Source organism: Muntiacus reevesi, chromosome 4 (genome assembly GCF_963930625.1).
Source record: "Muntiacus reevesi chromosome 4, mMunRee1.1, whole genome shotgun sequence".
Taxonomy (NCBI): domain Eukaryota; kingdom Metazoa; phylum Chordata; class Mammalia; order Artiodactyla; family Cervidae; genus Muntiacus; species Muntiacus reevesi.
Genome location: NC_089252.1, coordinates 24,356,491 through 24,500,669, shown reverse-complemented (window position 1 = coordinate 24,500,669; position 144,179 = coordinate 24,356,491). Strand labels below are relative to the sequence as shown.

Genomic DNA, 144,179 nt, shown 5'->3' with positions numbered 1-144,179 from the left:
CCAATGCAGGCGACACGTGTTTGATCCCTGGTCAGGGAACTAAGATCCCACATGCTGTGGAGCACCTCAGCCCAAGTACTTCAACTACTGAGCCCAAGCACCACCACTGGAGAGTCTGTGCATCACAACAAAGATCCCATGTGCCACAGCTAAGACCTGATGCAACCAATAAATAAATACATAAGCAAACATGAGCAAACTCTGGGAGACAGTGAAGGACAGGGAAGCCTGGCATGCTACAGTCCATGGGGTTGCCAAGGGTTGGACACACTTAGAGACTGAACAACAGCAACCAAATATAAGCAGACACGTCCCGCTTATTCACATGTGTGGCTTTCTTTAAAAAATGGACACTGAGACCGATTTGGGGTTCTGAGTGTGAGTAGCATTTCAATAGCCCTTGAGGTCTCTAGATGGAAACCAAGTCTGAGGACCCAGGGGACGGGCATGGTGCAAGATGGGGCAGCTTACCTGCTTCAGGAGCTGTCTTGAACCCCCCAACACCCTCAAGGATGGAGATAAGAGATTGTGAACGCTGTGAGCTGACCGCCACTATGCTGCTAGAAACACAGTTCTGTCCAAGTCAGTCAGCAATAGCCCTTGTCTTCATGATGACTGTGGAGCAGTTCTCAGAACTAAGCAGTGGGGAGAAGGCCAAGTGGGGTTAAATATGACTCAAATAAAGCTGTGGATACATTGATTTTGTCTTTTATGTGAACATTTGTCCCAACTGAAGAATTACAGTGTTTGCATGAATATGCATTAAAAGAATAGAAAGTGAGTGTCTTCCAAGTGAGTTGTATTGACTCTATAGGCAGCTAATGACATGGTTTAATTCTCAAGAAGAATCAGCGCTCATTTTCAGAGTGACCTTGTAGTTTAAACTCTTGAAGTAGAGAATACAATGAACAAGCTCTTCTGCTGAATTCATAAGTAACAAACACCCAGCAGCCCTGAGCCAATTTCTAGGCTTTTCAACAGGCAACAGCTTTTGCCTGTTGAAATCTGGGTTGATCATTGTTCATGCATCAGCCCTCCTAAGCTACTAACATCGGCAAATAGTTCTTTCTTTACAGGTTAAAGACACTGATTCAATAACAACCACTTGACATCGATCATCTACCTAGCTGCTCTCAAAACAGGACTTTGACACAGAGGCCAGGAGGTTCTAATTTGCCTCATAGACACCTGGCCAAATGGATTTGTTCCTGAGCAAGACTGAGGGGTTCTAAAGACAGCCGTATACCTGGCCACCACCGGCCGAGCCCTTTTAATGTGTCTGGCCAGCCCTGAAGCTTGGATTACTTGAACCCGTGGGGATTTATATTGTCTTCATAGGTGTTCACAGAGCCCAAGAATTCTGACTCAATTTGTAATCGCTGACTCAGAAATGTGAATCTTATTTAAAAAAAAAACTAAGATCCAGAGGTAAGATAAGTAACTTGGTAAGTAGCTTGATAAGTAACAAGGTAAGTAAATAACTTGGCCAAGGTGACCTAGCTAGAAGGTGGCAGAGCTGTTAAAGAAACCAGATCTGGACCCCACTGCCCAACCTCACTCCTCAATCTGTGTTGCATCTAAGACAATGGTTTTCAGATTGGAGGCCTTGTTAAAATGAAGACTGTGGGGCCCCACTCCCAGAGTTTCAGATTCCACATTTCCAGAGTGGGACTCTAGAATTTATACTTCTTAGTAAGTTCCCGCGGAATGATGACACTGTTCGTCAGGAGCCAACATTTGAAGAACCACTGATCTAGGATGTACGATAAGGAAGGGAAAATTGCTCTTTGGATCCAAAGATGCAATAGATTTATCCCCAAACTCAGAATAAAGCAGTTTGTTCCAGTTTCTAAATCTGTTCCGGGCTAAGTAAGTTAGGTGAAATTGTCATCTAGAACGCACATTTTGGAGGCAATGAAATGTCAGAGGAAAAGTCTTCTACCCCTCCTGCTGAACCACAGGAAAGGAGTTTTGAAATTGAGTCTAAAATCAATGAATGAAGAAACGAAACCTCAGACAAATGCAGAAGCCAGACAGAGGTGCATAGAAGATTAACCAGGGTGAAGACAGCAGATGAACAGCAGGTGAGTGAGCAGGAAAACAGAGGTACTGGTCAAGGGCTGAAACGAGGAACTTTGGCGCTCTTGCTCAGTCTGGCTCTGCTGTCACATGCAATCAAAAGCATAGAACAATGCTGGCTCAACCACTGTGGAAAACAGCATGGAGGTTTCTCAAAAAATTGAAAAAAGAACTACCATATGACCATGCAATTAGACTCCTGGGTACTTAAAAATAATAACACTCAAAAATATACATGCACCCCAACGTTCACAGCAGCATTATTTACAGTTGCAAAGATATGGGAACAATCTAAGCATCCATCAACAGATGAACAGATAAAGAAGATGTGATACACATATACGATGGAGTACTACTCAGCTTTAGGAAAGAATGACATTTTATTCTCTGTAGCAACATGGATGAACTTGGAGGATATTATGCTAAGTGAAATAAGACAAAGACAATAACTGTACGATATCACTTATATGTGGACTCAAAAAAATACAACAAAATAGAGAATATAACAAAAAAGAAGCAAACTCACAGATATAGAGAACAGACAAGTGGTTACCAGTGAGAGAGGGAAGGGGAAGGAGCAATACAGGGGAATGGGGTTAAGAGGTACAAACTATCAGGTATAAAATAAGCTATAAGGATATATTATACAATATGGGGGATATAGTCAGTATTTTACAATAAATATAAACATAGTCTAACCTTTAAGAGTTGTGAACCACTATACTATATACCTGTAACTTATATAATATTGTAAAGCAAGTATACTTCAATACAAACACTTTTTAAAAAAGAGAACATAGGAAAATGTCAGTTAGATTGTTGATCTGCCATCAGACATGCCAAAAATTGGGTGTGGAGGGCAATGCAATTGTTGGTTCATTAAGAGAGTAAGCAAAACCTAGCTGCAACTGGAGGTGCAGTTTCATTTATTGAATTATTTGGTCAGCATTTTGGGGGTGTTTCCTGTGTGCCAGGCCCTGCACTAACTAGAGACTAGGACCCAAAATATCAGAAGGTGTTGTCTCTGTTCTCAAGGCATGTACACTCAAGGAAAAAGAAACTATGAGTACACACAGCTCTGATGAACAGCATAAATGTTTAAGGGATGTATGCTATATGCTAGGTAGGTTCAAGTAGTGTTGGACTCTGTGACCCCATGGACTTATAGCCCACCAGGCACCTCTATCAATGGGATTCTTCAGGCAAGAATACTGGAGTGGGTTGCCATGCCCTCCTCTAGGGGATCTTACCAAGCCAGGGATAGAACCCATGTCTCTCATGTTTCCTGCATTGGCAGGTGGGTTCTTTACCACTAACACCACCTGTGAAGCCCTTAAGGGATGTATAAAACATATTAAAGGAGAGAGGTAACTTCTGCCTAGGAAAAACCTAGGTTTCAGGCTTCCCTTGGTCTCATCATTGACTAAATGTTACTTTACCCCAGGGTTCTATCTTTACACTTCTTACTGCTAATGTCTATTGGTGACTTCCAAATGCTGGATCCATTCTACAGGCTCATGACCCTGAATCTCCATCTCCAGTATGATTTCTCCCAAGCTCTGTCTCCCAGGCTATCATTTCCAACTGTTATCTGAGCTTGGGTGCCTGGATATCAACCCTTCATGTCCAAAACTAGGTTCACTTTCTTTCCTATTTCTATCTGTATAAGCCAATGATTTTATCATCTAAACTTCTAATTTTAGCTTCCAAGCTAAAACACTCAATTGGAGCTTGGTTCTTCCCTCTCACTCATTTTCTGTTCCTGATGTCACCAGGATCTCTTATTTCTACCTCCATCATTGTGTCTCAAGGCTTCGCAGGTGGCACAGTGGTAAAGAATCGGTCTGACAAGCAGGAGACGGGGGTTAGATCTGTGGGTCAGGAAGATGTCCTGGAGAAGGAAACGGCAACCCACTCCTGGAAAATTCCATGGACAGAGGAGCTGGGCAGGCTACAGTCCATGCGGTCGCAAAGAGGAGGACATGACTGATCACGCACGCGCGTGCGCGCACACACACACACACACACACACACACACACACACTATGTCTCACCTGGCCTTTTCTCTCTGTTATCGTTGCCTTCATCATCACTTCTCTGGCTTACTGAAACCACCTCCTCTCTGAGACCTCGGCCTCAAGTCTCACCCGTCCCTAGTGGGTTGCCTTTCAAATGCTAAAAGCCTCTGTGCGACTCTGTTTGCTCCTTTGGGCAGTCACCAGGATGAGGAAGGGGTGAGGACCCAGGGGCAGCATGTCATGGGATCTGTCCAAAGTCCAGCTAGTGCTGGAGGACCATCACAGTCAATGGAGTCAATGGAATAGAACCAAATCTTGGCCATTCCTGAATGTCAGGCAAAGGACATTTGACTTTATTTAGTTGACCATGGAGAGTGAGAGCTAACTTTTGAAGAGAGATGTGATGTAATCAGAGGTATGCATTAAGAAGATTAACTTGGCAGTAGCTTATAGAAAAGATTATGTGGAAAATAGATTAGCAGGAAGGAGACCAATTAGACATACTTAGAAAAGGCTATGTGATTAGCAATGAAGGCTGAAATTCAGTTGGCAGCTGTGGAAACAGAAAGTGAGAAGTGGAGGAAATATTTTGGACACAGAAGTGCTGTTACTTTTAAATTTTGGTGCCAAGGAGGAGAAGAATTCAAATGTAACTCCAGAGGTCTAATCCTGACCAACGGAGAGCATAGTAATGTCACTTGGAGAAAGAGTAATGGGGGCAGGAAGAAGGTGGGCGGCAATGGGGATTGCGAAGTTCACATTTAGACATGTTGTTGGAGACTTGATTGGGATGCCCAGATAGACAAGCAGTTAGGGGACCGATGAGACAGGCCAGAAAGAACCAAGTTGGATGTTTCTACGAAGAGGTGATAGAGCAGCTGTGGACTAAAGGATCAAGGTAGACACAGCTGATAGGGTACCTCTGGGTTTTGTGATGACAAGAACCCTTGCAGTAAAGGCGGTATTGGAAGAGGGAAGTGGCAGGGAAACTAGACTGTCATCACCACCGTGCATGATGAGAAGGGAGAAGTGACTACCCTGTAGTGGTGGTGGGAACGGAAGGATGGGAGGGAGGTGTCACCTTGGCTGACATGACTTAGTTTTCAGGCACAAAGGAAGGAAAGAGGTGGGGAGAATGGGTGAAATACAATGAAGAGTAGGTCATGGATGATCTTAAAAGAAGACAAATCAAGATCAAGGTCAAAGTGGGAACATCAGTCTAGAAAGGTGAAAACTAGGAGGCTAATTAAAAAAAAAATAATGAACTCTGTTCTGAATGGGGAAATGGAAGCAGAAGGGTCACAGAATAGTTCACAAAAGAAACAAAGGCTGAGTGTTTAACCCAAATCTAAGAATATATAGGAAGGGCAACAAGGAATCAATGAGGCATGGGTATGGATACAAGAATAAGCAAGCTAAAATGAGGGTTACACAAGAATTAAATGAATTTTTTGAGGGCATGATCAAGGTAATTCTGTCACTTTTCCTGAAGCAAGCTTAGCTCATTGCCATCTTCCTCCAGTCAGATGGTGGGGGGACACCTGGATTGGGAAATGGCAGAAGATTGAGGATAAGAGGCATATAGGGTGCCTGGTGAGAGACACTGAAGTCTGATGGTGGGACACGGGCAGGCAAATCCCTAACAGGAGTAATGAGGACTCTAGGGTTTCTTGGTCAGATGGGGAAGTTGGTACCATGAAAGAAAGCTCAGAAGAAATGCAGTTTTGGGGAGAAACCAGATTTCAGTTACAATGAAGAGGTAGACAGAGCGCTGGGGACACCAGCTAAGGAAAGAGGGCAGTCTGGGCACAGGAGGACCGAAGTCTTCTGGAACTTAGGGGAAGGAATGGGCAGGGGAGTGATGTAAGTGGCAGTGAGCACAAGTGAACAGAAAAATGGAAAAGGGAGAGAAGAATGAGTCTGCACCCATAGGGACATAGAAGAACAAGCTGGTTTGTAGGTTAACCCCCTTTTTTTCCCACAGCAGGTCTAAAGGTCATGTCAACTGGAAAAATCAATCATACTTTTGCATCTTTAAGTGATGATGTAGATCGACCTGAGAATCCCTGCACTGTTACATTCTCTTGGTCCAGTGGTCCAGAATGTTCTCCTCTAGCACACTAAGAACCTTGTGTTTTTTGGAGTTTTTTTGGCCATGCCCCACCGATGTATGCAGGATCTTAGTTCCTGGACCAGAGATTGAACCCGTGCCCCCTGGAGTGGAAGGGTGGGGTCTTAACCACTGGATCATCAAGGAAGTCTATGGATCATGTTTTGAGAAAGCATGGTTGTTTTGGGGACACTGAACTTGCAAGGTCTCCCTGGCCTCTGCCTTTAGATATTCAGATGACTGCCCTTTCCATAAATGAGAACTTCAGCTTACTTGGCTGTTGTTCTGATTCACTGCCTTCTGTCTTTCCGTTAGAGAGCCCATCTTTCATCTCAGGTTCTAAATAGTGGAGAATCATCTCCCACTCCACTTTCGACACTCTGTTCCTCTGGCCTCCATCTGCTCAGCACTATCTGTTGCATCCACTCCTTCCTTCAAAACCAGTGAAACCGCACCAGCTCACCTACTGTTATTGACCTTATAAGAGGGGCTTTTGCTGAGATCAGTGAGTGTCTCCTGGTGGAGTCCAGCTGGCCTCTCCCTAGGGGGCATTTCCTGGGTGAATTTGCCAATTCACATGGGCTGATCAACATTCAAAGTCAACTGTGCAGTCTCAGAACCACTGTTTCATCTGCAATCTCAGAGATGGACTCTCACAACCACGCTCACAAATACTGAAGTATCAATAGGAATTCGATGTAGTGACATCCCATGAGATACTTAGAGCCACACAGGCCATAACAACAGATAATTTCTCTACCTTTCGGGGAATTCTTTATGACACCCTTTCCTAATCCAGGGCAAATCCTGTTCATAAAACTGTAAATCTTCAGTCCAACAACCAACATCTAACTTTCTCTTTATTTCCTTCCACTGCTAACCAGTCTTAAGGATAACTCCCATTTTCTTACTTTACATATGCTAGTAGAGTCCATTAGAGTACAGTCATGCCATGCTGGCCTCAGGTCCATCCTATCTCTTCCCCCAGATTCTTAATCTCATTGTTCATAAAGTTAAATATAGAGGATTACAAAGGAAATCAATGACATTGAAATGACATTTTAAACTATTTTTCAAATTGTGATACATGTGTATCTTTATTAACTACAAAATCTAGCATTGGGTCTAATAACTACCATAACTTCAAAGTAGTTATGAGTATCAGTCAGTCAATTCAGTCACTCAGTTGTGTCTGACTCTTTGCGACCCCATGGACTGCAGCATACCAGGCTTCCCTGTCCTTCCCTATCTCCTGGAGTTTACTCAAACTCATGTCCATTGAATCAGTGATGCCATCCAACCATCTCATCCTCTGTCATCCCCTTCTCCCGCCTTCAATCTTTCCCAGCATAAGGGTCTTTTCAAATGAGTCAGTTCTTGGGATTTTCCTGGTGGTCCAGGGTTTAAGACTTCACCTTCCAGTGCAGAGGGTGCAGGTTCGATCCCTGGTCGGGGATCTAAGATCCCACATGTCTCACGGCCAAAAAACCAAAAACATCAAATGAGTCAGTTCTTCGCATCAGGTGGCCAAAGTATTAGAGTTTCAGCTTCAGCATCAGTCCTTCCAATGAATATTCCAATAAATATTCCAATATTCCAATGAATATTCAGTACTGATTTCCTTCAGGATGGACTGGTTGGATTTCCCTGAAGTCCAAGGGACTCTCAAGAGTCTTCTCCAACACCACAGTTCAAAAGCACCAATTCTTCCACACTCACCTTTCTTTATGGTCCAACTCTCACATCCATACATGACTACTGGAAAAACCATAGCCTTGACTAGATGGACATTTGTTGGCAAAGTAATGAGCATAAAGACCATTTTAAAATATATCCACCAATTAGATGATTATGAAAATATCTGTGGTTTTTATTTGGGACAAAGTCATAGATACTGCTAATAACTATTTTGGTTTGTTGTCGACATTTATAAGGCTTCCCTAGTGGCTCAGATGGTAAAGAATCCACCTGCAATGCGAGAAACCTGGGTTCAGTCCCTGGGTTGGGAAGATCCTCTGGAGAAGGGCATGGCAACCCACTCCAGTATTCTTGCCTGGAGAATCCCATGGACAGAGGAGCCTGGCAGTCTACAGTCCATAGGGTTGCAAAGAGTTGGACATGATTGAAGTGACATAGCATGCACGCATCACAGGTTTTCTGAATTTTACTCACAGACACTAACAGTTTGCAGACCCCAGGTTAAGAATCTCTATTAAGATGACTTAGCACGGCTCTGCTTTTTTCCATTACAGGCTGATTTTATAACACATTTCTCATATCTCAACTTCTGAGTTTTTCAGGTGATTCCTTTCAGTCTATATATACTACCCACAGATATGTTCTCCATCTGTTTAAGAACATTGCTTTTTACATGTAAAAAGTACAAGATCACCATAAAAAACTGGAAACTGAAGTATCCAACAAGAGTTGAATGGACAAACACATTGTGGTATACCTATTCAAATGACTACTAATTATAAATTAATAGGAAAATTAATGAAACATGCAACAACATGGGTGAATATCCAAAGGATTTTATTAATAGAAATAAACCAGAATCAAAAGGCTACATACTGTATGATCCCATTTATACGGTTGCCTTTATGGGCAATGACAAAAGAAAAGACAAAGGAAAAGACTTTTTCTTTGTTTATTCAGAAATTTCCAGAGGAAAGACACAGTAGACAGGACAGAAGCATTCCGAGCACAAGAAAAGTGTACTCTGTCCTGAAGTAAAGAAATTTCTAGGCTCTCCCATTAGCTGGATGAAACAGTCTCAAAAAAATTAGTCACGTCCCTTTGCTCAAATTCCTTGTTTACTCAGTAACCATCTGACTATTAATTAAATTGGTATTATGGTTTTAAAATGAGTCTTTTATGATTTTCTTACCATTAACAAAATCCTCAGGGTTTAGTCACCTCAAGGGGAGCAGACAAAATTGAATTCTTTAGCCTGCAGTGATCCAGGGCCTCATGTCATTCCCTTCCAGCTCCCTTCCCCTGTGAGACCTAGTCCAAATACCTGGCCAACCAACTCTCTACTCGAGCTAAAGAGCTTACTCACAAGAATATTAGTGACCATTTCAGGTCAACAGATCACTGAAATGCAGTTGCCAGGCACCCTCAGAAAATAAATGAAGAAGAAAGAATTTGTGATTTGTAAAAAATTAATAAATAAGCTTGTCCATTAGAAGGGAGAGGACAGAAGAATCGTAAACAGAGAGCAGTCCTGAGTTGTTCATTAACTATCACATATGTCTGTAGTAAAAGGAGGAATAGGGTCATCAAATTGGTCTTTTCTACCTCAACTAAACATCTAGGTGAAGAGCTGATTCATTGGAAATGAATCCCAGCTGATGCTGGAAAAGTTGGGGGCAAGAGGAGAAGGAAGCAACAGAAGATGAGATGGTTAGATGGCATCTCTGACTCAATGGACATGAGTTTGAGCAAACTCCAGGAGATAGGGAAGGACAGGCAAGCCTGGTATGCTGCAGTCCATGGGGTCGTGAAGGGTTGGACACGAATTAGTGACTGAACAACAAACATCTAGGCATCAGCCCCATGCTCAGAATGTGAAGAAAAACAGTACATGGCTAACACAAGACATACATTATGGTGGAAGTGTTCTACTAATGCACTTTTGTTTTCTGGCACTGGCTCCTTTGGCTGCTAATATTCCCTCTAGAAAGCACAGTTGCTACAGCAACCACTTAGGACTCCAGGAACATGGTGACCCTTGGCCTTAATTCTTCTCTCCTGATGGACCCCACGTAACCATCTTTCTAAAAGAGCTTTCACAAACTCAAATAAACACGGAAAGGCAGGCCCGCTTATCTTTGGGAGTTTGTGTTTATCCTTATAACCCTGTTTCATCAGAAATTGCCTCTTAGGCAAGAAACACTGGAGTTCTCTTTTATTTGGCATTGCCATTTGCTGTGTACAAACTTGAGCGAATGCAGTTCCACTCGCTTCATTTCCTCCTTCCTCCTCAGCCTTGCTCTTCTCTCACCAAAAATGCTGTTAGCTTATTCTCCTGGGACTCTGTTACTTTTAATTCACATTATTTACATTTGCTCTTTAGGTCTCTGCCAGAATTTTCTCCTCTTTTTGTGTTAAAAATCATCTCCATCTCTGTAAGTTTATGGGTGATTCTACAAGCAGATTCAAGATGCTCCCTGTGGTTTCAGTTCCCTCTTCTTCCTTGTGTTGCTCAAATTCAAAATTTATTAATGGTTTCCAAGTCAACGGTAGTTTAGCAGGCAAGCAAGTCAAAGCAGCCAAGAGCATGAGACTTGGAGGGTGTGCTGCTGCAACAAATTATAGAATCAACTAGTAGGTGATGTAAATGGATGGTATGGGGGGTGGAACTAACACGAGGAGACAGATCAGACATGAATATAGGTTCCTGTATTTAGGTTAAAATTCACAAATGGTAACCACAGTAAGATATTGCCTCATACCTGATAGAATGGCTATCATAAAGAAGATGTGTGTGCGTGCTCAGTCATTCAGTGATGTTTGACTCTTTGAGACCCCATGGACTGTGTAGCCTGTCAGACTCTTCTGTCTATGGAATTTTTAAATGAAAATACTGGAGTGTGTTGTCATTTCCTCCTCCAAGGGATCTTCCCAGGGATCAAACCTATGTCTCCTGCATCTCTTGCATTGGCAGGTGGATTCTTTACCCCTGAGCCACCTGAGAAGCCCCATAAGGACGACAGGAGATAAATAGCTAGCCAGGATGTAAAGAAAAGGAAAACTTTGGGTGCTGCTGATGGAATGTAAATTGGTACAGCAACTATTGAAAACAGCATGGAGGTTCCTCAAAAAACTAAAAATAGATCTAGCATACAATCCAGAAACCTCACTTCTCAGTATATATCCAAGGACATGAAAAAAGGATCTTGAGGTATGTATACTCCCGTGTTCATTTCAGCATTATTCACAACAGGCAAGATATGGAAACCACTCAATATCTGTCTATGAATGGATGGATAAATAAGGTGTGGCATGTGTATATACAATGACATGTAATCCAGCCATGAGAAGGAAGGGAAAAAATGCCATTTACAACAACATGCATAGACCTTGAGGGCATTATGTTAACTGAGATAAGCCAAACAGAGAAAGTCAAACATTGTCTGATCTGACCCACGTGTGGAGTATAAAAAAGTTGAACTCAGAAACAGAGAGTAGAAAAGTGATTGCCAGGAGCTGGAGGGGTGGAGGAAATAGAAAGGGTTTGGTAAAAGGGTACAAGCTTCCAGCTGTAAGATAAATAAGGTCTGAAGACCTGATGTAAAACACGGTGACTAAAGTTCATAATGAGCATCCCAGGTGGCACTAGCAGTAAAGAATCTGCCCACCAATTCAAGAGATGCAGCAGACTGGGGTTCGATCCTGGGCTGGGAAGACCCCTTGGAGTAGGGAATGGCAAACCGCTCCAGTATTCTTGCCTGGAAAATTCCATAGACAGAGAACCCTGGCCAGCCACAGTCCACGGGGTCACAAAGTCAGACAGGATTGAGTACTGAGCACACAGGGCCAAGTTGATAACACTGTATTATATAATTGAAAATTGCTAAGAGAGTAGCACATAAATGCTCTCACTAAAAAAGAAAAATTACAAAAATACGTGAGGTGATGGATGTTCACTAATTAGATGGTGGGAATCCCTTCACAATGTATCCATATACTAAATCACCACAACATACACTTTAAATATCTTCCAACTTCATTTGTCCACTACACCTCAACAAAGGTAAAAACCAAATAAGATTCATAAATGACAAAAGCACAGATGATGGATGATACATGGTGATTTTACACCATTTGACCAAGTGGTCAAAATGGGTAGTGTTAGGATGGGGATGCATCATTCACAGTAGTTGTTGTTGTGGAAGTCGTATCTGACTCTTTGCGACGCCATGGACTGCAGCACACCAGGCTTCCTTGTCCCTCAGTACCTCCTGGAATTTGCTCAAACTCATGTCCATTGAGTCAGTGATGCCATCCAACCATCTCATCCTCTGTTACCCACTTCTCCTCCTGCCTTCAATCTTTACCAGCATCAGGGTCTTTTCCAATGAGTTGACTCTTCACATCAGGTGTCCAAAGTACTGGAGCTTCAGCTTCAGCATCAGCCCTTCCAATGAATATTCAGAGTTGATTTTCTTTAGGGTTGACTGGTTTAATCTCCTTGCAGTCCAAGGGACTCTCACAAGTCTACTTCAGCACCACAATTCAAAAGCATCAATTTTTCGGCGCTCAGCTTTCTTCACAGTCCAACTCTCACATCCATACATGACCACTGGAAAAACCATAGCCTTGACCAGACCATAGCTCTGACTAAAAGAAGGTTACAGTCTCAAAGTCCTGCACAGTGGCCTGATTCCAGCTGGAGTATGTATCCAGTTCAGAGGGCCCTGTTTGAAAAGAAGCCCTGGCCACCAATTCGAATATATCAGAGGAGGAAGTTCTGGATAGTGAGGATTCTGGGAAGTACGTCTGAAAAGGAATTGTTCAGAGAAGTGGGACTATTTGGCAAATAGAAAATAAGCTTGTCACTCACCTCTCAAGTGGCTGTTAGAAGACCAGCAGTTTCAAACTCAAATTTCCAAGAGGCCAGGCAGGAACATAGATGAGAGAAACAGAACATGTGTAAGGAGAGAAAAATGCTCAAGCGTGAGAATGTCACTAGAGATGTTCGGTAGGCTTGGGGTGGAAGGAGAGGCCTGGGAATTGTAGAATGAGAGCCTGATGATTATCATCAGGTGGGCAAACAGGCCTAATGCTACATTCTTCTCTGATTTCCCAAGAGAAGCCAGAAATCCACATTTTTATGCAATGTCTCAATTTTAACAACTGTTTCAAAATTTTTTAAAGACACATTCCTCAGGCCAAACAGAATGTGTCAATGGGCTGGAGGTAGCCTAGGGTTGCCAGTTCACAATGTCTAGGTTTTAACATTTCTAGGAGATATTTCTAGGCTTTAACAGAAACAGCACTAAGGTGCATTGAAGGAAGATTGACTTGGGATGTGAGAGCATATTCAAATGTTTAATACCCATAGTCAAAAAACAGACTCCCCATCCAAGTTCTGAGCATTGAGAAATAGTCCAGAGAATATTAGTTGACAATATATGAAAGATATAAGAGAAAGGATTTTCTCCTTAGCAGAGATGTTGAACTCTTTTTGTATACTATAACCATACTTTATAACAGAATGAGGCTAACAGTTTACTAGGAGCTTTTGTATTATCTCATGTAAAAAGTTACTAGTTCTTTGAAGTAGAAAAGTGGGTATCTCACGAAATTCCCTTGCTGCCCAGTGGTTAGGACTTAGCACTTTCATTGCCAAGACCCAGATTTAGTCTCTGGTCAGGGGACTGATGCTAAAGCTGAAACTCCAGTACTTTGGCCACCTGATGCGAAGAGCTGACTCATTGGAAAAGACCCTGATGCTGGGAAAGATTGAGGGCAGGAGGAGAAGGGGATGAGAGAGGATGAGATGGTTGGATGGCATCATCAACTTGATGGACATGGGTTTGGGTGGACTCCGGGAGTTGGTGATGGACAGGGAGGCCTGGTGTGCTGCGGTTCATGGGGTCGCAAAGAGTTGGACATGACTGAACAACTGAACGAACTAAACAGGGAACTAAGATTCCACAAACTGTGAGGAGTGGCCAAAAAAAAAGTAGGTATTTCTGTTTTACAAATGTGTAAGTATCTGAGTATCTGAGATATTAAATAATTCAGAGAAGGTAATCCTAGAAACTGGACTGAGATTTAGGACTCAGGTCATTGAACTTCAAATTCAAAACTCTTCAAATTCAAACTCCTTTGCTATTTCAGGGTCAGACTCTAAGCCCATGAGATTCCATTTCTAGCTATGCTCTAAACTGGATTTGTTTGTTGCTTTCCTGGGTCAACCAACTCCCCTGCACATTTCCATATTCCTGGAATGCCTTCCTGTACCTTCTACCACTTTCTAAAAGCTCTTCATGATCTTTTGTGTAGTTTCTTCCAAGCTGTCAACTAGGGGAATCCTCCCCCAACTCTCAAGCTTGAAACTCAAGTAGCCCTTGACATGTGGTTGTCCAAAATGGTTGTCCATCTTCTCTGCATCTTATCCATATATGTCTCTATCAGGACAAAACCTGTCTCAATCCATGAACAATGCCACATCTATATAGGTGCACACACATGCACACAAGAGCCAGTACTTGATCAATGAATCATCAAATGAGTATAAATGCTGGACTTGGAAGTTGGTCAAGAGAAAAAAATTCTGTTGTCAATGATGGCTTTTATTTCTCACGGTCATTTCTATTTCCATCCAGAAATTTTGATTCTGACAAAAGTCAGGTGGAGAAACTTGTTTCCGCACATACAGTACAGGAGAGGCCATAAAAAAAATCTCTGGCTCTCTGTATTTCAGCTCTTGGATGACAGTTTTAAATGTGCCATTAAAAAAAATAAATAAACGTGCCATTATTCCTTGGGTCGAGAATCTTTTCTCAAAAGAATACAAAAATTGTGAAGAAATTGCTGACTAAGCCAAACTTCCAAATGACTTTCAGTTCGGCTGAAACATGGGTTTTTAAAATGTAAGCACTGCCAAAGGTTTCTCCTTGTTGACTCATAGACATAGATCAAGTGTAATGATGTTTTCTGGTGCACTGTATTTAAGTCTGTGCAGTCAAACGTCATGGGGCTTCCCAGGTGGCTCAGTGGTAAAGAATCCGTCTGCCAATGCAGGAGGCGCGGGTTCGATCCCTGGGTTGGGAAGATCCCCTGGAGGAGGAAATGGCAACCTGCTCCAGTATTCTTGCCTGGAAAATTCCATGGACAGAGGAGGCTGGTGGGCTACAGTCTATGGGGTCACGAGGAGTCAGACACGACTGAGCACAGCCAAATGTCATTCCATGTGAAATAAATTATCACGACTTGCATTGATCATTTAAAATAAATGATAAAATGTGTAGAAAGTGGAAAAACATGCATAGAAATACTATGGGAGAAAAAACATTCCAAGAATGTTACTGCATCCAGCCATTTGTTTTGTTTTGATGGTTTTGTTTTGGTGATTTAGCTGGTCAAATGACCTGTTAAGAATATTTCCATAAAGGCTTTTTTTTTTTAAAGGAATATTTCATAGAGCTAATGTTCTGATGCTCTAATCTCTCTAGGCAAGGTTCATATTTGTGTGGGTTACTTATTCTCCCTTTGTTGACTAAGTCAATAATCAGAATCAGCAGGTTTGGAGTCCGGTTGGCAGGGATCAGCAGCTTGGCTGGGGTGAAGTGAGTATAAAAGCCTGGAGCTGGGGGCAGTCTGCTCAGGGACCCAGCAGTTTTTGGCAGGATGGCTTCCCTCCGTCTGTTCCTCCTTTGCCTCGCTGGACTGGTGTTCGTGTCTGAGGCTGGTCCTCCGGTGAGTGTCTGGCTCTCTGATGTTCTTTCATCTGTCTCCTATGGATGAAGTACAAGTGACTTCTTCCTGCTTTGCAAACCAGCTTTTGTTACTGGGGCCAGGGCAGCCGGCATCTATTTTTAAATGTCATTGATCCAAACTTGAAAAAGAATGAAGTTCTGCAGAGCTTACTAAACTGGGGCTCGGATCCTGAGGTCCCTCCTCTATGACTTTGCAGCAGTGCCTCGGTTCCTTCAGATAAATGGTAGAAATAAAGATCCAATATTCTGGAAGCTGTGACTACTGAGTTTTCAGAAGCTTGACCTTTGATAAAGCTGATTTTCCTTTAGCTAATCAAAAAGTATGTACCAATTAATTCTTCAAAGGCTTGGTGCACAAACTTCTAGTCCAATATTTAATTCTTAAATCCCCTAGTATAGTGGTCCCCAGCATTTTTGGCACCAGGGACTGGTTTCATGGAAAACAATTTTTCTACAGACTGGAAGGTGGGGGGTGGGGAGTGGTTGGGGGATGATTTCAGAGTATTATATTTATCATGCACTTTATTTCTATCATTATGACATCAGCTCCACCTCAGATCATCAGGCATTAGATCCCAGAAGTTGGGGATGCTTGGCTTAGAAGAATAAAACTATTAAAAGGATCATAAAATCACCTGACTTTATTTTACAGCAACTAGTAAGAAGGAAATGCTACACCAACAGCTGAGTAAAATGTTCTCAGGAAAAGCTATTTGGTCCTGTGCTATACTTAGTCATGCAGTTTTGTCTGATTCTTTGTGACCCCATGGACCATAGCCCACTAGGCTCCTCTGTCCATGGGATTCTCCAGGCAAGAATACTGGAGTGGGTTGCCATGCCCTCCTCCAGGGGATCTTCCCAACTCAGGGATTGAACCCAGGTCTCCTGCACTACAGCTAGATTCTTTACCATCTGAGCCATCAGGGAAGCCCCTATTTGGTTCTGTGGCATATTATATCTTTGCAGTAACTCCACTCAGATGAGGAGGCTTAACAAAGCCACTCTTCTCAAAGGGGCCATTATCTCCCTTCAAGTTCATAATACACACCCCCACTGGAGCACAGCGTGTCCGGAGGCAGAAACTATTCTTTCTTTGGAGACAATTGTGTCTGTGTTACACTGAGTAAGGGAAGTTAATTAACCGTCCATCCATCTGTTGCTGAAAATGGGGTTCTTCATCCCTCCTGCCTTGTTCCTGGTCTCACACCACAAAGATGCAGCCTGTGACTCTGACCAGCTTTGTTGACTTGTCACCTGTCTTCTCTCCACCCAGGGCGCTGGTGAACCCAAGTGTCCTCTGATGGTCAAGGTCCTGGATGCCGTCCGGGGCAGTCCTGCTGCGAACGTGGGTGTGAAGGTGTTCAAGAAGGCTGCTGACGAGACCTGGGAGCCATTTGCCTCGGGGTGAGCTGCCTGGAGCTCCCAGACGTGGGGCTTGGGTTATATCTTTCTGATCCCCCATCACTTGTTGGTATGCCTTCACATAACCCCTCAACCTGAGAGTCCTTGTCTTGCGATATTAGGAAACATGTAGAATTTGTGTTAATATATTAATGGAAGGAAAGGAATTGAGGGGCAGCACGGACTAGGCAGATGGCTGTAGTTCATCTGGATCACACTGTTACCTAAAGCGGGACCCCATCTAGGGCCCGAGAGTGGGCTCCTGTCTAACCCTTGGAAATGCACTGTCAGAGGAGATACGTGTGCTGACAAAGCAAGATTTATTGGGAAGAGACACCCGAGTGGAGGGCGGCAGGGGGAGGAGCCCAGGAGGGCCCCTCTTACTCCTGGCTCGCAGCCTCAGGGTTTATGGAGGTGGGCTGGGCTTCCTCGGTGGTCTCCGGCCAATCATTTTGTTTGTGTTCATATTTGGTCTGACTCGGGGTCCCACCTGGTGGCAAGCACACCTCTCAGCCAAGATGGATTCCAGCCCAAGGGTTTCTGGGAGGTTGGCAGGACACATGGTCTGGCATCTCCTCCCTCCTTTTGACCCCTCCTGAATTCTCCTGGTTAGTTTTTGGCAGCAGCTCCGGGTTGCTTATCAGGACCTCCTGTTGTGAGACGGCTCAGGCAAGCAGTTATTACTGTGCCCTGGCCAATGCAGGGGGGTTCAGCCAAAGTGTCCCTCGTAACACCATTCACTAAGGGGACCAGCAGGTAGACTGAAAATGTGGGCAGAGGGAACGTGGGCCCTGAGAAGGATGCCCTCTTGCCTGGCCCAGCTGGGAGGGACCAGAACCCTGAACAGCTTACCATCCCCCCACTCCAGTTCACCACCTTCTGAGGTCACAAACCACTAGAAAAGGGCGATGAAAACTGTGAATTCCATGCCAAGAAAAATGCACATATACACACGCCTACAAAAATGTGTATTTAATTTCAGGAGCTCCAGGTTCCTAGATGCCTTCACATATCACTCAAGCTGAGAGTCCTTGATTTGTGCTATTAGGAAAGATGTAGAATTTATGTTCATATATTAATGAAAGAAAAGGAATTGAGGGATAGCACAGACTAGGCAGCTGTCTGTAGTTTATCTGGATCATCCCGAGTCCAGGGCTGTGGTCCAGCAAAGCCTAGTGGAGCATCTACTCTGTGAGGCTGGGATTACCAAGCTCCATAAGAAAGGACACAGAAGAGAAAGGGACATGACATCAAGTACAGACCCAGACCAGCCTGGCATCCGCCCCACCAGGAGCCCAAATGATTTCTCCCCTTCGTTGGCTGCTTTAGAACTTTCATAGCGTTTCTCCATCTCTACTAGTAACTGTTCCAAAGAAAATACATACTAGTAAACCTAAACCAACTAACTAAAAGAATGAACAATTAAGAAACCCTCAGTACCAAGCAATACTGCTAAGTGTTTATGTCTCCCAGTAAGAGAGTGTCTGTGGGTTCTAACTGAATCCCAAGAATCACACAATGACGCTTCATCCATCACTGAATGCTGAGTCACTTCAGTTGTGTCTGACTCTTCATGACCCTATGGACCATAGCCCACCAGGCTTTTCAGTCCATGGGATTCTCCAGGCAAGAATACTGGAGTGGGTTGCCATGCCCTCCTCCAGGGGATCTTCCCAACCCAGGGATCGAACCCATGTCTCTTATGTCTTCTGTATTGGCAGGCTGATTCTTTCCCACCAACTAACTAAAAGAATGAGCAACCAAGAAATCCTCAGCACCAAGCAATACTTCTGTGTTTACGTTTCCCAGGAAGAGATTTTCTGTGGGTTTTAATTGAACCCCAAGAATCACATGATGATTCTTCATCCATCACTGGAAAGACCATTTCCTTTGGTGTGGTTTCAACTGAGTTTCTATTTGTTAATTCACTTATGTTTCTATAAAATGCCAAGCACACCATGGAAAGTAGTTAAGAGGATATTCTAAGCATGAGATAAAATGGATGCCATAAGCATTCAGATGTTTGTGGGAATTTTTTTTTTCTGATGACAAAAAAGGGAAAATCAATGTTTTCTTCCTGGCAAAGAAAAAAGGTGGGAGAGTAATGAACAGAGCCATTCTGTTTTAGTCTGTCTTAGTTTTTGCTGTCTAATTGAGAATGATTTCTAACACCAGCCATCAAGCAGGTTGTCATTTTAGTTGCTAAGTCGGGTCTGACTCTTTGCGACCCCCTGTACTGTGTAGCCCACCAGGCTCTCCTGTCCACGGGATTTCCGAGGCAAGAATACTGGAGTATTTTCTTCTCCAGGGGGTCTTTCCAACCCAGGGGTAGAACCCACGCCTCCTGCATTGGCAGGTAGATTCTTTACCACTGAGCCATCAGGGAAGCCTATCAAGTGAGTACTGACACAGAAATAGAAGTTGCTTAGTTTAAAAAGAAAAATCAAATACTAATTTGTTGATGGCTCAGAGCTGCCAAGGAGCTTAATTATGTAAACAACGAAAGAGTCAGATGCAGGTTTCTCCTTGTACTCTGGGGTTCCCACTGTGTGCACGGGTGATACCACCTCTGGAAGACACTCTCACATCACAGGGGAGAGGAGCGAGGCCCTGGGGTCGAAGGCACCGCAGTCAGAGCAGCTCACGGCCACTTCCAGGGCACTCACGAAACTTCACCCAGACACCAACGGTTAGTTGCAAAGTCTCTTTTTGAAGTGAAAGCTCATAAGAGAAAAAAAATCTACAATGAGCTTTTGGAAACATTCCTGATAAGTTTTCTGTTAGTTAATTTTAGACAGTCACTAGAATTTCCCCTATCCTGACCTAATTGAGGGGAGAAGAAAAAAAAATATATATATATATATCTTCACATGGGTTGGTAAGATCCCCTGGAGAAGGGAATGGTTACCCTCTGCAGTATTCTTGGACTTCCCTGGTGGCTCAGATGGTCAAGAATCTGCCTGCAAGGCAGGAGACTCAGGATCAATCCCTGGGTCAGGAAGATCCCCTGCAGAAGGAAATGGTTACACACTCCAGTATTCTGGCCTGGAGAATTGCATGAACAGAGGAGCCTAAGTGGGCTACAATCCATGGGGTCACAAAGACTCAGACACAGCTAAGTGACTAACACACACACGCCCATACATAAACTGTATATGTGAGTGTGTGCGTGTGTATGTCTAGGTTTGTGTGTCTGTGTGTGGTGTCACCTTGCCATGGCATTTATTCCCTCAATGCCTAACTTAACCTGGACTTTTGCACCTTTTAGGAAAACCGCTGAATCTGGAGAGCTCCACAGGCTCACCACAGAGGACAAATTTGTAGAAGGACTATACAAAGTGGAATTAGACACCAAATCCTACTGGAAGTCACTTGGCATTACCCCATTCCATGAATATGCAGAGGTGAGTGTAAGGATGCTAGCATTGTTTTTTATTTTTTGTCTGTTTGTTTGCAATCCCAGGAAATGTGCTGCTTGTGCTTTGCACACCACAGAAAAGTCAGAAAGAAAATATCAGATTAGTACAGCGCTTTTCCCATTTCTCCAATCAGAAATCCACAAAACTCTGAAAAGCAAACTTCTTCTCTGTTTGACGATAATTCATTCAATAACAGGACCTGAACTTACGAGATGTTCCTGAGAGATTTCATTCCTTCCCCTGAATGTGATTATTTGTCTGCTGAAAAAATAGTAATAGATTGGATTATTAGGCAATGCTTCAGACCCAATTTAAGGTATTCTACAACAAAAATTAGATGCATCATTTTACTTCTCTAAAATCTGACAACTTTTTCATTCCAGAACTCATCTGGCTTCCAGAGGTTTAGATCATTGAATTTGGACAGTATATACAGAAACAGTAAATTCAAAATAATAATAGCAACACAACAGATGAAACTTATCAAGCATACACTACTACCACTTTCTATATTTAACCTATTTGATCTTTGTAAACAACCCCTTGCAGGCATTCCTATTATTATCCCCATTTTACAGGTGAAGAAAGTGAGGCACAGGGAAGTTAAATAACTTGTCGAGGTCATGGGGCCAGTCACAGGAGGAACAGTAATATTGGCCACCAGGGTCAGGCTGAGTTTAGCCTCGGGTGTGCTTCAGCTTTCTTCCTCTGAGAAGTTGAGCTAATAACAATAATAATAAAGACACAATCGTAACCCCTGGTTCATACTCTATTCCTCTGCCAATGAGGCAGTGGGAACCTCAAAGTTATCCCTAAGTCTTCCTTGTCTATAATTCCTCAAGTCATGTAAAACAGATGGCTGCCATGGAAATAGAATCCAGACATGCTGGTCAGAGTTAAAGATCAACTAATTGCATCAAAAATAGCTCGGCATGAAAGGGAACCATTCTCTCTGACTTAGTCATGGATGAGACTTTTCGTTGACATAAAACGGTTCTTTTAGTAGACAGCGTTGCCAGGGAAACCTTAGGGTTGTTTGATTCCTGGGGCCCACAGGTCACCGAGGGAGCCCTATCTACCCAGACACATGTCTCTGGCTACTTCTCAGCCAGGCAACAAGATGCGGAGCTCCTGTCTTGGCTGGGTTTCAGGGTTTAGATGTTGCCCCGCACAAGACATTTGCCCCTAGAGTCGTAGGCCCCAACCTGGAGCACCAGACCAACCCCCTGTTATCCTTATCCCCCCTGGTCTCAGCCTGATGAGACCATCTGAGACGACTTCATGCTGTCCTGCCCATAATGTGCTATTCCCGTCCAGCAGATGCTAGCTTCCTAGCCTGCTCTTCACTTTCAGTTTTCATTCAACAAACATTTGAAAAATGAAAATCTGCTCTTGTTGAGAAGTCTGCTAGAAGCTAGAGATTCAGAAGTGAAAACACATCCCTGCCCTTGGGATGGAGGGAAAGTGACTGATGTAAGTAAGACATTGTAGGCAGGACCATGAGCCCAACTTGGAGCCTGAAGGCGTACGGGGAAGGAGGGAGAGCGTGAGGAGTCATACCCAAGTCCCAGTGCCCCACTTGGTTGACTGCGGTGCATGGTGGGTTCAACTACAAGTTCCTCTTCTGTCAGCTTCTGAGGAGGACCTTCCATAACACTGCCATCCTTCAGCATTAGTCACCTTCGCCTTGGCCAACGACCCAGGCAGCCACATTAGACTTAACAAGACAAGAAATTTCCTTTGTTCCGAGAGGAACTATTAGTCCTCTCGACCTCATGGATTTCTGAATGCAGATCATGCCATTTGCAATTTTTAGGAAGAATCAAATAAGTCTGGAGGCCAATGTCAATACAAGAGATCAGAAATTCTCCTGACCTGCTTCCAGAGACTTGGCCTTTAAGGAATGCCCTTTCTCCTGCAGATAGATTCTTTCTGTTTGTTTCAGATTGTAAACTTTCTATTTTGTATTGGGGTATAGCCAATTAACAATGTTGTGATAGTTTCAGGTAACAGCGAAGGGACTCAGCCACACATATACATGTATCCATTCTCCCCCAACCCCTTTCCCATCCAGGCTGGCACATGACATTGAATAGAGTTCCATGTGCTATACAATAGGTCCTTGTTGGTTACCCATTTTCAATATAGCAGTGTGTACATGACCTTCCCAAACTCCCCAACTATGCCTCCCACCCCGGCAACCAAGTTTGTTTTCTAATTCTGTGGGTCCCTTTCTCTTTTGTACGTCAGTTCATTTGTATCATTTCTTTTTAGATTCCACATTTAAGGGATGTCATACAATATTTCTCCTTCTTGCAGAGACTCTTAAGTGATTCTCACCTCCTCCTGCTCGGATGATATTTTTGTTTTCAGTACAGTTTAATTGGATCTTTTTTCCTCCCATCCCCAAGTCATCAAGGTTTCCTTTGTCCATATTTAAAATAAAAGGTGTTTATACAGGGTGTATTCAAATTTCAACCCAGGATCTCTGTATAAAATAAGTAAAACTAAGGCTTGCTGCCTTCCATCTCCCTTCTGAACCAAGTTATCTCAACTTGCCTCACTCGGGGCACCTAGACTATTCCACCACTTGGAGTCTCAGCTCTATGAAATTTTCCTGAAGTATATAACTAATGGGAACCATGCTCTCATAGACAATTTGCCCAGTTCCAAAGCTTAAAAGAGCCCCAAAACATGTGCATTGCAGAATTCCAACATGATCTTCCATACTCTGCTTGCACTGTAAATAGAACCCTCCAAAGCTTTGACTCCATATTGCATTGCATGTTATATACACAAAATACACTAATTCTTCTGCATGTTGGGAGATGCAAAGGAATGGTGGGGAAAAAAGTGTCTCGAGTTTGGAGACAGGTGGCTTAATTCCTAGATTGGTTCTGTCACTTCATGAACATGGGCCAAACACCCTAACTCAGAGGTCTGGTTCACTTGTCTGTGAAATGGGAAGAATGCTCCTTTCCAGCATCAAAATTCTAGGGTCTTTAAGTCTGCGGTGGGCTTGGCAACCATCATTCTCAGGCTTTTGGGTCACTAATGCCAGTTTCTACATTTTCTCTTCCTTTTTCCAAAACCAAGAACATGAGGCACAAGCAATTAGGAGCTCTGTGATTTCCCTCAGTCAGGTTAGAACCACCCTGATTATCAGTGTGAATTTTGCCCCCTCAAAGAGAGACCTGACTATATGGGTGGGTGGTGGGGAGTGAAGAATCTTATTGAAAGGGCTGTGCAAAGTTCTGATAGCTTAGTTGGCCAGTATATTTGGAATTTTGCATTTTGCAGTCACTGTTCCAGAAAACAAGAAAATAAAAATAATATCTTTGGCACTGTACTTCCTGTGGTCTCTGAATGATTCACAGTTGGGTGCTCTGCTGTCTGTGTTCCCTGCAGGTGGTGTTCACAGCCAACGACTCTGGCCTCCGCCACTACACCATCGCCGCCCTGCTCAGCCCCTACTCATACTCCACCACCGCCCTGGTCAGCAGTCCCAAGGAGTGAGGGCGCCTGCCTCGGTGGACTTGAAGGACGAAGGACAGGATTTCGTGTCACCAAGAGTATTCCATTTTTATTAAAGCAGTGTTTTCACTTTATAAGCTATGTTAGAAACTGGGCAGAAACAATAAAACGTGCCTATTAAAGCACTTCCCATTTCATTTGTACTTGCTTTTTTTGATTCCCTTGTCATCCTCTCAAAAAAAAAAAAGAATCTAAACTTGACAGAGGTGCAAAAGAACTAAAAGAAACGCCTCCGGACGCGCTCTGGGGAACTCCAAATTTCCACTGTTTTTCAAGCTAAGCACATATTCATTCTGATTGGTGGCTATTCAAAACACACATTCTGAAAATGAGAAAGCTATCTTTGCCTCTCACCTTTGGTGAATAGCAAAAAGCGAATCCTAAAGCCCTCTTCTTTATTCTGTGCATTTCCTTTAAGGGCTTTACTGATCTCAAGAGTAGCCCAGCTCCAGTGGGACAGACTTAGAGTGACTCAAGTCCTGTAATCCAACTCAGACTAGGAGATGTGATCAGTGAACCCTCGCACCCCTAATTCACCTAGATTAAGGCAAACTTCAGGTAGTGAGAGACTGCTGCATGCCAAGCATTACTTTAGATGCTGTGAACCTAAGGAAAGACAGAGTGCCTGCAAATGAAGAGCTCACAGCCTTTTAAGAAGATAACTGTGTCAACATGATTTGACAAGGGCTATGGTCCAAGGCAGGCTTCCCCGATGGCTCAGTAAAGAATCCACCTGCCAGTGGAACAGACCTGCGTTCAATCTCTGGGTTGGAAAGATTCCCCTGGAGAAGGAAATGGCAGCCCACTCCAGTATTCCTGCCTGGAGAATCCCATGGACAGAGGAGTTCGGCAGGCTATAGTCCACAGCATCGAGGCAAAGAGCTGGACACACCTGAAGCCACTTAGCACACATGCAGGATGATAAGAAGATTCAAAAATGGAGAGAAGACAGTGTATCCATTCTCTCCAGCCCAAATCCACAGAGAGGAACACATCTGTGTAGCTGAACCCGCTGGACTTGCTCCTCATCTCAGCGAGAGAGAACAGACTATACTCTCACTAAGAAAGTATTAGATCCTACAGAAGGATTTTATGCTTTGGCTGGGTGACTCGGGGGAGTCTGAGAAAGTGGAACTTCACTCTAGATTGGATGTCATCAGAAAGTGGGGGCAATTCTATGACTGTCTCTGTTTATCTGCAGGGCAGAAAGACCAGTGCAGATACACTGTATCTGTACTTGGAAAAGCAGACAGTTACTTCTTTTAGTGAGAAGGGAGGTTTGAGATCTTGTGAGTTCCACAGTGATTTTTTTTTTTTTTCTGGCTTTATCATGGTCTTAGACTGACACTGTCTGATGTTCGGTGAGATTGTCACACCCAACAGAGCACCAACAGCCCCAACTAGCTTGTAATAACCTTGAGGCCAGTTCCCGGAAGTCAGGAGCTGCCTCCCCACCCTCTTCCTCAATGTCTATAGAGCTGCTGATCTGCAAAATATCAGCAAATAGCTGAGATAGCTTTGTTGTGAAAGGGGGAGAGAATTAGAAAAATCCATTAAGTCTTGGTGCCAGTGGTAAAGAACCCACCTGTCAATGCAGAAGACTTAAGAAATGTGGGTTTGATCCTTGGGTTGGGAAGATCCCCTGGAGGAGAGCATGGCAACCCACTCTCGTTTCTTGCCTGGAGAATCCCCTGGATAGAGGAGCCTGGTGGCCTACAGTCAGTGAGGTTGTAAAGAGTTGGACACGGCCAAAGTCACTGAGCATGCATGCACACATGAAAAGTCAGGCATCAGTGCTGGCCAGCAGATTGAATGGACCAGCCCATAAGTGAGCTTGGAAACACGGACAAAGGGCAGATTTGTAGTCAGCAATGGTGAGCTCAATTTTAGCCACACTGAGCTTGAAGTGATCAAGCCAGTTTTCAATCTCACACCTTGGAAATCAGAACTGGGTATACACATACAGCCAGAAAACAAAACTCACTAGTATTAAAATACCTCCTGAAACATTTGGATAGCCTTTGCTGAACAAGGAAATTTAGGATACTTATGTTTTATAACCCGTATTTTGTTCACAAAGATGACCCTTCTAAAAACTTTTCTCACCCAAACCCTCAGTATTATAACCACTCCTTTATGTCTCAGTTCACAGAATACCCCGCCCCCCTTAACCCCTTGACTACTTCTTCGTGCCTTTCAAAATGGAAATGAGCTCAGAATCAATTCCATTTTCCTCGCGCCCCATTCTCTGTGGGTTAGAACTGCCCCAGTTAATTTAAAGCCGAGGCAGATGGTAATTCATCTCTGGCAATCAAGGCAAACGCTGAGGTCTGTTCCGGAACCACTGTCGTCAGCAGGGAGAGCGGGGTTACATGGAGCTGCTTAAATAAGCCCTGAGATGTGGAGCTTCTTCGGGGGCTCGGCAGTCACCCACTTTCTGCAGCTGTCACTGACGTCGCTCCTGGGGAGGCTGAAGGTTGGGAGACTGGTTGTAAGGTGGGAATGCAGCGGTGGGCTTGGGAGAGGGCGCTGGGCTGTCGTGTAAGTCCTGGCAGCTGCCCAGATGAAGACCCGTGCTGAGTTGAAAGCACACGACTCAACTGCCTTCCTTGGGAAAGTGCATTTGGAAAATACACGGGAGTGTATTTCCAAGCACATGGAAGACAGTTCCAGCTACACAGTCAGGGCTCAATAATTATCTGCTGAAGGAATGAACAGAAAGTTGGCTCCAGGTAGGCAAATAGTTCTCCTCTGAGCCTTTACAAGTCCCTTGGGTTTTACCAGGGCATGTTCCCCTCTCACACAGACGTGTGCGAAACAGCGCCATGAAATGGACCGGTTTGTTGGGAAACACTAAAAGGCTAGCAGCTCCTGGGAGTAATCTCAAATACTCAGTGCCAAGTTCTGCATCCTTGGATTGACTTCAAGAATGTAAGTCACCGAGAATGTCTACTGTAAAATCAGTTGATTTAAAATGTCCCATTGGGTGCCCAGCTAGCTCAGTCAATACAGTATGAGACTCTAAAATGTTCCATTGCCTAGGCCCAGGACCAAAAGAAAAAGGAACCACATTCAAAACCACAACTAAAGCCCACTGAGTGGGTTTTGCCTCATTGTCTTGAAAGGCAGAGACCCTCTGCCATTCCAGGTCTCCCCACAGAGAAGCAGGACTGGATGGGGGGCCTGCCTGGGGCACTGCAGACGGTCTGAGCCCTGCAGGGAAGATGCGGCTTTGCCAGAGGCAAGACCCTGCCTGTCCGGGCATACTCTGTGTAGAGGCAAATACCCAGCAAATTTTGCAAATGCTCTATAATGAATCTGTTGTTCAGTTGTTCAGTCATGTCTGACTCTTTGTGATCCCATGGACTGCAGCACACCCACCTTCCTTGTCCTTCACCATTTCCTGGAGTTTGCTCAAACTTACGTCTATTGAGTCGCTGATGCCATCCAACCATCTCATCCCCTATTGTCCCCTTCTCTTCCTGTCTTCAATATTTCCCAGCAATAGGGTCTTCTCCAATAAGTCGGCTCTTCCCATCAGGTGGCCAAACTATTGGAGTATCAGTTTCAGCATCAGTCCTTCCAATGCATATTCAGGGTTGATTTCCTTTAGAATTGACTGGTTTGATCTCCTTGCAGTTTAAGGGACTCTCAAGAGTCTTCTCCAGCACCACTGTTTGAAAGCATCAATTCAATTCTATAATGAACACTATGGCTCTATTGCCAGAATCCACTTCATCCATCTCTTTTCCACTGAGAAGCAAAGAGAATGCTCTTACTCTTAGCTCCCAGAGATGGGGAATGCAAGCTTCTCCATCTAAGTCAACCTGTGAAATCTTTGTCCTGGTGTTTAACTTAGGGGCACTTGAGGTCTAAAATGGCCCAATCAGAAGGAAACCCAGGGCTTCTCTTTCCTGATGAGATCAAATGACATGTTTCCTGGAAGAACACAGCTCTGGGAGGTACTGGCTGCCATCTTATGACCACAAAGGGAGCGATCCTCAGGAGGGAGCCAGTTCCAGAAAGGTGGCAAGTCAGTCTTGACGACAAGGCAGAGCAGCTGAAGCACTGAGTATTTCTCAAATCAGTGGCATTAACCAATAATATCCTCACTTTTCAAGAGCATTTGATTCAGTTTCTGTAAATCAACTTTATTTAAAACCATGACTTTTTTAAATGTTTTATGCTTTTTAAAAAGTTTTTAAGGTAATTTAGAACAGCTTTAGATTTATTAGTTATTTTGTCACTTGTGTCCGAAACATCTCAGTTGATATTCATCTCCTCTTGATAAAAAAAAAAGTACAAAAAAATCAGGAAGGGTTTGAAAATAGGCTTTTGCATGTATATTATTAAATTCAAAGAATTTATCCTATGATTTAAGAATAAAATTGGCAGTTTTCTCAAAGATACTATAATAATGTCCAATAAACTATGGTAACCCCTAGTTATACCACCATAGAATGTTATTTATTAATAGAATAGACCACCATAAAATGTACCACCATAGAATGTTATTAATAGAATATGATACACATATTTAAAGTTGCAACCATAATTTAAAATAAATTTTCATGCTCTAACTTCCCATGAACAATTACTAATATTTCTATGTGATCTTTATAACTTTTAATTTTTGAAAAATTTCTTATACATTACAGTTTAATTACACCCTGCTCATAGTGTGATATATTTAGCCTCAACTTTTTGCACTTGTAGCTAATGCTGTAATGAACATTTTTAGGAAGCATATAGATTTTTGCTTCTGTTGAATTAAGTGGATGATGTAACATTTCTAAAGTTTTTAACTCAGGAACTGATGCCTTGGACATCAAGCTGCCTGAAAAACAGTCTTGTCTCCACCATTACAAGCTCTTTGATTTTGGACAGATTACATAAACTTACTTTGCCTTGGTTTCATTTGTAAAATAGAAATAATCATAGCACCACCTCCAGAGAGTTATTTAAAACCAACTGTCATAAGACACATAAAGGGGGTTAAAGCAATGCACGTGTGTGCTAAGTCGATTCAATCGTGTCCAACTCTTTGCAACCCCACAGACTGTAGCCCGCCAGGTTCCTCTGTCCATGGGATTCTCCAGGCAAGAATACTGGAGTGGGTTGCCGTGCCCTCCTCCAGAGGATCTTCCCCACCCAGGGATCAAACCCGAGTCTCTTACATCTTCCGCATTGGTAGGCAGGTTCTTTACCACTAGCACCACCTGGAAAGCCCAAAACATGCACTGGATACATTAAGTTCTCAAGAACTGTAACTAAAAGTATTATTATTTGGAATAATATTAGAACATGAACACATTAATGTCATAAATTCTATGACACTGAAGACTTACTAGTTCTTATTAAAGTTTTTTGCCACTTTGATAGATATATAATTATAGCTCATGATTGCTTTACTTTTTACTTGATTACTAAAGATAAACATTTCTCCTAGATTTATTTTTCCTGTATTGTTTATTCCCTTTACTAGACACATTTTTCAAGTATGTCTAACAGTCTAAAATGTATGTGACTTATTCACAGAATATGTACATCAGTTTCCTCTTGATGATTTAACAAATACCACAAATTCAGTGACTTAAGACAACCCCAATTTATTCTCTTACACGTTCAGAGGTCAGAAGTCCAAAATCAAGGTGTTGGCAGAGGTGTGTTCCCTCTGGATACTTGGCCTCCTGTATCAAGTAGTTCTCCTGGCTTTAAAAAATTTCCGGAGGCCATTTGCCTCCTTGACTCATCACCCCTCCTTATAAGGACATTTGCAGTTACACTGGATCTCTCAAATAATCCAGGGACTTCCCTGGTGGTCCAGTGGCGAAGACTCCGATCTCCCAATGCAGGGGGCCCAGGTTCAATCCCTGGTGGGGGACTTAGATCCCACATGCTGTAACTAAAGATCCTGCATGCCACAACAAAGATGGAAGATCCCACGTCTTGCAACTAAATAAATAAAGCGTCACACCTGCAAAGTTCCTGGCACAGGTTCTGGGAATTAGCATGCGGGTGGCCATTATCCTGTCTGACATTGTACAGGTATTGATTCATCCAACACACAGCGATTGAGACCTGGTGCTGGAGCTGTAAGGATGCATTAAGACAGAGGGTTTGCCTGCAAGGAATTCATGTCTGTTCTTAGCAATGGAGACAGACATGAAAGGGAAAGAGAGAGGGAGAAAGGGAGGGAGGGAGGAGAAAAGGCAGGAAAGGAAACAAGGAAGGGAAGTCAGCACTGCCACAAAAAGAGTAAAATGCTATAGTAACAGAACAGAAAAACTTGTTTTCATTCCTGGGATCCTAGAGGCCTCAACAGAGGAAAGGAAAACTAAGTTTGTCTTCCCAAGTAGGAGGCAGGCACGTTAGTAGGAAAAAGCCATTTCTGGAGAGGAGGCTGAGTTGCAGAGGGACAAAGATTTGAGAGTACATCAAATATGCAGAGAAAGGCAAGCAATTTGGTTTAGTTAGTTAGAGGCTAGGAGATTTTGGATCAAAGTAGCAAAAGACTGAAGGGCTATGCTAAGTTGAAGTCCTGTGGGAAACAGGGAAGTTAGTGAAGGTAAATAAATGAGCTGATTTGACCCGGGATCCCAGTACTGAGTCTAGGGTGGACTGACAGGGATGTCTGAAGGCTGTCACAACTGTCCAGGGGACGGCAGTAAATTCCATTTATACATATTTTAAATTGATATGTAACAAAAGAAATGGGAATGAAAGAAATAAAGTAGGTGATTTCAAAGTTACCTTCCTGATCTAAAGTTCTGTGGTTTCATGATTCCATTTGTTCTCCCAAAGGGATTGAGAATTATACTTTAGCTACTAGGCCTAGAATAAAAAATTGTATTTGCTGCACTCCCAGTAAATGACTAAATTCTAATTTCCCCTACAGGAGTCCCGGAGAAGGAAATGGCAACCTACTCCAGTATTCTTGCCTGGGGAATTTCATGGGCAGAGGAGCCGGGCCGGCTACGGTCCATGGGATCGCGAAGAGTTGGACTCGACTGAGCAACTAACACTTACTTACAGTAAATGACTCATAAAAGAAGTATTTAGATAAATAGCTACTAAAATTTTTATTACTCCTATTTCCTCCAACATATACTAATAAGCCTAGTTTTTTCCCTTACAAAAGCACACTATAAAGCAATGCCGTATTTTTTTGTAACCCAGAAGCAGCAAAACTCAGACTGCAGACTTAGAAAAACAAGCAATGCTTGCTGTTCAGCTTTTCTTAACTTTAATAAATTATTGGACTTTGAAGTTAAACGTCTAGAGTCAGGCATTCATTTCTAGAAAGGTTTTTATACAACCTTAACAACGCAAAGTAAATTGTACAAAAAAAGAAAAACACTCAGTAAAAAATAGGAAGAAAACAAGACCCTGCAAAATGCATTAGGGACATTTATATAATGCAGCAAGAAGAGTGATCAAATAGGAATCATCATCTTTCTACTTGTTAAGGTTGATCACCAGCTAACGAAAGACAAACTCATGAAACATTTGTTCTGCTTTGTTCTAATCATTTTTAAAATTTGTTTCTGTTTAAGATCTATTTTAGGGTTTGCTTTTTAAATTGGATTTTGTGATTATATAAAAAGCCCGAACACAGTTCCAGTTCCTAACTATTTAAAAATGTATTAAAGGCTCAGCCTCACTGCCAGTCCTGTGCCCTCCGCCCCCTGCCACTCTCTCCCCACAGGCCATTTTTATTAGTTTCTGGTTTTTTCTGCTCGGTTTTGTAGGAAAAAACAACACAAACAAGAATGCATATATTTTTATTTCCCCTTCTTTTATACATATAAAGTAGCATTTTAGATAGCGTGTGAGCTTTATTTTTCCCCAAAGGACACTACTAGTCTGAAAATCAGTAGATATCAGAATGTAGAATTTGTGCCTCCTCTCACATGGCTGGAGAGGGGCCCACGGAGTGGGTGACCGGTGCCATTCAACCAGCAGTCCCCCTGCAGACATTCGGGTGCTCCCAAGCCTTTGCTACTCTCATGCCTCTGTGAATAAACTTGTACATCTGCTGTTTCCTATCTGTAGAGGTGTGTCTTTAGCCAAGATGCCTAAAGAAGTAATTCTGGGACAAAGGGCAAATTCTTTCATCATTTTGCTGGTTATGGCTAAATTCCCCTCCAGAGGTTGTGACATTTTGTATGTTATGTATGAGTCCTTGATTCTCTAGTCTCACTGATAGTGTTGGTGAAACTTCTGGATTTTTGCCAATCTGATAGGTTGGAATTGATACTTTGATGTGACCTGAATCTGCATCTCTCTTATTGTGAGTGGAGTTGATTATCTTTCATACAGGTAGTGTTAGTCGCTCAGTTGTTTTCAACTCTTTGCGACACCATGGACTGTAGCCCGCCAGGCTCCTCCGTCCATGGAATTCTCCAGGCAAGAATATTGGAGTGGGTTGCCATTAAAAAAAAAAAAAAAGTTTAAAGTAAATTTATTTTTAATTGAAGGATAATTGCTTTACAATATTTTGTTGGTTTCTGCCAAAAAACATGATAATTTAAAAATTTTGAAGTCATTGTAGACTCTCATGCAGTCCTAAGAAATAATATAGAGAGATCCCTGGACCCATCACCCAGCTCCCCTCCCTGGGCTCAAATGGTACAAAATTATAGTGCTATGTCGCAGCCACCAAACTGACATCCACACCATCAAGTACGGAAGAGTTCCCAATCTTCCTTTTTACCAGATCTTTTTTTTGTGAGTTGGACAAATTGGGGTAATACATCCCATTCACTTCTCCCACCAATGACCAAATGACAACCGTGAAAGCCTATCGGAAGGTTCTGAAAGGTGGGGTAAGGAAGACCAGCTCCCAGGGGACCTGGAGACTCAACACCTCAGCCATGAATCCTGGAAGTTCTCCACTTGCCTCTTCCTTAGACATCCCAGCCTGGGTGCTAAAAAGGTCAGCAACATAACTGACCCAAGTAGAAAAAGCCCCACAAGAAAAGCCTGCTGTCCTCAGCCTTAGAACCTAGAAGGTTGCAGACCAGCAGGCACCATTCAACCATACTGTCTATTCTTCAGAAGAGCACCCCAAGAAGAGCCAGGGCGTCCCCACCCCCACTGGGGAGCAGTGGTGGCCAAACCTGTTCCCCACCAGCACCCACCCCCATGCCCTCTGTGGTGAAGAGCCTGTGGGAAGGAATTCTGGGGACTCCCCTCCTTTATGCAGCTTAAGACTTCTGCCCCGTTTTCTATTCGGTTTCCAGGTAGGTTATAAAATGCACAAGGCTTCCCTGGTGGCTCAGTGGTAAGGAATCCACCTGCCAGTGCAGGAGACATGGGTTCAATCCCTGGTCCAAGGAAGATGCCACCTGTGAAGAAGCAACTAAGCCTGTGTGCCCCAACTACTGAGCCTGTGTGCCCCAACTACTGAGCCTGTGCTCTAGAACCTGGGAGCCCGATGACTGAGCCCTTGCATGGAAGCTACTCAAGTCCACGCACCATAGAACTCACACCCTGCAAAAACAGAAGCCATCACAACGAGAAGCCCATGCACCACAACCACAGAGTAGCCTCCACTCGCCGCAACTAGAGAAAAACCCTGCATAGCAACAAAGACCCAGCAGAGCCAAAAATAAATAAAATTCTATAAAAAATAAAATAAAGGGGTAATGGGTTGGACCCTATGAGAAGCCCTTGGCAAGCATCTCCCTTACTTGGCTGTAGTCCGCTCAGGGGAAGGAAGTCTTATTCACTCTCACGCCACCAGCAGAGCCCAGGGCCTGGGACAGAGCCGGTGCTTAATAAATGGCCTAAAATATTGAGATGGGAGAGACTAGAGACTAGGCTGCCAGAAGCTGTGACAGACTGAAAGACTGCAGTTACCCTATGCAAAATGACATTTATACAAGGTCAAGGGATACAGGAATAAAGGGGAGGTCTGGTTACCATAGCAACCCTGTTCTGCCTAAACGAAAGTACTCAGGGGATTTCCTTAAGACTTCAGGGAAACTAACAGCCACCATCCGCCATCCACCATCCACCATGATGTTTCCTGATTCTGACAACGATGGTGATGGTGGAAGAAGAGAAAAGAGCAGATAAAGGAAGGGAAGAAGGGGAGGAAAGACTGTGTAAATGAAGCAGATCCTTGGAAATGAACTAAGTAAACTGGAAATAATATTGCAGACATAAACAAACACCTTCTCTTTGATACATCAAGCAGGTGCTTACAGCATCTGCCCTCAAACTCTTTCATCACCATATTGGTGCCTTGAGACATTTATTTTACAGTAGGGATGACTGTCACTTTCCCTGTTAGATTTTTTAATTTAGCAAGCAAAAATTATCTTGGCAGTGAATTCTTTGCTATTCTGGTTTTTTGGTTTTATAAACTAATCCATTTAAAATTTTTAAAACTTAGTAAATATTTTAATTTACAAATATATTGGATAAAAAGATGAGCCTCTCTATTCAGGTAAATCTGTAGGTGGGACAAAACACATTCTGACAACGACCTTTAATAATAAGGCATCGATCCTACTTAACACAGCTCAGGAAGAGGGTATGATGGGTGTGCGTTCACGAAGCAGTCACTGTGGTGGGTTCTGCTCTGTTAGATGCTAAACGGTCGCCCCTGACAGCATCGCTCATTCACTGAACACTGAACCAGATGCTGGGAGTACAGAAATGAATGGACACAGACTACCTGCGAGTCTCCTGCAGTCACCTGGGGGACCACGTGCTCAGTTCTGCAAATACAAGAGATCATCTGGTATGAGTGGCTATTTATTTACAACTGAACAAAATTAAAAATCCAGTTCCTTACTCCTGCCTGCCACATTTCAAGTGCTGAACCGCCATGCACGGGTGGTGACTATCTTACAGTAATATCACAGAACACTTTCATCATCACAGGATATTCTACTGGGCAGTGCTGGGAAGTGTCCTACAAAGTGAATTACTGATCAGAGGAAAGAGCGGGGACGAAGAATGGAAGGCAGAAGAAGAAGGATCTTCCAAGAAACTGAGAAGAGAATAAGTGAAGACGCCACACCCAAAAGGCAGGAGAGAAACAGTAGGAGTTCAGGCCCAGGGGGACGCTGACCTTCTTCAGCCATTGAGAGAGAGAACTACAGAATCCTTTCCATGAGTTCAGTATTGTAACGGTGCTTGCCATGTCATCTACTTAAGATCAACAACAAAGCCAGATTCTTATTTGCCATACATTTCTTCTCATGACTATTACTGCCAAGTTATAACTGTGTCCTTTCATCAGTTTACTAATTGTTTACATACATTCTCATGCATAGGGTAATCACTGACTACATTTCCTAGCAGAATTAAGGAGCGAGGTATCATTCTTAAAATATGATCCAAGTCAATTTGTATGAAAAGAAATTCACTCTAAAACTGAAAATTGACTTAATATAAGCCAAGTTTGTGCTCGGAGTCCAGCACTGTGCTACGTGCTCTATTAGAATTAGTTACTTTAATCATCTGAATGACCCTCGGGTAGTTCCCTCACCCTCCATAGAGAGACCAAGAAATCGAGGGCCAGAGTGGTTTAAAATTTTGGTAAAATTTCCCAGGTGGCTCAGTGGTAGAGAGTCTGCCTGCTAATGCAGGACACGTGGGAGACATGAGTTGGATCCCTAGGCTGGAAAGAGCCCCTGGAGGAGGAAATGACAACCCCCTCCAGTATTCTTGCCTGGGAAATCCCATGGACAGAGGTGCCTGGCGGGCTACAGTCCATGGGGTCACAAGAGTCAAGACACGACTTAGCGACTGAGCACACACAGCTAATAACAGTGAATGTGTGAACTCAAACTCGATTCAGTCTGATTCCAGAGTCTTCACTTATAACTACCACCTTTCAAAAAGTTCTACTAAGAGGTAATTGCAAATCAAGGTCCACAGTTGCAGAAAAGCAATTATTTCAACTATCCTTCTGACATGTAGTGTTTCCAGCAGAAAAATACTCTATTTCTGGCTTTTTTTTAAAAAAACTTATTTTGTTTTTAAGTATAGCCAATTAACAACGTTGTGACCGTTTCGGGTGCAAGGTAGAGAGACTCAGCCACATGTGCAGCACGTATCCATTCTCCCCCAAGCTCTCTTCCTATCCAGGCTGCCGCATAACATCGAGCAGAGTGCCCTGAGCTCTACAGTAGGTCCGTGTTGGTTATTCATTGGCTGAGAAATATTCTGCACCTGGAAAAAAGCTGCTCCTTCAAGCCGCCCCGTTGGCTCTCAAATATTGCATGAGCGAACTATACAACTAATGTCTGCAGAGGGCGCAATAGAGCACCTCACTCGACAGGAAGATCCCCTGGAGGAGGGCATGGCAACCCACTCGTGTTCTTGCCTGGAGAAGCCCAGGGACAGAGGAGCCTGGAGGGCTACAGTCCATGGGGTCACAAAGAGTCAGCCATGACTCAGTGAGTGAGAACACATAGGCTTTCAAATGTCCCACTCTGCCAGTTTTACATAGAGGACAGTACACTCCTTGAAAGTAGTTAATGTCTGATGCTTCTTAGAGATTTTCCAGAGCACAGACTTCAGCTGATGGAGTTGGGAAGATTAAATTAGATATGGAATTCAGGTCCACCAAAAGGTATCTTAGAAATGCGTTAAGACACAAGTTTTACTTTTCAACCCATATATTTTTCTTGTAATATTCTGTTGGTGATACAGGACTATCTTTTCTGAAGTCACTTAAATCAAGAGCAATAGAGTACAGGCTCCTTAAGAAGCACTTTTTCTAAAAAAAATATTACTTGGTCCAGAATATCTCCACAACCTTAAATCCATACAAGGAAAACCCTTTTTTTTCCCCTTCTCTTTTGCACCTATATGAGATGATGGGTGTTCAACTAAACTTACTGTGGTCATTATTTCATTATGCTGTACACCATTATTCAGACAGTGTTGTATGTCAATTATATCTCAATAAAATTGGAAAAAATAATAAAGACAATAAAATATATAAAACCATTGAATTATGCTGCATTATTCATCAGAGGACACACTAATACTATAAGCGGGAACCTGGGGCAGACTAAGCAAGCTCCATTTTCTGGCTTAGCAGGATGTGAATACCTAAATGATTATGATTTAATGACTGGCTTTATTTGTGATGTATAGTGACAATATCCCGGTAAGTCATACTATGCATAAAAATTAATAACGCTGAGAACTCATACAAATAATTCTAACTGAGAGAAGTCATGATCTCATGATCTAGTCCCAGATGCAAATCCAGTCTCAAGGTATTTCTGAGACTTGACTGCCTTAAAGATCTTCAGATTCCTGCCTACAACACACCAGTTTACTGAAGTTGTGCAGGGAGAAGAAAGTTATGCCAAAAATGACTTCTTAACTATTCATATTTTGATACAGCAGATTACTAATTGTATTGATGAACAGTATTTAAATGTCACTGTGTGTCCTCTGAGGTTCAAGCTATGAGGTCATGTCTAAATGTATTTAACTGACACTGCTGCAAAGGCAGATGTGATCACCTCATGCTTACAGTGTAAATCCTAGTACAACCACAGTACTCAGCAGTAAACCACCTGAAAATCAGGAACACAAACACAACAAAACCCCAGACAACCCAAAAACAGGTCCTGAGAAAATAATTACATCATCACACAAGGTCTTTAGAACATTATATTTCATAAAAGACAATGATAAAAAAGTACAAACATTTCCATGAGAAGCAAAAAAAAAAAAAAAAAATGAGAGTACAAGAAATTACTAGCATTTATTTCAGTGCATTTATATAGAAGCCTTTTAGAGCTTAATAAATAAAATAATCTTAAGTACACTTCCTTTTTCTGATAAACACTATGACCTTTTCAGTTCTCTCATTGGCATATTTGCAAATACAAGATAATAAATCTAGAGTACCAGTATTTGTCTGAAAAGAACACAAAGAAATATCACACAGGCAAACAAAGGCCAAATAAAACGACACACGACCTGCTTGGACTTGCACAGAACCTCCAAAATGAAGGAGAATATTGAACTGGATATTTTTCCATTTTGTTTTAAAATGGATATCAATACCTTGGCTAGGCAAGAAGAATAAGCAAGTTGTAACACATAATTTTGTATTTACATAATATTGCAAATAAGGTTTTTCTTTTATGGAATACCTTTTCACAAACTACAAACAGAAATTTATATTTAGACTAAGAAAATATTCATTAAACCCCAGTTTTGGCAAAGACTTAAATGACAATCTCCACTGTGAATGAGACATAATGTTACAGCAAATGTGTACACTTTTTCCTTTTCTTTTCTACAATCAGGCCCATTAATCATTACTACTTTCTCTAGTCAAAAGGCACTGTGTAACTTTCCCAGTAGTGCTATAGGGAGCTCAGAATTATGTCTATCTATATACATTTCTTGCCTTTGAGACTAAAAAATATAATGCATAAGTTAACAGAAGACGTTTTCATAATTTTAGAAAGATTTTAACTTGCTTGACTTGATTTGTTTAGAACTGAAACAAGATGTTTTCTATGGACATACCTAGCACTGCACCTAATTGAGTAGGTAATCAATACATGCATGCTAATTAATCCACTGAACTATAAAGGGAGCTTGCATCTGTAACGTATTTGTTAATTTTTATGGGACAGAGTTACAGGCTTCCCTGGTGGCTCAGTTGGTAAAGATACTCTCTGTAAGGCAGGAGATGCAAGAGACTTCAATCCCTGGGTTGGGAAGATCCCCTGGGGAAGGAAATGTCAACCTATTCCAGTATTGCTGCCTGGAAATCCCATGGACAGAGGAGCCTGAAGGGCTACAATTCATGGAGCTGCAAAGAGTTGGACACAACTTAGGTACTAAACCACCACCACCATCATGGGACAGAGCTCTTTTCATACAGATAATTGGCAAAGCTCTATCACATATACGCAAACATAAAAGTTACTACTTACATGCAAAAATCAATTTGAGGTCTGCACTTAAAAAGCAAAAGACAAAAAGCAAACTAATGAGATGGCTTTCTCAGGATGCCACGCTGTATCCAAAACTGAAAAAAGCAAAATAGTCACGGCCCTCACTTAAAACAAAATTATTAGTAGACTTAATCCAAGAAAATAAGGCAAATACTAGTTGAATGGAATTCTCTTGAAACTATAAAAATGTGTATCAAAATGAGAATATTCCAAAATTGTGGGCAGCTCCATATTAAACAGAAAAATATGTTTTCCTACTAAGACTCAGAAACAGCCCCAATTTTCCCCATGGCTAAAATATTTAAGTATTATTGGGTTAATTATGCTCCTATGCCCCTACTATCTTGTTAGTGATCAACAAATGTTAACTTTTTCAATCTACTTTCTTCCATCAAATTAAAAAACTACATTGGCTCTGAGAGATAGATACACAATTTAAGAACAAATATCTTGCTTTCCAGAAGGTTTGACTTTTCATCAAAAAATGAAAAACAAATATTTTGGAATTCTAAGAAACAAATGTAGAAAATTTGTTATAACAGAGAGCTATCAGTTTTCTCAAAGTGTAAGAATTTCAATTATTTTATGGTTTCGTTTGCAGTCATTTGTGTTATCAATATTTGCCATAGAAAATGACAATTTTAAAATTAAACTTACAACCTGAGAGATAAATAACTATATCCGTGTCAGGTGAATAATCCATTTTGTTCCTCAATACTGAAGGTTCATTTGATAGACATGTAATTTTTTCTTTTAAATTTGTGAAAATATCTTAAGACATTTTAAAGAATCTTTGGTCAATCGTAACTGATAATTTTCCAAGTAAGGATACTGTTTGGTTTTGTTATGAAAATGCCATCCAAATTCAAGATTATATAATACACTTGATAACAGGTAGAGAGACCTGTTTTTAGAGAAGTGTCTTAATAAAGCCAATGCATTTAAATAATTGGTAATGTATTTTAATATAATTCTATTAATTTGTGTTTTTAGTGAGGAAATTTTAACACCAGAGATGTAATATCTTAAAAGTGAAAAAAATAACATGCAGTTTGAATGAAACCAGCCAACATTAGAAAGGGTCCCTTCCAAACTTGAAGTTCTATGAGTCTGATAATTAAACTTAAAATCTGCTTTTATCTACTAAGCATTTACCTTCATAAAAATAGAACATTTAATTTTTTATCTAATAGTATAATTCATTTGTATTTTTAAGTACTACTGGGTTTTCCATAACTCAATCTTTTAAAAAATTGTTTTGCTTTTTTCTTAAATGAAAATTTTTTTTTGGTTCTTCTGAACTGGAAATAATAAAAGTGCTATTCACTGTGAATTAAAAAAATACAGTGTACAACCACACACAACCTTGGGAACATTTTTTGAGGCACAAGATCCCTGACACTTACACCAGAGGTACATGAGAGACGTTTAACAAAGAGGTCCTTTATATCATGTCACATCACAACTTTTAAGATTTTCTTAGTAATACTCATGCAATATGCATAAATAATACGGTTGTGATTTAGCAAAATCTGATGAGATTGCAAGCAAGGGAAAAAAAAATTGGTAATTCTGGTAGGAAGAAAAGCTATTTAAGTCCTTTCTTCTTACCCTTAAAGACCGTACAGAAGCTGTGACTTCTTCCACACAAAACGCTGAGGGTCTAAAGCTCAAAACTAGTGTAACAGTGTACTGTATTAGTTGGCTGTCAATTATTGACAGTTCCTTCATTTCACACAAGGTTAACCTTTGTTTAGTGACATAAATTTACAAGGTTTTCTTCCATGCAAATAAAAAATGTTTATAAAAGTCCCATAAAGGCATCACCCGTTACATGCAAAACTGTAACACATCTTATTTTTCAACAATTTGAACACATTAATTTACATCACATATGTACAAAATATGTTTAAATGGAAATAAAGCATTCTCTTGAATTAAATTATAGATTTTAGTATAAAAATTTTCTCTTCGTAGGGAGCTCCTCTAACTGCCGGACTTAACTGCATCTGGTCTCTGCAGTGCTCGCCAGGGGGTGTGTCTCAAGGTGGAAGATGGGCGGGTGGAAGAAGGCTGACTGTACAATGCCACAAATAAACACAGAACACAGCTCCTCCCGTCACCCAGAGCGCTGTGACGCATCCATTCACTGACCTCCACTAGGGGCGCGCTCCCAGTTTCCGATCCAGCACTGCGGTCTTGCCACGGGAGCTACTTCCTTTAATAGTCTTCGATTGGCGCTAACTCTGGCATGAGGTTTACAGATATATTTGTATACAACCTATCAACCAGTATTTCTGGCGTGTATACTAAATTGTTCAACCCATCGATGTACTGGCGCTCTTTTGAGTATCTGAGTAATTTATACCTACAGCATTAGAGAAAAAAATTAAAAGTAACAGAAACAGGTTTCAAAAGAAAAACATGAGAATATGCTCAAGGTCATGCTCATCAGTAAAGCACTTAAAGCTCTTTACAATTCTGGGTTCTTACACATAATTAAAAACCCTTCTACACCACGTTCTAAATCGGCATTTTTACTAGTCTGAAAATGCTACCTGAAAAATAATTATCTTGTACTCTTACAACTTACATATCCTTAAGAAATGAAATGCATTAGGCTTTATGCTAAGGAAAAACTTTTTATATGAACAATTAACCAGGCTCTTTAATATATAAGGGTGTGTGTGTGTGTGTGTAAGTATACATACATGTGTATCTTTTCAAAACAAGCACAAGGCCTTCCCTGGTAGCTCAGCGGTGGAGAATCCACCTGCCAGTGCAGGAGACACGGGTCTGACCCCTGATCTGGGAAGATGCCACCTGTCGCAGGGCAGATGAGTCCACCTGCCACACGTACCGACGCCGGCAGGCCTCAGCCCGTGCCCCACAACGAGAGAAGCCGCTGCAGTGAGAGGCTGGCGCACCGCAACTAGAGAGGAGCCCCCACTCACCACAACTAGAAAAAAGCCCACACAGCAACAGAGACTCAGCACAGCCAAAAATAACAAACTTAAAAACTTATTTTTAAAAAACAAGCACAAGAATGCTTTACTTTTATAAAGAAAAATGGTATCGACAGAAAATTCCCTTCGAAAGCTTTTTTTTTGTGTGGGGAGCATGATGCATTTTATAAAAGATCTTTCACATGTTAAATAACTTTGAAACCTTGCTATCTAAAGGTGATATTAAACTTACCGTCCTAAGAACTGGACTTCACCTCGATGGTGATGAGGAATAGACTTGTATTTGCCCAGGTCCCCCTCTGGTCTTGTTACATTATATCCAGCATAGTGAACCCTAAGATACAATGTATGGAAATGAAAATACATTAAGAAAATAAAATATGACATAAGAATGATTGAGTTCTATTTAAAATACAAGAGAATGCTTGAATGCACATGCTGTCAGTAATTTGAAAAGGCACTCAATGAAAAAAAAGGAAAAACACAACACAGGATTTAGGAACCACAAAGATTTTCCATCCCAAAGAATCCTTTCCTGGGATAGAAAGTGCAGTTTACTTAATAGAAAGGAAATTACTAGAAATTCCAATTTTAAGTAATTTGTACCTCAACATACCTATTCCAAAGGTCATCGTCTTCCCCTCCCCAGCCCCAGAAGGCATTAGGAAAACCATTGATCTTTCTGAACTGTTCCACTGTTAGTCCACTTACACCGCCAAAAAACTCTTTATAAGGAAGACTACAAAAGAAAGCAGAAAACAGCATTCTAAAAATGAAATCAAGACAGCTTGCCATACGAAGTCGACTTTTAGATCTTTTATGTGCTTTGCAAAATATACCTCTATTTCCATATAAACAATCATATTGATTAAATCATATTTTTGGAAGTATAAAGCATACCAAGAAACAAAGCATCTTCATATTCTAGTGAAATAGGTTTACCTAACTGTATTACATAAAATACTTGTGGTAACTGAAACCACTATTTAGTATTATTACTTTGTAAGACTCAAAACCTAGTGTTCAAAAAATGGCCTATTTTCACACCAAAAGTAAACTTGATCAAATACATCAATAGCTGCTAATGCAATGTTAGATTTTACCAAGCTAATTTCCTAAATTAACTGATCTTAATTTATTAAATACAATATTAGATAGATGAGGATAAATATAAACTAGTAAAAAGCAAGTCTAGCATTTAATTTTGAAAAAACTAGCTGCCTATTCCTGCAAGCCCTTCTAAGATACCCTATGAACCCTGGGATTAGTCTGTATGCTAAGTCGCTTCAGTTGTGTCTGACCCTTTGAAACCCTATGGACTGCAGCCCACCACGCTCCTCTGTCCATGGGACCGTCCCGTCAAGAATACTTGAGTGGGCTGCCATGCCCTGCTCCAGGGTATCTCCCCCAACCAGGGACTGAACCCACGTATCTTCTGTCTCCTGCACTGACTGGTTGGGTGCTTTTTTTTTTTTTAATTATTTATTTTAATTGGAGGCTAATTACATTACACTATTTTAGTGGTTTTTGCCACACACGGACATGAATCAGCCATGGGTGCACATGTGCCCCCATCCTGAACCCCCCTCCCACCTTCCTCCCTCCCCACCCCGTCCCTCAGGATCACCCCAGTGCACCAGCTTTGCGTGCCCTGTTTCATGCATTGAACCTGGCCTGGCGATCTATTTCACATGTGGTAATACACATGTTTCAATGATTTGATTCTCTCAAATCATCCCACCCTCGGCTTCTCCCACAGAGTCCAAAAGTCTGTTCTTTTATCTGTTTCTCTTTTGCTGTCTCGCATATAGGATCATCGTTATCATCCACTAGCACCACCTGGGAAGTCCTAGGATTAGTCTAGGTAGATGAGATGACTTTATTCATTAGAAATTAATATTTTCAAACAAAAATTGAGAACTCTTCATTTCTATGACACTCATGATTATTTTTTAGCAAAAATCTTTATTAAAATTTATTAAATTTTAATTTATAAGATTAAATAAAAATCTTTAGTAAAATTTAGTAAAAAGAAAAGAAAATGGATTTTTTACCAGCTAAGCCACAAAGGAAGCCCAAGAATACTGTAGTGGGTAGCCTATCCCTTCTCCAGCAGATCTTCCTGACCCAGGAATTGAACCAGGGTCTCCTGCATTGCAGGAGGATTCTTTACCAACTGAACTATCAGGAAAGCCCTAGTAAAAAGCAATTCCCCTGAATTTAATGTGACTCTAGCAGATTGACCAAAATTGAGTTTCTAGAAGTACAAAGAATCAAATCCTGAACCAGGGTGATCTTCCCAAGGTAATGTCAGACTTGGATTTCTGATACCACGGTAAAAAGGAGATTTTCTAATGATGACAATGACCAGTTTTAAAAACAAAAAGCACTCTTTTCTCATTTCTGAGCTGATTCGCCAGGTCCTATTACAGCTCTGCAGGTCGGGCAGCAGGTCAAACAATGATGGAGCCAACACCACCCTGCTCGACTGCAGGTCAGGCCGCAGAAGAAACGGTGCCGGAGCCAACATCTCCCTGCTTCAAGCTATTTTCTCTCCTCTCCACTTCTGTTAGTCAATAAAAACTGTGATCTCTTTCCCAGATCAGGCCTGCTTGCTTTAATGTCAACTTAAGTTTACTGTCACAGCTCCAATGATGGTATCATTTCAACATATCTTCCATCACAAAATGAAAAAAATGTTTCTTAATATTAACAAGAAAACACAGCTTCAGAAGAGAAAATGGGTTGCAGGAGAGGGCCTTCCCTGCACGGGAACATCCCCGGAGGAGGGGAACACAGAGGAGCCAACCTGTGCCGTCTCTTACCTGGGGCGGCCCAGAGCCTGGGAATGCGCAGAGCTTCCTGAACAAGGAAACTAGCCTTCAGAAATGCACGTCCTGGGACAACCAAGCCCTCTAGCTGCGAAACGTAAAAGCCAGAACCTGGGCCCACATTTCCTTGACCAGAGAAACCAGGCTTTCTTTCCTACCACCCCACACTGAAACCTGTGTGTGAGGAAGCACTGGGATAACAAGTGACTCTATGGAGCAGCTCCCTGTGAAGGTGGGCTGGAGTGACAGGTGTTTTCTAGGCTCCTGGGCCCCCTCAGATCCAGGCACATAACGCTGCTTCCATTTTAATGATATAATTCTGCAGGCATGTTGCACCATATCTGGCTTCCCAGGTAGCTCAGATGGTAAAGAACCTGCCTGTGAAGGCAGGAGACGGCAGGTTCAGTCCCTGGGTCAGGAAGATCCCCTGGAGCAGGGCCTGGCAACCCACTCCAGTATTCTTGCCTGGAGAATTTCATGGACAGAAGAGCCTGGCGGGCTACAGCCCATGGGGTTGCACAGAGTTGGACGTGACTGAGCGCGAACATATTGTACCCTATCAGGAAGACTGCCATTACTTACATATACATGTATTTATCCAGCTTGGCTGCAAAGTGACGTGGCATTTCTCCACATCCATAATAGTTTCGGTCGTTTTCAGGTAGATGATCCACATCGTGGAAGATGACACAGTCCCAGACGCTGTCTTTCATGGCCTCTTTAAAGCCCACGTTGAAGAGCATTGCTCGGTTAAAAGGCTGTGTGCCGGTCTACACAGAGAGAAAAAGAGAAATGTACTCAGGCTCCGCCATGACTTTTTTCTGTAGCTTTCTAACTTGTTGAATCATGGTCAAATAGCAAAAACAAATACATCCAAATCAAATAGATAAAATAGTAAACATGCTTTAGGATTATAAAACATACTGTTTGAATTATTATCTTATTTTATACTTTGGTAACATGCAAAAACACTATTATTATCAAGTCCATTGGGAGATCATCACATTTATATAATGATGTAATTCAGGTTTCTGTTTTACTTCAAATGCATCAGGATATTAGGTTATTTATGACCAGGAAAAAAAAAAAAAAACAAAGCCACTGAAAATAATACAGGTTGCATTTTTTAGTGAAGCTTTCCATATGGTGTCAAGACTAAAAGAAGCAGGAAATAAAGTGAAGCAAGAAGCAGTGACCCTTCTCTTACACAATAAGGCCAGAGAGGGCTCTTTGTATTACTAAATGCTTATAATAGACACAAAGGCATTTTTAGAGACAAAAACAATTGGAACTTATTACATAAAATTCAACTACCTTTCTTACAACCATTTTCCTTTCAGTTCAGTTGCCCAGTTGTGTCCAACTCTTTGCAACCCCATGAACTGCAGCATGCCAGGCCTCCTTGTCCATCACCAACTCCCAGAGCTTGCTCAAACTCATATCTTTTGAATGGGTGATGCCATTCAACCATCTCATCCTCCGTCGTCCCCTTCTCCTACCTTCACTCTTTCCCAGCATCAGGGTCTTTTCTAATGAGTCAGTTCTTCACATCAGGTGACCAAAGTATTTACTGGAGCTTCAGCTTCAACATCAGTCCTTCCAATGAATGCTCAGGACTCATTTCCTTTAGGATGGACTAATTGGATCTCCTTGCAGTCCAAGGGACTCTCAAGAGTCTTCTCCAACACCACAGTTCAAAGGCATCAAATTCTTCAGCACTCAGCTTTCCTTATGGTCTGACTGGCACATCCATACATGACTACTAGAAAAACCACAGCTTTGACTATACGGACCTCTGTCGGCAAAGTAATGTCTCTGCTTTTTAATATGCTGTCTAGGATGGTCACAGCTTTTCTTTCAAGAAGCAAGCATCTTTTAATTTCATGGCTGCAGTCACTATCTGCAGTGATTTTGGAGCCCAAGAAAATAAAGTCTGTCACTGTTCCCACTGTTTCCCCATCTATTTGCCATGAAGTGATGGGACTGGATACCATGATCTTAGTTTTTTTAATGTTGAGTTTTAATCCAGCTTTTTCACTCTCCTCTTTCACTTTCATCAAAAGGCTCTTTAGTTTCTCTTCACTTTCTACCATAAGGGTGGTGTCATCTGCGTATCTGAGGTTATTGATACTTCTCCTGGCAATCCTGATTCCAGCTTGAGCTTCATCCAGCCCAGCATTTCGCATGATATACTCTGAATAGAGAAGTTAAATAAGCAGGTTGACAATATACAGCCTTGACTTACTCCTTTCCCAATTTGGAGCCAGTCTGTTGTTCCATGTCCAGTTCTAATTGTTGCTGCTTGACCTGCATACAGATTTCTCAGGAAGCAGTGAAGGTGGTCTGGCATTCCCATCTCTTGAAGAATTTTCCACAATTTGTCATGATCCACACAGTCAAAGGCTTTAGTGTAGTCAACAAAGCAGAAGTTGATGTTTTTCTGGAACTTTCATGCTTTTTCGATGATCCAGTGGATGTTGGCAATTTGATCTGGTTCCTCTGCCTTTTCTAAATCCAGCTTGAACATCTGGAAGTTCACAGTTCACATACTGTTGAAGCCTAGCTTGGAAAATTTTGAGCATTACTTTGCTAGCATGTGAGATGAGTTCAATTGTGCGGTAGTTTGAGCATTCTTTGGCATCGCCCTTCCTTGGGATTGGAATGCAAACTGACCTTTTCCAGTCCTGTGGCCATTGTTGAGTTTTCCAAATTTGCTGGCATACTGAATACAGCACTTTCACAGCATCATCTTCTAGGATTTGAAATAGCTCAACTGGAATTCCATCACCTCCACTAGCTTTGTTGGTGGTAATGCTTCCTAGGGCCCACTTAACTTTGCTTCCAGGATGTCTGGCTCTAGGTGAGTGATCACACCACTGTGGTTATCTGGGTCATGAAGATCTTTTTTGTATAGTTCTTCTGTGTATTGTTGCCACCTCTTCTTAATAGCTTCTGCTTCTGTTAGGTTTGTATCACTTCTCCCCTTTATTGTACTCATCCTTGAATGAAATATTCCTTTGGTATTTCTAATTTTCTTGAAGAGATCTCCAGTCTTTACCATTCTATTGTTTTCCTCTATTTCTTTGCACTGATCACTTAAGACGGCTTTCTTATCTCTCCTTGCTATTCTTTGGAACTCTGCATTCAGATGGATATATCTTTCCTTTTCTCCTTTGCCTTTTGCTTCTCTTTTCACAGCTATTTGTAAGGCCTCCTCAGACAACCATTTTGCCTTTTTGCATTTCTTTTTCTTGGGGATGATTTTGATCACTGCCTCCTTTACAATGTCACAAACTCTGTCTGTAGTTTTCAGGCACTCTATCAGATCTAATCCTGTGAATTTGTCACTTCCACTGTATAGGACCCAGGTAAGAGTTTCTATTTTTATTATTCTTGTTTATGATACAGACCAAGAACTTTTTTTTTCCATTTATTTTTATTAGTTGGAGGCTAATTACTTTACAATATTGTAGTGGTTTTTGCCATACATTGACATGAATCAGCCATGGATTTACATGTATTCCCCATCCCGATCCCCCCTCCCACCTCCCTCTCCACCCGATCCCTCTGGGTCTTCCCAGTGCACCAGCCCCAAGCACTTGTCTCATGCATCCAACCTGGGCTGGTGATCTGTTTCACCCTTGATAATATACATGTTTCAATGCTGTTCTCTCTAAACATCCCATCCTCGCCTTCTCCCACAGAGTCCAAAAGTCTGTTCTGTACATCTGTGTCTCTTTTTCTGTTTTGCATATAGGGTTATCGTTACCATCTTTCTAAATTCTATATATATGCATTAGTATACTGTATTGGTCTTTATCTTTCTGGCTTACTTCACTCTGTATAATGGGCTCCAGTTTCATCCATCTCATTCAAATGAATTCTTTTTAATGGCTGAGTAATATTCATGGTGTATATGTACCACAGCTTCCTTATCCATTCATCTGTTGATGGGCATCTGGGTTGCTTCCATGTCCTGGCTATTATAAACAGTGCTGCAATGAACACTGGGGTGCACGTGTCTCTTTCAGATCCGGTTTCCTGGGTGTGTATGCCCAGAAGTGGGATTGCTGGGTCATATGGCAGTTCTATTTCCAGTTTTTTAAGGAATCTCCACACTGTTCTCCATTGTGGCTGTACTAGTTTGCATTCCCACCAACAGTGTAAGAGGGTTCCCTTTTCTCCACACCCTCTCCAGCATTTATTGCTTGTAGACTTTTGGATAGCAGCCATCCTGACTGGCGTGTAATGGTACCTCATTGTGGTTTTGATTTGCATTTCTCTGATAATATGTGATGTTGAGCATCTTTTCATGTGTTTGTTAGACATCTGTATGTCTTCTTTGGACAAGAACATTTTAAGAGACAAACAAAGTGGGAACTTACTACACAGAATCCAACTTCCTATATTATTACTACTTCCTTTTACTTATGAGGGAAATTATATAAAGGTACACTAGCAATAAAAACTTTCATTCTACAGCTAAAGAAAATCAGGGTGAAATCACCTATGCCTTAGCAATATTTCTCAAAATCATTTCCAAAACTTAAAACAAAAAAAGGATTATGACAGAAGCAAATGAGATACACAATGTAGTCATCACCAGAGTGCTCCCTCAAGAGTGCAAAATTACCAAGTTTTACTTCTGAGTCCTGCACTAACTTGAGATAACAGAAATCACTTTATTTTTTAAAGTTTTTCCTCACCAGTGAGATGGAGAGGATAAAAAAAGGCAGTTAAATTATAATGTGGTTACTGGTACATCATCGGTTTGAACAAATGACTTTCCTTTAAGATTATAAAAAATTGCTTTTATTAAATGTGGACCTAATACTTAATGGCTTATAATAAAAATAAGCTCTATATCTAACCCCCCTTCATCTTCCAAAAGCAATACATTTATAAACCTCTAGAAGTTTATTCTAGACTCATCTCTATATTTCAAGGTAATGAAAGTTCTGATATCCCCTTGCCTCATTCATTTTTTAGACACTATTGATTTCTTATCATGGTTACTGAGGATTTATACCTCTACACTCAATGCCCCTCCATCCACTCTCCCAACAGAGTTATGTCACAATTTTTTGTTAAATCAATGATGTTTGCATTACTACAACTATGTAAATATTTGTGTTAAATAAATTACGATTCTGTTTTCTTCCTCAAACTGGGATTAATAACTGTCTTCAGTTTTCTTAGTTTAATAAACAACTGTTATTATTTTGTACAAAAGCCCCAAGAGGCATGCTATATTTATTAATAACTGATGCAATCATTCAAATACATCAAACCATCTATCACTTCCTCCTCCACCCTCCAAGCTCAGCTCTAGCTCCCACTGCTCTCACATCTTGCTCCTGTCTGGCCTGGTCTGAGCGGCTGTGGCCATCATCCTGGGCCGCCTCCTGCACCCCCTACATCAGCTCTGCCCTTCTCCTGGCTAGGTCAATTTGTTGAGGATCTTCCTTCAGCAACTTCCTATGTTAGGATCCATGGGGGAAAATTAATATATACATATATGTATTTATATGGCATATATATATATAAATACACATATACATATATATATATATGTTTCTGAAGTAGCTCTAGAGGTAAAGAACCCACCTGCCAATGCAGGAGACATAAAAGACTAAAACACAGGGATTTGATTCCCTGGAGGGGGCAGGACAACCCACTCCAGTATTCTTGCCTGGGAAATCCCTGGACAGAGGAGCCATGGGCAGGCTACAGTCCACTGGGTTGTAAAGAGTCAGACAGGACTAAGTGACTGAGCACACACATACATACGTATGTATGTATGTATGTATGTGTGTGTGTGTGTGTATTTAGCTAATGAATGAATGAAAACGCCATCAGTCTACTTGTACACTTGGCTGATATACTGACTGCGTAAAACAATTCTAGGTAAAAATTACTTTCCCCTAGAATTTTAAAGGCATGTGGCTCCACAATCAACTAGGTTTCAGCACTGCTGAGAAGGTTCATGTGATTCTGACACATAATCATGTGCAACTGTTCCTACAATATGTTTTTGTTATCTTCTCTTTTCAATCTGTATTAAAAAATTTCAAAGTAATACGCTTTATATATCTGTATTTTATTCATGGATACATGTGGACCCTTTTAATCTAAAGACTCATGTCTTTGCTTCTGGGAAACAGTCTTACATTATTCCTTTGGTTGTTTTACCCATCCCCATCCCCATTTTCTTTCTTTTTTTTTGCTATATTTTTCCAGAACTCTGATTAGGAAACACATTCTTCATCAACTGATGTGTAACAAATCACAGCAAAACTGGTGGTTAATCACACCATAGCATTTACGATGCTCAAAGCACTGTGATAGGATATTCTGACAAAGATCCCTGATCACTGCTCTGTGATGTCTGGACTTCAGCTGGCAGATCCACTTCCAAAATAGCTAAGTCACATGGCCAGCAAGATATGCTAGCAAGTCAATTTTCTCCATGGGGTTGCCTGAGTGTCTTCATGACATGGCACGTGGCTTCCTCAAGAGCAAGAGATCCAAGAGACCAAAGCAGAAGCAGCAATGTCCTTTATGACCCCGCTTCAAAAATCACACAGTCACTCCTCAAGAGTGCTTCCCATATTCACTGGGGCAGGAGGCCGTACGAGGAGGCAGGGATCCTTGGGGACCATCTAGGAGATGGTCACCTCTGAGCTGTACTGGTACTTTCTGATTAACTTTCTTAACTTCTCCTGCTGTGATTCTAGTTTAAGAGTTATCTTAAGTTTGTCTACTGAAAGCTTTGTTTCACTTATCCCATTTCCTTTTCTAACTTTTTCTGATTTTCTTTTTTAATGAAGTCCTGTTTTCATTTCACAGGTTCATTATCTTTCCTTTACCCTCTGTGGATAGTGATTATGAATTTGTATTACTATTAATTTCTTTTTTTCAAAAATGTTCACTGTTCCTGCCACTGTGTCTATTTTCTATAATCCTTTTTGTTAGATTGACTTTGTCTCCTCTTGTGGGAACGCTTGGCTATCCATCATGGTTGGGAGTAAGGCACTAAAGAGCTGAGGGGAACCTCCACACAGGTATACGAGATGGTGGCACAGCGCTCACACTCACACACACACACACACACACACACACACACACACGCATATGCTCGAGCAAATCCCTAAACCAAACTGAAACAAAAGCAGAAGCCCCATTTCTCCTCACTGCTATTCTGAGTGCCCACAGCTCAGAAGATGGCAACACCCTTGTTCAAGACACAAATGTTGCATCCTGGTTGACCATTCTCCATCACTCAAAATGTACGTCTGATTCAATAGCCAAAGAAGGAAGAGACAGAAATATGTGTACTATACTTCATATATAACTGGGGGTTCCGAGCTGCTTGTCAATGGATTGGCTCTTCTAGGCACCAGTCCAGCAGGAAAATAACTCTTCACATTTCCTACATGGTAAAGATGTTACTAGCTCAAAGCCCCACACTATCAAATCTACAAGCCTGAATTAATATTGATCAAGGCTGATATTCAGACTTAAGAGGTTTAGAAAATAAGGATCTTAGCTGCTTTGCAGACTTTTTCATCACATACACAAAGTGATTCAATTGTGTCAGACTCCCAGATGAAAGGCCTTTCAAGACACAGGTAGGTATAGGTAACTCATCGTCCACACTAAGGAAACTAGCAGTTGGTAAAATGGATCTAGAAGTTTGGCTATTGTGTACGCGTGCTCAGTTGTGTCAAACTCTTTGCAACACCATGAACTGTAGTCACCAGGCTCCTCTGTCCATGGGATTTTCCAGGCAAGAATACTAGAGTAGGTTGCCATTTTTCTCCAGGGGATCTTTCTGACCCAAGAACTGAACCTGTGTCTCCTACGTGTTCTGCATTGGTAGGCAGATTCTTTACCATTGCGCCGCCTGGGAAGTCCCTTGGGTACCATGAAAGTGGCTAAAATTTTTAATTTACTATCAGGTTAAAAAAGTTAATTTTCATAATATAGATGGTTGCATTAGAAAGCACATATGCACTATATATTAATACATCATCATATGAACAGGAAACAGACCTTAAAAGGGTGATTTACATACAGACCAAGTTTAAGTTATATTAAATACCAAGTATTTCCAGGGTGGGAAATGTAGGCAAAAAAGCTAAGAGTGAAAAAATAAAATAAAAAAAGATGGAGAATCAACCATAAAGGAGCTGGGAAAAAAAACACTAAATGGAACAATCTTAGGAAGAGAATTTGGATATTTTCTAATATTTCAAAAACAAAAAATCAGAAGCATCTAATATAAACTAGGTCACTTTCTGTCTACTGATAAATAAGGAAATATGCTTTTAGTCAGATTTAGTAAAAAGAAGGAACAATCAGGATAAAACGAGGTCAACAATGTTAAAACTGAAAGTATCCAAATTACAATGTATTCAAAACATGAACAAAACAGCACCATTTTAGAAACAATATACAGAAATCAGTGATAAAATTCACCAAGGACTCTAGTGTTTGGGAAGTGAGAAGAGGGAAAGACCAAGAAAGAAATCCAAGATGACACCTTAAGTACAAAACTAGGTGATGACAGAAGAAGAAAAACACAGAGGTATAGAGAATATTTCCAAGAGGTTTAAGACCAAAAGAAACTGTATACATTGAATCCCAAGACAAAAATATTTACAGAGAAAAAAACGAGCTGATAGTATAAAGAATAATTACATGCATATTTTACTTGAATAGGTAGGACATTAGATTATTAAAAATGATAGGAGCATATCAACTGATAAATGGATTAACCAAATGTGGTATATGCAATTAACAGGTTCAATCCAAAATGGAACTGTACCCAAATATAAAACCAAGGTACTAAACACCTCTAAGCACACAATATCTAAGAGTTTATTAAGTTCTAGTATACCTAGTTACCATTTTGAAAACTAGTCTCACCTGTTCAATGACATAAAAGGCAAATTCCAGCCGCTGTTTTTGGAGCATCGGGATCAGATGCAAGAAAAAAATTGGAAGATGTTCATGGCGATTGCGGAAAGGAATGAGGACTGCCACCTTTAAAACAAAACAGTCACATATATAAATATATACAGCAGCAAGCCCTAGAGGTAAAAGATAAAAACTGACCCTTGAAATTCTCTTACTTATGCATTTTCTCACCAGAGATTCAACAGTGAACAGAAACAAACATGGCCCCTTGCTTTTACACCACTTACGCTCCTGTGAACCTGCGGTGGTATAAACGGGCCGTCCTAAGGACAGTGGTCTTTATCCCATGAAAACCACAGAAGTCATGGGAAGATTTGAAAGGAGAGAGAGAACCACCTTTGGTGACAGCAATCACGACTGGAGAAAACCAAAAGCGGACTCAGCGAGCTGATTAGAAAATATATGCAAAGTCAAGACAAGAGGTAACGGTAGCTTGAGAAGGACAAGCAGGATAGTAGCACATGGATTTTTGAAACATTTAAGAGGCAAAGTACCAGGATTTGTTCATGGATTGGATATGTAAGGAGTGAATGAGACAGATGTGTCAAGACTAATTCTAGGATTTTAATTAGATCATAAATAGTAACTTTATGGATTTCAAGTTGAATTTAGAAGAGAGTCCACTTGAATATCTAGTATTTAATACGGCTTATCTGGCCTAGAGATATTACTAACAGACATAGCAAGGAAATAAATGAAGTTTGATAATTATATTAATATTTTTCATTTAATAAAAAGGCACAACAAGATATTGCAAATCAACTAGAGTTCAATAAAAGGATGCTAAACAAATAATAAATTCCAAAATCATGAGATTTTCAAAGAGTATGAGTCAAAATATGCCTAATAACAATGCTTATGTGTCATTCTATATTCTGGGTTTTTTAATAAAGCCTAATAAACTGGTTAAAGAGAAAATCTGGGATTAAAACTTCAACTATACCAAACACATTTTACTAATGAATGAACAGATGCAAATAATTGACAGAGCATAGGTTTAGGATCTAATCCTACTTGTAGAATCAGGACATAACATTAGAGTCATAGAAAATAGTAATGTTTACCTGTGTATTTTACATTACCAGGATCATACATGAGAGAAAATTTCAGATTATTAAAATAGTTTTATTTTAAAAGAGAACAAAAGATGGTTTCAGAAAATTGAAGACATCTGAACTAAAAACTCCACCACTAATTTTTCCTTAATGATGACAAAGACAGTGGAAAAACAAAGAGACCTATGTCTGCTGGAGGCTGACATTTTCATGTCCACACTGTGCCAGGCTTGGTACATGGCAGGAACTAAAGAGGTTCTGGCGTATCCGCCAGCCACACTTTGGGCCCCATTCTCCTTTGGTTTGCTCCATAAGGAATCTCTTGGCTTATCAGCCTAAGGACCACAAGGCTGCCAGAGCAACTCGGAACCCAGAGCTAGGGGGTCCCTTCCATTCCACACACAATGGTCACTGCTGGTGCTGGGTGCTCCGTACTGACCGAGGACTTGCTGATGGGCCTCAGGATCAACTGCTAACATATTTACAGAATTCCCCAATCTACACAACTCACAGAGCAGTTCAGGAGCCCCTAAGTTTAGTCTCAGGACAGGAAACTGTTATGAAAGGTAAAAGGAGAAAAAGGAAGTGGATGGGTGAGTACTGACCTCTGCCACTGACCTTATTTGATATGTATCAGTGTGGTAACTTCCTCGGGCTTCCCTGGTGGCTCAGATGGTAAAGAATCTGCCTGCAATGCAGGAGACCCGATTTCTAGCAAATTAGGCTTGAGCTTGCCCTTCTTGGTTTTGAATTTGGCACAAGTTGGTAGCCTATGATATAAATGGGCTATAAAAGCAGTTAAGGTAAATTACAGATATGGCTGCAGTCCTTGAGGTCGCAGAGTCAGACACAACTGAGCAACTGAACTGAACAGATATTTAAGGAAGCAGTAGTGGTGCTAGTCACTCAGTCATGTCTGACTCTGTGACCCCACAGACTGTAGCCTGCCAGGCTCCTCTGTCCAGGAGGAGGAATTCTCCAGGCAAGAATACTGGAGTGGGTTGCCATTCCCTTCTCCTGAGGACCTTTCAAACCCAGGATCGAACCTGGGTCTCCTGTGTTGCAGGCAAATTCTTCACCATCTGAGATACAGGGAAGTCCTACATTTAAGGAAAGAAGCTATTTTAAAAGTGTAGAGTCAAATTAAAGACAATTCGTATTAATTAAGTACAATCAGGCCGAGTTATCAATTGAACATAAGAATAGACAAAGGTAGTCATGGCCCCTAACACAGTAATTTCTCCAACGGAATATTTAAAATACTGAGTTTTTTCCTTTCTTAATCTTATGTGGAAACTGAGTTTATAAGAGAAAAAAATGCCCCACTGTCATGGCAAGTTCAAAGTTAGACTGACATTTTAATAACAAATACATGCCCACATTTTAATGAGGCAGATGTTAAAGATTTTGAATATGCCTGAAGTTTTTATTAAAACAAAGCTAAACAGCATCTAAAGATTCATTTGGTATGTCCCTTCCTGTGGCTTGGAATGACTCTCAATAGTTTACAGCTTACTTTCTAGAAAAAGAAGCTCTCGGTATGCAGCAGTAATTTATTTCAAGGTATGATAGCCTTTGTTTCAGAAGTTTCTTCCTTACATGTGCCCTAATTTGCTGCTGGAGCCACTTTTCTGTTGATGCATCTCCACTGGAGATGGAGAACATCTGATCATTATCTTCAGAAAAATAAGTCATCTTCATGAATCTCTCCACACCTCTTTAAAATCACTAAACTTATTACTGAATTTATGCACCTATTTTTCTTCCCTGCTCATTTTCTCTTACACTCACCATGAAGAGATTAGTAAGAAAAATGTTGACTACATACATTGTCCCCACCAAGATTTTGTTCTGCTTTCAGACTTTAAGTACACCTCCCACTACAGGGTCCCTAAATGACTTGGCTTCCGATTTGCCTACCTGAAGGAAGCACCAGCTGTCTGCGACCCACTAAGACAGAACAGAGAAGAAGCTGAGAAGCCTTCCCTCAGAATGTCTGAGGAAGGAGCTCAACGATTTTCATCTCAACCAAACACCCCAGAGAGCTCTGGAACAGGTGGTCAAGACCCATCTTCGAGGAACCTCGGACTAGAAACACAATTCTAGGCCTCTGACCAGATAAGCCCAACAAGCAGCTGCCTGCTTCTTTAAAGCCTTCAGGTTTTAGATCAGAGTGGTTCCGGCCTCCACCTGGACCCTGAATGGAACACAGGTAACATCATAGGTAAGCACTTTAATGATCTGAAAAGCATTACCTTCCTCCTCTTTCAACCTCCCTTTTAGAAACCATCTTGCCTCTATAAGGCATCTGTCCTGTGCTAAACCTTCAATGGGGACCTGTGGTGTTCAGAATACCTAGGAATTGCTGAAATCACTAGTTTTAGCAGATCTCAGTTCCAATTAACTGGCCATCAACGTATGGCCAGTTAAAAAAACGTTAAACGTTAAAAACGTTAAAAAAAACTGAGTTTTTTTTTTTTTTTAAGACAACTTAGTTTTCTTAAAAAAAAAAAAAACAACCCTCAAATATTAAGAATCAACTTGGCAGCAGATGTTTCACATGAATCTAGTTGAGTCTTCTCTCTCACCTCAGTTCCAAGATTAAAATGGGACACTATCAGAATGTTAACAGGGGGTTGGGTCAGGAGGAAGGTTATCTGATTAAACGTTGCAAGTACAAGTCATCTCTGAGCTATCTCCAAATCCCCTCCCATACCTTGAGCTGCATAGCTCAGAAGCTGAGACCAGATATAACTCTAATAACAGCAACAGTACCATACAGTTCTTGAATAAAAATAAGCTGATTTTTAGAACCCTGAATTAGCTGGCTCCTGAAACTCCACTTTCAACAGTGTCACCTACCCATCCACTGGAGTTAACAGTCTACTAAAATCTGTAAGCAGGAGCTACCTGTGTGGGGTACATACCTCTCTCCCGGAGAATGAGAAGAAAACAAACCCTAAAGCACTTTAAAATGCAACATCTGACATAGACCACTAGAGAAAGGACAAAATACTCAATTTTTCTGACCCCAGGTCATCCTGTGATACCACACAACGCACACCTGAGGGGTATATATTACTTGTATTAACACATCTGAGGATCAACCTCCACACTTTCCCACAGCCTCTGTGATTGAGGACACTTTTTCCATTAGCATTCAACATACATACTCATCACCCAAATAAGAAAACAATTTATTTTGCCCAGGACATTTTAAAAAGTAGTTATTATGTAAATTGGGCCATATTTTATATATAAACATGATAAAATCAATCATGAAATTAATTTATTATCTGAATCTGATCTGCAAAACAGCATAAGGCAACTGTAAAACAGAATGTATTGCCAACATTTGTACTGGAATCCATTTCAGCAGTTTTACAACGTTTTTTGAGGGAAAAAAATGATTTAATAAATTATAACAAGGCATTTATCTGTCTCATAAACTCAACTCAGCAAAGCTGGCTTAGTGCTTACCTTACACAAGAGACTGGTGTCTACATTAGGGATGTCAACATAAATAATACAGAGCCCCAACACCCCCAAACACAAAGGATTCAAGGCCAGTTAAGTCAGACAGCTTTCATCAAAAGCTTAACAGCATACAATTCTCCTTCCCAGGAGTGATTATTGCTTTTTGGTACCAAAGGAGAAATATTTCAACAAAATACTAATATTTAAAAGAAGAACTGAAAAATGTTCCCAGATTAAGGCTACATACATCACAGCCCTTCAGGATATAACATCCAATTTAATCATATGCAGTTTTCACTTGAATTGCATAAATGCTACTTCCTATTCAAACATAACATTACATGGGCATGCATTTATTAACCAGTTTCACGGTGTTGAGAGCAACTCTGACTTAAACCACAATTTTCTTTTTTTTTTAAGCAGCAGGGGCATGCCGACTCCCTTACAGTTTTTCAAATAAAACATTAAAAGCAGGATTCTGACATATCAAAACGATGAAAAGCTTACACTCTGCTTTCTGAAATAGAGGTGAAAAAGGGCCCAAAGTTGTTTTGTGTATCCTGCAGTGACCGCCTAGCAGCCTCTTTAGAATCCGGGACTTAGGAACCCCAATGCTAGACCCAACTGGAAACCATGGCTCCAGGCCTCGGTGGGGATACGCCTGCAGGCGTCAGTAACCATCAGGAGCGGCAGTGGGAGGCAGAGAAATCACTGCCTCTCTTCCAAACAGACCAGAAAAAACATTCGTTTCCCAGGCCAGTCTCAAGCGAGGAACGAATCACCAGGATCTGAGAGACCGAACCCAGCAGCCTGGCATGTGTCTAAGCACAGGTGGAGTGCATCTTCACAGGTGACACAATTAACCCGCACGTGAACTGCGAATACTTAAACATTAAACACAAAATTGTCTTAATTTATCAAGACAACGGGATTTCACTATATATTCTGAACTGAAAACACTTTTCTCGAATACAAAGTAACAGTCACATGATTTACGAAAAATGGACCTTACCTTCCACCTGGGTTTACAGTCTTTAGGCCTCCAGTGACCTCCTGGCTCAATATCTAAATCCTTGGAGAAGAGCTGATGAATTTCATCAAAACTGACTTCACTTACATTGACATTGAGGAATCCCCCTAGAAGGTCAAAAATGTGAAGAACTGCTTTAACAAGAAGTCAGACAAACAACAATCAGTAGCGTGTTGGCATAATGTATTTGCTGGCGTAGTACCATTTGGTCTTGTTTTTACCATATACCACCTTTCAGTGTTACTTCGGATGATAAATTATATGGTTACCCTACTATCTTTGGCACATGAGTCAAAGAAAAGCAAAGCACCTAAGCTTTTTACTTTTGAGTAATATGATGAATATTATAATATTCTTTAGTAAATGTTTGCAGTCATGACAGTGTAGCTTATCATTTCAATTTAATCAACTATTAAAAAACCATTTTTAGTTTCAATATAATCAACACAGAAGACATGAATGCCCTGTATATAAGTTAATTACACAGTTTGGGAGCTGAATCCTAACTTCTGTGTCTTAGGAAAATTACCTAACTTCTCTGTGCCTCAGTTTCCTTATTTCTAAGAAGAGATCTGCCTCCCACTGTGGTCACACCCATTAGATGCTGGGCACAAAGGTAGAGTCAGGAAATGTAGCTGTTACTACTGTTATCCAGTTTACTGACATTTCTTAAGAGAGAATCTGCAAACACAAGTCAACAAATTTATTCTGAGCACCTACCATGCATCACCTTGACATGCAAAGTAAACACTATAGACTTCTAAGATGTTCCTGGTCTACTAGGCACTCTCTCTCCAAATGAACAAACATATGATATTCCTGGAGCTGTTTTTACTAACAGTTTTTCTAACATATATTATGGAAACAGGAATGACTCTTGCATGGAAAACCATTTCCATTAACTCAATCAAAACCAACCGAGAACTAAGGACGTATACATGTATCTATTCTTCCCCAAACTTCCCTCCCATCCAAGCTGCCACATAATACCGAACAGAGTTCCCTGTGCTATACGGCAGGTCCTTGCTGGTTATCCATTTTAAATACAGCAGTGTGCACATGTCCATCCCAAACTCCCTAACTGTCCTTTCGCTCCATCCTTCCCCTGGCAACCATGCATGAATAGCTGAGTCCCTTTGCTGTTCGCCTGAAATTATCACAACACTGTTAATCAGCTATACCCCAATACAAAACAAAATGTTACAAAAAATAAACTTAAAAAAAACCAAACAAACAAGAACTAAGGACTAACGACTAACTTCTTTCACCGCCTCATCTCATAAAACACAAACAGATATCGAGGCTTCCTATTTCAAGGTGTCCGAGCTCAGTGGCCATGACTCCACACATGCAGTCCGCCAGCCCTCTGTATCCATGAGGTTGGCTGAAATCTGTGAATGCAGAGCCTACATATGGAGGGCCGACAGAGTAAGGGAAGTACTTGAGCATCCTCATATTTTGACCCTTGATCCAATGCTCCTCAGATACCGAGGGACAACTGAAAAACACTCAGTCGCTCTTTGAGAGAGCCCCGTTCCTTTCCTCTGCTGCTTTCTATTCTATAAGATTTCACAGCCGCCCATCTTCCCACCTCCCTCCTCGTCCTAACCAGGCAGGAACACAGTCACTACCATTAAGCACTTAGGCATTACTTGTCTCATTTGTCGTGTGCATTCTCAGTCACGTCTGACCCTATGCGACCCCGTGGACTACAGTCCGCCAGGCTCCTCTGTCCACGGGATTTTCCAGGCAAGATACTGGAGTGGGTTGCTATTTCCCACTCCGGGGGATCTTCCCCACTCAGGAACTGAACCAGCATCTCTTGCATCTCCTGCATTGGCAGGCATGCTAGAGAGAAGTTATTTCAAAATGCAAATGGCTTTCCTACACAGAGTAAGCTAGGAAAAAAATCTTATCGTGTCTGTTCCTCTAACGTGTGCTGTCTTTTATAACCAACTACCCACCCTTTACTGTGACAAGATATGCAAAGTAGCTAATCTTAGAAAGGTCAGGTTTACCTAACCTATGAACTTGCAGAGAAAGGACAGATCAAACGTAAGATCCATCAGTCGATATGAGCAAAGACTGTCATGACTCAGCTGACAGAATCTATAACTGTAATCAGATAAAAATCACACAAGTAAATCTGATGCATTTCTTGGTATGCATGATTCCCCAAATGACAGTAATTAGACTAAATAAGCAGTTCATATAAGGAACCGAAGTTGGGTATTCTTTATGCACTGTTAAACCAATTTTTTTGCCTTTTGCCCAGCTTTACAGCTTCAACAGCTGCAATCATCATTATTGTCAGCAGTTTGCTCCAGCATCATTTGTAGTTTAATTTTCATTTTGAACACGCATGTGCCAGCAAATTAAGAATTGGGCCTTATATCTCCCTCTCCAATGGAGGAGGGGGCTGCAGTGCCCATCACTTAATCTCTGATGCCTGAGGCACCCGAAGTTCACCTTCCTCCCCCTGCCAGCAGCCCCCCATTCACAGTTCCTCAGAGACTCTCTGCATCTTTTCTATGTGTTTATTGCTCTTTGCTCTGGAATCTTAACATTAATATCTTATTGGCTGAAGGCTAAACATCACCCAGTGGCATGAGGCTGTCATGCCAGGAGTAATAGCAACCTCACTACTGGGGGGTGGGTATGAAGGGGTGGGGGACAGGCTCCAGGACAGACATCTCACCACTGGGAATAGCAAGAGTGTGATCAGAAAGAGAAGGAAAAATGAACACTCAGTGGAGGTGGCGGTGGGGTGGGTTGACGAGAAAAACCAACTTCTGTTTCTCTGAAAACACAACCATTTCTTTGAGTTGCTGCCTATGCGTTTCACAGTGTGATAACCCCGCTCACACCCGGAGTCTGGACACTGAGGTAAGAACTTGAGTGCAGGATGTCCATCACTCAAGTGCCTACTCTGCTTTTCCTGGGGAAGCTTCCTGAGGTGCGTATTGTCCTGCTCTCCATCTACTGGCTGCTGACCTGGGACGGAGGGTGGCCCTCCCCACCCCCTCCCGGTTCCCTGGGCCCTGGCCCCCTCTGGAAGCCGTGAGTAAATCTTGAGAGACTACTTCCTTCTTGTGGTATACTGAAACTGCACCTTCCATCATGATGACCCCCGGGCTCCACCTCCCCCAAGTGGGAGCTCGGATGCTAAGGGAGCCACCTGCCAACCAGTATGGGTGGCAGGTGCCCCCTCAATCAGCAGGTCATCATCTGCATGTTCTTAATACACCAGCTCCAGCTGCTCAATACACCTGAAAAGGAGGATGGGATGGTGGGGACGGTAGGGGCCCCATACTCCTAGAAGCCTAGGAGCTGCAAACGGCTAACTTCCTCCTCCAGGTTGTTCAGTCTCTCGGGGAAGGAACCACTGCTGGCCGGAGGTCGGCTCCAGAGGTCGGCAACCAGTGGGTTGCCAGGTGTCGCTGCTGCCAGGCTTGGCAGAGAAGCCCCCCCCCCCCACCCCTGCCGAACCGCTGGTGCCGTGCCAGGTCAGATTCCCCTGCAGAGCCGGCCAGCAGCCCCCAGGCTGAAGCACCTCTGCATCCCCCTACTCTCTGAACGAGACCCCACCTGGCGTCAGGTGTGGAGGTGATCGGCTACAACCACCTGCGGAGGTCTGGGCGCTGGATGGTAGGCCTCTGCCTCTCTCTCTCCTGGGCAGGGGTGGAGGCACGGGCTCTGAGGCTCTAGAAGCCAAGGAGAGCGCCCTGGAGCCAGAGGGGGAGGCCAGCTACGGGGCCCCCGGTGCTGGGTCAGGACTGGATGCTGAGCTTGGAGAGCTGCTCTAACACTTGAGGGGGGCAGCTCTACCAGGGCCTTCATGGCACCCAGGAGGCAAGTGCATCATGTGTTGCTGAAAGTGGGGCCCCAAGCCCCCAGAGGAGGTGAAAAAACCACTAGAGGGACTTCCCTGGCGGTCGAGTGGCTAAGACTCCACACTCCCAATGTAGAGGATCTGGGTTCAATCCCTGGTCAGGGAACTAGATCCCACATGCTGTAACTAACACCTGGCACAGTCAAATAAATAAATATTAAAAAAAAAAAAAAAACTACTGGAAGCTTGTAAGATCCTCATGGTCTGGGCATTACTGGTGGCGTATGCACATACCAAGTTGTGAAGGCTACATTCTCAGTGCCTGGAGCTTTCCCAAATGTGTCTATTACTGCTGCACTGGTGGAGGTGGGCCCCGACCCCTCAGGGGTCGATTGGGACCCCCTGGAATGGGAGGCGGCAGCACAGGAGTTGGGGAAGAGGCGGCCTCTGCCCCAGGCGTTCCTTGTTACCGTGCAGCATATACCAGAATGTCCAGCGATGGCCAGTGTGAGCGAGGAACGGAGACACCTAGTTATATCATGATAGAAATGCAAGAGTTTTTTTTTTTTTTAAGGAAAATTTATTCAAAGGGAGAGGGAGCAGGGCACCTACTGGCTCTCAGAAGTCTTCGGAACTGATTCTGAGCTCTACAGAGAAAGAGACCCTTCCAAGCCTAGAGAGACAGAAGTAAGAAGCTCAGCCTCCCTCATGAGATGAGCGACAGGCTCCGTACTGCAGCTCCGGAGTTCGGGGTCCCTGGTGACTTAACCTCGGGACAGCTGAACACAAGTTAGATGCCTCTGTCCAGGCGCTCTTCAGGAGACGCTGGTCCCATCCCGGAGGATGCTGCCGTCACCTCTTGCGGTGCTACCCCCCAGAAGCAGAACCCAGGATCCCACGCCTGATCTCTGAGAGCGACAGCCGCCAAGACCCTGCAGGTCCCTGAACTTGTCCCTTCCTCTGGGGGACAATCACCTGTTCTCTAATTATCCAGTGGGATGTTCTCATTGACACTGGCGGCCAAATTGCTTTGCTTCCCTGGAACCGCTCCAAACAGAAGGGAACGGCTCCCTGTTATGAGGCATAACAAGCAGGACAACAGAGGTCACTACTGAAACCATCCTTCTTAACAACCCCCCGACCCTTTCCTGGCAGAGGTATGGATGCCCTGACCACACTCATGGAGTCCTAGGACCCAGAGCTGGTCCCAAGGAGTATAACCCCCGCCATCTTGGGTCTCACAGTACAGCCATCTGGGGAGGACCCCTGACTTCTCCTCCTTCCCTCCACTTCCCTGCACCCGTTTTCACACCAGGGCCCTTCAGTCTCCCTGGGAACACCCGCATCACTGAACAGAAACCCCCAATTCCTTTTCTGCCCCCTCACCTCAAAGCCTGAGACATTTATGCCATTTCACCGGGAGTAGGTCAGCTACCTCCCTCAGTGGGACTGAGCTGACTCAAGGAGCCACCGCTCTGGGCACAAAACAACAGGTCATTACAGCAGAACCCAACCTGGGAGCGCCCCGGCCGAGCACACGGCGCAGAGCCCAGCCTTCGGGGGCAGCGGCGCAGCGAGTCTTCAGCACAAATGGCGCACTCGCTGGCCCGGAAGAAGGTGTGCGCGCTGCAAGGGGCACCCCCTGCGTGTATGTCAGTAATTCCACACAAACTTCAGACAAATGTTCAAAAGATGGCCCAACAGGGACTAGTATTCCACAGTCTCGCCTGAGTTTTTAAATCAAATACCTACCCTAACGTTATCCAAGGGCTTTATTTCTTTGGCTGGACCCCAAATAATGGAGTGGGTGGCTACAGATGGGACTGCAAATTGGCATTTGTCTATTGGTACTGCCGATGGCATTTCTGCTTTGCTCAAATGTTTCTGTGCTGGGTGACCAACACCCTGCCAATGGCCTTTAACATCTCCACCGTCCACACAGTCTCTGTGATCTGCCCTGAAGATTAATAATGCTGAGGCATCACGGGATCAACTGTGATGAGAAAAACAACCTTTGTTTTCCTGAGCTGCTGCTTCAGCATTTCATGGTGTGATAACCCTGCTCACATCCTGAGTCTGGACGTTCAGATAAGGGGTTGAGTTTGGGATTCCTGCCAAAAAGCTCCCACTTTGCTTTTCCAGAGACCCCTTTAATAACAATCACTTAGAACTAAGGCCAAGAAGACTCAGTGACCTCTACCCCAACCACCTTTTAAGCAACAGATCCCTGGTACCTGCTCTCTACCCTCCTGGGACTGCAGACCACCCTTCCACCAGCTCTCCGTGCCCCTGCCAGTTTCTGGCACCCGTGAGTAATAAACCCTGTGACTCTTCTGCCCGTGTGAGGTGTACTGAAACAGCACCTTGAATCACAACAATCGTGTGGGTGCCACTTCCCCAGAGCAGAAGCTCAGAGGCTGAGGGAGCTCCCTGCCAACCACCCTTTATTCACACAGGTCATAACCTGCCTCTTATTAACTTCATACACCAGCCCCAGATACTCAACACGTGGCATCAGAAAGATAGTTATTTCTGTGCATAGAAAATAAAGGAAAAGGGACATATCAGAGAGAGTGGCCAGGAAGAAGCACAGCGCAGGTGAGCGAGTGGTGACATGATTTCCAAACTACCCTCGGGGGAAAGAACCTGAGAGGGGAGCCTGTGGTCAGGACCCCAAGTCCTTCCTCCCTCGGTACCCACCAAGGCTACTCTCATCTCCTTACATACTAGGTGTCCCCTCCAGGTTTCACTCAAGGAAGTGTTCCACCCTCTGACACTACTGGCGGGAAGGTAAACTGGTATAATCACTACGGAGAACAGCATAGTGGAGGTGTCAGCCCCTCAGTCACGTCCCACTCTGAGACCCCATGGATGGCAGTCCCCCAGGCTCCTCTGTCCATGGGCTTTCCCAGGCAAGAACACTGGAGTGGGGAGCCAGTTGTTCCTCCAGGGGATCTTCCCGACCCAGGGATTAAACCCACATTTCCTACACTGGCCGAGAAGTTTCCCATATACTGTACTTCAATGTCTTTTCGAGAACATCACCCCTACTCTTCATCTTAAGTGAAACACTATTCTTCTCAAAGCAGTAAGCTCATTGCTTACTGTCTGAGATCCACAAGGTTGGGGTGAGGCAAATAAGAAGGTACAATGCAGATTTATACCTACACTTCATAAAAAAATCATTACTTTCTTTTTTTCATAAATTTACCTCCTTTGAAGTTTCTGGCTTTTAGCCAAACTACCTTCCAAACTGCAGCCACATTCACTGACATTCACTTCCTTCCCTGGACATCCTCCCGGTAATACCCAGCTCTGAATTCACACCCTGGGCCCCACTGTCACCTAGAATGACTGGCAGTGTCAGAGGTGAAAGGCAGCCAGTCCTGGCTTGAAGTTCTCTCTGCTGTCTCCCTATTTTTTTCTGTCTCCCCAGTCTCCTAGAAAAGTAGTTGCTAATTTTGGTGGAGTGGCTAAAGATCACCAGGCCTGCCTGTTGAGAAGAAGGTCTCAGGCCCATTCTCAGAGCTCCTGTGTCAGTAAGTGGGCCACGTTTGTGGGCATCCGGCTTCACCTCAACACACTTCAGAGCTTGCACAACTGCCCACTGTCGAGTCTTGCCTCCCAGAAGAAGCTAGGACCTCTCTCCCAACCTCTCAGCAGAGAGCAGCAGTCCAGTGATGAGATGCACCTGATGGCGATGCTGAAGCAGACATCACAGTGACGGCAGAAGTTCCTGGTGTCACGGGCCCCAGGAGTGGTACCTCTGGTCCCCAGACCTGCGCAGGGCTGGTGGGAACTGTGATCCCAGCTAAGTGGCGGCAGAAGATGCTTCCCAGAGTGGCCTGGGCCTTGCTCTGGCTGCTCAGCCTCTGAACCGAACTCCACAGCCACCCAGGTTTTCCGGGGCTGCCTGATACCTCTTTATGAATTCCCTTTCCTCTTAAACCAAATCAAGTTACATCCTGTGATTGGCAACCCAGAACCCTTTCTTTATGGCTCTGGGCTTTGGCTTAGAGCAGGGGTCCCCAACCTCTGGGATCTAATGCCTGATGATTTGAGGTAGAGCAGATGTAATAATGGAAATAAGTGCACAATAAATGTAACGCGCCTGAATCATGCTGAAACCATCCCCCCACCATTCCATGGAAAAACTGTCTTCCACAAAACTGGCCCCTGGTGCCAAAAAGGTTGGGGACTGCTGGCTTAGAGGCCTGCATTTTTAACCCTCCTCCTCACGGCTTCTGGCACACAGTGATCATCTCTGGACCACACCTGGAGCAACACAGCTCCATGAGTTTCACCCAATCATGGCACACCTGAGAGAAATGGGCTGCATGTTTGTGGTCCCCCTGTCCTCAAATTCACATGGCAAAATCCTAACCCCAAATGTGATGGTACTAGGAGGCGGGGCCTTTGGGGAATGATTACATCATGAGGATGAGGTCCTCGTGAATGGGATTAGTGCCCTTAAAGAAGAGACCCCAGAGAGACCCCTCAGCCCTTCCACCACATGATAACTAGCAAGAAGACAGCCATCGATGAACCCGCAATCAGGCTCTCACCAGATATCAAACCTGCTGACACCCTGAACTCAGATGTAAACCCACCAAAACTTTGAGAAATAACATCTGTTGTTTAAGACACCCAGTCTATGGCATTTTGGTTTTAGCAGAGCAGCCTGAACAGACTGAGACACACCCAGAAACTCACAGATACTGTTATTTTCCCTCCCTTCCTGACCTGCCACACCTGATCAACAATTTTCCATGCTCAAATTTGCCACCCAAGAAATACCACTCAAATTCTTCCCCCTAGAAAATCAAGTAAGCATACAGATTAAACTCATCATTGAGGTGACAGTATCCAATAGACTGCCTTAAACAGAATAAGCTTCCAACAGAAATAGGAGGCACATTACCTGTAGTTTCTGACCACCCCTGTGGGGGGAGGGCTCTCTTGGTTAACAGTAAGTCCAGCACCTTTTAATGTATGATTTATTGACTCCACTTTGCATTCCCTACAACTACTTTTTAAATATTTACTTCTTACGGTTCAAGCTGCCTGTCCTTCGTGGCCCCCTCCCATATGTATGCGGTCTCTGCTCTGCTGGGAACATAGAAGCAACAGGGCTGAGCCCCCTCCACGTTTCTCCCCTCATCTCCAAGCGGGTCTCACTCCTGCTTGCAGGAGGCGGTGTCCCTGCTACCTCCCTTCCTGTCCTTCCACAGGAGCACACTCTGTCTCCTGTCACTTTCTCCAGGATCCGGGCTCCCTGGACACCTCCCTTCTCCTCCCTGCACTCCGCATCTCTGTCTGTCCACAGTGTCCTCCCCCACGGCACTTAAAACTCACTGAAGTCCATCTCTTCCTAAATCGTCCTTCCCTCCACACCACCTCATCCACAGACTCCTTCCCCCTAGTCTCCTTCCTCTTCCCACAAAACTTCTTTGCTTTGTTTGCTTCGCTCTTTTTGGTCGTGACCGGAGGCATGTAAGGATCTTAGTTCCCTGACCAGGGGTTGAACTTGCACCCCGCTGCATGGAAGCACTGAGTCCTAACTACTGGACTGCCAGGGAAGTCCTGAACTTGTTTTAAACCAACAAGTTTTTACACACTTCTGGGTCAGGATACCTGGCCTTCTCAGGACAGGATACCTGGCTTCTCACGTCACCACCCCACTGAAATCATGCTGACTGTGGTCCCGTGAGTGTGAAATGTGCCCAGCCTCTCAACAGCCTCTCACAGTCCCCCCGTCTACTGCTCCGAGGCATGGGACAACGCGGAGCCCTCTCCTTGTCCTTCGGGACACGTCCCCTGACCGCCGCCCTCCCACCGCCACCGTCCCTGGCTTCTTCTCCTTCTTTGCTGACCCTCAGGCTCTGATGTTCTCCAAGGGCCCACTCATATGCAGCCTTCTTCCAAGCTCACTTGCTACCACCTCCAGCCCAGATATCTCTGAAAAAATTCAGACCCCAAACAAAGTCTCCTGAGCTTTCAACAGAACAAGCCCAACACCGAACTCATTCACTTCCCCATTCTCCAAGTGTGCGGTTTCTCCTGCAATTCGCCTTTCAGTTAACCACCACTGAGCCAAAACCTGGAAATCGACCCTGATCCCTCAGCTGGTCACCATATCGGACCAAAAATATCTCTCTTCTCTTCAGCACCACCGCCCAGCATGTACCCCAGCCGCTCCTCCAGGCCATGCAGGGAGCTCCGTGCGGCTCTTCCAGACCCCTGGCACCTCCCCACTCTTATTCATTCTCAACTGCTCATCAGAAGCATCTTTCCGAAGTCCCGTCCTAGTCCCACCATGTATCGACTGAAAGCAGGTATAGGGTACATTTCCCAAAGTACTGTTTTCTGCTTAGTTTTATCCTTTTCTGTCCCTGGACTCTTGGAAAACCCCGCACACTTAGAGATGCACTCACAGCTGGAAGTCAACCCTCTGCACACACGCTCAGGCCTCTGCTTCCCCGACACCCACCTTGTGGATGCCCCGTGATTCACAGGACCCAGGCAGCCCCCGGACTGGTGAGTCCTCTACACAGTGGCTCAGACGGTAAAGAATCTGCCTGCAATGCAGAAGACCCTGGGTTGGGAAGATCCCCTGGAGAAGGGCATGGCTACCCACTCCAGTATTCTTGCCTGGAGAATTCCATGGACAGAGAAGCCTGGAGGGCTACAGTCCATAGGGTCGCAGAGTCAGACACGGCTGAGCGCCTGACACTACTACCACCACCACACCTTGCCGGGCAGCCTCGCCTCTCACACGCCCCACTACACACCCACCCCAGTCACAGCCGACCACTCCCCGCTCTCAGGATACACAGCCTCCTGGGCCCGCAAACTGCCCCCTCAGCTACTACTAAACCACCCTGCGAGACCCACTTGCAGCGCGCCCCCTCTCTCTGAAGTCTCTTTCCTCACAGAACCCCTTCTCTGGGTGTGCCGCCTGCTCAGCTGGCAGGCGCGCACTCAGCCGTGTTTCCCCCCACCAGCCCCGCTGAACAATGGAGGCCCTGCTGCAGGCGGCTCACGACTCTGCGGCGGCTCCCACGGCTTCTGTCTACGATAAACACAGGCACGACGGTTTGTGACCGTAAGCATTACTCGAGCTTGTCTGACGTTTATTTGCTTATCTTTTCCCTCTCTGCTGATTTTTCATCTGAACTATTTAAACTCATCTCAAAAAGTGCTTGTGGCTTTTGTTGTGGTCCTAAGGCTAGCAACCATAGAAACAATCAACGTTAAACCAGAAAGGCAACTATTCCAAAAATGCTACGGACAAAATGCATTAAGGGGTCACTACAGAGGCACTCTCTTTGAATAGAAATTGAATGACAGGAAACCTACAGGTAAGTCTGTCTTCATTTTAATGCAGAGTGCAGAGCTGACATTTTCCATCACTAACCTCACACAGAAAAATCAAAACATCCATACTAAGCATTATTTTACAGCTCCAGATAAAAGTGAATATTATTAGTACGGAGTGCTTGCTCAGGCGCTCAGTCGTATCTGACTCTATGCGACCCCATGGACTAGAGCCTGCAAGGTTCCCTTCTTTCCATGGAATTCTCCAGGCAAAAATACTGGAGTGTGTTGACATTTCCCTCTCCAGGTTAGTATGGAGAGTCTCCCACAAATTTAATAAAGCTGAAAGTGGATTTGCCCTCTGGAGAATCTATAAACCCTAACAATAAAGAAGTATTCACTCATATTGTATAAATAACATCTAAAATAGATTTTATAATGCAATTGACTGAATGTGAAATAAATGCTGAAACCCATGCAGTCAACTGTACGTGAATTCCAACTGGAGAAGTTCACTCTTTATCTTTATGGTAATCAAGTGCCAGTAAAAATCAAAAAAGACAGCCAGATAGTCAAACTCCAATTTTAAGCTCTAACCTTATTTTCAGTGATTACAGGGAAATTCAGTATCATTCCTACCTGAATGATTTTCATCTAAGTAGCTCATCTTTTTACACAGCCTTGCCTTAACTATTATTTGGGCAGGTATGGGATTCAATCACTTTGTGTGACATTATGACAAGATATTTATAATTAGGTATTTTATTATGCTTTTCTCTGTCATTGATGGGAAAAAATTCTGCTAATTAAAAAAAAATTAAGGATGCATAGGTAAGTAAAAATAAATGCCTTCACTCTACTCATTTCTCCTAGGTTTCTTACTCCCCTGATAACTGTAAAATCTGGCTCCATCATTCAAAGAAATGAGGAAAAGGAGAGGGAATAGCAAATTACAATAGCCAAGCTTCAGGCGCTGTGCTTCTCTCTATCCTCACGAAGTTGACATATGATTCCAGATTTTACAGACAGGCAAACCGAGGCTCAGCTGTGCAGTGGTCACAAGGCTAGTAAGGGGGTCTCCGGGGTGGCTCACGCCAGCCCTCTTGGCAGAAGCCTCAATGTGAGGTGGCTGTGCCCGTGGCCCCGTCCTCAAGAGTTTCTGCATGTGACCAGATCTTCTATTAAACGTCCCAACATGCTGGCCACAGCTAACTGGAAAAGGGATTGGAGCTGGACCCAAAGCCAGCAGAGCCCTGAGGAGTCCTTCTATGAAAAGGTGGCTGGACAAATTGATGTGAATCCTCCTCTGCAAAAGAATGCAAGACTGATGGAAGCAGAGGGAACAAGCAGGCGTACCAAGACATTCCGCGAAAGGCAGGGAGGTGCAGCCGTGACACCATCTTTCAAGCCAGTGACAGGAGCGTTCACGAGTTACGGGGCTGGGGGACGGGGCGGGGAGAGGACGGGGGATAGGACGGCCTGGCCGGCAGGCGCTCCAAAAGAGAACTTCAATTAGCACCCACAAAGCACTAATTAAGAAAGTGGCAGCTAAACCAAGAACAGAAAGACTTCCTAAAACTGTCAACTCCTGAATATGCAAATTATGAAAATGAAATTATTGTAATCAATATTTCAACAGAGCATCACCCAGTAGTTTCAGCACTGCACAGACAGAAACATTCATTTTTAGAAGGCCTGAGCTGCAATGACAAAGTGGACAATATACAGGGACAAAAACCACAGCTTCAGTCCCTATTATGGGACAGTAAAGGAGGTTACAATACTAGAATCAACTGAGATTTAAGAAAAAAAACCAATGCTGAGGCCCCAGGCTTCCCTGATGGGAAGGATCCACTTGCCAGTGCACGAGACACCAGTTCGATCCCTGGTCCAGGAAGACCCTGCATGTCTAAGGCAACTAAACCCGTGTGCCGCAACGACTGAGCCTGCGCTCTGAAGCCCAGGGGCCCCAGCGACTGAGCGCACACGCAGCACCCCAGGGCCTGCGCCCTGGAGCCCAGGGGCCCCAGCGACTGAGCGCACACGCAGCACCCCAGGGCCTGCGCCCTGGAGCCCAGGGGACCCAGCGACTGAGCGCACACGCAGCACCCCAGGGCCTGCGCCCTGGAGCCCAGGGGCCCCAGCGACTGAGCGCACACGCAGCACCCCAGGGCCTGCGCCCTGGAGCCCAGGGGCCCCAGCGACTGAGCACACACGCAGCACCCCAGATCCTGCGCCCTGGAGCCCAGGGGCCCCAGCGACTGAGCGCACACGCAGCACCCCAGGGCCTGCGCCCTGGAGCCCAGGGGCCCCAGCGACTGAGCGCACACGCAGCACCCCAGGGCCTGCGCCCTGGAGCCCAGGGGACCCAGCGACTGAGCGCACACGCAGCACCCCAGGGCCTGCGCCCTGGAGCCCAGGGGCCCCAGCGACTGAGCGCACACGCAGCACCCCAGGGCCTGCGCCCTGGAGCCCAGGGGCCCCAGCGACTGAGCGCACACGCAGCACCCCAGGGCCTGCGCCCTGGAGCCCAGGGGCCCCAGCGACTGAGCGCACACGCAGCACCCCAGAGCCTGCGCCCTGGAGCCCAGGAGCCCCAGCGACTGAGCGCACACACAGCACCCCAGAGCCTGCGCTCTGCAGTGAGAGGAGCCACATTGAGAAACCCAAGCACTGCAGCTAGAACAGCCCCCGCTCGCCACAACCAGAGAAAAGCCCTCACAGCGACAAAAACCCAGCATAGCCAAAGATAAATTAACAAAAAAAAAAAGGAGGCCTCACATCCAGTTAATAAAAATCAGAAACTCAGGGGTTGGGCCCAAGAATTATAAAAGCTCCCCAGGCTACAGATCAGTGGGTCTGTGACCCAAGGATCACCAACATCAATGTGACCTGGGAGCTTGCTAGAAATGAAACTTCTCAGACCCCACTCCACATCTACCGACCAAAACGCTGAGGGTTGGGCACAGAAATATGCAGTTCACAAGACAGTCCAGAGATTCTAATGCACCCTGAAGTGTGAGAACCATGGCCTTAGATGATAATAAAAGGTGAATCTTACTTTTATAGTTATATAGTATCTATCAAAAATACACTGAAGACAGGCCAACTTCCTCAATAAAGAAAAGTTATATAAAGACATAAAAAACACACTTAGGACATTAAAAACAAGCAATTCAAAATAATGATTATTTATATTGTTCAAAATGTTCAAAATAATGTTTATTTAAATTTTAACTATATAGAGATCATGATACTAACTTATATGTATGAAGTATGCTTAAAATCGGGGGGGGGGGCGGTGCGTGCAGACACAAACAATGAAAAATTGCAACTAACAGCTCTGTGGCTTCTGAGTGACTATAGAGCTTTTTTTTTTTTTTTTTTAATGATAATGTATTATCTTCATAATTTTGAAAAAAACACATATTTAAAATACAGTATCTTGACGTTACCTCATATTATACACAAAAATATAAAACAAAATTATTAGAAGTAAATGAGAGAGTATTTGTATGGCTTTTGGGTAACAAGAAAAGCTTGCTTGAGACCAAGAGAAGTGAAAGCCTTAATGTGATTGATACACTTAGAAACAAAATTTTAAAATAAATGACTCCATAAACAAAATGAAAAGACGAGCCAATTACAATACAAATAGCAGACAGTAGGACACCACTAGAATATACATAAAGAACTCCCACTGATCCACACAAAAATCTAACTAAACAATAAGGAACCAATAAAGCAGTGACTGAATCACAGGAGAGAAAATTCAAAACTATTCACAAACTCAGGAAGAGTCACTCAAGGCCGCTAGTAATAAAGAAAAGTAATTTAGACAAGATACCTTTTTAAATTTACCATAACAGCAAAAAGTGTTTTATCCATAAGAAAGGCAAAATCAAAAAAACAAAACAAAAAAAGGCAAAAATCTTAAAATCTAAAAAAAAAAAAGAAACAAATAGAAGTGTTTTCTTCAGCAGAATTTATGTATATAAAACAGTCATCATTCTATTCTAATGTTTTTAGTACTTCGGTTAAAAAAATTCTATGTAATTCAATAGGACCCCATGGGGAATTTATGTAACTATATTCATTGTAATCATATAATAAACGTATAATTATTTCAAAAAAAAAGAGAAAGGCAAAAATCTTAAAAGTCCATCAGTATCAGAGTGATGCATTCGTGGTTTGCTCCTGGGGATATTAACGGGTATAGCTGCTGTGGAGTGCAACCTCGCCAGTCAGCCCAGCAACTATGCTTCTAGGCACAAAGAAATGCCTGATGTCCTTACAGCACTGCTTTGTGATAGCAAAATATTAGAAACAAACTAAATTTTCATCAGAGAGAAAGGTAAATGAAATATCATACATTTATTCAAAAATAAACTATATAGTGGGCTTCCCCAATGGCTCGGTGGTAAATAATCCACCTGCAATGCAGGAGACACAGGAGATGCAGGTTTGATCCCGGGGTCGGGAAGATCCCCTGGAGGAGGACATGGCCACCCACTCTAGTATTCTTGCCTGAAAGATCCCATGGACAGAGGAGCCTGGAGGGCTACAGTCCAAAGGGTCGGACATGACTGAGCACACACACACACACAGTTCACTTTTTTATACTGTACAATAGTTAATGACAATGAATAGATCTCTATGTATCAACATGGACACTTCTCAAAAAATAAGAAAGAAAGTTAGAGAAAAATTTGCAATTTTAAAGCCATTTATATAAATTCTTAAAGGCTTTGAAATACTCTCATTTTCTATCTATATAAAAGATATTAAAATCACTCTAAGAGTAATTTTAAGAATACACATGAAACTCACAACAGAGGTTATTTCTGCGCAAGGGAAAAGCTTTTCTTCAGTTTTTCAATCCTCCTACCCCTACAAAAAATTGCTCTGCACCCCCCAAAAGTCAACTATAATGACATGCTACACGATATGAACATGAGCACCCTGATAACGACCTGAGTGTGGTGTGCTCTAACCATGTGAATTTATTATGTTATTATAATACAAGCACACAGTTGAAGTGAAAACGAGATGAAACTTACGCATGTAAGGCAGTTTTTCTGGGCAGGGGAGGTATGGTGAATATGTGAAGTTTTCCGGAAGATATGTTGTTGTTTGAACGAGATAATCACTTGAATTATTGCCTTCAGGATAATCTTAGAGAGAGAGAGAAAAAAGTTACGACCAAAAAATTGCCTTTTGCTTTGCTCTTAGTATGAAATATGTCGCTGTCACTGTGTAAAGACTACACTCTGCGATCCACAGCATCACTTAAAAGCTAATTATCTAGAAAGAACGACGGAAAAGCAAAACACACCTGCCGGGACTGCTCTCCCGTTCACCCTTCACGGCTGCCAGAAGGGACCTCTCAGCATGATTTCCCCGGGGACCCTGGGACGCGTCTGGGAGAGGAGCGGCCGGATCCGTGCGTGTACACACACACACAGCAGACTCATCTGCGACCAGGAGAAAACACCTGCTCCCATCCCTCTCCCAGCCGAGCTAGATGCAAAGGGGGAGTGAAAGCACAGCAGGGGTGCGAGAGCGTGGGCTCAGCAGTCGTGGTGCACGGGCTTACTGCCCACGCGGCATGCGGGATCTTCCCCCACCAGGCATCGAACCGGTGTCCCCTGCACCGGCAGGGAGACTCTTAATCCCCTGGCCAAAGGAGCCACCACAATGAGAAGCCCGTGCACCGCCACGAAGAGCAGCCCCTGCTTGCCACAACTAGAGAGAGCCCACGTGCAGCAATGAAGACCCAGCACGGCCAAAAATAAAATACAGTAATATAAATATAAACAAAGTGCTGCAGGGGGATCATCTCCACTCAGGCAGCCCAGGGTGCTCTGGACACCCACATGGCCACAGCACGCTGCATGTGCAGCCACAGCGAGCAGACGGTGGGAGTAATGTTTTCTCACCGCCTCACACTTAAGAAACTGAGATTTACCCACTCAACTGACTTCTGCAATACAGCCCAATTAAAAGCCTTAAATTAGTCATACCCAACCCGTGGGCTGCAGTTTCTGGAGCACCCTGGAACTATTATTGCATTAGGTCTATTATTTTTAGAGTCAGCAAATTATGGAACACAGAGGTACTGGTTTAGAGTGCCAAAATCAAGTACTGAGTTCAAATCCTGCGCCAACAAGCACTAGCTTGGTGGTACAAAGCAAGAGAAGAAAAGCTTCTCTTCTGCACCCGCCTTGTGTTGTCATTTTCAGATTTCAGAAACATAAGCGTACAAAGTGCTCAGAACAACCCCAAGTTCACATGCATATCCAGGAACTTCAGCTATGAGTGACTGCTTTAGAAATGAGCCCCTCAACCTGGAACATCAAGAGCCTCAGGAATTTTTTAACTTAGAACCAAGGAGATGACATCTCAGTCCCTTTCTGGAACAAAGTTCTGACAAGTTCTGAGAAGCAAATCTGGGAACCATGACCTGCTAGCTTCCTGCTATGCAAGAGGAAGCTGGTGTAAGAGGATGAGACCAGCAAGCAGTGAGTAAGAGACGAGAAATGGAAACGGCTGATTACACCACTGTCTGTCTTCGGGATCACAAACTCTGTACCCACAGGAAATGAAGTTCCAGCAACCACTCTGGAAAATGTGAAGACTTTATTTCAGTCCTCAGTAATCTGCTCCAATGAAAAAGGCATTCCTATAAGAACTGGCCAGCAAGAAGAGAGTTAGGAAAGGGGAAAATGGACGTATGACTTAAAAGAGAGGTCTGCCTGCCAGCGACCAGCAAGCACAAGACTGAAGGTCAAAATCACAGGCTTACTGAACTGCAAAAGTTAAACCTTCTCACCGCAGACTCCTGGAAATTGAATATGAAGCACATGAGAAGACTCAAAGAAACCTAAACACCTCTGGTCCATATCATGACCTAACATAAACATTCATGCATCATCAAAATACAATAGATGAAGGGAATGCCCTGGTGATCCAGTGGTTAAGATTTCTTGCTTTCACTGCCAAGGGCCCAGGTTCAATCCCTGGTAAGGGAACAAAGATCGTGCAAGCCACAGGTGTGACCAATAAATAACAAAGTAAACTGAAGACATTCTTAAAATACACACACACACAGTAGATGGAAATGCAGCCTGGGAGCCAGGAAGACACTCTGGAGCAAAGACACACACCCCACCTTCAGGCCTACCTGCTGCAAGGGCCCTGCAGACCAGAACCCCTTATGAATAAGTGGAAACTCCTCATGAATTTGGCAAGTTGTCAGTCAGGTTTGAAGGTAAGTGTATTTACCAGAAAACCTCAACATGACAAATAGGACCCAGTGATGGTACAATGGCTAAGACCTTTTCCATCAGAAAGTGAGAAAGTCCCAGTAACAAAGTCCTCCCCAGCTCATGCCTTTCTCCAGGGAGGCCTGCAGGGTTTGGTAAGGAAGGCCCTCCAAGACAGAGGGCAGAGGGGTTCAGCAGACATTAGCAATTTTTATGCCAATACATGCAAGGACAGACAAAAACCACAGAAGCAAACCCCTGTAGGAGGCCACACCTGTATCTCATCCATAGATACCGAAAGATTTAAAGACACTAAACATGACATAAGTGAGCGTGCCAAGGCACTTCAATCCTTGTGTCTTTTTGTGACCCCATGGACTGTAGCCTACCAGCCCCCACTCTGTTCACGGGATTCTCCAGGCAAGAATACAAGAGTGGATTGCCATATCCTTCTCCAGTAGATCTTCCCAACCCAAACAAGTCCTCATCTCCTGCAATGGCAGGTGGGTTCTTTACCACTAGTGTCACCTGGGAAGTTCTGAAATAAGTGTCAGGAAGTCCAATAAGGTTCTTTTTTAAAAATCCTTTAAAAACTATATATCTAGATATATGTATCAAATTTCTAGTTAAAAGTTTTCTCCTTTTATGGGGACTCAAACTGTGCCAGCCAAGCAACTACTCTATACTGTGCATTTGTAGGAGCTGAAAATAGAAGATAAATAAGCTTGTCCCTGGGAGCCAACCGCCTTTCTGTGTTCCAAAGGCCAATTTTCTTATAATCCCAAAGAAGATAAATATTAACACACAATCCCAAAGTAATTTCTTAATGCCATATAAATTTAAATAAGAGCATTTTCTTACTATACATAATTTATTAATTCTTGTCATTAAAGCCCCGGCCCCTTCTCTTAGCCGCAGACTCTGACTCTAAAATCCACATCCAAGTCACAGAGGTTTAAAGCTCTCCAGACGTCTCTGCAAAACAGACTGTTAACACAGCTCCCTTTGAGAAGTCGTGTCAACGGGAGGGCTGGAGGACTGTTTTCACTTTTTATTTTCATGCTAAAACGACTCACTTTCTCATGAAAGAAACCACGGATCACTTTTATCAGTTTATAAAGAATCAATTTTAAAAAACCCTCAGAGACATGCAGTGTCATTATATTTTATCCTTTAAATACAAAGTTTTTAAGCTAAAACATGTGACTCTTGACAACATCCTTATAAATGATCACAAGATCTCAACTCATGGTCAGACTAATAAAAATGTCTGCACCCTTCAGTAATGCATCCAGTGGTAGTTACATCATCCCAGAGTACTGTGCATACAAGAACTATGCACCCGCTTGCCATATGTCTGCAAATCTCTCTTAATTGAAATCAAATTGCCTTTGATTTCTAGCATCTAATACAACACCTACAACACAGAAGACACTTACTACAAGTGAATACTTCACAACTGATAATGTGGCCAACAATGATTCAAACTTTGGGAGACTATGATGTAATAAACCCACAAAACTGTTATTCCTACCGAAGTGCTGAGGCCCATGTAGCATAAGCCCAGCTTCAAAACCCAGGAGCTTTAAAAGGTGATGCATGACAGATGCTCCAGAGGCCGATCTACCACAACCACTGTAAAATGCAGACATTATTTCATCTAATGAACGGATGAAAACACAGTGAGACCTGGGACCCTGCCTTCTTCCTCTCTTTCAGAGCTACACCAGAAAAAAAAAAAAAAAGGAACCCAGAATGAAAACTGCTAGACAAGCCCCTCTTTGGCTCTCACTGGACCTGAGGAGAACAGGCCAAATGAATCCTCTCCAGGGCTTTGTCTCCCCTGTGGCTTAAAGCAGGTAACAGAAACCCAGGGAGTGTTCTGGTCTATTTACCGCTTGCCGTGTCAGGCCAGCAGAGTCCGAGGGCCTCCGACCACACATCCACCGAATGAGGAAGTGTGCTGGGTTATTTCCAACAAGCCTACTGGCGCTAACAGCACGTGACCTTTGTCATGTTTTGATAACTGCCCACTGAATAAATTTTGTTTTCTTAATTTGACTGACTCCACGGGCTACAAGACAAGGTACCATCTGATTATAAATGTATATGATTTCCTTACAAAAATTTTATATAAATCTCTTTACACTTGATGCTTCAGAATGTCAGACACGTGGTTAAAAAATCTTATTTGGCGTGAAATGTACTTAGAAATATCACAATTTGCCACTAGGTGTTAAAAATTTTGCTTTTTGCTAACTAGTTTTATTGGCATATGACACTGTATTAGTTTAAGGTGTACCACATAATGATTTGATACTTGGATATATTGTGAAATGATTACCACCAGACTAATTAATTAACATCCATCACATGGTTACATATTTTTTTCTTGTGATGAGAATTTTAAAGATCTAAGTGATAAATTTTCAATGAGTCAATACATATTTCTCAACTCTTCCCTGGAGCCCAATTAGTCCTTTGTACACCTTACTGACCACTGTCTCCTTTTGGGCAGACTTTATCTGTACACATCTGTTCAGAAATAAATCACTGTATTATAAGTAGCTATTTACAGGTTCCATCTCTCCCAAAAGCCTAGAGATCTTCCATAAAGGGAAGATCTTTTATTCTTTTTTGGGGGTGGGGGGAGGTAGGAATCCTTTATTTTTGAATTGTGCTATCTGCCTTTTGGGCTTTCCTAGTGGCTCAGTGGTAAAGAATCCCCATGCCAATTCAGAAAGAGTTGGATTCAATCTCTGAGTCAGGAAGACCCCTGGGAGAAGGAAACGGCAACCCAATCCATGATTCTTGCCCAGGATCCCAAGGACAGAGGAACCTAGCAGGCTACAGTCCATAGGATTGCAAAAGAGTTGGACGTGACTTACAATGATATCTGCCTTTTACAATGAATGCTACCTGCCAAATTTTCATTTTATTCTAATAATTCTATGAAACAAAGTAAATGAAAAAGCTGGGCACAAAAAACTTGGAGAATCTTTTAAATATTCACCAGCTAGTTGGTGTAAGAACAAGTACCAGATCCAGAGTCTTTTGATCCTTAAAGCAGAGAACATCAGCAATCGGGAAGACAAGCTCTCGCCCTGGTTGACCTGTTACAAGCTGTGCATCCCTGGGTCAGTCAGTTCGTCTGGGCCCATTGTCCCAGATGTGTAATAATGGGGTTGAAGCAAGTCATTGCTAATGGTCCTTCTAGCTCTAAAGTTTCAAGATTATTTTCCCTAAAAAAGGTACTGTGGCAATGTGGGAGAAAGACCATGCTATTGGAAAACAGTTTTGAGAGGATGTTTTTCTTCATGTTGTATCTCTAATATCTAGCTGAGTATTAACTATACTAGCTGCTAAATATAAATGAACACGGCAGTGCTTCATAGTTACCTATGCAAACTCCATTTTCCCTTTCTTCCTAGGTAACGTGAAAGGGTTAGTTACTTAGTTATGTCTGAATCTTTGTAATTCCATGGACTGTAGACCACCAGGCTCCTCTGTCCATGGAATTCTCCAGGTAAGTATACTAGACTGGGTTGCCATTCCCTTCTCCAAGGGATCTTCCCAACCCATGTCTCCTGAATTGCAGGTAGATTCTTTACCGTCTGAGCCACCAGGGACAGAATCCCAATTTCATTCAGAGCACCAGGAGCCCAGCTCAAAGACTATCATTCCTGGTTGCCCTCACAATTAAGTATTTTGTTAACACACTTTGCTGACAAAGGTCTGTATAGTCAAAACTATGGTTTATTCCAGTAGTCATGTACGGATGTGAGAGCTGGACCATAAAGAAGGCTGGGCGCTGAAGACTCAATGCTTTTGAATTGTGGTGTTGGAGAAGATTCTTGAGAGTCTCTCGCTTGGACTGCAAAAAGATCAGACCAGTCAATCCTAAAGAAAATCAACCCTGAATATTCACTGGAAGGACTGATGCTGATGCTCTAATACTTAGGCTACCGGATTCGAAGAGCCAATTCACTGGAAAAGACTGTAATGCTGGGAAAGACTGAAGGCAAGAGGAGAAGAGGGAGGCAGAGGATGAGACGGTTAGATAGCATCACTGACTCAATGGACATGAATCTGAGCCAATTCCAGGAGACGGTGGAGGACAGGGAAGCCTGGCATGCTGCAGTCCATGGGGTCAGAAAGAGCCAGACACAACTTAGCAACTGAACAACAATGAGACGTGAGTGGAATTACCATGCGGGACTTCTGGGAAGGACCTTTACAAAGGGGGAACTCTTTCTTTTCCCTTTCTTCCACTGCTCCTTCTAATGACCCAAGAGCAAACAGGAAGCCTGGAGACCCACAGTGTCTTAGCCTGTGAAACTACAAGACAGAGCAGAAGCGGGAAAGTGTGTGAAGAGTTTCTCAACAAAAGGAAGTTATCCAACCTGCAGACTTCATTTATACAAGAACATATGTCATGCAGTCAGCTTTCTCTTACAACCAAACCCAATTCCTAACTGACAATGACAGTCTCCTGAGAAGAGCTGCACCATCAGTAAAGGAACAAACTGAAAGGCTTCCAAAGGTTCATAAAAAGCAAACTTTAATCAAAGGATGCACTGGTTGTTTGGTCTTCACTGAAACTCTGATTTAGTGACGGGAGGAGGGAATTTCTTTTCAGTTGTGAAGTATTGCGGTTGGGGTTGGAGGTGGGGTTCATCTTGCCCAAATAACTAATTCTCCTAATAAAGCACAATATTCATACATATAACTTATTCACATCCTGGGAAAAGAACCTGATTATACACAGATTTTATAAGCACTCACTTACACAAATACAGTAACCTGAAGATGCTTAATACTTCTGTTCAGTTGAATGAACTTTTAATGAACACTTTCACAACCAACCTATTCAACCAGGACAAGTCCCAGTGAAGCTTTTAAAATGTTTCAACTTCTCTAAAATTGACCTATTATTCAGAAGACTAATTCAGGCAGAAGACCAGTTCATGAGACTTTCACTGTACTTTCACCAACTCAGATGAGACCATCCTTCTGAAGGAAATTTCTTTAAAGTTAAAAGGAAGAAGAAAATTATGAGTGATTAAAAAACATTGATTGGTAGCATCATAACACAAATTAGGCAAATAACTAGAACAGATTTTGTAGAAGCATGTGTGACACTGAAATTAAGAATCAATATGCAAAAGTCTTGAGATGTGAGAAGGGTCTAAAACTATTACCCACCTTAACATACATTTTAAGACAATGCACCTATGACTGGGGGGGACAGGGACTTCCTATTAGCAAGTTGGGTGTGCATATGTGTGATTTATAGTGACACAATGAATGAAGAACTGGTGACCTAAGTTAAATCTTCAAATTTAACTGCTTAAAATAAGAATACAATGGATGCAACAACTGACAATCAGCCGCTGAACCCTTAAAATAACATCTAATACAGCTTCCAGAGACAATGTGGAAAACACTGCTACAAAGGAACACACGCATTCTTCCACAACAGTTGAATCTACTCACACTAGCTCTACCATCATTAAATCATGAGTTGGGCCTATTACTTAGGCTTTAACTTCCTGTGATTCTGATGGAGATTCTTCTTCTAAGTTATATTTTAAAAAGGTAAGAGCAGCTACTGATTTCCAATGTTACATGATTTCTTCCTTTCTCTCCTAAAAAGGCCATACAATTATTAACACTTCTCTGTAAATGAAACAAGTATTTTCTAGACAAAGTTGGCAAATCATCTTGGGAATTAAAATGGGCATGAAGAAAGATGGCAGCACAGCTAAGATGCATAAATGACTCTCTTTGTGGTTAATTTGTCTTTAATATGGAAGGCAAATTGAAAAATACAAGTTATTTTTCATATTTTGCTTATGCTTTCAAGAATTAAGCTAAGTATCTTTATACAAAACCCCATCACCTCGGTGATCAGACCTTTTACGTCCTAGAATACATGACAGTCCTGACAGTGAAAGACCCTCCCGGTGCACTTAGTAGATGTTCCTCTTTAACAGGAAGTTACTTGCAGGCAGGACAAAGATGAAGAGATCTGGTTTACTAACTTATGATGACAAGGCTAAGAAGCAGAAGTAAAGCAAAATTACAACAGGAAGCAGTCTTACCTGTGCCGTTGAGAGTAGTGTTTTTATTTGTATACAGCCTGATCATGTGTCCTATTGTTTTCACATTTTCTCTTAACATTATTCCTCGAGCTTGAACCATAAAGAGATATGTGTTGGCTATAAAAGAAAAAAATAAAAGAAAGAATGACATGACTCAATTAGCTTTTTTACATTAAAAAAATATTATTCAGAATTGAGGAACTGCTCAATAGACCGAAACTGATTCAATTAGTACATCAAATGGGAAAACAAATATAAAATTACTATTTCCCATTATCGAAAACTCACAAAAACAAACTCCTTTTAAAAACAATAAAATGAAAAATTCAAGTAGTAATATCCATCCATCAACTAGAATGAGACTAAATGAACAATCCAAAAATCATAATTCCTTTATCCACATATGATTTTCTACTATAAAATATACTCAGGAATTTCAGGAAGGCATTCTTTACCACATAATTCTTTACCACATTCAACCACATAATTCTAAAATTCACTTTCTCTAATTCTATATTAATTCCCTCAAACCAAGGACTCCACAGAGGTAAGAATTCCCTCATGAATCAAACATATGTCACAAATCACCATATCTAATCTGGATACAGATCTTTCATATTCTCAGTGTTGGGGGGGACACATGTAGGATGATCTAGAATCACAATCTCTTCTGGCAATTTCTCTTGACTACTTGAAATTTTACACTCTCAATCACAAATCTACCTGCCAGGACTGTAAAAACAGACAAAATCAAAATCAACATGGCAGCACTACTTGCAATAGCATGGAAGCATCCGTGTTGTCCAATGACAGAGGAACGGTAAAGCAGATGTGGCACCTGTATACAATAACTCAACCATCAAAAGGAACAAATGTGAGTCGGCTGTAGTGAGGCGGATGAACCTAGAACCTATTACACAGAGTAGTCAGAGAAACAAATCACCTACTATCATCTATAATAGCATCTATTAAAGCATACATATGGAATCTAGTGGAGAAGGAAATGGCAACCCACTCCAGTATTCTTGCCTGGAAAATTGCATGGACAGAGGAACCTGGCGGGCTACAATCCATGGGGTCACAAAGAGTTGGCCACGACTGAGCACATCAGCATGGAATCTAGAAACAGTACTGATGAACCTATTTACAGAGAAAAAATGGAGACACAGACATAGAGAATGGACTGTGGACACAGTGGGAGAAGGAGAGGTGAGACAAATGGAGAAAGTAGCATTGACATGTATACATCATCACGTGTAAAACAGATAAAAAGCCTGGTGCTCTATGATGACCGAGAGGGGTGGGATGATACATACATAATCATGACTGATTCACATTCATGTACAGCAGAGAACTCCACAACACTAAAGCAACTGTCTTTCAACAGAAAAAAAATTTTTGTAAATACATCATTAGTGGTCTCATTTTAATTAAAAAAAAAAATCGTGGCATTTTCAAGTTGTTAATTTCCATCTCCAAGGTAAGTGCTTCAAGAATAATTTGTATTTTTTTCCTCTGGGAGAAACTGGTAATTGGACAAAGATTACAAAAGTCATTGCCTTTTGAGATGCCAAGCCTCCTCAGTAAAGCACATAAGTCGAAAGAAGACCCTTTCTTTCTTGGTCCTGATTCTGCTAGTGCTGGGCATAACTTTGGACAGCTCACCAGATCTCAGTTCTCTGGTCTAAAAATAGCAGTACTACACCAGGAAGCCCCTTCTACGCTAAATGCTCCAGGCATAAAGCTAAAAATCATAAGCTCCATTCAGACAAGAGGAGGAGGCTCATTTTCACAGAAAAACCAAGAAACTGCAAGGCTTGGTTAATGACTCAATTTTAAGATAAGCTGTCTCTCAACACACTAATGGCACTCTCAAAAAATGAATGCTGAATGAAAAGATAAAAAATGCCAACTCATTTTCTGGGCCCAGTTCTCCTTCTTTGAGATGGTACACGGAGATGAGCAAAATGTTTGCCACCTCCTTTCTCCTTTACTGAAATCTGAACTTGCTCGAAGTACCAGTGAGGACAGAATAAATAGAACAGAGAAGTGGAGTAAAATAACACTTTTTTTTTTTCACCTTTAATCCGTAAAAGAGAAATGCAGGTTTTACATAAGCTCCAGCTCAATCATTTTTAGGCACCTGTCCGGAACCCGCCTGCCAATGCAGGAAATGTAAGAGACATGGGTTCAATCCCTTGGTCAGGAAGATCCCATGGAGAAGGGCATGGCAACCCACTCCAGTATTCTTGCCTAGAGAATCCCATGGACAGACAGTTCATAGGGTTACAAAGAGTCGGACATGACCGAGCAACTTAGCACGCACTCACCACATCCTCTCTGGAAATCAGTCCTATAATTAGATCTAACTTGTTTAGGCTTGAATTTATTAAGCCAGGCCTACAAACCCCACACGTTTTTAGTACATTTTTGTTTATTCAGTGGACTTTCAAAGACAGATGAGACAAAGTGAAAAATGAAAATAAAGACAACAGCCAACCAAAAATGTGGGAAAATGTTCAAGAAAAGCCAAAGTAACATTAGCAATTCTACCTAAACCAAGATTTCAACTGAAAAGACGCAGAGAAAAAAAATGAAGTGGATTACGAGTACCTACTGATTTACAATTATCTTGGATCATTTAATCCTAAAATTACATATGAAATTTGTTATCAGTGGCGTAAATAGCCTATATTTGTTATGCACCAAGCTGGGGGAGGGGGGGGGAGACCTGGAGAAGGAGGACTGAGTCAAGAGTTATCAGGCCAAGACCAGAACTGGGAGAAACAATACTGCCCCAAACAGGGACACACAAGGTAAGAGCACGTGTGTCCTGGAAACAGAATTTTCACAAACTACACAGCTTTTTCTTTTAATTAACATACCTACTCTAATAGAGAAAACTGCTTGAATCTTGTGTGCTTAGTCGCTCAGTCGTGTCCAACTCTTTGCAACCCCACAGACTGTAGCCCACCAGGCTCCTCTGTCCATGGGATTCTCCAGGCAAGAATACTGGAGTGGGTTGCCATGCCCTCCTCCAGGGGATCTTCCCCACCCAGGAATCAAATCCGAATCTTGAAACCAAGTCAAATTTAAGAAACAAGGACGATAACCAGCATAGAAAAGGACAAAGTCAAATTTTCCTAAAAACTTTCAAAGTATCAGGTAACCAAACTGTTAAGGAAAAAAATGATTACTGATGGCACCTGTGACAAGGGTGAATTATTTACCAAAAGCAACTATTTACTATGCGTTAGACAGATGGAGAAAAAGGTGAGACACCAGGCTCTCCAAACGGAAAATCTATTAGTTTATTTTAAATCATTCACAGCTAATTGAGTTACATTCCTTAGGTTATTGGTCCTCATGGGTTTAATCCCTAAAGATCAAAACCCATTAAGGAATGAAGCTGTATTTAAATAGAGGCACTGTTAACAGGAGGAAGGCCATGTGTCAAAGTGTTTCAAGGCATAAGAAACCAGCATGGAATAATCCAGACTGACCCCCAAACATCATAAAACTACAGTAACCCACACTCAGGTAATTCTACATGCCTGCTAATAATTATTATTGTAAAATAGAATGTCTTATTGGCAAGCCAGGAAATCCTTGTCTAAAATTTCTATTCCAGGGACTACCCTGGTGGTCCAGTAGTGAAGACTCCATGCTTCCACTTCAGGGAACTATGGGTTGGATCCCTAGTAGGGGAATTAAGAAGCCCAAATGCTGCAAAAAATAGTTAAAGAAAAGAGAGAGATTTCTATTCCATCTTACAAGTGACTACATTTCATAAAATAGGGAAATCTTTCCCACTGGTCTCAAGATGACTCAGAAGAACACTAAAAACCAGCACTGCTTCATTAAAATGATGCTATGTTTTCTAATTTAATTCATTTGCAATTTGCCTCTGCATTGTGAGACATAAATTTCACTTATTTACCTAGTCTGTTTTCCAGGGGTTGGGGGGGAAACTATAACCTAAGGGGAAAAAACTTCAAATATGGACAGTTTACAATAGGTTGTAAGCATGTTACCCGAGGTTTATGAGGAAAGAGATTTATGAACGTGCTTCATTCTCCACTTGAGAAAACTAGGAAATGTATTTGCTGTAAAGCTGTGTCTCCACACCCCTTTGCATACGCAGCTTTGCTCCTTCAAAGCACAGAAAAGATTCAAGTCAAGGAGCTCTGTAGTCTGCAGTGATCCGGCAAAGGCTTCCTAGGCTTTGAAGGACTTTCAAACACAACATCTCTCTGATCTCAACATCCTTGTTCCTGACTGCCACCATCTCCAGGTCCTTTAACAAACCATCAGTCAACTGCACAGCTGATTCTGAGGGGGAGACTGTGTTGTTAGACATTCTCACATGCAATTATAAACACAATGGTGGAACTAAGAAGAGTGGGGTACAAATACAATTGGGAGAAACATTCATACAAAAGTAAAAGTGAGAACCATGGTGATGAATTATCACAGAAAAAATTATCTAGAAAGGAGATAAAAGGTGGAGTTCAGACCGCAAATATAAGATATAAGATATAAAACTAAAAGACCTCAAGATGAATTAATCTGAGCTGAAACATGGTGAAGGCACCATTGGACAAAAGAAAAGGGGAATGGCCAACCACAACAAATGTCAATACAGAGGAGAAGACGACAGACAATAAGGAAAAAAGAAAAAAGCTTAAAAAATGAAAAGCTAATACCTAGCACTTACTCTACTGGGCATCCATAGAAGTCCTTTATAGAAACTAATCGACAACTCTACAGGGTAGGTACGAATATTCCCATTTTACAGATAAGGAAAGTGGAGTTAAGTGATTTGCTCAAGGTCACACAGTCATTTATGAGCAAGTGGTCACACAGTCATTTACGATTCACCCCCAGCAGTCAGCTTCTGCAACCCAACTCTTCATCACCATCCCAATCAGCCTTTGAAAATAATATGAGAGGGACTTCCCTGGTGGTCCAGTACTAAGATTCTGCTCTCCCAATGCAGGGGCCCCTGGATTCAATCCCTGGTTAAGGAACTAGCTCCTACACGCTGCAACAAAGATCGAAGATCCCAAATGCCACAACTAAGACCTGATGCAGCCAAATAAACAAATATTTTTTAAAAATAAATAAAAGTGCTATTAGATCCTGGTCAACCTTCAAGAGAGCAGTTTCACCCAAATAATGGGGAAAAAAAGAAATTAGTAGAGAGTTGAGTGGACAAGTGAAAGCAGTCTGGTGTCGGAACAGGTAAGCGAGAGCCAGGTCAAGGGAAGTGTTCTTGGGCAGGAGGGGCCTCAGCATGACCTGAGGAGAGCAGTCTCAAGTGAAGGCTCTGAGTGAGTGAGAGGAAAGAGGGAGAAGAGCGTCTCCACCGATGGGACGGCACGGGCAGAGGCTCTGGGAGGCACAGCTGCGGAGGACATGCAGGGAGGAGCCATCCAACCTGAGGAGTGCTGGCAGCAATGGACAGTAAGTTGTAACAGTCCCAGTAGGTAAATGGCGTCAAAAAACAGGTGAGGAGAGGACTTGGGGGCCACTGGGAAGATGAGAAGTAACATTAATGGGGACTTCCCTGGTGGGCCAGTGGCTAAGACTGCGTTTCCAACGCAGGGGACCTGGGTTTGACCCCTGGTCAAGGAACTAGTTCCCACATGCCACAACCAAGAGTTCACATGCAACAACTAAAATAATTTTTTTAAAGTACTTCCCTATGGCCAGTTAACTAGGTTATTCTCAACATTAAAAAGAAGTAGTAGTAACATTAATGAAGGTGAGAAAGTGCCAGATGTAGAAGGTTAGGAAGATTATGGTCTGGAGAGAAGGGGGACAGGGTGGAGCAGGAAGGTTCTTAATTAAGCATAACTCAGAAATCATCCCAGGGTGTGGAATGTTGGAGGGCATGGGTTTCTAAAGAGAAGGGAAATGAATTAACATGAATTGAGTACCTCCATTCATCAGGCACTGAGCTAAATGCTACGTGTTACATTTTTTTTTTCATTTATTTTCATTAGTTGGAGGCTAATTACTTCACAACATTGCAGTGGGTTTTTTAATTCTTCTGTAGCAGGTTGAATGGAGACCACCCAAAAGATGTGTGCACATCCTAATTCCCAGAACCTGCAAATGTTATCTTATTTGAAAAAGGAGTCTTTGTAGATGTAATTAAGTTAAGGATCTCGAGATGAGGAGATCATCCTGGATTATCTGGGTTGGCCCTAAATCCAATGAAAGTGCACAGACAAGAGAAAAGCAGAGTGAGACTTCCACACACACATACACGCACGCACAAAAAGTATAGTGAGGACAAAGGCAGATTAGAGTGACTGGCCACCAGCCGAGGAAGCCAAGGAATGCCAGCAGGCACCCAAAGCTAGAGACAAGGGAGGGTCTTTCAGAGCCTTCAGAGGCTGCGCAGCGCTGCCTTCTGGCCAATGCAACTGTGAGGGAATGCGTTCCTGCTTTAAGCCACTCAGACTGCAGTCATTTGTATAGCAGCCCTAGGAAACGAATATACCATCTCAGGATACAGGCACAACTTTCCGCATTGTAAGACCAGAAAACTGACTTCCCTGGTGGTCAAGTGGTTAAGAAGTCACCTTTCAATGCAGGGACATGGGTTCAATCCTTGGTCTGGGAAGATTCCACATGCCTCAGAGTAACTAAGCCCAGGCACCAGGACCACTGAGCCCACATCCAGCTACTGAATTGCGCCAAAGCGGCTCAGACGGTAAAGCGTCTGCCTGCAATGCGGGAGACCCCGGCTCAATCCCTGGGCCGGGAAGATACCTGGAGAAGGCAATGGCAACCCACTCCAGTACTCTTGCCTGGAAAATTCCATGGATGGAGGAGCCTGGTGGGCTACAGCCCTTGGGGTTGCAGAGAGTTGGAGAGGACTAAGCGACTTCACTTTCAGCACAATCAGAGAATTGGTGCGCTGCAATGAAAGATCTCACATGATGCAAAGATCCCACATACTGCAACTAAGACCTGATGCAAGCAAATAAATAAATATTGAGATCAAAAAACAAACTCAGAAGTTACACAGGTAGAATTTTAAAAACTCAAGATTCAAGGACTGCTCTAAATAACTGAGAGGCAGCAATCTGGGATAAGCAATGATAGGAAGTCCAACAGGAGAGAGAGACTAAGAAAAAGAAAACTCTTCAATGCAAAAAGTTATGAGGGAAGTGACAACAGAGGGGATTAACAGATTGCAGCCAATGCAAGGAGGATATCAGAAGTAGTACTTCAAAGTCACAGGAGAAAAAACGCTTTCCCATATAATCTACAGAACATGTAATGAAATAAACAACATGGAAAAAAGCAAACCACTTCATTTCTTTGTTGTTGTTCAGTCGCTAAGTGGTGTCCAACTCTTGGGGAACCCACGGACTGCAGCCCACCACACTCCCCATCCTTCACTATCTCCCCGTGTTTGCTCAAATTCATGTCTGTTGAGTCGAAGATGCTGTCTAACCATCTCATCCTCTACTACCCTCCTCTCCTTTTGCCTTCGATCTTTCCCAGCATCAAGGTTTGTTCTGGTGAGTCGACTCTTCACATCAAGTAGCCAAAGCATTGGAACTTCAGCATCAGCCCTTCCAATGAATATTCAGGGTTGATTTCCCTTAGGATTGATTGGTTTGATCTCCTTGCTGTCCAAGAGGCTCTCAAGAGTCTTCTCCAGCACCACAATTTGAAAGCATCAATTCTCTGGCGCTCAGCCTTTAGAGCCCAGCTGCATATATACATCCCTTGATAGTAACCACAGACACTTGAATCACGTATTCTATGAACTTCTAAGAACTCACAATAACCTTTTAAACATCTATTTCACATGCCTGTAAGTTTTCTTCTTTCCACATCTAGCCACTTGTTCAACAAGTTCCCAGAAATTATTCGTCTGATTCTGTAAGAGCTAAATGTATCATCTCTAATAATAATGCCGTAAACCCCAGCATGCAGCCACATGACATATGAAAAAGAGTTCATACTTTGCCTAGAACCAAAGCATTGCTTAAGTTAAAAACAAAACATAACAGACTTCTAGGCTGTGCCAGGCTGCAAAACAAATGATTCCCTTTATGTCAAAGCACTATTTAAACAGACTATTTTACCATGGTGATGATAATTCAAAGTCAAGTATGGGCTCAAGAAAATCTGCAGAGCAAGTGATTACTAGCCTATAATATCCTCCTCCCCATCCTTCCAGTAAATCACAGACTGACTAATAAGTAGAATGAAAGAATTCTGCGCTCAGAATCCCATTTTATCACACAATTATGAATACACTGATCACATACAGCACAGATCTATTTCAGATCTTAGCCAACAGCTCAAACTTTGCTGATGTAGGCACCAAAAATTAACAAGAAATTCTTTCTGACAGGTGTTTTTTACCACTTTCACTCTGCAGTTTAACAGCTTTAAGTTATTTGAGGACGACTTTTCTAACAATCTTATTAAAGATGTTCAAGGTGGAGACATGTGTTTATTCACAATAAATATGTGTTGAATAACCACCAACCGCCAAGCAGTATCAGTGACTAAGGAGCCATGGGAGTCTCCTCTGCAAAAACCAGAATTCTAAGAAAGGGTAAACTGCCTAAAACATTGGAATTACTTCAACAACCACCAGATGACCAGCTCAGCCTGGTTTAAACTTAGCTGAAAATTTAAAAACTAGACTCTGAACACATGATCTAACACATGACAACTTGCAGCATTGTCCTTTGTTAATTCATGGTTACTCACTTAAACATATGGCTTCTTTAAAGCGTGACAGGAGCCTAAAGAGTCAAGAGTTATAAACCACATTGGAGAAAAGTAGAATCAGGAGGAAATGAGGGAACCAGGAAAGGAAAAATGCAGGCAATTACATTTTTAATCTAATCAGTAAGGAACCTTTCCTAATGAAATTATAAAGGATGAAGCCATAAATAAACACACTCAGGAAACATTGTAAATCTGCTGAAAATAAATGATTTCAGAATGCACTTCAAGTGAATGAAATGAACCTCTACCCACTTGAGAATGCTATCCATAATAAGAGGACATAAAAGGGAGACCTATGTGAACTATATGCTTTATAATTATCCCCAATTTCCCTGTGTTTTCACAATTAAAATACCGCTCATAATTTCAACTTACTTATTCATGAAAGGAGAATGACTCTAAAACAAGCAGGCGAGAAGGGACACAGCATGGAAAATTAATTTCAATGATTTCCAAAGCCAGAGCATACTTTCAAATCAAAAAACAAGACATCTTTTAATTCTCTACCACTGGTCCTCTTGAGTCAAATGAAAATGGAGTCCGAGTTCTCTTCCTCCAAGCCAAGCTGGACATTGCACTATGATTAGAAGTCATCATATCTGAGCCATTAACTTAATTACCAAGAAGGCAATACATAAAACATGATTTCAGTTAAGAAATATTAACACTAGCAAGCCTCAAATACTTAAAAAGAGAGATAATATTTCAATCAAGGTGTGATGGTACAAAAACAAGTTTGACAGAGCTGCTTAACTATGAACATGTTATAAAGAGATTTTTAGAAGTCTTTTGTTTTGAAATTATTTCCGCTAGCTAACATGTAGGGCCATCAGTTCAGTTCAGTCACTCAGTTGTATCCAACTCTTTGTGACCCCATGGACTGCAGTAGGCCAGGCCTCCCCATCCATCACCAACTCACGGAGTCTACTCAAACTCATGTCCATTGAGTCGGTGATGCCATCCAACCATCTCACCCTGTCATCCCCTTCTCCTACCACCTTCAATCTTTCCCAGCATCAGGGTCTTTTCCAATGAGTCAACTCTTCACATCAGGTGGCCAAAGTACTGGAGTTTCAGCTTCAATCCTTCCAATGAATATTCAGGACTGATTTCCTTTAGGATGGACTGGCTGAATCTCCTTGCAGTCCAAGGGATCCTCAAGAGTCTTCTCCAACACCACAGTTCAAAAGCATCAATTCTTCAGCGCTCAGCTTTCTTCACAGTCCAACTTTCTCGTCCATATATGACCAGTGGAAAAACCATAGCCTTTACTAGACGGACATTTGTTGGCAAAGTACTGTCTCTGCTTTTTAATATGCTGTCTAGGTTGGTCATAGCTTTTCTTCCAAGGAGCAAGTGTCTTAATTTCATGGCTGCAGCCACCATCTGCAAGTGATTGTGAAGCCCCCAAAAATAAAGTCTGTCACTGCTTCCACTGTTTCCCCATCTACTTGCCATGAAGTGATGGGACCAGATGCCATGATCTTAGTTTTTTGAATGTTGAGTTTTAAGCCAACTTTTTCACCCTCCTCTTTCACTTTCATCAAGAGGCTCTTTAGTTCTTCTTCGCTTTCTGCCATGAGGGTGGTGTCATTTGTGTATCTGAGGTTATTGATATTTCTCCCAGCAATCTTGATTCCAGGTTGTGCTTCATCCAGCCCAGTGTTTCTCATGATGTACTATTTATATTGATCCTATTAAGTGAATTACAATGTATCTAATAATGAAAAACATTAAATAACAAATTCAGGATCAATCTATAACTCAATCACATAGTCGGTTCATAAAGAAACACATGATCCTGGTTGCCTTAAGTTATCTGTATATTCTGCCCATTGTTATTCTGGAGGAAAGAAATTCTTCACCATGAAAGCTCTTTCTTCAGTAAAACACAATGCTATAAACAAATTAATCTGGTTTTTAACAGGTAAGATTAGTTAGATCAAAGATCAAATGAGATAACCAATTTCAAATGTAAAACTATTTCACACTAAAGGATTTCCCAACTGTTTGGGGTGTGTGTCAGAAATAAAGTTCCCAGAGTGAAGGATTAATTAAAAAATCAATCAGGGACTTCCCTGGTGGTCCAGTGACCAACACTCCATATTCCCAATACAGAGGTGGGAGTAGGGGGGGTGGGCCAGGGTTCGATCCCTGATCCAGGAACTAGATCTCACACGCCATAACTAAGAGTGCACATGCCATAACTCAAGATTCTGCAAGGTAGTTTTATTCCTAGCATGCAGGATTGTTTACTTGCCACGTGTGAACTCTTAGTTATGGCATGTGGGACCTAGTTCCTGGACCAGGCATCAAACTTAGGTGGGAGGGAGGGAGGGATATGCGTATACCTATGGCTGATTCATGTTGATGCATGGCAGAAACCAACACAATACTGTGAAGTAACTATCCTCCAATTAAAAATAAAATTTTAATGCAAAAAAAAAAGATCCTGCACACAACTAAGACCTAATGCAGCCAAATAAATAAATAAATAATTTTTTAAAAAATCAATCAGGATCCTAATTAGATTCTCTAATGATAAGACCTGGGTTGCCTTAAATGAGGCTTGAGCACCTTCATGTTTGAAAACCACTGCTTGTAGTAATTCTCTAAACATCACTAACATTTGTAACAGGCAAAAAAACAGAAGTCTCCTTTCACAGTTTAACTTGTATAAATACATCCTCTTTTATACAGCTTTCTAATTTATGCACAATTCATTGAGACAATGAAGAAATCTGTTTCATCCTTAAAGAACACACAACATAAAGACTGGGTTAAGAGCCAAAGACTTTTACTAACTTGACTATCTAATCATGAAAACCAAGATGCAAGCAAAAAGTCATATCTATTACCCCTCTGGAGAAAAAAAAAATTAATTACAATTTCAAGATTTAAAAGCACTAAGTTATGTTTTCCTAAACATTTTGCCATGCTACACAGCCAAAAATAAAACATCTCATAATTTCAACTTACTTATTCATGAAAGGAAAATGACTCAAACAAGGAGAGAAGGGGACACAGCACGGAAAATGAATTTCAAAGATTTCCACAGCCAAAGCATACTTTCAAACCAACAAACAAGGATAAACGTCCTTTCTTGCCTACTTTAACTGCGGAGGGTTTTTGCTGTGGCTTAAACCAAACACCATCAAGTTCTGCTACAACCAAAAACAAGTATGCCCATGATACAACAAATCAAGTCAGCCCAATGTAGGATATACATGCTGGAGAAAAATAAAATTGGAATGCTACCTGAAATTCTCCAATGGGTCCAAGACATGAGGAAAAAATACCTAATAATAACTGAAGTAAAACTCTTGATTTCCCAGTGGCATGTTAATGGCCTTGTAGGTATTCTCAGAAAACCTACTTTTAACCTTCAACTGACCCAATCTTCAACTCTAATCACAATATTACCCATATATTATCCTGTTATTACCCTGACAAAAGGCAGAAACAGAAAGATCTTTTATAAACTCAATCACTCGGTCTTTCGGGAATTAAGGAAAAAATGATTCAGAAGAAAAAAAAGAGGAGGGAGAAAGAGCTGGGGGCAGGCTGCTCTGATGAAACTGGTCAGGTGCAGCCCAAGCAGTGGCGACGACACTCAGTTTGGTCTCAGGTGGCGAGGAAAATGGACCAGAAGGAGAACTGGAAATAGACAAGGTCTGCGGGGCTCTCCATTGACCAGGAATGCCCAAACAGGACCTACGACATTCAAGTTCTAGAATAATCTCTCAGAAAAGGACACAGCAGGGGAATGAGAGAAGGAAATGAAAGAGAAGCACTGAAACAAATACATTGCCACATGTGAAACAGACAGCAGTGGAAAGTTGCTATGTAACACCGGGAGCTCAGCCTGGTGCTCTGTGACAACCAAGAGGGGTGGGATGGGGTGGGAGGGAGGTTCAGGATGGAGGGGACGTATGTACACTTATGGCTGATTCACACTGCTGTAGGGCAGAATCCAACACAACACTGTAAAGCAATTATCTGCCAGTTACAAAAGGAAATTTACTCATAAAACAGTAACATGGGGAATGGTGTGAAGCACTGTCAGATTTCAATGAATTCATTTTCCCTTTAAAACTACCTGGTTCCTCACAAGGTCATAGAATTGAGGTTCACTTCTGCTGGAACAATACAAGTGAATTAACATATAGGCTCAAGAATGCTGGCCAGAAAATAAAGTAAAAATAAAATAATACAAATAAAAGAATGGCAACCTGATGGAGGTAAGCAATTTCTGAGATGGCTCCCTAGCCGACAACAGTGCACTGGCCCAAGATGACTCTTTTCTGACAAAGACAATATGGCGAAAGTGATGGAGTTGTAAACTACCCAGTGGAGAGGCTCTGAGGCAAGGAACTGAGTGAGGCCTCCAGCAACTACCTGCAAAGAACTGAGGTCCTCAGTGCAACAGTCCTCAAGGGGCAGAATCCTGCCCGAATGCACGTGGCTGAACTTGGAAGTGGATTCTTCCCCAGTGGAGCCTCCAACCACAGCCCTGACCTACACTCTGTAGCCAAGTAAGAGACCTTGAACCAGAGCCATCCAGCCAAATCATGTCCAGATTCCTGGCCACAGAAACTAGGAGATAACACGTGTTTGTTATTTTAAGCCCCTAAATTTGGAGGCAATTCCCTGGTGGCTCAGTGGTAAAGAATCCGCCTGCCAATTCAGGAGATGTGGGTTCAGTCCCTGGGTTGGGAAGATCTCCTGGAGAAGGAAATGGAAACTCACTCCAGTATTCTTTCCTGGAGACTCCCATGGACAGATGAGCCTCCACAGAGTCACAGAAGAGTCAGACATGACTTACAGCGACCAAACAACAGACAACACACTGAAGGACCCCGGCATCTTCACTGTTTCTCATCTCCTGCCAGCCCCTCCATATTCTCCTGAGGGGTCTAATACCCAACACCAGGATGATACTGATGGGTGGGCTGGGGAGAGAAGGAACTAGAGCAGCCACACCAGGAGAAGTGATTTATTGGAAAGATTCAGTCACTCAACACCTCTTCACTAAGCCTCTAGTATGTGCCAAGGCAGAAACCAAATCTCTGAAACTGGTCAAGCAAACACGTTACTCTATACTAAGATTCGTTCACAAGAACAGAGCCCCTCTAAGCAGCTCAGACACCCACCTTATCAGATATGAATGTCCTCAACCTCCCTCTCCATATGCATCCAATTTTTATTATCAAGAGCATCTTTATCTACTCCCCACCTCTAAAATTAACCCCCTTATACACTTGACCTTACTCCCTCTACCTGGCCTCCCTCATTCCAGAACTGCTGTCTTAATCCATCCACACCAATATAGCTTTAGTATTCCTATAAAATGCAAACCTGATCATGTCACTCTCCTACTGAAAATCTAAACTCAATGGTTTGACATTGTTCTCAGGCTAAAGCCCAAGTTCTCAAATCGAGCTTATAGGTGTCTGTATTTATGTCACTGGCTTTGGCCCATGCTCCCCTCCAATTTTTAATGCCTTAGCCTCTACTTTTTTGGTTATTTTTTTTAACTTTTCATTTCTCTCTGACCTCTTAACCTTCAACTATTCTATTCCTACTGAAGCACTTTTCACCAGGTCTTTAATTACCTAACCTAAGCTTCTGGCCTTAGGTTCTCCCTGATGCCTAGACTAGTTTAGTGCCCTACTCATCCACCCAACCAGTGCCTCCACAGCAAACTCATACCATCTCCTAGAATAGTTACTCTGCCAGCTGTGTGAATTTCCCACTGGCCTTGAGCTCAATGAGGGGCTTTCCAGGTGGCACTAATGGTAAAGAACTGCCTGCCAATGTAGGAGACATAAGAGCCTCGGGTTAGATTTTTGGGTCGGGAAGATCCCCTGGAGAAAGGTATGGCAACCCACTCCAGTACTCCTGCCTGGAGAATCCCAAGGACAGAGGAGCCTGGCGGGCTACAGTCCATGGGATCGCAGAGTCAGATACGACTGAAGCGACTTAGCATGCATACTTCAGCTCTATGAAAACAGGGACCATGTGGATCCTGTTCAATGCAGAACCAGACAAACATGTATGGAAGAGTAAACTGATGCCTTCAAACTGTGGTGCTGGAGAAGTCGCCTGAGAGTCCCTTGGACAGCAAGGAGATCAAATCAGTCAATGCTAAAGGAAACCAACCCTGAATATTCACTGCAAGGACTGATGCTGAAGCAGAAGTTCCAATACTTCAGCCACCTGATGCAAAGAGCCTACTCACTGAAAAAAAGACTGAGGCTGGGAAAGATTGAAGGCAGGAGAAGGCAATGACAGAGAATGAGAGGATTGGATGGTTATCACCAACTTACTGGCCATTACTTTGAGCAAACTACAGGAGATAATGAAAGACAGGAAAGTCTGGTGTGCTGCAGTCCATGGGGTAGCAAAGAGTCAGACACAACTGAATGACTGAACAAGATCACGTCATAATTTGTTCCCTTCTTCAAATCTTCAAAGCATGTCCTCATTCCCTGAACATCCACATAAGCTCAGGTCTTCCCATCTTCTAAGATCCCTTTGATCCTACTTTCCTGGAAATCAGCCATTTTCATCTGACTTTATTAATACTATCCAACCTCAGGCAGTCTTACTGGTGCCCTCTAACACCACAGAAACAGGTCCCCTAGCGGCCATCACAGAGTTCCTACTTAACCAAATCCATGATTCTCCTTCCAGACTTTACGCTACTGAACTATAGCCCACTGCAATGCCTGTCTTGCTGATCATCATTTTTACTTACTGACAGATTCATTTTTGCAAAGGCCTCCAACTCTCTTCACGTTCATGGTACCTCTCTCCCTTCATTTTCCTGTTTCTATTTCTTCACTCGCCCTAGGCTGATGGATGTCATCCGGGGCTACCTTGTCTTCAGCCTCCACAAGCTCTCCTTGGGTGGCCGCCTGAACTTCTCCAGGGTCGATCACACCGCCCCCTTTTGGGGCTGGGGAGTGAAAAAGCTAACAGAGCCTCATGGGAAATCCTTCTAACTACACTTGTTTAATCACTCAGTTGTGTCCGACTCTTTCAAGACCCCGTGGACTGTAGCCTGCCAGGCTCCTCTGTCCACGTAAGTTTCCAGGAAAGACTACTAGAGTGGTTGTCACTTCCTCCTCCAGATGACCTGCGTCTCCTGCTTCGCAGGCAGATTCTTTACTGCTGAGCCACCAGAGAAGCCCTCAAAGTAGACGTGGGCCTCCATCATGCTCCCATTTACCACCTATCATTCCACATTTACGAGTAACTAACTTAGTGAGTCACTTGCGTGAGTTAGTTTTATTAACTCAGGTGTGTAGGGGGAAAACAGGTACGTATCATTCACTTGTATGTTGATGACATCTCTCTCCTGTTAGACCTCTGCCGTGGGCTCTAAGCCCTTTTTTCCATCGGTCCACCTGCTGACAAGTTCTTCCTCGCTATCCTACAAGCATCCCAACTCAATTTCTCTAAAAGCAAAACGGCCCCCTCAAGGCAGTTGCCTTTCTATAGCCCTTTCCCACTAGAATACAAGTGCTTGGCCAGAATACAAGCATTGTCTCAAAGCATCTCCCTTTCCTTCAGTTCTGCTGTCCACATTCTTCAAGTCTGCCTTGATCAGGTTCAAATCTTCTATTGCCTGAGTCACTGAAATAACTTCCCACCTGGTACCTCTGTCCTGTATAACCTGTACTCCAGGCTAGAAGAACTGCTCTAAAACAAAAGGATTCCAGCATTCCTAGTTTCAGAATGTCTGAGGTCTCCTGCTACTGACAGGACCAAAACATTAGCCTGGGGAGCCTGACTGTTAAGAGAGGTCCACAAAAAAGAAATGCCCAACACGTGGCCCAACCAAAAGAACCCTCAAAAGGGGTCACGGTGACCAGAGAACTTGGCGGGGAAAATAAGAGGAACTTTGAAATACAAAGCAAAGTTTAACAGCTCAAAAAAAAAAAAAAAAAAAAAACCCCACCATCAGGCTCACCCCTAGAAGGGTGAAAGGCTGTGATGAGAAAGCTACAGGGCAACAAACAAGCTACTCTCTGAGCAAAGTGACAGGAAACAGTCAGAAACGTCAAGGAGGCTCTGAGCAAGGCCCTACTAAGCCACACTCTCCCACAACACACCCTCCATGCCCGGCCCGCCCATCAGCAACGCCACCTGTCCCAGCCAGGCATCCACCCACTTGAGACCCAAAAAGTGAGGCACACAGCCCAGTAATTCCTAGAAGGGCCCAGAGGAATTCACACCTAAGTGATCCAACCAGATTCTTCCTCTGCTCAGAGAATGAAAGAGCCTATCAGCAAGTCAAGCAAAGGTCAGGATGGCTGGTGAGTCAAATGGACAGCGAAAAACCCACTCCCAGGGCAACTGCACGATCTTCCTCACGATACTGCTCCACTGAGTCAAGGCACATCAACTTCTTTATCACTGACCACTTTCATAGAGCTGTGTGAACTGAGGCCAGTCACTCTCAGCCAGGAAGTTTAGGGACCTAAAGAGCCAGACCACCAGGCCGGGCAGGGGAGACCCACTCGTTTTCCCAGTCTGGCCCATCCACCACCCCACACCCTAAGTGGTACCAGACATAAATACTCCTACTTTCTGGAACCTACCTTCGTTCCTGCTGTTCCCTCCGACTAGAATCCCTCTGCTCAGTCCAGATAAATCCCATTCGTTACCTCCTCGGGAAATCCTTCACCAGCCCGCACGCTCCACTGCGTGCTTTCCGAGGACTGGCTACAGCCCTTGCATGGTGCTCACCCCATCACGAGAGGGAAGGAGGCCTGTCTTAGTCACCTGTCTTCCTCAGACAAAGTCTAGCCCATCCAAGGTGCTCCATTCGTGTTAGGTGAATGAATCTAAGTCACTTCACCTACTCCTCTGATATGACGGCAAAAAAATGACAATACTATGTTATACTGGAAACAGTTCCATGCTAAACGGAATTCCAGTTTCAATTCAGCCAAGGCAAGACCTTAGAGGGAAACTGTGCTCATCATTTCGCGATCACAAAGGAAGAAGGTGCTTTCCAGTGGCTCAGTGGTCAAGAATCCGCTGCCAACACAGCAGATGCGGGTTCGATCCCTGGATCAGGAAGATCCCCTGGAGAAGGAAATGGCAACCCAGTCCAGTATTCTTGCCTGGGAAATCCCATGGACAGAACAGCCTGGTGGGCTACAGTCCATGGAGTGGCAAAGGGCCGGACAGGACTGAGCAAATGAGCACACGTGTACTACTACCTGGTACTAGAGAGGGCGGGAGGAACACGGGGGACTAACGAGTCACTGAACTGACGGGACTGTCTGGGGGAAGACACACAGCAAAAACAGGTCTCTGGGCAGACAAGTTAGGAAAACACAACTGATGGCTACTAAATAGGGTGATGTGGATAGGGCTCATACGGATTTTTTTTTTTTTTAAACAAAGGAGATTTGAAACATTTGAGACCAATTAGAAAATGCTCTCTTATACAACGTGTATTTTAGCCGTAAGAAAACTCTGCTCCAAGATGTTAACCCAGGCTAAAATATGAATTATTTCCAAAAGAGTCTATGGACATCTAATGGAAACGAACTGTAAGAAACTACTTAGCTTAGGGTGTGTCTCACTAATAAGGTATCAGTGATGCAGAAGCAGGAAATCAAACTTATGGTTATCAAGAGCGAAGGGGGAGGGATACACTGGGAGATAGGGATTGACACATAGACACGACTGTATGTTGGGTTGGCCAAAAACGGCCTTCAAGTTTTCCCGAACGAACTTTTTGGCCAACCCAATATCACATAGGTAGCTAATAAGGACCTACTGTGAAGCACAGCGAACTCAACTCAATACTCTGTAATGATCTGTATGGGAAAAGAATCTAAGAAAGAGTGGATATATGTATATGTGTAACTGATGCACTTTGCTGGACAGCAGAAACACAGCATTGTAAATCAACTACACTCTAATAAAAATTAATTAAAAACCAAAGAAATCTGCGATGAAACGGGAGACATGCATAAGGCATTTCAGCAGCATACCAAAGGACCATGGTTATCTTGAAAATCAAACCACGTGATAGATCACTGCACTGTAAGCTGAACTAGCCACATTTTTCTCATGGAACATCATTTTTACTTAAAGGTACAACTGAAGAGTTTCCCTGATGGCTCAGTGGTAAAGAATCCACTTGTCAATGTAGGAGACATGGGCTTGATCCTTCATTCAGTAAGATCCCACATGTCTTGGACCAACTAAGCCCGTGGGTCACAACCACTGAACCTGTGTTCTAGAGCCCAGGAACCGCAATTACCGAAACCCACACACCCTAGAACCCATGTTCCAAAACAAAAGAAGCCACCGCAAAGAGAAGCTCATGCGTCACAGTGAAAAGAAGCCTCCAATCGCCTCAACTAGAGAAAAGCCAGAAGAGCAACGAAGATCCAACACATCCAAAAATAAATTTTTTAAAAAATTTAACGTGACATTACTTAAAAAAAAAAAAAAAGGTACAACTGCAAAACTATGGTTATTTAGATTTCTGTATTTGACCTACACTTTCCCAAAAAGTAAGCAAAATGAGCTTGACATTCTGTCAGAAAAACTGACAGTTTGTTACCAATGACAAAATCCGAGCTTTCAAACAAAAATTTGAATTTTGGAAAACTGCTTCTCAATAATTAAAAGATAAGCGGGCTTTTTTTTTTTTTTTTTTACTTCTAAGTAATACTGGTTTGGGAAACAGATTCAGTTTAACAAATCCTTAACACTAAGTTTTGGTTTTCATGCTTCTTACTGGTTTCAATCAATTTTTCTAAGCATAAATTAGAAGACCCACAAAAATAATTTTAGTCATGGCAATCTAGTTGCCTAGAAGACAACTGCCAAAATTTTTATGACATATCAGTGGCTGTTCTATGGTAAACATTAAGTATGCAAATATGGAAAATGTCTAAGTATTTCACACCAACAGAACTTTAAGAATATACACACAATACAGTAATACAATAACAAAAACAGGCTGATTATAAAGTGAAAAATGGAATTCTGAATTCCTTTGGTTAGCTTTTTGAGTAACCTAATTGTAATGTTACTCAAAATACCAAGAAAGTAACAAAACTGTTAGCTCAGTGCAAAAAAATAAAAAAGCCTTTTTCTCCAAAATCTCTCAAAGTTGAAATATCAGATAAACTAACATCCCCTCAATGATGTCCAATCTTTAAAGAGCTACAAGTAAAAAAACTGCTGTAGAATAAGTAGTTAATTGATAAGATTTCCAAAATGGCAGAGGATCTTAAGAAAAAGCCTGCTGAGTATTTTGGCTAACAACTCTGAATCCACTGAGCTTGAGCTACCACTGTCATTTCTGCTACAGGCTTCAGGAGGTGTCTGATTTAGCCTGAAGGAAAAAAAATGCATTAAAAGAAAATACTGTGTTAAAATATTCACATTTTTTTTTCAAACTTTTAACCTCAAACTTCTGCTTTGGGTTATCAAGGTTTCAACAACTTATGCCTTCTCAAGTGTCATTCTGAGCCTATACATCTTACTTGAACCTGAAAATTTAATCAAGAAATGTCACAGCGATTTTTAGGAAATTCAACAGTCCTGATGAGGCCTGGTGATGATCTGTTTCTGTTTCTTCCTTTCCCCCTGCAATTCATTACAATAATCTATTACCGTGTGAGGCAACGTCCTGGTGATAATTCCACCTTAAAATTCTGCAGGTGTTTTCACTCTGTAAGAGGCCATACATTTTTAGCTCACTCAGGGGAGAAATGGTACTGCCTCAAAATATTACTAGTCTCTGAAAAGAAATGATAGACGATGCACAAGGTTACTAATTTAACATTAAATACATACTAACCAGGAAAAACTCAGAGAAGTTCTGTAACAACAACGTGTTCTGTAAAAACAACTTCCTAACATCCCTATGAAGTTCCAGTTTTTCCATCATGAGAATGCCACACTGGTACCTTTTCAATCAAAGGTGCTGAGAAACTAGGATATTTAATAAAGAGGCTAATTCAAGCAGATTATACGAAAGTGTGTTTTGGACCAGAAACAAACAAAAACAAAAAACTAAATAGTTAACATTTTAAGCTATTTTGCATAATTGTTGTTTTATTACTGTATTTCAGAATTCATCCTGACAGGTAGCAGAAGTTACCTACGCTTGAAAAACAACCCAAGCAGACGAAATAAAGGAGCATTGTGTTTTTTGGGGGGGTTTTTTTTGGAGCATTGTTTTTAAAAGACAACTCATCGCCTAAAAATTCCTGAAGTGAGGCACAAATGTTAATTGACCCCATTCTAAAAAAGTGACCTGGAACACTACACTAGTACATTCTTGAACTCAATCACATTCCTTACTGTGGGTTTCTTCATCGTATTTTTTACAACCAGTTAACACAGCTGAGGGTATTTGAATAAAATTACAATTAAGCACTAAGTTTAAGCTTAAAAACTTAATATTAAATGGATAAAAGTGTCAGGAATACTCAAGAAAGTGTCCAGAGGTATCTCAGGTCCAACATACCTCATTTTGCTCTGTCCATTTAACGCAGTCTTTTAAGTTAAACGTTCATTAACAAAACTCACGTGCCAAAACCATGCCCCGAAGCGGGTTATGTGACACGTCTGATTTGAAATAAAATGCTTTCTGCCGGGCCCCGGTACATACCATACAGCTTCCCAATACCCTAAGTAACATGCTACACTTCCTTCACCGCTACCGTGGGAAGGGAGGGTGTGCCTCGGTGCTTACCGATGCCCGGAGCCACATAGATGAAGTAGAGGCAAGACGAGGACAGGGAGAAGAAGAAGATGAAGGCGAGGAGCGAGCGATTGGAGACCCGCATCATCCGCTTAAGCACAGACATCTTCCTCTTCCCGGCCGGCAGCTCGGGCTGCGCTCTCAGGCCGGACTTGCGGGCACCGTCCAGGCCCTAAACTTCCATGAATGTGCTAAAAAAAACACCACCACCCCGAGACTGCAGCGGGGCCGCGCGGGGAGGCTCTGGGGAAGCGGGAAGGAGAGAGGAAGGAGCGGATGGAATGAATGAGAGGCCGGGAGAATGCGGGGCGGGGAGAGCGGACGCGAGGCCCGGGTCCGAGGACCAAAGGACCCGAGGAGGCCGTGGAAGGGCGAGGAGCGGCGTTCGACGCGCCCGGTGGCGGCGGGAGGAGGGGCTGCAGGTGGGGAGAGGCGCCGGCTGCGCGCCGCGGCGCCCCTGCGGAGAGGGCGGCCGACTGCAGCACGCGCGGCTCCGGCTGCCCGCGCCCGCCGGGGTCCAGGTCGCGAAACCCCCGCGCTCGGGGTCCGGGCCGCCCGCGCCAGGCAGGCCTGCGCCGCCTCCTCCTCCTCCTCCTCGGGGCCGCGGCGTCTCGTGCCTGTGCGGGGCTAGCGTGGGCGCCGGGGCCGCAGCCGGCGCGCGCGAGGCGCGGGGGGCCGCAGGGGCCCTGGGGGCCGAGGAGCTGGGCGCTCGCCGGCGCACAGCCTCCTCCTCATGCCGCGCGGGGCCCCGGCGACCCCCGGCGGCCGCGGGAGCCGAACGCAGGCGAGGGCGGCGTCCCGGCCAGCGGCGAGCGCGCTCCGGCTTCTGCCTCCGCCCGCTGTCCGCCCGGCCGCAAGGGCGGCAACCGCAGCAGCATTACCGCCGCCGGCCCGGGGTGAAGCGCCCCCGCCGGCGCCGCCCCCGCACGGCCCGCGGACACCAGGCGGAGAGCCGCGGGGCGCTTCGCGCTGCGGGCAGGGCCGAGGAGCCCAAAGAGGGGGCGGCCCGGAGCCGTCGGAGCCGCGTCCGGGTCGCTGAAGAGGCGAACTCCAGAGGGCAGGGGGAGCCGCGGAAGAACACGGGTCCGGCGACGCGGCCGGAGACCCCCGAGGGCTCCGCGCGCTCGCTCGAAACTGCAGGCGGCGCTGCGCCGGCCGCGAGGAAACCTGGCGGCCCCCGCCCACCCTTCCCCTCCCCTCGCCCGAAACACCGCGCCTCCTGATTGGCCCGCGCCGCCACCCCCGCTCCCCGCGCGAGGACCCGCGCCCCGACCGCGTCCTGCGTCACCGCGGCCCCCGCCCGCGCGCTGGGACCCCGGCGCTCGCCGCGCTCCGGGGGGCTGAGGGACCGCTCTTGAGCCTCGGATACGTTCCACCCTGGGGATCGATGATGAACGATGCTGTGCTTGTATCTCAACGAGGAGGCTTCAGTGATGTGCGTTCCTCCCGAAATATACTCTCCGGAAACAAGGTGTTTTCTGATCCTGGATTAATGAAACCTCCCATCCCGCACTAACTATAGAAATATTTCCATCGGGATGTGATAACGATCTACGTATATCTCTCATAATAGAACTTGCCTTCAGCTCTGAAGGTGAGCCCTGGGTAACCCTGCTTTAACTGTATCCGTACAAGCGGCACAGAAAAGACTTCTCTGCAACCAATAGGCCCTTAAATGCTGCAGCACCAGCCAGTTTCAATGGGCAAATTGCTTTACTGCACCTCCAAGGTCGTGGTCTACCCTTTGTTCAAAAGCTACTTTTTTCCTCCTAGCTTGTCCTTAGCTATATCACATTTTTCCAAAGTGTGTTTGTGGGTGTTTCTTTTGCAACTAGTCACGTAGGAGGTGGCTGGATGCCCCCTGCTTGCCATTACTTGCTCAGTATTTCTAGATGCAGTGGTATTGAATTACCACTTGATTGCCAGCAGATTTAGTACCTTCTTAGCAAGAGACCCATGCCTTCTATCAACTCTGATATAGCACTATGCTCTGTGGAGCCCGAAACACCTGAGTTTATAATTCTGCCAAGGCCTTTTATTAACTGTGAAACTTATGCCAAGCCACTACCCTCTCCAAGCCTCTCTTCTCAGTCTTCAAATGGTGGGTGTGATACCTTGCAGGATATGGGATTAAACCTGATAACTGTGCAAAAAGCTAAACATGAGTTCTGGCACCTAAGGGGTTTCCTTACATCTCTTTAGAGGGTCGACTGGATAGAATCAGCAAATTCATCTTCATTTTGCTTTTTGGAGTAGTTACAAGTTACTCGACCTCTTTGGCTAATTTGATATTTAATGTAAAAGTAAATGACAGTTTTGTGACAGTTTTGTAACATTTTGTAACATCTGAAATACAAAATTGAGCAATATATAAAATAAGAGATAAAAAATCTCTTGTAAAAAAAAATAACCTATACAAGTGAAGAACTCCATGAATGGTGAGAAAGCAAAATTATCTTGTTTTCTTCTCTCACCCTGCTGACTTTTATCTGTCTTTATTTTCACCAGATCAACTATCGTTTACAGTGCTTAATACCACTAATACCATTGCTGGCTTGGTAATGGATAATTCTCAGGGAAGACTGGGTTTTTGAAAGGAAAGTTTACCATGAAACTGAATGAGAAGATTAACATCTTAGAAATTAATGATTAATCTCATTTTAAGAGCTCTGAGGTCTCTGTATAGATGGGCTTGACTGGCATAGACGACTGCCATTGGTCTCTCTCCCAGGTTCACCTCAGTACTTGTTAGAACTGATTAGTTCTTCCCCGGATTTGAGCAAGTACTAAAAAACCAGTTTAGTCGGTGTGCTCTTTAGCATCATTGGTCACCCAGCATGCAGAGAGGTAACCATGCCTCTTGCCAAGCAGCCTGGGGTTGAAGCTCAGTCATTCTGGTCAAATGACCTTAATTAAAACTCCCTATGCTTCCACTTTCTCATCAGCTAAAGAAAATAACCATAGTACCTGTTAGGATCATCGTGAGGATTAAATTGAGTGAGTCAGTGCTTTAAAAAGCTTGGGAGAACCTGGTACCTAGTAAGCACTATTTGAATATTTGTTTTAAAAATTGTCTTAAAATCTTCCCTTTAGATCACTCTGTGCCAACAGTTAACAAGTTGTGCTGGTCTATTCCTGTTTAAAAACACCTACTGAGTTCAGCCTTGAAGTCTCAGTCTAATAGTCTGAAGTATGCCTCAAGGTCTCAGCTTATTTATAAAGCAAAGAGCAATGAAATACTCAGAACCAAATCTTTTCAGCCCAGATTATCACCTGATCCTTTCTCAGGAGCCCCGGTAAGGCCCACAGCAGAAGGGTGACCTACTCAGGTTCATTTTATGATACCAAAAAGACCTTAAACTTAAGGTGGTAAGACATAGTAGCAAGACCTAGTACATTTCATGTTAGCTGTTTTGAGCTGAAGTGAAGTGAAAGTCGCTCAGTCATGTCTGACTCTTTGCAACCCCATGGACTATACGGTCCTTGGAATTCTCCAGGCCAGAATTCTGGAGTGGATAGCTGTTCCCTTCTCCAGTAGATCTTCCCAACCCAGGGATCGAACCCAGGTCTCCTGCATTGCAGGTGGCTTCTTTACCAGCTGAGCCACCAGGGAAGCCCAGGAATATTGGAATGGGTAGCCTGTCCCTTCTCCAGCAGATCTTCCTGACCCAGAAATTGAACTGGGGTCTCCTGCATTGCAGGCAGATTCTTTACCAGCTGAGCCATGGAGCTGAGGAGAACTAACTAATTAAGTTACAACTAATGGTTTTCTATTTATATTAATCAAAACTATATTACTGAGATTGTAATTACCATGAAAAAAGGAAAAATGTACTTGTTTAATGAGATGGATGACATTTCACTTGGTTTGTGCTAGGATTAATAATACCCATTGAGTGTTTTGGCCTTGCTCATAACCTTGGTTAAATAAAAATCAGTAAGTTTTTTTCCTTGTGAATTGGGGGGGAAAAGAGAATGAAAGAGCACATAGAAATCTCACTTCTATGATTGCTTACAGTTTAGACCTCCATATTACAATCACTGATTAAATATAGTAATTTTATATGTTTAAGTACATGGTCTCAGCATCTGAGATTCAGTTCAAGAAAATTGTTAGGTTGATAAATTGTGCTTAGATAGTTGAATTTTTTTACTTACATAATTGGAACGTAGATTGTATGAGTTAGATATTGGCTTGATTTATAAAATGGAGTACATGGTCCAAAATATTATTACAGAAACTTCCCTTAAATAAAGTCCATCTTCCCACTGATTTCCATTATAAATATAGTCAGAGTTCTGCTGAGAAAAAAAAAATTAGTCCCTACCTTTAAGTTATCTTACATCTGAGATCAAACATAATCCCCTTAAAGCCAAAATTTTAAAGTTGTATATATAATTATATTACTATATTATACTTAAATTTGAAAAAGAAAACCACCATGGTGGCAACAATCCCTAATTCAGCAGTTGACCCAAATTTCATACTCATCTTACATTGCCTTAATCTTTTCATCCTGAATCCAAGATCATTCTTCCACATCATAAAAATGCCCTGTAGCATTTTCAAGTATCAAATCACTTTCCTATCATTTTCATAACATCCCTTTGGGGTACTGTTAGTATGTCATTTGGGCGTGCGAAAACTAAAGTTCAATGAGGTACAATGTCTGGCCTTGGGTCACATGGTGATCAGTAGTAACAGAACTGAGGAGAGAGCCAGAATGTTAACAGCTTCATTCAGTGCCCTTTCCACAAACTACACTAGCTTTCATTTTCACACATATTTCTTTGCCTATCTGGGCAAATATTTGATTTGGTGTATATTTTCAATTCTTCTAGAAATGAATATATGCAATCCATTTTTTTCAAACTTTCTCTACCAATTTTGTCTCAGACATCTGTTTCAGGAACTATATTCATTGGATTTTCGGAGAAGGCAATGGCAACCCACTCCAGTACTCTTGCCTGGAGAATCCCAGGGATGGGAGAGCCTGGTGGGCTGCCATCTATGGGGTCGCACAGAGTCAGACACGACTGAAGCGACTTAGCAGCAGCAGCAGCAGCAGCATTCGTTGGATTGGAACCCACTGTAGTATTCTTGCCAAGAGAATCCATGGACAGAGCAGTCTGGGGGACAACTGTCCACGGAGTCTCAAAGAGTCAGACACAACTAAGCGTCAGCACAACAGGATGGTGCATAAAGTTAGGGCCCAATTGTTTAGTTCTTGCCTATGATCAGTTATTAAGTCAGAATGAGAAAATGAATCGATCGTGTTTGCTCCATCCATTCTTCTTCTTAGTTTAATGCTAGGTTTAGTCCACAGATGGCTTGTTTTGCCTCAAAGGGAATCTGAGCAGCCACTTATTTGCCCCTGAAAAAGAAGCCTACCAATGGCAATGGAATTAGAATCTGTTTGGAAAACTTGGAGGATAGAGACAGACTACAGACAACAAAAAGCAAAGATAGGAGATTGAAAAAGTAGGCCAGTCGCATACCAGGCACTGCCCTGTGCCTTACGTGGAGAGGGCACTGTTCTGGCTTCTTCCAGGGTAAACACAGAGGCTGTCTCCGGACCTGCTTGAGGCTTCCTCTGAAAGCTGAGGAAAATCAGAGTCCTGGCACATGTGTAACCAGATACACGGGCACCTCCAGTGCTGTGTACACCAGCTGGGCAACTCAGCCCTAGAGAGAAGACACATAAACTTGGCTACCGAACAGACAAACAAATATACACATTCCTTGGGCAGCCTAGAATTCTGAACAGCACTTCAGTTCAGTTCAGTTGCTCAGTCGTGTCCGACTCTTTGCAACCCCATGAATCACAGCACACCAGGCTTCCCTGTCCATCACAAACTCCCGGAGTTTGCTCAGATTCATGCCCATCGAGTCGGTGGTGCCATCCAGTCATCTCATCCTCTGTCGTCCCCTTCTCCTCCTGCCCCCAATCCCTCCCAACATCAGGGTCTTTTCAAATGAGTCAGCTCTTCGCATGAGATAGCCAAAGTATTGGAGTTTCAGCCTCAGCATCAGTCCTTCCAGTGAACACCCAGGACTGATCTCCTTTAGGATGGACTGGTTGGATCTCCTTGCAGTCCCAGGGACTCTCAAGAGTATTCTCCAACACCACAGTTCAAAAGCATCAATTTTTTGGCGCTCAGCTTTCTTCACAGTCCAACTCTCACATCCATACATGACCACTGGAAAAACCATAGACTTGACCAGACAGACATTTGTTGGCAAAGTAATGTCTCTGCTTTTTAATATGCTATCTAGGTTGGTCATAACTTTCCTTCCAAGGAGTAAGCATCTTTTAATTTCATGGCTGCAGTCACCATCTGCAGTGATTTTGGAGCCCCCAAAAAATAAAGTCTGACACTGTTTCCACTGAGTGGAAGCATCTATTTCCCATGAGGTGATGGGACCAGATACCATGATCTTAGTTTTCTGAATGTTAAGCTTTAAACCAACTTTTTCACTCTCCTCTTTCACTTTCATCAAGAGACTTTTTAGTTCCTCTTCACTCTCTGCCATAAGGGTGGTGTTATCTGCATATCTGAGGTTATTGATATTTCTCCCGAAATCTTGATTCCAGCTTGTGCTTCTTCCAGCCCAACGTTTCTCATGATGTACTCTGCATATAAGTTAAATAAGCAGGGTGACAATATACAGCCTTGACGTACTCCTTTTCCTATTTGGAACCAGCCTGTTGTTCCATGTCCAGTTCTAACTGTTGCTTCCTGACCTGCATGCAGGTTTCTCAAGAGGCAGCACTTAGTCCCGGGTAACTCTGAGAAAGACCTTTCTTGTGAATATACATATCCATAATATAAAGGCTTCCCTGGTGGCTCAGCTGGTAAAGAATCTGCCTGCAAAAGAGATCACCAGCCCAGGTTGGATGCAAGAGACAAGTGCTCAGGGCTGGTGCGCTGGGAAGACCCAGAGGGATCGGGTGGAGTGGGAGGGGGGGATCAGGATGGGGAACACATGTAAATCCATGGCTGATTCATGTCAATGTATGACAAAAACCACTACAATATTGTAAAGTAATTAGCCTCCAACTAATAAAAATAAATGAAAAAAAAAAACAAAAAAATCTGCCTGCAATGCAGGAGACCTGGGTTCAGTCCCTGGGGTGGGAAGATCCCCTGGAGAAGGGAACAGCTGCCCACTCCAGTATTCTGGCCTGGAGAATTCCATGGACTGTATAGTCCATGAGGTCGCAAAGATTCGGACACAGCTGTGTGACTTTCACTTCACTTCATAATATAAAGAAGGAAAAGACAGTGCCCATTGCTTGATGCAGTTAAAAGAATCTGCTCCTTAGAGTCAAAAGAGCCTACTCTCTGTCACTTGATTTTTTTAAGAAGTCATTTCCTGAACACCATTCTATTTTGATGATTTATAGTTATTTCCCAGGACTCAGTACCAAAGCAAGGCAGTAGATAATTAGTGAATGAATTAATTAACACAGTCTTAACTTTTACATAGTTATGTATATTCTTTTCAGTTATAACAAGGAGTACAAGTTAGTTCACCTTGTCTCTTCCAGAGGTTTTTTATCAATAGAGCCATCTTTATAGGTGAATGACTCAGAAAAGTAGAGGATAAAATAGGTGAAAGATGCATGGTATGAAAGTGTTCTATCACATCAAGAATCTTAATAGCTCTGGCAGACAAAAGCTTTTTAAGAAATGAAATTATGATACAGAATGGCTTTTAATGAAGGACAGTGATAGGCCACTTTCTATCCATTTATTTTCATGTTTAACATATGCCTCACAGGATTTTCTCAGTCTGTGACTAAATCATTTTGGGAAAAATACTGGTTTCAGAGCTTAACTGGGTAAATGTTGAAGTGAGAAATAGGTCTCAGGTAAATTCAATAAAGGATTTCAGTGCCTGTGTCTGGAAAGGGAATTTTGGAATACTGAGGTCCTGGCATGCTGAAATCCCCGAGTTCATATTCACAAGCTTGATGTAAGTTATTGTAACAAGACATGTGAAAAAGTAAGAACTTCAGATACACCAGATCTAACTAAAAGAAAGAAACCAAAATATATTCATCCTAAAAAGTATGAATAATACCTACTTACCATGACCAATAAGGAAAGTCTCCGAAACGCAACAACCTGGCAACATTAAGCAAATTATTGACAGGTTAGAGAAAAAAATAGTGTCTTTTTTCGATAGGTGAATGTATAAATATAGCACAATTTATTTACCTACCTTGTGTGTTAGTCACTTAGTCATGTCTAACTCTTTGCCACCTCATGGACTGTAGCCTGCCAGTCTCCTCTGTCCATGGAATTCTCCAGGCAAGAATACTGGAGTGGGTTGTCATTTCCTTCTCCAGGGGATCTTTCTGACCCAGGGATAAAACCTGGGTTTCCTGCATTGCAGACAGATTCTTTACCATCTGAGCTACCAGGGAAGGCTATTACTTGTTAAAGGACATGGCTTTTCAGTTTGACTCAATTATAAATAAAAATATGTTAACATATACACATACTATGCATTTCATTTTGGTTATATACCTAGTAGTCAAAATTATAGATTTTTTTGATATGTGAATAATCAGATTTCAGAGACAATGGCAGGCAATTTCCCAAGATGATTACACCAGTTCACATTCTCATCAGCAGCATTTGAGTTCAAGTTTATCAGCTCACCAACACTTAGTACAGTCAACCCAACTAACATTAGCATTTCAGGTAGAATGTGATGAGTGTCTCATTTTGCTTTTAATTTGCACTTTTCCTGAGGGTTAGTGGGATTGAACAATTTTTCATAAATTTATTGACGTACAATGTCTCCTGAGGCTTGAAAAGCATTTGATACAATGAAACAATTTCTGATGTTGAAACTCTTCATAAAATAAGGATGAAGGTATGTTCTATTTTGTAAAGAGCAATTGCAAACCAATTGCATCAGTATGATTAATGTAGACTCATACTCATTCAAGTCACAAAAAGATTTGGATTGGAAAGAATTAGCCAGTATGCTTGGATAATAAAATTAAGTGCTAAAAATAGAATGTGATAAGAAAAATTATTTATAGGTTTATGATTACCATAAAAAGCATTAACTAGAAAACATATTAGATCTATTAGAGATTAATTAAAGAGTCACTCAAGAAGTAAGTCAGAAGGAGAAAAACAAATATCATATATTAATGCATATATATGGAATCTATAAAAATGGTACTGATAAACCCATTTGCAGGGCCAGAATAGCGATGCAGACTTAGAGAACAGACTTTGGACATGGCAGGGGAGGGAGAGGGCGGGACAAATGGGGAGAGTAGGACTGACACATATACACTGCCATGTGTAAGACAGAGAGCTGGGGGAAGCTGCTGTATAACACGGAACCCAGCTTGGCGCTTCGTGGTGGCTTAGAGGGGCGACATCGTGGGGTAGAAGGAGGCTCAAGAGGGAGAGAATATATATGTATACCTATGGCTGATTCCCATTGTGGTGCAACAGAAACCCACACAATATTGTAAAACAATTATCCTCCGTTTAATAATAAACTTTAAAAATTAAAAAAAAAATAAATACAGTGGAAAAAATAAAGAGTGATTCAAATACACACACACACACACACACACACACACACACACACACACACACACACACACACACACACACACACAGAGTTCAGCATGGGGATACATCCCTAACAATTAGAGCTCTAACTGGGCTTGATTATACAGAGTCCCATAGTTCCCATGGAGAAGTATTTTAAGCATTATATTTAAGCAATTGCCCAGTCACCTCAGCTTTGCTTGTTTAGGATGTCCTTCAAAATGTCAAAAGATTTGTACCAATCTCCTAATTATCTTTATCCTCTGCTTCCTGTAGCATTTCCTTAAATCATCACAAGTTGCCACAAAATTTATGTTTCTAACCTGGTGCCTAGTCCATCACCCTTTTCCTTTTTAGTAGGTAGAGTACTGCGGTCCCATAACTTTGGAAGTCAATCTGTGTCAGAATTATTTACCAGAACTCAAAATAAATCCCTGGAGAAGAGAAAGCAGAGAAAACAACATATACGATAGAATTATTCATCTCAAGATCGCTAGGACATTCCTCACTGTTTCTGTTTAGGAGCAGTGTATTCCACTGGTACCTCATAGGGCTAACATATGATGGCACTCAGAGCATAGAGAAAGCCTTAGTAACAGGATGATATGATAGATTATTCTATATCTAAATGCATTGTTTATGTGTGTATATATAGCATATGTATAACATATGCTTTCAAAATGTAAAGACAGGGAATTCCCTGGTGGTCCAGTGGTTAGGACTCGGTGTTTTCACTGCCAGAGCCCTAGCTCAATCCCTGGTAGAGGACTGAAGACTTCTCAAGCCATGTGGCACAGCCAAATAAATAAATAAAAATATAAAGATGAATAGCAAATGGAAGCTATAAAGTACCTGATTATATTACAAAACTAGATAAAACTGAATCAAATTACCTGGCACAAACATTAACCTTTGAAATTATGTAATAAACACACCACAACAAAAAGAACTCATGAACAGCAGCAAATACATGTAAGTAATATTTATTAATGGACTTCCCTGGTGGCTCAGGTGGTAAAGAATCCACCTGTAATGCAGGAGACCTGGGTTTGATCCCTGGGTCAGGAAGATCCCCTAGAAAAGGAACTGGCAACCCACTCCAGTATTCTTGCCTGGAGAATTCCATGGACAGAGGAGCCTGGTGGGCTACAGTCCATTGGGTTGCAAAGAGTCAGACATGACTGAGCAACTAACACATATACACACACAATACTTATGAATAAACTGCAAAAGAAATGCATAAAAGTAACATGAAGAAAAAAAATGGAGCCTAGACTTAAGGAGCTTGGAAATCACTATTCTGTCCCATCAACGAGCAAAACACTGAACACACTGAAAAAAAAATCAACAACTTTTCTTGGATTCTTAAGAGAGATGCGGATACACGCCAAGCTGCTATCCCCAAGTTGGGAGAAACAAGCAAATACAGGGAGTTAGGACTTCCGGGAGCAGAAAGTGATAAGCAGAAACCACCTAGGGAATCAGTGCTGGGGTAGAAAACCCTGACCGGTAACTATTAATAACAAATTGCTAGCAGCTCTGTGGGCTTGCCTGGTGGCTCAGATGGTAAAGAATCTGCCTGCAATGCAGGAGACTAGGGTTCAATCCCTGGGTCAGGAAGATCCTCTGGAGAAGGGAAAGGCTACTAACTCCAGGATTCTTGCCTGGAGAATTCCATGGACAGAGGAGCCTGACAATGGGCTACAATCCATGGGGTCACAAAGAGTCAGACAAGACTGAGCAACTAGCTCACACGCACACAGAAACACAGGCTCAGTGTGAACAAACCTGAGGGTTAAAACTTCTAGGGGACCCAGCCATGGAGGACCCCACATTTTTGTGACTGTTGTCTCCAGAAGCTCAAACATGTTCCCATAATAAATATCAGCAAAAAAATCTCACGATTCCAGGAGAGCATTATGTTCTTAACAAGGCATGCCCCTAGGAGGAACTAGCTAACCAGAGTCTGACTGATTGAGGCATTATCAGAGCCTAACTGTCCTGGGCAAGGGAACTGTCCAACTCTAATCAACTCTAGTCATCTGATCCCACCTAAGGGGGAGGAAAAACGCTGAGAAACACTTGTGAAGTTCACAGCCCAGAGGCATAGACTCCCTAAAAGACGGAAACCTAACCATAGGGCTACAGAACACTTTCCCTTCCCCCACACCACTGCATTACTACAAACCTGTTTATGGTAGTTCCTTTTATGTAATATATCATGTCCAACTATCAAGAAAAAATCACTAGGCATATTAAAAGGTAAAAAATGTAACTTGAAGAGAGAGAACAAGCATCAGAACCAGACATGGCAGGATATTGGAATAATCAGAGAGGGAATTTAAAATAACTATAATTAATATGCTAAGGGCTCTAATTAATAGACAACATGCATGAACAAACAGGCAATGCAAATCCTAAGAAGTAAGCAAAAGGAAATGCTAGTGACAAAAAATACTTTGAGAAAAATGAAGAAAGTCTCTCATGGGCTTTTTGCTACAATGGACACAGCTGAGGAAAGAATCTATAGTCTTGAAAATATATCAATAGAAACCCTTCCCCTCAAACTGAAAAGTGAAGAAAACTAAGACTGGAAAAAAACAAAAACAAAAACAGAATATCCAAGGACTGAGGGACAGCATACACATAAGGAGAAAACCAGGAAAAGAAGAAGAAATATTTGAAACAATAATGTCTGAGAATTTCTCCCAAATTAATGCCAGACATCAAACCACAGATCCAGGAAGCTCTGAGAACAGCAAGCAAGATAAATGCCAAAGGAAACTACACCTAGAGATATCATTTTCAAGCTGCAGAAAATCAAAGAAAAAAATTCTTTAAAAAGCCAGAGGGAAAAAATACCTTACCTATAGATGAACAAAGATAAGAATCATGTTTGATTTCTGCTCAGAAATCAAGAAGAGAGTGGAGTGATGTATTTCTGGAAAGATACTAGCTACCAAAATGCACACAAGAAGAAATAGAGCATCTGAATAAGCTTATATCTAATTAAATCAATAATTAATAACCTTCCAAAACAAAAAGTATGAGGCCCAGATAGGTTCACCGGTGAATTATACCAAACTTTCAAGGGAGAAATTACTCCAATTTTATACATTTTCTTCCAAGAGGTAGAAGCAGAGGAAATACTTCTTAATCCATAAATGTGGCGAGCATTTTACTAACACAAAAACCGAAGACATTACAAGACAAGAATATTACAGACCAATATCTTTCATGTCCATAGATGCAAAAATCCTCAACAAAGTATTACCAAATCAAATCCAACAATGTCTGAAAAGAAACCTGTGCTATGACCAAGATGGATTTATCCCAGGTATGCAAAACTAGTTCAATATTTAAAACTAATGTAATCCATCACATCAACAGGCTAAAAAATAAAAATTACAGATTATACCAATAGATACAGAAAAACATTTGACAAAATCCAACACTAACACCCACTAATGATAAAAATTTAAAAAAAAAGAAAAAAGAAAAACTTCTCAGTAAACTAAGAATAGAGGAAAACTTCCTCAACTTGATAAAGGCTAGCTACAAAAAAAAACCCCAAAAACCCTACATTCATCATCACATTTAATGGTGAGAAACTCAAAGCTTTCCCACTAAGATCAGGAACAAGGCAAAGGTGTTCCCTCTTACCACCCATTTTCAGCATCATACTGGAAGTTCTAACTAATGCAACAAGGCAAAAAAAAAGGGGGGGGGGGGGTGGGTGGGATTCAAATGGTATACAGATTGGGAAGGATGAAATACAACAGTCTTTTACAGATGACATGATCAATGGAAAAAATTCCAGAAGAATTTACAAAAAGCAAACAGAACAAAAATTTGAAACTCATCAGCAATTATAACAAGTTTGTGGGATACAGGGTTCATATAAAAAAGCCAATTACTGGACTTCCCTGGTGGTAAATCTGCCTGCCAATGAAGGACACAGGTTGAATCCCTGCTCCGGGAAGATTCCACTTGCTACGGAGCAACTAAAACCTGTGAGCCACAACTACTGAGCCCGTGTGCCAAGGGCCTGTGCTCTGCTACAAGAGAAGCCACCACAATGAAAAGCCCATGCACCACAGCGAATAACCCTCACTCACCGCAACTAGAGAAAGTCCATGCACAGCAACAGACTCACACAACCAAAAATAAAGATAAATTCTTTTTAAAAATCAATTACTTTCCTGTATATCAACAATGAACAAGTGGGATTTGCAATTACATACATAATACCATTTACATTAGAATCTCAAAAATTTAAATACTTAGCTATGAAATTTAACAAACAATGTACAAGGTCTATATGAGGAAAACTGGAAAACACTGATGAATGAAATATAACAGCTAAGTGGAGAGATATTTCTTCTTCAAGGATTGGAAAACTCATTATCGTTAAGATGTCAGTTATTCCCAAATTGACATACAGACTCAGTGTAACACCAATTAAAATCCCAGCAAGTTATTTTGTAGATATCAACAAACTGACTCTTAAATGAAAAGGCAAAAGACCCAGAATCACCAACACAATATGGAAGGAGAAGGACAAAGTTGGAGAACTGATACTCCCCAACTTCAAGACCTATTATAAAGCTGTGATAATCAAGCTAGTTTGAAATTGCCAAAGAACAGACAAGTAGGCTCACATAAAGTTAATCAACTGATATTTGACAAAGGAGCAAAGCAATAAAATAAAGCAAAGATAGTCTTTTCAACAAATGATACTGAGATAACTAGACATCCACATGAAAAAAAATTAAGCTTATACTCTTCACAAAAATTAACTCAAAATGGATCAGAGACCTAAATTTAATATGCAAAACTATGAAACTCATAGAAGATAACATATGAGAAAAACTAGAATCCCTTGAATTTGGTGATGACTTTCTAGATACACACCAAAAGTATGATCCATGAAAGACATAATAAGCTAGACTTAAAAAAAAAAATCTTCTCTGCAAAAGACAATGTCGAAAAGATGAGGAAACAAGCCATAGTCTGTGAGGAAATATTTGCCAAAAATACATCTATCAGATGTATAATGACTGTTATACAAAATACGCAAGGAACACTTGGCACTTACCTGGTGGTCCATTGACTGAGAATCTAATTTCCAATGCAGAGGACACAGGTTTGATCCCTAGTCAGGGAATTAAGATCCCACATGCCTCAGGGCAACAAAGACACAGTGCAGCCAGGAAAACAAAACAGAATATACAAGGGCCTGTTAAAACTCAATATTAAGAAAACAAACAACTCAATTAAAAATAGGGCAAAGAACTTAATGGACATGTTTCCAAAGATTATAGATAGTAAATAAGGATATGCAAAGATGCTCCATATCATGTATCATTAGGAAATGCAAATTGAAAAAAAAAAAGCAACGAGATACTACTACAAACCTATAAGAATGTCCAAAATCCAGAACACTGACATTGCCAAATGCTGATGAAGATATGAAGCAACCAGAACTCAAATTCACTGTTGGCGAGAATGCAAAATGGTACAGCCACTTTGGAATACAGTTGGGCAGTTTCTTGCAAAACTAAACACACTTTAGCCATATGACCCAGCAATCATACTCCTCAATATTTACCCAAAACTGAAAACTTATGTCAACACAAAAATCAGCACACAGCTATTTACAGCAGCTTTATATTTGTAACTGTCAAAACTTAGAGGCAACCAAGATATCCTTCGGTAGGTGAATGGATACATAAGCTGTGATCCATCCAGATAGTGGAATATTATTCTAGGCTAAAAGGAAGTGAGTTATCAGACCATGAAAAGGCATGGTAGAAGCTTAGGTGCATATTACTAGATGAAAGAAGTCAATCTGAAAAGCCTACATACTGTATAATTCCAAAACTGTGAAGACAGTGAAAAGCCCAGTGCTTGCCAGGGTTGAAGAGAGGCGAAGGAATGAATAGGCAGAGCACTGATGGTTTTTAGGGCAGTGAAAAATACTATATTATACTGCAATGATGAATGAGTGTGTGTGTGCATGCTCGCTCAGTCATGCCCAACTCCTTGGAACCCTGTGGACTGTAGCCCACTCAAATCCTCTGTCCATGGGATTTCCCAGACAAGAATACTGAACTGGGTTGCCATTTCCTTCTCCAGTAACTATGATTACATGTTACTACACGTGCGTGCTAAGTTACTTCAGTCATGTCCCACTCTTTGCAAGCCTAAGGACTGCAGCTCACCAGTCTCCTCCATCCATGGGATTCTTCAGGCAAGATACTGGAGTGGGTTGCCATGCCCTTCTCCAGGGGATCTTCCCGACCCAGGAATTGAACCCACGTCTCTTTATGTCTGCTGCATTGGCAAGTGGGTTCTTTACCACTAGCACCATCTGGGAAGCCCACATATCATTATACATTTGTTCAAACCAGTAGACTATACAACACCAAGAGTAAACCCTAATATAAATGATGGACTTTGGGTGATAATGATGTGTCATTGGAGGTTCACTGATTGTAGCAAATGCACCACTTCTGGTGAAGGATGCTGATGATGGGAGGGGCTTGGGGGATATGAATAAGTGAAAGCTGAGAGTACATGGAGAAATCTCTGTATCTCCCTCTCAATTTGTCTGCAATCCTGAATCTGCACTTAAAAAACAATTTTTAAAAAGCCAATCTCTTAAAATAAGGGACCAATTTAAAAATCAGTTTAAGGACTTCCCTGGTGTTCCCATGGCTGAGACTTTGAACTTCTAATGCAGGGGATCCCTGATCAGGGAACTAGATCCCACATGCTGCAATGAAGGTCAAAGATCCCACATGCTATAGCTAAGAAGCAGCACAGCCAAATAAATAAAAATAAATTTAATTCATGTTGAAAATCAGATGTTTTTTAAAAGTTAATTTGAAGTGAAGTCACTCAGTCATGTCCGACTCTTTGCGACCCCATGGACTGTAGTCTACCAGGCTCCTCTGCCCATGGGATTTTCCAGGCAAGAATACTGGAGTGGGTTGCCACTTACCCCCAAAGTGAGATCAAATAGAAGCCTTGAAAATGGAAAGGGTGGGAAATTCAATATGATAAAGATATGGATTCTCCTTAAATGTGATGATGAATGTTAGAGAATGACCAGGTTAGAGAGTTACAGTCACTTCTCCCAAAATAGACACTTTAAGACAGGACACACAGAAATAAGCAGGCCTCCAAATCAAAAGACAACTCTCAAGATGTAATGTAACAGTATTCATGCGTGCATGTGTGTGTGCTAAATTGCTTCGGTCATGTCCGACTATTTGCAACCCCCATGGACTGCAGCCCGCCGAATCCTCTGTCCATGGGATTCTCCAGGCAAGAATACTGGAGTGGGTTGCTATGCCCTCCTCCATGGGATATTCCTGACCCAGGGATTGAACCCACATCTCTTCTGTCTCCTACATTGGTAGGTGGGTTTTTTACCACTAGCGCCACCCAGGAAGCCCAACAATATTCATAATCACTACCAATTATGTTTCTTGTATTGTTCATCTGACAAGACAGGAAAGATATGGTTATTGTGAGGGTGAGAAAGATAACTGATATATCTCTAAATAAGTGGAGTCGCTCCTTCAGGAAGATGTAAGGTGAAGAGGAAGCATTTCCCAGTTAATCAACTCAGGTGTCTGAGATGGAGAAGGTCAGCCCTTGTAAATAACACTTTGCCTTCCTAGGTGGAAGCATTCTTGCTTGCACTAAACATAATACACCTTTGCTCATTACCCAGACCACAGACACATCCCCAGCAAGACTTGACATCTTTAAACACATCAACCTCTTCAAGAGGCTAGCGGATAGAGAATGATTTCTCATTTCCAGTGGGTTAAAAGAGACAAAGTACCAAGGAGTGAACCTAAGTGAGTTCAGAGTCCTTTACTGTAAGATCTTCTCTAGTCAAGTGATAAGCATCCATAGGGTTGGTTTCTTTGTTTTTGTTTTTTTTTTTAAGATATTTTTGATGTGGACCCATTTTTTAAGTCTTTATTGAATTTGTTGCCATATAGCTTCTGTTTTATGTTTTGTTTTTTTAGCCATGAGGCATGTGGGATCTTAGTTCCCTGACCAGGGATCAAACCTGCACCCCCTGCGTTGGAAGGCAAAGTCTTAACCTTTGGACTGCCAGGGAAGTCACCATCTGTAGGGTTTTTGTTCACGTGGATATTCACAACAACTGGCCATTATTACTGAGTTATTGTTGATTTAGGTTCTGGTCCTGATACAACTTTTTTTAGAATAACTTATTTCAGTGGAAAGAAAAACTCCCTCTTTTGGCTTAACCCCAAATCCCACATTACCACAATAATATGCATTACTGTGAAACTGATAGTATGACATGAAACAACTGAAATGTACCTGTCCACATTTCACATCCAGGCATCACCACACCTCATGTATCTTTAAATTGTAAATGGTAGAAGAATTTTATCAATATGAATTTCATGGCCGCTAATAAATAGACATTTAATTTTAAACACTCTCATTGAATTCCTGACACAATCCTATTTAAAATAACATTAAAATCCCCTAGGAGCCTTTATCGTGTATGGCAAGTCTCAAGAATTGTCCAATATATGGAGAGGGAATAGTAATACCCTGAAATTTAAATTTCATTAAAATGAGATGGCCTTGACTTTTTTCCTATCTTTAAGAAAAAAATTCTGGTCAACTCTTCTCCACTGCCACAGAGAAAAGGGGCTGAAGCAATAAAAATATTATACATGTAGCCGAAAGAAAGCTTGTTATTAAAGGCCAGGCTGGCAGAAAGAAGTTTCCAGTGTAAACCAATAAAATGAAAACAGTCTGCCACCTCTCCTGCCTGAAATCAACCAAAAATAACAAGGAGTACAAGAAAAATCTTCAATGATGCTGGAAAACACCTAAAACTCTGAACAAGCCTATAGGAAGAAAGTCTGGGAAGACGATCCCCCATCAGAGAGAATGCTGGCAAAGGCTTCCTGCTCGGAACGTTTGAGACAGAGGTGTCAGGGCTCCAAGTTCTCTGAGGCTTGGAGCCCTGAGAGGCAAAACCAACATTGTATCCATGGAAGGCAAAGTGGTACCAGGATGCAAAGACAGCCTCTCTGACCTCCTCTTACAACATGGCAGGGGAAGCATTCAACAGCAAAGTGCAGTCTCACCATTTCTCTAAGAAGCAGGCTGTCGGTATGTTTTGTCGAGACAAAACCTTGGATGACTCGTCGTCCTAAGCTGCCAATATTTTATAATCTGAAGAGTTCAGTTCAGTTCAGTCGCTCAGTCGTGTCCGACTCTTTGTGACCCCATGGACTGCAGCACACCAGGCTTCCCTGTCCATCACCAACTCCCAGAGCCTACTCAAACTCATGTCCATCAAATCGGTGATACCATCCAACCATCTCATCCTCTGTCATTCCCTTCTCTTCCTGCCTTCAATCTTTCCCAGCATCAGGGTCTTTTCCAATGAGTCAGTTCTTCACATCAGGTGGCCAAAGTATTGAAGCTTCAGCTTCAGCATCAGTCCTTCCAATGAATATTCAGGACTGATTTCCTTTAGGATTCACTGGTTTGATCACCTTGCAGTCCACGGGACTCTCAAGAGTCTTCTCCAACACCACAGTTCAGAAGCATCAATTCTTCGGCGTTCAGCTTTCTTTATAGCCCAACTCTTACATCCATACATGACTACTGGAAAAACCATAGCTTTGACTAGATGGACATTTGTTGGCAAAGTAATGTCTCTGCTTTTTAATATGCTGTCTAGGTTGGTCATAGCTTTTCTTCCAAGGAGCAAGCCTCTTTTAATTTCATGGCTGCAGTCACCGTCTGCAGTGATTTTGGAGCCCAAGAAAATAAAGTCTGTCACTGTTTCCATTGTTTCCCTGTCTATTTCCCATGAAGTGATGGGACCAGATGCCATGATCTTCATTTTCTGAACGCTGAGTTTTAAGCCAACTTTTTCACTCTCCTCTTTCACTTTCATCAAGAAGCTCTTTAGTTCTTCTTCACTTTCTGCCATTAGGGTGGTGTCATCTGCATATCTGAGGTTATTGATATTTCTCCTGGCAATCTTGATTCCAGCTTGTGTTTCATCCAGCCCAGTATTTCACATGATACAGTCTACATATAAGTTAAATAAGCAGAGTGACAATATACAACCTTGACATACTCCTTTCCCGATTTGGAATCAGTCTGTTGTTCCATATCCAGTTCTAACTGTTGCTTCTTGACCTGCATACAGATTTCTCAGGAGGCAGGTAAGGCGGTCTGGTATTCTCATTTCTTGAAGAATTTTCCACAGTTTTTTGTGACCCACACAGTCAAAGTCAAAGACAATCTGAAGAGTGGTGAACGCTAAGCCACACATTAGCATACTGGGAACTTAGATTATATGGAAATTCATGAAAAAGCAGTGCAACATCTCCTAATCTGGGTTAGAATCATGCCACAGGGCAAAATGCCTCATCAAAGTTTTTGTAGGGAACACCTGGTCACGTAGATCCTCCTCAAGTGCACTCCTTGACCCTCACCCCTACTAGGCTGGGAGTGCGTGTGTGCCTGTTAAGTCACTTCAGTCATGTCCTGCTCTCTGCAACCCTATGGACTGTAACCCACCAGGCTCCTTTGTCCATGGGACTCTCCAGGAAAGACTACTAGAATGCGTTGCCATGCTTTCCACAGACTGGGAGTAACTCCAGACAAAAGAGGATTGATCAAGAAGTGGCCAGCATAAAATACAAGAAATACAGGAGGGGAAAAAAAAAACAGGAGTGTGAAAGATTATATCATCAAAGATTATATGATGAATGAGATCAATATAGATATTTTTTAATTAAAAATCATGTTCATACACACATCTGGAATATAAATAGAGAAAGAGCCCTTATGGGCTCAAAGAATGACTCCAGCCTTCTCCACAAGGACACTGACTTCTTCAATAATTTTCAGAAGTCACCAGGGAAAGAAAATACCATGCACTAATTTTATACTCAGAGAGTTTAAAGTTTTAAACACAAAAATATAAAAAGTGAAATGGTAAAAATACTGGAAGAAAGAAAGGTGAATCTTTTGTTATACAATGAGCAAGGTCTTTCTAACTAAGACATTAAAAGAAATGATTAAGAAATGTTGCTCAACAAAATTTCGAATGTCCTTTAAGCAAAGATAAAAATCAAGGACAGGGCTTTTTTGGTGGCTCAGTGGTAAAGAACTCACCTGCCAATTCAGGAGACACGGGTTTGATCCCCAATCTGAGAAGATCCCACATGCCTCGGAGCAACTGAGCCTGTTACCACAACTATTGAGCCTGTGTGCTGTGGAGCCCTGGAGCTGCAACGACTGAGCTCATGTGCCGCAACTAGTGAAGCCCACGAGCCCTAGAGCCTGTGCTCTGCAACAAGGGAAGCCACTGCAAGGAGGAGCCCGCACACCGCAACTAGGGAGTAGCCCTTGCTCACAGTAGTAACGAAGACCTGGCACAGCCAAAAAGAAATAAATGAAATAAAGAAGTTTTAAAAATCAAGGACAATCTGAAAATAACATATTTGAAACACATAAAAGAGACAAACTATTAATGAGTATATTTAAAAAATCACTTACATATCAATAAGAGATATAAGGAAAGGAAGTTCTCATGGGGAAAAAAAAAGTTTTAAATAACCAGAAAGTTGTTGTCTTTTACTCAAAATTTTAAAAATGCAAATTAAAATGGCAATGAGATATCATATTCCACTTACTGGTTTGAGAAAGAATCGACCGTATTAGCAAGTGACAGTATAAACTAGTACAAACCTCTACGGGGGCAAATGTCAGCATTATATTAATGTCTTAAATGCATATAGTTTTTGGTACAGCAACTACTAATTTTAAAAAGTATTTTCCAATCCTACTTGTACATATGTGCAAAGGATATATGTTTGCAGCTATGTTACAAGCATAGGAAGGCTGGAAATAACCTAACTGCCATCAATAACAGATAAGGTGGACAAATTACATCTATGCAATTGAAAATCATCCTTGTAAAGGCCTAAGATCAATTTCGTATGAGTCAGTACAGCCTGACATCAAAGCTCCTAAAACTCATGCATTTGGTGCTCCCATTTGCAACTTTAGGGTTCTAGCAGGCAACACTCAATATCTAAGGAGTTTTCAAAGGAAACTGCTTATACATTCTGGATGGGGGTTTCCCTAGAAATCCCTAGAGGTAGTACTACAAGGCACAGTATAACCACAAAATAGGCCTGAAGAGGGAAGGAAAGGCCCAGATATGGGAACTGGAAGGAGAGAGTGGTTGGAGAGAGCCGCCAGGGGACCTTAGGAAGCCAGGCCAAGGCCCCATCTCTCTCTTCTCCCACTTAGATCTTTCAGCCTGAGCCAGAGGTGAGGAAGTCTGAGGATGAATCCATCACGGAGCTCTAATGAGGGCATGAAAAGTACAGAGTAGATCTGGAGGGGAAAATGGGAGATACATGAGCTCTATTTTATGGAAAGCAGAGTTATACACATACTTAAGCACCCAAAAATCTGGCATGAGGGGCCTTTGAGAAGGAGAATCATATAAAAATAAGAGTCTTTGGACTTCCTTGGAGGTCCAGTGGTTAAGAATGCATCTGCCAATGCAGGAGAAAAGGTTTGATCCCTGGTCAGGGAAGATCCCACATGCCAAGGAGCAACTAAGCCCAATCGTCACAACTACTGAGCCTGCACACCCTAGAGCCTGTACTCCGAAACAAAAGAAGCCACTGCAATGAGAAATCCTCGCTCCACAACTAGAGAAATCCTACAAACCGCTACGAAGAGCCAGCTCAGCCAAACATAATAATAAATAAATAAATAAAAATTAAAAAAAGAATAGGAACTGTTGAAGTATAAAAGAAAATCATACTTCCTCTGCATCCTTTTTATTTTCATTTATTTTCATTTTTATATATTTTTTATTTATGGGTGTACCTATGGCTGATTCTTGTTGGTATATGACAGAAAACCACAAAATTCTATAAAGCAATTATCCTTCAATTAAAAAATTAAAAAAAAAAGAAAATTATACTTTCTCTGCATTCTTTTTATTTTCATTTTCATGTATTTTATTTTTATTTACTCTATTTTTATTTATAAACTAACTTTATAATTTTATATTTATTTATTGTTGAATTTTTGTAACTATATGTGTATGTATATGTATACATGTATATACATGTATATATATATGTATACATGTGTATACACATATATACATGTGTGTATATATACACATACATGTGTACATATGTGCATACATATATATATATAATTATTTTAAAATTAGCTGGTGGCAGAATTTTTTTTTTAGTATTTTATTTATTTATTTATTTTTTCCATTTATTTTTATTAGTTGGAGGCTAATTACTTTACAATATTGTAGTGGTCTTTGCCATACATTGACATGAATCAGTCATGGATTTACATGTGTTCCCCATCCTGATCCCCCCTCCCACCTCCCTCCCCATCCCATCCCTCTGGGTCTTCCCAGTGCACCAGCCCTGAGCACTTATATCATGCATCCAACCTGGGCTGGCAATCTATTTCACACTTCATAATATACATGTGTAGGTTATCCTGGCTGAAGAAAAGGGTATCAGGAAGGCAAAAAAGAAAGACAAAGAATTAAAAATAAAAGAAAAATTATTTGCATAACAAAATAAGAATCATTTGGAGAGGGCAAGGGAATCCAAGAATAGGTAGACAATAGGGAGAAGTGAAAAAATCGAGGAGAAATACAGGGGTCCAGAAAACGCTGGGTGGCTGAGCCCCAGGAGAAGGAAGACCAGGACAAACCAGAATTGAAGAACGGGATCTGTACACGCCATTTTGTGTTACCCCAATCCTTCAGAAAAACCTTGTATTTATGCTATGTGGATAGGGTAGATGGGAGAGATTAAAGGAATGGGAATTCTGTTTGTTGTTCCAGCTGCTTTAGGATAAGAGTGAAAAAGAGTTACAGATGGCCAGATATCAAAAACAAATTTCATCCTAAACCAGATATAGGGCGAGACTTTGAAAAGCATAAGCCCCTATAAAGTCTTCATCGGTATCACATTTAAGGTCAGAGATCACACCAGTATTGAGAGAAGAGGGAGCCATAGCTGGAGCTCTGAGAACACCTGGGGAAGCTGTATGATATAAATAGAATCAGATGAGAGCCAAATAAGTGTATTCAAGGACAGACCTGACTCGGGTATATTCCATAAATGTCTAAGAATCCACATGGAGAAATATGTAAAGCTATGAGCAGCTAATTTGCACTGGCTCTTTTGCATATTGGGCTTCCCCGGTGGCTCAGACTGTAAAGAATCCACTTGCAATGCAGGAGACCTGAGTTTGATCCCTGGGTCGGGAAGAGTCCCCTGGAGAAGGGAATGACCACCCCACTCCAGTATTCTTGCCTAGAGAATTGCACAGACAGAGGAGCCTGCTGGGTTACAGTCCATGGGGTCACAAAGAGTCAGACACAACTGAGTGACTAACACACTTTTTTTTTTTTTTTTTCGTAGCAGTGGGGTTAAGAGGTTTAAATATTATTCTGGGAATTGAGAGTCAGTGCTTCATGACTCAAGATAAGTAACTACCAAAACTTTTCTGTCATAATAAATCATGTACCCAGGCCCTAGGACTTTAATCCTCTGTTATCTCTATTTTCCACAAAAATGATGATGTTAATGACAACAACAAAAACTGAATGTGAAAAACTAGCCCTACAAGTTTTGCAGTAAATGATAAATCAGAACATCAAATACAAATACAAAACATTAATAATAATTTTATAATTAATTAATAACCTGTAGAACTTAGAGGACGTTAAGATACATAGAAAAAATAGAACTGGGTGAGCAAAATCAAGATATCTTATATAGGGGCATAGAAGAGCTTTTTCGTATCAAAAAAGGCCTGCATCCTTCCTTACTAAAGTTTTTTACATGCCTTGTCCCAAATATATAAAATTGGATAAAATCAAGTATTTGGACTTAATTTTCTAAGAGTGATGATGGATTGCATCTTTAGAAGACATAACATGTAGGTTTTTGCTCTCTCCTCACCACTTATACATATTTGTGAATTAACCAATTGGTTTAGGAATGCAGACAATGGTTATTGAAGAGTTTTTTATATTAGAGTCAAGCAACCCATATTGACCTCATTTGTAGACAATACATACAATAATCAATTGGGCTAAGTGGCTCAGGGTTTTGGCAAACAGAAAAGAGTCATGTGACTAGTAATTAATTTACAATAGGCATACAAAGTTAAATCTTTATAGATAAAACTCTATATTAATATTCTGTTTATCCATCAAAAGAATATGGCATAGCCTGTCATTTAAAAATCACAGTTACAACACTGTTTAATCAGCCCACTCATGGATTGATTATGTTATTATCTAGTGTAACTTTCCTTTGTTTGACATTTGTACAGAAATTTTGGTATGAGTACATGAATTAAGATCTTAGACTCTTTGGAGATAAGTGCTAACTTGAAGGTAGCTACAGTGGAACCACAAGTAATTTCTGTTGGGTAGAAAAGATAGCCCCAAAAGTAATTTTTTTAATTGCCCTACTGATCAATCTTATATTAACATTTCTCTCTTATTGATATTTAGTCACTAAGGCATGTCCTCTTAAATGCCTATAAAAACCTACTTCTTGAACAGCTTTTTTATCCTGCTGATTCTCTCACTAATGAGTTAATAAACATTTTAGCATGTGTTCATACTATTTTGAAATGATAATCATGTTTTTAGCTTCTTAAAAAATTTTATTTAGACAGGTAGTTACGATGGTTAAATAAGATAACATACCTAGAACATAGTAAATGTTCAATCAGTATTAGATTTTATTAAGTTTCATGCTCTATAAAAGATGTAGCACTATTCACAGAGGGAATAAATATATACATATGGTGTATGAATGTTTAATATGTTTAAATGTTTAATATGTATATGTACATATATACTATACCTATTATACTGTTATAGGTGTCATATACATAAAACATTTACTATAGGAATCTTAGATAACTTTTAGGAAACCTCCATATTTCCATAGTCCTATAATTGACTTTAATATTTTACAGTAAACATTAATATTAATAACCAATACCGATACACTCAAGTCTGATTTTGGCTTTATATCTCTAAGCTGAAAGCACTTAAAACAGATCAAAGCAGAAAGAATAGCAGTACCATAAAGTTAACTCTGAGAACTATACTAATTCAGTAAGAGGCACTTACAGACTTCTTGAGAAATACTAACCACGTGACATGCCTAAATCACAAGAGTCACTCATTTATGAACATCCACCTTGAACAGACACTTACTCATGTGGCCAAGGTATGTGTAGGGGAGGTGGATAAAAGGCAGGAAGAAACAGCAAAAAAAAGACAAATAAGCAGTATTGTCTGTACTTCTCTCTTGGTAAAAGTGACCACAGAGTGTCTGAGAAACTATTTTTGGGTTGGCCAAAAAGTTCGTTTGGGTTCCCATAGCATCTTATGACAGAATGAACATTTCGGCCAACACAATGCCTTGCAAATAAAAATATGAAGGAAGACTTATCCTAAAACTTTTTACTCAGGGAGGGACCCAAAATGATTAACTACACTTCTAACTATGAGAAACAGTCAATCAATTTATTTTTTAAAGTTTTCTAGACATTTAATTTCACCTAGGAAAAGAGAGGAGCTTCCCTGGTGGCTCAGTGGTAAAGGATCCGCCTGCAAGGCAGGAAACGTGGGTTCCATCCCTGGGTCAGGAAGATCCCCTGGAGAAGGAAATGGCAACCCACTGCCGTATTCTTGCCATGGAGATTCCGTGGACAGGGGAGCCTGGAGGGGTCCCTGGAGTAGCAAAGAGTCAGACACAACTTGGTGACTAAACAACTCAACAAGAGGAAAACAGAATCTGTTTCTCCCTCATCAATAAAACAGTCACCTGGCAGAAACCAACCCAACTTTGTAAAACAATTATCCTCCAATTAAAAAAAACTTTTTTTTTAAATAGTCACTTATATTCCAAGATACTATAGTGTTCAGGTCAGTTCAGTCGCTCAGTCCTGTCTGACTCTTTGCGACCCCATGGACTTAGTACACGCTAAAATATTTCAGTAGTGCCTGTGACCCAATGTGTCTGCCTTGAAAGATGATCATTTTATTGCTTCTTCACTCATAGAAGCTGATCAACTGACATCATTAAGAGTTTTCACTTTCACTACAATGAATAAGGTGAGAGGGAAATTTTGTATTCTTCCCTGTTCTAGTTGAAAAGATTAATTTATAGGACAAGTTAAGCATGTGCTATCTGTAATTGAGAACATTTTGTATTCTTCCCTGTTCTAGTTGAAAAGGTTAATTTATAGGACAAGTTAAACATGTGTTATCTGTAATTGAGAACATTTGTAAAGAGTAAGCTCAGGAAAGTGATGAATAAAACATTTTTCACAGTAGTAAATTATTTAAATGTATTAACTAACTTAATCCTCTGAAGAACCTTCCCTGGCATTGTTGTTTAAGGACAAGGGCTTCTAGACAGTTATTATTTTAATATTTTCCCCCAATTATACATGGTTCATAATAGATTCATTATAAAAACATGAAAACAGAGATATATTGAACAAAGAGCAAAAGTCTCAATACCACTGTAGAACGCCATCTGTATTTTTTTTTTTAATATTATGCTTCTTGTTGTTGTTTTAATCACTAAGTTGTGACTGACTCTTTTGTGACCCCCCTGGACTAGTAGCCTGCCAGGCTCTCTGTCCATGGGATTTCCCAGGCAAGAATACTGGAGTGGTTTGTCATTTCCTTCTCCAGGGGATCTTCCCAGCCCAGAGATTGAACCCACATCTCCTGCACTGCAGGCAGATTCTTTACCACTGAACCACCACAGTATCACCTAATATACTATATATTGCATGTATTAAAGTAATGCTCAAAATTCTCCAAACCAGGCTTCAGCAATACATGAACTGTGAGCTTCCAGATGTTCAAGCTGGTTTTAGAAACGGCAGAGGAACCAGAGATCAAATTGCCAACATCTGCTGGATCATTGAAAAAGCAAGAGAGTTCCAGAAAAACATCTATTTCTGCTTTATTGACTACGCCAAAGCCTTCGACTATGTGGATCACAATAAACTGTGGAAAATTCTGAAAGAGATGGCAATACCAGACCACCTGACCTGCCTCTTGAGTAACCTGTATGTGGGTCAGGAAGCAACAGTTAGAACTGGACATGGAACAACAGACTGGTTCCAAATAGCAAAAGGAGTATGTCAAGGCTGTATATTGTCACCCTGCTTATTTATCTTATATGCGGAGTACATCATGAGAAACGCTGGGCTGGAAGAAGCACAAGCTGGAATCAAGATTGCCGGGAGAAATATCAATAACCTCAGATATGCAGATGACACCACCCTTATGGTAGAAAGTGAAGAGGAACTAAGAAACCTCTTGATGAAAGTGAAAGAGGAGAGGGAAAAAGTTGGTTTAAAGCTTAACATTCAGAAAACTAAGATCATGGCATCTGGTCCCATCACTTCATGGGAAATAGATGGGAAGACAGTGGAAACAGTGTCAGACTTTATTTTTTGGGGCTCCAAAATCACTGCAGATGGTGACTGCAGCCATGAAATGAAAAGATGCTTACTCCTTGGAAGGAAAGTTATGACCAACCTAGATAGCATATTAAAAAGCAAAGACATTACTTTGCCAACAAAGGTCCATCTTGTCAAGGCTATGGTTTTTCCACTGGTCATGTACGGATGTGAGAGTTGGACTGTGAAGAAAGCTGAGCGCCAAAGAATTGATGCTTTTGAACTGTGGTGTTGGAGAAGACTCTTGAGAGTCCCTTGGACTGCAAGGAGATCCAACCAGTCCATCCTAAAGGAGATCAGTCCTGGGTGTTCATTGGAAGGACTGATGCTGAAGCTGAAACTCCAGTATTTTGGCCACCTCATGCAAAGAGCTGACTCATTTGAAAAGACGCTGATGCTGGGAAGGATTGGGGGCAGAAGGAGAAGGGGATGACAGAGGATGAGATGGTTGGATGGCATCACCGACTCGATGGACATGGGTTTGAGTAAGCTCCAGGAGTTGGTGATGGACAGGGAGGCCTAATGTGCTGTAATTCATGGGGTTGCAAAGAGTCGGACACGACTGAGCGACTGAGCTGAACTGAACTGAACTGATTATACATATGATATATATTAAAAAATAAATGAAATCATTTAAATCTATTGTCCTTTAATCTGACCTTTTCACTCACACATTATAGACATTTATTAGTGTCAATTCATATGGACCTACAGTGTCCTTTTTGGTGACTGCATAATATTCCTTTGTATGGCTGTATCATGAAGTAATTCAATGTATTAATTAACAAATTGCAATTTACATTAGGATCACCTATGCGGTTTGGTGACTGTCCTGCTTCCAGTGTCCAAACTTTTACATATTTAGCTTCAGAAGGTCTAGTGTTTGGCTCAAATATCCATATTTTAAGAGTGTTCAGAAGAGATCCTAATACAGGCCAAAATTTGTGAACCACTTAGTTAACAGCTTAGTTAGCAAGAAAGAAAGTTGTTATATCCACCAACCAGAAAGTTGGTGGATATTTAGTTTCTATTTTTTTATTTATAATACTGTAAGAATATTGACATCTGAAAACAGAAGCAGAAAATTGTTGTTCAGTCGCTCAATCGTGTCCAACTCTTTGTAACCGCATGCATTGCAGCACACCAGGCTTCCCTGTCCTTTACCGTATCCCAGAGCTTGCTCAAATGCATGTCTATTGAGTCAATGATGCCATCCAACCATCTCATCCTTTGTTGCCCCCTTCTCCGTCCCTCAATCTTTCCCAGCATCAGGGTCTTTTCCAATGAGTCAGCACTTTGCATCAGGTGGCCAAAATATTGGAGCTTCAGTTTCAGCATCAGTCCTTCCAATGAATATTCAGGATTGATTTCCTTTAGGATTGACTGGTTTGATCTCCTTGCAGTCCAAGGGACTCTCAGGAGTCTTCTCCAACACCACAATTCTAAAGCATCAGTTTTTTGGTGCTCAGCCTTCTTTACAGTCCACCTCTCGTATTCATACATGACTACTGGAAGAGCCACAGCTTTGACTAGACGGACCTTTGTGGCAAAGTAATGTCTCTGCTTTTTAATACGCTGTGAAGTAGAAAGCTAAGAAGAATCTAGTTTCTCTCTCCCTCCCTTTATTCCTTTCCAGCTTTCCTCATTTCTGCCCTACTCCTTGTCTCTGATTTTCCCATTTTTTCATAGTAAACGATTAGATAGATTTAGGAGGAAACAAAGTGCTGAAGGAAGCTTGGACCAAAAAAGGAGTTCAACAGATAATAGTGGGAGATACTGGCAGAAGGGAAGAAAATAAAGTCAAAAGGCAAAGCATTCGTTAATTTAACTGATGCATTTAATTAGAAAGATGCAAAATGGTGACGTAATGTGTGTGAGAGGCTATCTTCAGGTTTTGGAATTAAGTGACTGAAGAAACATGAGGGCAGGTGGGTTATTTTAGATGCATCCTTGTGAAATAGAAATGCTTCTTTCAGCCAGTTTTCATTTCATCAGGACATCTACCTCATGCATTTAATTTTCACAACTGTTGCAAATGTAAGCAGTAAAAGCAAATGAGTTCTCTTTCACTTGCTAGCTGTGTAATGTTCAGCAAGCTCATCTCTCTTGCATCAGTTTCTCTGTCAAATGTGTGAGCTAGGTTAATCTAAAAGCATCATTTGCCACCAATATTCTTTAATTCTATGAGACAGCAATTTATTTTATTTTGCAATTAACCCTGTTTCAGAAAAAATAGCCTTTTCTTAATAGAGATGCAGATATAGAGAACAGACTTGACACAGTGGGACGAATGAAGAAAGCAGCCCTGACATACATACACTCCCGTGTGTACAATAGGTAGCAGGTGAGAAGTTAATGTATAGCACAGGAGGCCAGCCTGGTCCTCTGTGATGACCCAGAGGAGATGGAGATGGGATGAAGGGAGGGGAGGGAGACTCAAGAGGGAGGTGAGATATGTATAATTATGACAGATTTGCCTTGTTGTACAGGCAGAAACCAATACATTGTAAAGCACTTTTCCTCCAGTTAAGAAAAGAAAGAAAAAGAGCCTTTTCCTTTTCTTTATTCTAACTTTAAAACCCATGGGACTTGGGGTATGTGACTATGAACATTCTGCAGCTATCAATGTCCATCCTTCTGTAACCTTTCTCATTCAAGGTGCATTGGATACCATATGTTATTCTGCAACCCAGAGGCCCAAAGAGAGCTCCTCGACTGGGGGAAGGTTTTAATGGTTCAATGGAAATCAATCCACAACGAGTTACAACTGGGGAAATGATGTCTCTAGGAGAGGAACAATTGTAAACAAATTCTAGGCAAATGGAAAATTTAAGCTCAAACTCGAAGATTACCAAGTGACAACTCAGGGACTTTTCATCTTTCAGCAATAAGAAATGCGTCAATGAAAACTGTGCTTTTCTTAAAATAATAATTTTACGTATTTATTTTTGGCTGTGCTGGGTCTTCATTGCTGCCATGGGCTTTTCCCTAGCTGCAGCAAGCTGGGGCTACTCTCTGGTTGTGGGGTCAGGGCTTCTCACTGGGGTGGCTTCACTTGTGGCCGAGCATGGGCTCTCTGGTGTTCAGGCTTGAGCAGTTGTGGCCCATGGACTCAGTAGCTGCAGCTCCCGGGCTCCAGAGCACAGGCTCAACAGTTGTGGCACATGGGCTTGGTTGCTCCACAGCATGCGGGATCTTTCTGGATCAGGGATCAAACCCGTTTCTCCTTCATTGGCAAATGGATTCTTTACCACTGAGCCGCTAGGGAAGCCCAAAACTGCGTTTTTCTGATTCAAGCAATTGCCTTGTTAGGATAAGACCAAACCACACAGTATAAAATGAAGAAAGACTGCTTAGGCTGACATAAACACCTAGTAAATGACAAATAGTTCAGCATCAGTGAGCCAGAAGCCAATACCATATGTTGATCACACAGTATCAGATGGGAGGTTCCTGCTTGCTTGCTGGCCCAATGGATACCATGACTCCTCTTGTAGTGGACTGAATGGTGGCCCCCAAAGGATACGTCCACCCAGGACTTGTGGTTGTGACACAATTTGCTACAAGGTCTTTCCAAATGTAATATGTGCTCAGTCATTCAGTCGAGTCCAACTCTTTGCGACCCCATGAAGTGTAGCCCACCAGGCTCCTCTGTCCATGGGACTTTCCAGGTGAGAATACTGGAGTGGGTTGCCATTTCCTTCTCCAGGGGGATCTTACCAAACCCAGGGATGGACCCCATATCTCCTGCAATGCAGGCAGATTCTTTACCACTGAGCCACCCTAAATCCAGTGATAAGTGTGCTCGTAAAAGAGGAAGAGATGATGGAAAGACAGAGGCAGAGATTTGACGGTGTCTATAAGCCAAGGATTGCCCACGGCCACCAGAGCCAGGAGAGAGACGCAGGATGAAAACCCTGTCTAAAGCCATAGGAGGAACCAACCCTGCTGATAACCTTGGTTTCAGACTTTTGGATTTCTGGCCTCCATAACAGCGACAGAATTCCTTTTTCTTCTTTTAAACCATCCAGGCTGTGGTGATATGTCACAGCAGCCCTAGGAAACAAACACACACCTTTAGAAATATAGTTTCCAAAGACACTGATCTGCTCAGAGTTCCCTGAACACACTGCACATAGGCACATGATATATAATCTCTGGATCCTTTAGGGGTAAGTGATGCTGGCCTACACGTCACTTCCATGACCTCACACAGTCACAAACCCTCCTCCGCGCATAATTCCTCACCATTGAGGGTTTGCCACATCGGGTTGCTCAGGCTGTGCACTGCAGAAGAGTGTGCGGCCCTGGGGGCAAGTGGGAGCTGCAATAAATTAGCACTTTGCCCTCAAAGCTGTGCCCCTGCTGTGGGGCTGCATATGCCTCTTTTTGGCACAAAACCACCGCTTGGTCCCAAAGAGGTTTCTTTGTAACATTTGTACAAAAATGACATAACATCAGCTGCAGTCTTGGTGGTTCTTTACGTCTGTCCTCTTGCACCTGATCTCATGATCTTGGCTCTTTCCCAAGACTGGTACCCACAAATAATTACCAAACATCAAGCATCTCTTGAAACTACTAGAATTACCCAGTTGGGGGGAGGGTAGCATAGAAGAAAAATATATCACCTACCGTACAATTTCAACATTGTGTTCAATTTTCCCCTCATGCTACCCTCTCCTTCCCAAAATCCCCAAATTCTTACACACATTTCTGCTCCTACTATAAGCCATCCCAGCAATCTTCTCTGTGTACCATACTCTGGAGGATAAAATATTCTCCATCTTGTATTCACTATTTTACATCTCTGAGCCTATGAACATGCTGGCCTATGCTTGGAATCACTTTCTCCCCTTGTCCACCTGGTAAATTCTTACTTACTTATTCATCTTTCAAACTCCATTTATAAATGAAAGAAATGGGGTGATTAAAAAGTGAAGATTAGGCAATGCCTATCTGAATTCACCAGTCATCATCTATCTTTTACATATTATCCTCTACTCACCCCTACCTCTCTCAGCTTGATGATAATTCTTTGAGAGCAGAGCCTTGGCTGGTTGCTCCCATTTCCCTGCATTTAGTTTATGCTCAAATGTTTGTTTCCTAAACATTCTTTAATTACCAAATATCCTAAAAGGATTATAGTCACTCATGTTTAGACTCTTGCCATTTTTCAAGCTTGACAAGTTTTGCCTGTCATCCCTTCTGGTGATGGAGACAGTCTATAACATTAAGTCCTTTTCTTCTTTACCATTGGGTTTCTGCAACAGTTTGTGGTTGTCACTGTTTTTTGCTCCTCTATTGAAACATGGTCTTTCATTTTGCTTTCCTCATATAGTATCTTTCAGGAAGAACGTTTTTATTTCTTCCTTTATAATTTGCTTTGTTGAGCTCACATTTATATTTATTGCCCCATGTTTAAGGGCTTTTGGTGATATTGAATTCCATCTGAATTTTATTTCTTTTTCTACTTTTGGTTTCTTTCAAATTCCAAAATTAGCAATGCCACTAAGCAAGAAAAAGTGTGTTCATGAGCTAATTTCATCTTGACAGGCTCAAAATGCAGTTATTTTTTGTGGGGTATATTAGATTATGACAGTTAGTTTAACCCAGGAAACATACAAAAAGAAACTTTTCTAAAAATTTCCTCCATGTGGTTGCAGCACTTTATTTCTTCCTTTATTAATGAAGAAAGTTTTTCCCAGGCACTTAGTTCTCACCAGTTTCTTTCAAAATTGATGTTATCTAAATATAAAAACAATGACTTAAATGAAAATGTTACTTTCTAAATTTTAAGCTTACTATTGAGCATGGATATAAAGTTCTTTATATACTTCACTGTAGAACAACCTTGTAACAACACCAAGAGGTAGCTACCATTATTGGCTTCATGTTGTAGGTGGAAAAACAGAGTTTCTGAGAGGCCAAAGGACTGTTCCAAAGTTGTCCACATGGGACATGAGTCATCCAGCTTGCTATCCTGCTCTGACAGAGCCTGATGCTACTCCTTTTCTGTACACGGGCCCCCTTTCTTAGTGTGAGAGAGGCAGCTTCTAATTGATATCTGTATAAAGCACCTCAAAGTCAGTCTTTAATTCATTTGTCTTCATAAAGATGAAGCCAAAATACTGCTTCTCAAACGGGGATCCCCAAATCAATGCCCATGGCAGCCAGGCAGATAAAATAAATGAGGAAAGCAGGTGGGGTGTAAAATAAATCAAAAGCAAAACAACCGCTGATAAACTCAAGTTAATGGGTACCTTGAAGGACTGTTGGTTTAGTGTTGCCAGACATTTTCCAAAGAAGCCAGAAATTCAAATTTTCATTGGAAATAGTCCAATTATTAAATGTTAGCAACTAAAATCAGGTTAGTTTGTTTTTCTAACTGTGCAAACTAAGTGTGACTACAACAACCCACAAGCTGCCAGCCCCCAAGTGACTCTGGTGGAGATTGATGTTGGCCCATAAACCACATATCCAATATGGTAGCCACTAGCCACCTGTGACTATTTTAATGATAATGAAATAAAGTTTGAAATCCAGTTCTTTAGTGACTCTAATGACATTTCTAGTGATTGGTAGCAACCTGTGGCTGTGGCTACAGTAATGGGCAGTGCAGAACATTTCTATCATTGCAGAAAGCTTTGTTGGACAGCTCTGAACTAGAGCAACAAGAAAACCTGGGCTGTTTTTGTGTCTTCTATGAGAATCTTCCCACTAGTTTGTTATTTTTGTTGTTACACAGTTGCTCAGTTGCATTCAACTCTTTGTGACCCATGGACTGTAGCCTGCCAGGTTCCTCTGTCAGTGGGATTTCCCAGGCAAGAATACTGGAGTGGGGTGTCATTTACTTCCTGCTGGTACTACAGTGCTTAAGATACCACTCCTTTAAGCCCATTCCTGCCACTTCTCTTCCACCTGAACAGAGAGAGGTCAAAAAGGTCACCTGCTAGACTGGGCTTCACTGTAACTGAGAACAAGTCAGATCCAGGGCAGGGGACTCTCCTGGTGGCCCAGCGGTTAAGACGCTGAGCTCCCACTGCAGGGACACAGGCTTGATCCCTGGTCAGGGAACTAACATCCTGCCGGCTGCTTGGGGCAGCCTAAAAACCAGACAGACACACAAACAGATCCAGGGCAAGCCTGGGGAGCAGCAACGTGAGTCTTTAATATTTCCCATATCCTGGCTCTGGGATTAAAAGTCAGGCCACCATTGTCCCCTTTCTATAGAGATTCAGGGCCTCATATTCTTTCGAAGTGTCAAAGTGATAGTGGCTCAGTCCTGTCTGACTCTGCGATTCCACAGACTGCAGCCCACCAGGCTCCTCTGTCCATGGGATTTCCCAGGCAAGAATACTGCTGTGGGTTGCCATTCCCTTCTCCAGGAAATCTTCCTGACCCAGGGATCAAAGCTGGATGTCCTGCATTGCCGGCAGATTCTTTACCTCCTGAGCCATCAGGGAAGCCTTCATATTCTTTACTTTCAAAAACTTATTTTTTTAGAGAAACAGACACAGAAAACAAAAGTATAGACAGCAAGGAGGGAAGAGGAGGGTGGGGTGGTTGGGGAGAGGCTGACGCATATACACTATTGATACTGTGTATAAAATAGATCACTGGCTCTCTCGGCCTTAGCGCCATCTTTTGAGAAACCTCTGCGCCATGAGAGCGAAGTGGAGGAAGAAGCGAATGCGCAGGCTGAAGCGCAAAAGAAGAAAGATGAGGCAGAGGTCCAAGTAAACTTGTACACCCATGGAAGCCACAGAAGCAGAAACAAGGGAAGCCAGAGGCCAGGGGCGCTGGTACAAATTGTGGACTGCATGCCTACTCTCTAGAACTTCTCAGTGGACCTGGAACATCTGTGGCCATTCCGATCGCCTCGACCACCTTTGAGAGACCGACCTTGCTCGGATCCAAGCCGCCCCTTTTGGTCCTTTGCCCTGGGCCTGTGATAACTGTGGACTAGTTCTCTTCTCAGTTGTGGCTGAATGTAACGTGTACAATAAATCCTCTCTTTTGCTGTCTTAGCTGAAAAAAAAATAAAAATAAAAAAAAATAAAATAGATCACTGATGAGAACCTACTTCACAGCACAGAGAACTCCGCTCAGCACTCCGTGGTGACCTACACGGGAAGGAAACCCAAGGACGAGGGGACACGTGTATACATATAGCTGGTCCACTGCGTCATACAGCAGAAATTAACACAACACCGTAAAGCAATTGCGCTCCAATAAAAAAAAATTTTTTAACTTATTTCTAGATTGTCTGACTACAGTCAAATGTAAATAATGGATACTTGCCTGATGTTTCTCTATCTTTCCCTTGGTTATTTACATTTTCAGTGTACACAATTCTAAGAAGAAAATGTCACACCTGCGGGTGGTGAGGCAGGACTTTCTATTCTCATAGGAAGATACCATGATCTTCTCACTGTGGCATCTGAAGTCCTGCCACAGAGTCAGTCACCCCATGTCCCTGGCTCTCAATCAGGTCCTACTCAGGATCCGGGTCAGAAGTTTCAAAAGTAGCTCACTTGTGAGGTTCACCCATGTAGGATCACCAGCTTGAGCAAGTAAAATACAAGATTTCCAGGCAGATTCTTTACCAGCTGAGCCACAAGGGAAGCCCAAGAATACTGGAGTGGGTAGCCTATCCCTTCTCCAGGCCCTTCTCCAGTGGATCTTCCCGACCCAGGAATTGAATTGGGGTCTCCTGCATTGCAGGCAGATTCTTACCAACTGAGCTATCAGGGAAACCCAAGTTAAACTGAGTTTCAGCTAAAATAATGAGTAACTTTTTAGTATGAAGAGGTCCCACATGTTGTGCAATGTGTGTTTGATTTGGAAATCCTGTGGTGCTCTTATAAAAATACTGTTTTTCTAACCCCACTAATTCTAAGTCACTCAGATTTAGGCATGATGGACCACAGTGAATTCACATGCCTTTCCGCCATGTTCCATTTCTTAGCCAAATCTCTATCACATGTCTTTTTCATGGAATCACAGTCTCCTATGGCGAAATATGAAACTAAACATGTCTGTGGCCTTCATTATGATCTTCACGACAACCCTGTAAAGTAAGAAAGGTAACAGTCTCTCCATGTTCTCAATGAGAAAACTGAGACTCAGAGACTTAAAGAAATTTCCCAGGCATAACCGCTAGTAAGTAGCAAACCTAGGACTCACACCCAAGTCTTCTGGGTTCCAATTTCAATGCTCATTCAACTCATCAGGATGAGAGTGAAAGGGGATCAGATTAATATCAGATACAAAGAAAGAGAGAGATTGAGTTAGAGAATGTTTCATCAAAAGTTTGACTAACTAAGCAACTGTTCTTGCTGTTGTTTGATTGCTAAGTTGTGTTCGACACTTTGGTGACCCTATGGGCTGTAGCCCGCCAGGCTCCTCTGTCCATGGAATTCTCCAGGCAAGAATACTGGAGGGGGTTGCCATTCCCCTCTCTGGATCTTCTGGACCCAGGGATCGAACCTGCGTCTCCTACTTGGCAGGCGGGTTCTTTCCATTCTGTTAACTCACAGCTCTCGCTCTCTCTCTTTTAATTTATTTGACTGCTGAGTTTTAATTGCTGCATGTGGGATCTAGTTCTCTGACCAGGGATCGAACCCAGGCCCCCTGCATCGGGAGTGCAGAATCTTAGCCACTGGGCCACTAGGGAAATCCAAACTCACAGCTCTCTTACCCACCAGTCAACTAAGAGGCTGAAGGGGCAGACTAGGGACCCAGAATTCTAAAGGTTCCAAGTCCCCAGGAATCTTGGGGTCTCAGAGAGAACTCAGAACTGGGTAATACAAAAAATAGTCTAGAAATTGGCTTTGGGACTAGTAATGAGAATGATGACAGAGAAGGCCTGAAAGAATGTTTTGTGCTCAGAACAGTTGTTAAACTGAGTAATGAGATACTCTGCCTGTAATTTACCTCAACCACCTAGTTCATACCCTGGAATTTCCTCACAGTAACATAATGAATAGCTCTGCACCTGAACTGACCCTTGGGGCTGCCTTGCCGTAAACAGGGTCATAGAGGGGTTACCATTGGGGAAGAAGGGGAAATAGAGAGACCTGGTAAACCTAGGCTCTTAGGAATCAGAGGAGAGAAAACGGCTTCACTCAAATGAGTGCCCAGAGAGGATGTCAGAATCAGAGCTGCCTCCAGAACTCATATCCTTGAGCTCTTTGCTATTGAGAGAGATTTACTGGAGGTGCCTCAAGTCATCACACATCCACAATAATATTGAACATTAATGTGCTACCAGAAGAGATCTATTCAGTTCCGAGAAATACAATTAGTAAAGTGAATTTCCAAAAGAATTAAAGGAGTTGAAGCAGCATCTATCCATTTTAGTACATCTCATGTTTAACCTTTTCTCTGTGCTATTAATATACTGAATATTGGGCATGTGTGCATGCTAAGTCAATTCAGTCGTGTCTGACTCTTTGCAACTCTATGGATTATAGCCCACCAGGTTCCTCTGTCCATGAGGATTCTCCAGGCAAGAATACTAGAGTGGGATGCCATGCCCTCTTCCAGATCTTCCTGGCCCAGGGATCGATCCCACATCTCCTGCAGCTCCTGTACTGCAGGCAGATTCTTTACCGCT

The 144,179-nt window shown here is 42.3% G+C and overlaps 2 protein-coding genes across 2 annotated transcripts; one reads left to right on the top strand and one right to left on the bottom strand.

The window, feature by feature from the left end:
• Window positions 1–15,487: 15,487 nt before the first annotated feature.
• Window positions 15,488–24,143, top strand: TTR (transthyretin). Its single transcript, XM_065935132.1, has 4 exons — window positions 15,488–15,642; window positions 16,936–17,066; window positions 20,332–20,467; window positions 23,891–24,143. Exons 1-4 carry the CDS (start codon window positions 15,574–15,576, stop codon window positions 23,996–23,998), a joined length of 444 nt encoding a protein of 147 aa, XP_065791204.1. The 5' UTR covers window positions 15,488–15,573; the 3' UTR covers window positions 23,999–24,143.
• Window positions 24,144–37,703: 13,560 nt separating this feature from the next.
• On the bottom strand, window positions 37,704–105,926 carry B4GALT6 (beta-1,4-galactosyltransferase 6). The gene is made up of 9 exons (XM_065932401.1): window positions 105,350–105,926; window positions 83,833–83,949; window positions 75,524–75,637; window positions 59,297–59,421; window positions 53,702–53,818; window positions 45,353–45,540; window positions 42,556–42,678; window positions 42,172–42,273; window positions 37,704–41,341 (listed from the first exon to the last, which is right to left on the bottom strand). The coding sequence occupies exons 1-9, from the start codon at window positions 105,462–105,464 to the stop codon at window positions 41,194–41,196; spliced, it is 1,149 nt and encodes a 382-aa protein (XP_065788473.1). The 5' UTR covers window positions 105,465–105,926; the 3' UTR covers window positions 37,704–41,193.
• Window positions 105,927–144,179: the final 38,253 nt, after the last annotated feature.

Coding starts and splice junctions, on each gene's coding strand:
- TTR (XM_065935132.1), top strand. CDS start 15,574: ATGGCTTCCCTCCGTCTGTTCCTCCTTTGCCTCGCTGGACTGGTGTTC. Junction 15,643..16,935: donor TGTCTGAGGCTGGTCCTCCG/GTGAGTGTCTGG, acceptor CTCTCCACCCAG/GGCGCTGGTGAACCCAAGTG. Junction 20,468..23,890: donor CATTCCATGAATATGCAGAG/GTGAGTGTAAGG, acceptor TGTTCCCTGCAG/GTGGTGTTCACAGCCAACGA.
- B4GALT6 (XM_065932401.1), bottom strand. CDS start 105,464: ATGTCTGTGCTTAAGCGGATGATGCGGGTCTCCAATCGCTCGCTCCTC. Junction 45,541..53,701: donor CCTTTTATGTCATTGAACAG/GTGAGACTAGTT, acceptor CTCTCTGTGTAG/ACCGGCACACAGCCTTTTAA. Junction 41,342..42,171: donor GAAGTCCAGTTCTTAGGACG/GTAAGTTTAATA, acceptor CTAATGCTGTAG/GTATAAATTACTCAGATACT.